Below are 136,472 nucleotides of genomic sequence, written 5' to 3'. Positions count from 1 at the left end.
ATTCGCAAAATATAGCAACAACAAAAGAGAAAGGAAAAAGAGAAAATTCCTTTACCCTAAAAACTGGAAAAATAATTTGTTTTAAAAAAGTCTAATGGGACACTTCATGTATTGATTTAACAGTTTGCAAGGGGTTAACCTCACATTTTAGCAAAATTGGGAAAAATCAGATGTTTCTGGAAAATTGCAACTTGTAAGGGGTTAACCTTGCATTTTTAGTAGAATTTAGATGTTTATGAAACATTTCAAATTGTAAGGGGTGAACCTTGCATTTTTTAGCGAAATTGGGCAAAATCAGATCTTTCTGGAAAATTTCAGATTGTAAGGGGTTAACCTTGCTTTTGTAGTAAAATTTGGCAAAATAAGATGTGTATGAAAAATTTCAAATTGTAAGGGGTCAACCTTTCTTTTTTAGTAAAATTGGGAAAATTTAAATGTTTATAAAAAAAATTCAAATTGTCAGTAGTTAACCTTGCATTTTTTAGCAAAATAGGGCAAAATCAGGTGTTTATGGAAAATTTCAGATGGTAAGAGGTTAACTTTGCATTTTTAGCAAAATTGGGCAAAATCAGATGTTTCTGGAAAATTGCAGCTTGTAAGGGGTTAACCTTGCATTTTTAGTAAAATTTAGATGTTTATGAAACATTTCAAATTGTAAGGGGTGAACCTTGCATTTTTTAGCGAAATTGGGCAAAATCAGATCTTTCTGGAAAATTTCAGATTGTAAGGGGTTAACCTTGCTTTTGTAGTAAAATTTGGCAAAATAAGATGTGTATGAAAAATTTCAAATTGTAAGGGGTCAACCTTTCTTTTTTAGTAAAATTGGGAAAATTTAAATGTTTATAAAAAAAATTCAAATTGTCAGTAGTTAACCTTGCATTTTTTAGCAAAATAGGGCAAAATCAGGTGTTTATGGAAAATTTCAGATGGTAAGGGGTTAACTTTGCATTTTTAGCAAAATTGGGCAAAATCAGATTTGTATGAGAAAACAAACATTGTAAGGGGTTAACCTTGCCAAATTAGGGCAAAATCAGATGTTTCTGGAAAATTGCAGATTGAAAGGGGTTAACCTTGCTTTTTTAAGCGAAATTGGGTAAAATAAGATGTTTCTTGAAAATTGCAGATTGTAAGTGGTTAACTTGGCATTTTTAGCATGACTGGGCAATATCAGATTGATATGAAAAATCTTAAATTGTAAGGGGTGAACCTTGTATTTTTAGCGAAATTGGGCAAATTAAATGTTAATGAAAAATCTCAAATTGTAAGGGGTTAACCTAGCATTTCTTATCAAAATAGGGCAAAATCGGGTGTTTATGAAAAATGTCAGATTGTAAGGGGTTGATCTTGCATTTTTAGCATAATTGGGAAAAATCAGATTTGTATGAAAAATCAAAAATTGTAAGAGGTTAACCTTTGCCCAATTAGGGCAAAATCAGATGTTTCTGGAAAATTGCAGATTGAAAGGGGTTAACCTTGCATTTTTAGCAAAACTGGGCAATATCAGATTTTTATGAAAAATCTCAAATTATAAGGGGTGAACCTTGCATTTTTAGCAAAATTGGCCAAAATCAGATGTTTCTGAAAAATTTCAGATGTAAGGAGGTTAACCTTGCTTTTTTAGCAAAATTGGGAAAAATCAGAATTGTATGAAAAATCAAAAATTGTAAGGGGTTAACCTTTGCCAAATTAGGGCACTAAAAAGGAAGGTTAACCCCATTACATCTGAAATTTTCAGATGTAAGGGGGTTAACCTTGCTTGTTTAGTAAAATTTGGCAAATTTTAATGTGCATGAAAAATTTCAAATTGTTAGGGGTTAACCTTGCTTTTTTTAGCAAAATACGGCAAAACCAGGTGTTCATGAAAAATTTCAGATTGTAAAGGGTTCACCTTGCATTTTTAGCAAAATTGGGAAAAATCAGATTTGTATGAAAAATCAAAAATTGTAAGGGGTTAACCTTTGCCAAATTAGGGCAAAATCAAATGTTTCTGGAAAATTGCAGATTGAAAGGGGTTAACCTTGCATTTTAAGCAAAATTTGGCAAAATGAGATTTTTATGAAAAATCTTAAATTGTAAGGGGTGAACCTTGCATATATTAGCAAAATTGGGCAAAATCAGATGTTTCTGAAAAAAAATCCGATGTAAGGAATTAACATTACTTTTTTTTAGTGAAATTTGGTAAAATTAGATGTTTATGAAAAATTTCAAATTGTAAGGGGTTCAGATTGCATTTTTTTAAGCAAAATAGGGCAAAATCAGATGTTTATGGAAAATTTCAAATTGTAAGGGGTTAACCTTGCATTTTAGCAAAATTGGGCAAAATCAGATGTTTCTGGAAAATTTCAGATTGTAGGGATTATCCTTGCTTTTTTAGTGAAATTTGGCAAAGTTAGATGTTTATGAAAAATTTCAAATTATAAGGGGTTAACCTTGCATTTTTTAAGCGAAATTGGGAAAAAAATCTGATGTTTCTGGAAAATTGCAGATTGTAAGGGGTTAACCTTGCTTTTTGAATAAGATTGGGAAAAATTAGATGTTCATGAAAAAAATTCAAATTGTAAGGGGTTAACCTTGCATTTTTTTAGCAAAATAGGACACAATCAGATGATTCTGGAAAATGGCAGATTGTTAGGGCTTAACCTTGTATTTCTAGCAAAATTGGGCAAAAAGAAATGTTTATGAAAAATTTTAAATTGTAAGAGGTGTACCTTGTATATTTAGTAAAATTTGGCAAAATCAGATTTGTATGAAAAATCTAAAATGGTTAGGGGTTAGCCTTGCTTTTTTAGCAAAATTTGGAGCATATTTTTCTAAAATTAGGCAAAATCAGATGCTTCTAAAAAAATCCAGATGTAAAGTTTCCGCTAAAAATACAAGGTTCACCCCTTACTATTTGAGATTTTTCATATAAATCTGATATTGCCCAGTTATGCTAACAATGCCATTTTAACCTCACAATCTTCAATTGTCAAGAAACATATGATTTTACTAATTTTACTCCCAATTTTACTAAAAAAGAAAGGTTAACCCCTTACAATTTGAAATTTTTCATACACATCTTATTTTGCCAAATTTTACTACAAAAGCAAGGTTAACCCCTTACAATCTGAAATTTTCCAGAAAGATCTGATTTTGCCCAATTTCGCTAAAAAATGCAAGGTTCACCCCTTACAATTTGAAATGTTTCATAAACATCTAAATTCTACTAAAATGCAAGGTTAACCCCTTACAAGCTGCAATTTTCCAGAAACATCTGATTTTTCCCAATTTTGCTAAAAATGTAAGGCTAACTCCTTGCAAACTGTTAAATCAATACATGAAGTGTCCCATTTGACTTTTTTTTTAAACAAATTATATTTCCAGTTTTTAGGGTAAAGGAATTTTCTCTTTTTCCTTTCTCTTTTGTTGTTGCTATATTTTGCGATTAACTCATTCGTATGGAATGCTCATAGTTAATCAAAGAATATTTCACACATAGGGGCCTAAATTATATTTTTTTTAAATTTAATAGAGACGCATTGATCGTGCTATCATATACCATTTTATTACTATTGCGAATTACTGTATTGTTTGGAATGCTCACAATTAAAGACACGTTATTTGAAAGATGTATAAATAATATTTATATAACAATGTACATCTTTATTCTTTCCCGGTATAATTTATGGCGTTTCTTACGTCAATTGGCAATCGCGTCATTATATTGTAACGGGCGCGAAATCACTGGTTCAAGTACTAAATGACTAGAGACTAGACAAGAATTCTGACTGGAGAGATCGTGTTGTTCTTCAAATAATAATAACGGTTTTATTGTCTTCCAATACTGTTGGCACACACCGTGCCCGATGCGTATTATCTAATGTCTATGTGGATAACGATGAGGCGGAGCGCCGATGTGCATTGCAATCGAACGTTGAGTACGACGCGCTCCTTATTCTGGATGAACTTCCTCACCGGGCCAGAACCAGTCACGATCTGAACACCGAGCCCCGACTTGGCTCGTCTTTTATAGCGTTTGGGCGCGTACATAACGCAAGGAGCTAGCGCATCATAACAATATGTCTCTTGCAATGCTCTGATTGGCCATAAACCACTGCGCCAAATATTATTCTTAATCATAATAATCATAGCGTCTTGACCTATAAAGCTTGAATTAAACTTGTACAAGTCATTTCATTTAACAGTTATTCTACCATTAGTTTATCATAGGCCCTATTATCAGTACACAGTCAACTGTATTGGCATTAATTCTTCTCATTGAAATACACGTTAGTAACTTTAAACTTATCTTCTTATCTTCCGTAAGTCCTATCAATTAAGTTTATGAAAGGAACCTGTATCTTCTCAGAGTGAAGAATAAAGTGTGCTAACTGGAAATTAATCATGACTTGCATTTTCGTTACATTCTCCCCAACTTAAGACACAAATGCGCCCTCGCATTTAACTACGAATGAACCAAATAAACGTTAACGAAAATGCATGTGTAATTAAACTACCTATGACTTGACTGCACCAGGCAGTCTTACAATGTTCTCAATAAAAGAATCATATTTGGTTCCTTATGCCAAGCTCACGGCTTAAAAAGTCCTGTCACTTTAAATTAGAATTGTCCGCCACACTGAAAGTAATTTATGCACCCCAAGATATTCCAACAGTCGTCCTCAGCAATGTCCAAAATTATTTCAATACAATAAGTAGTCCGCAACAAATATCCTCAACATTAATAAATGAAACTAGAAATGGTCCGCAACTAATATCCTCAACATTAATAAATGAAACTAGAAATGGTCCGCAACAAGTATCCTCAACAATAATAAATAAAACTAGAGATAGTCCGCAACAAGTATCCTCAACAATAATAAATAAAACTAGAAATGGTCCGCAACTCTGAATATCCTCAACAAAACGTTTACTTAATCTAAATAACTTAATCTCTGTTTTTGGAAAAACCATTCTGATGTTTAAATCAGCAGCAGCATCACAGTTTTCAAACATCGTCTAGTTTCCGTAGTCTGTACAACTAACACGACAGTCATTATTGAATGCATGTACATGTACATTTATACACACCGTGCAGAACAATTTACAAATTTCGCACAAATATTTATCTTTGTCCTACATACATCAACGATACATGTCTTCTACAAAAACGAACTGTTCCTGCGTCTACCATACTGAACAGACACAGTTTCCGTCTGACGTTACTTTTCAACTTCAAACAAAACGGCAAAATTTCTTACCGCAGTTCTACTTGAGCCGTATACACTACACTGGTACACAGGCCAAGCTATAGGGCGCTGCCATTAGGCTATTCGCGTCTCGACTTTTGAGGGCGCTACACACATTATTAAAGAAACATGCGTTTCGGACGCATCACGTCCAAAAGCGGCAGGCTACTTCTATTAAAATTTAAACTCCCCAAATTTGTATTTCAAGACCCATTCTTCACTGTGTTCGTTTTTGTACCAACTCGTATCTTACCAAATCTTCTCTAATGATCACTCGGGAACCTCTGAGGTTGGCTGACCCTGGTACCGGCTAGATAAGATATCTCCATCGATGAACTCTATGCTGAGGGTGGCTAACCCTGGTGCGCTGGATAGCCGGGCTAGATAGCCCCGTCGATGAACTCTAAAGCTGAGGGTGGCTGACCCTGGTGCGCTGGATAGCCGGGCTAGATAGCCCCATCGATGAACACTTGATGATCTTGTGCGGAATAACTCGATTGACTGAAAAAAACAGAGGCTAGCTTCATGATGATGATGACGACATGTCGATCCGCGCAGCTGCATTATTAGACTGGTAGACCCGGCATTGTATTTTACACCCCAAGCGACAAGGTGTGGTGGCTGACTTCAGATTACTCCTCAGTCGATAAAACCCAAAGGGTTCGGCGATGCAGGTACACCCCCCTGCTACACCTGGCTGGGGCAGTAGAGGGAGCTTAACCCCTCACTGGTGTTAAACTAATAACACCCCCCTCACCTAAGAAGTATAACTCTCCTGAGTTATAGTGAGCTTTACAGGTTACCGGATGTGCCTGTTCACTGGTGCTAATTTCGATATCTTTCTGGTTGGCACCTGCTTCGCTGACTTCTTCGTAGATTAGTTTCTTGGTTTTCTGCCAAAGGTTTATCTTGTCGTCCAGTCCTTCGCCGCTTTGTTACTTGTACTTTCGTCGAACTTCTTTTGTTTCTGTCTTGTTCTGCAGAGTCCATCCTGACTTCTTTTTCTTCCCGGCTACATTTCGTGTCTTGTTTATTGCTTGTTTCTTTCCAAAGCCATTTGACTTGCTTGCTTCCACAATATGGCTTGAGTCGGTTACTATGTACGACCTTTGGTTTTGTCTTCGGCCCTTTCTGAAGCCTGTAAGTGACATCACTCAGCCTCTTGGTAATCAGGTACGGGCCTTCCCAGTATCTCTGCAGTTTAGGACTTATCCCTTTCTTCTTCGTTGGGTTGTACAACCATACAACATCTCCTTTGTTGTAGCCACCTGCATTTGCTTTGTGGTCATAGCTTTTCTTTTGTTTTTCTGTCGCTACTTTCAGATGTTCTCTCGCATACCGTCGTGTGGTTTCCATGTGCTCGAGTAACTTCTCTGCGTTCTCTGTATGCTCACTGTACTTTTCTTCTAGGGGTCGCTCAATTAGCAAGTCCGCAGGTAATTTCCCTCGATCTGAAACTGGCAGAGGACCCATCACATCAATGGCTATTCTTTCCATTGGTATGCCGACATTGTACTTCTTCATAAGGCTGCGACGGTGATTCAGCGGCTGTTTGCGAGTTGCGCAGATATCGCAACTTTTGCAAAACTTGCTAATGTCACTTCGCCACTCGTACCAGTAGAACCTTTTCTGAACTCTGTCAGACGTCTTAGTCCGTCCCAAGTGTCCGGACGTTGGTTCACAGTGAAGAAGTCTCATCAAGTCTTCACGCATATTCGAAGGAAGGATTAATTGCCACGTTATTGTATCACCTACAGCTGATTCCCATCGTCTATACAGCACTCCATCACTAGGCTATTCGCGTCTCGACTTTTGAGGGCGCTACACACATTATTAAAGAAACATGCGTTTCGGACGCATCACGTCCAAAAGCGGCAGGCTACTTCTATTAAAATTTAAACTCCCCAAATTTGTATTTCAAGACCCATTCTTCACTGTGTTCGTTTTTGTACCAACTCGTATCTTACCAAATCTTCTCTAATGATCACTCGGGAACCTCTGAGGTTGGCTGACCCTGGTACCGGCTAGATAAGATATCTCCATCGATGAACTCTATGCTGAGGGTGGCTAACCCTGGTGCGCTGGATAGCCGGGCTAGATAGCCCCGTCGATGAACTCTAAAGCTGAGGGTGGCTGACCCTGGTGCGCTGGATAGCCGGGCTAGATAGCCCCATCGATGAACACTTGATGATCTTGTGCGGAATAACTCGATTGACTGAAAAAAACAGAGGCTAGCTTCATGATGATGATGACGACATGTCGATCCGCGCAGCTGCATTATTAGACTGGTAGACCCGGCATTGTATTTTACACCCCAAGCGACAAGGTGTGGTGGCTGACTTCAGATTACTCCTCAGTCGATAAAACCCAAAGGGTTCGGCGATGCAGGTACACCCCCCTGCTACACCTGGCTGGGGCAGTAGAGGGAGCTTAACCCCTCACTGGTGTTAAACTAATAACACCCCCCTCACCTAAGAAGTATAACTCTCCTGAGTTATAGTGAGCTTTACAGGTTACCGGATGTGCCTGTTCACTGGTGCTAATTTCGATATCTTTCTGGTTGGCACCTGCTTCGCTGACTTCTTCGTAGATTAGTTTCTTGGTTTTCTGCCAAAGGTTTATCTTGTCGTCCAGTCCTTCGCCGCTTTGTTACTTGTACTTTCGTCGAACTTCTTTTGTTTCTGTCTTGTTCTGCAGAGTCCATCCTGACTTCTTTTTCTTCCCGGCTACATTTCGTGTCTTGTTTATTGCTTGTTTCTTTCCAAAGCCATTTGACTTGCTTGCTTCCACAATATGGCTTGAGTCGGTTACTATGTACGACCTTTGGTTTTGTCTTCGGCCCTTTCTGAAGCCTGTAAGTGACATCACTCAGCCTCTTGGTAATCAGGTACGGGCCTTCCCAGTATCTCTGCAGTTTAGGACTTATCCCTTTCTTCTTCGTTGGGTTGTACAACCATACAACATCTCCTTTGTTGTAGCCACCTGCATTTGCTTTGTGGTCATAGCTTTTCTTTTGTTTTTCTGTCGCTACTTTCAGATGTTCTCTCGCATACCGTCGTGTGGTTTCCATGTGCTCGAGTAACTTCTCTGCGTTCTCTGTATGCTCACTGTACTTTTCTTCTAGGGGTCGCTCAATTAGCAAGTCCGCAGGTAATTTCCCTCGATCTGAAACTGGCAGAGGACCCATCACATCAATGGCTATTCTTTCCATTGGTATGCCGACATTGTACTTCTTCATAAGGCTGCGACGGTGATTCAGCGGCTGTTTGCGAGTTGCGCAGATATCGCAACTTTTGCAAAACTTGCTAATGTCACTTCGCCACTCGTACCAGTAGAACCTTTTCTGAACTCTGTCAGACGTCTTAGTCCGTCCCAAGTGTCCGGACGTTGGTTCACAGTGAAGAAGTCTCATCAAGTCTTCACGCATATTCGAAGGAAGGATTAATTGCCACGTTATTGTATCACCTACAGCTGATTCCCATCGTCTATACAGCACTCCATCACTAGGCTATTCGCGTCTCGACTTTTGAGGGCGCTACACACATTATTAAAGAAACATGCGTTTCGGACGCATCACGTCCAAAAGCGGCAGGCTACTTCTATTAAAATTTAAACTCCCCAAATTTGTATTTCAAGACCCATTCTTCACTGTGTTCGTTTTTGTACCAACTCGTATCTTACCAAATCTTCTCTAATGATCACTCGGGAACCTCTGAGGTTGGCTGACCCTGGTACCGGCTAGATAAGATATCTCCATCGATGAACTCTATGCTGAGGGTGGCTAACCCTGGTGCGCTGGATAGCCGGGCTAGATAGCCCCGTCGATGAACTCTAAAGCTGAGGGTGGCTGACCCTGGTGCGCTGGATAGCCGGGCTAGATAGCCCCATCGATGAACACTTGATGATCTTGTGCGGAATAACTCGATTGACTGAAAAAAACAGAGGCTAGCTTCATGATGATGATGACGACATGTCGATCCGCGCAGCTGCATTATTAGACTGGTAGACCCGGCATTGTATTTTACACCCCAAGCGACAAGGTGTGGTGGCTGACTTCAGATTACTCCTCAGTCGATAAAACCCAAAGGGTTCGGCGATGCAGGTACACCCCCCTGCTACACCTGGCTGGGGCAGTAGAGGGAGCTTAACCCCTCACTGGTGTTAAACTAATAACACCCCCCTCACCTAAGAAGTATAACTCTCCTGAGTTATAGTGAGCTTTACAGGTTACCGGATGTGCCTGTTCACTGGTGCTAATTTCGATATCTTTCTGGTTGGCACCTGCTTCGCTGACTTCTTCGTAGATTAGTTTCTTGGTTTTCTGCCAAAGGTTTATCTTGTCGTCCAGTCCTTCGCCGCTTTGTTACTTGTACTTTCGTCGAACTTCTTTTGTTTCTGTCTTGTTCTGCAGAGTCCATCCTGACTTCTTTTTCTTCCCGGCTACATTTCGTGTCTTGTTTATTGCTTGTTTCTTTCCAAAGCCATTTGACTTGCTTGCTTCCACAATATGGCTTGAGTCGGTTACTATGTACGACCTTTGGTTTTGTCTTCGGCCCTTTCTGAAGCCTGTAAGTGACATCACTCAGCCTCTTGGTAATCAGGTACGGGCCTTCCCAGTATCTCTGCAGTTTAGGACTTATCCCTTTCTTCTTCGTTGGGTTGTACAACCATACAACATCTCCTTTGTTGTAGCCACCTGCATTTGCTTTGTGGTCATAGCTTTTCTTTTGTTTTTCTGTCGCTACTTTCAGATGTTCTCTCGCATACCGTCGTGTGGTTTCCATGTGCTCGAGTAACTTCTCTGCGTTCTCTGTATGCTCACTGTACTTTTCTTCTAGGGGTCGCTCAATTAGCAAGTCCGCAGGTAATTTCCCTCGATCTGAAACTGGCAGAGGACCCATCACATCAATGGCTATTCTTTCCATTGGTATGCCGACATTGTACTTCTTCATAAGGCTGCGACGGTGATTCAGCGGCTGTTTGCGAGTTGCGCAGATATCGCAACTTTTGCAAAACTTGCTAATGTCACTTCGCCACTCGTACCAGTAGAACCTTTTCTGAACTCTGTCAGACGTCTTAGTCCGTCCCAAGTGTCCGGACGTTGGTTCACAGTGAAGAAGTCTCATCAAGTCTTCACGCATATTCGAAGGAAGGATTAATTGCCACGTTATTGTATCACCTACAGCTGATTCCCATCGTCTATACAGCACTCCATCACGTACTTCTAGACGCTCCCATTGCGTCCAATATGATTTAACTACTCTGCCCTCGGGAGAGACTTCTGCCCAGTCTGGTCGCTCTTCTCTTGACTCTTTCCATCGGAGTATCTGCCCGATGTCTCTGTCATCCAGTTGCGACCCTCTCAAGTCCTTGGCTGTCCATCCGAGGTCTCCTGACCTCCAGCCCTCTTCAGACTTTTCCTCTGGGGTTTCTTCTCCGGCCTCGGTAGTTCCAATCACGGAACAGTACGTTATTGGTACATCTTGCGCCTCAGTATTTGCGTTGGGGTCAGTGCTTACATCTTGTATGTCTTCGTTTTTATCAACTTTATTTGTGCACACGGGTTGGGCTGAGCAACCATGCACTTCATCATCATTGCCATTGCATGGTGATTTTTCTTTGTCGATACACTTTTCTTTGTGGCTCGTCACTTCTTCTTTCTCTTTGCAATTAAGCAAGACATCATTTGGTTCTAAGTTAATGATGGCTGTCGGCTTCGTTGTGATGACATGATCATGCATTTCATGGTCATTGTGCTCAATTCTTTCGCACTGTTGACATTCGTCACATGGCCGGCGAGATAAGCCTTTGTACAGTTTTCCCCGTAGCAATACCTCTCCACCTGGTGGAATGTTCACAGTATTGTCTGCAGTGATACGGCATGATGATGCTGATGCCCGTGCAGTGGCTGTGCACGCTATGGGTATGTCGTGCAGTTTCATTTCTGCCTTACCCAAATCTAGATTACAGTTGTATTTCATCATGAAATCATAGCCCAGGATGCCGTCTATGTCGATCTCAGCCACCCATACATCATGTTGTACCTGAGGGCTCTGCTTGCCGATTTTAAGTTGAAAATTCCCACGCCCAAGGGAAAGTAGGGGCTTGCCATCTGCTGTTACCATGGTGATTTCTTTATTCTCTAGTCGTGGTCGCGTTGATTCTGGTATGGCGTAGTAAATCTCTGGCCTCACTATCGTTATGTTGGCCCCTGTATCTACCAGAAAATTCACACCAACCCCTTCTAGATGTCCGGCCACATACATGCCACATGCCCCTACTGTCGATCTGATGCGTGGCTTTATTGTTGTTGTTGTTGGGTCTGTTGGCCTGGGCCTGGGTGCTGTAGTCGATCTTCGGCCCACAAGCTCGACTGTCCGCCGTTTTCCTGAAGGGAGCTTGTATCATTTCTCCATGAACCGGCTTTTGGGCATTCTCGTCGGAAATGGCCGGTCTCGTGGCAGTTCCAACACTCCACGGTGCCTTTGTCTCCCTGACGAGCCCATCTTCGTTGTGTTGATGATCTGGGGTTAAACTTTTGGCCATTATCCATTTTCCCTTCCCCATTTAGTTGTTTCTGTAGATTGTTGAACCCTTCGGCAATAGCATTACCGATTGTAGAGGTAAATGCAGCCAGCTGTCGTTCCAGGGGTTGTGCGGCTGTTGTATCTGCTGTGTCAGAGGATATCACTCTGGCAGCCGGTGCTGACCGTCTTATTTGGCCCCGTTGTCTCTCTGCCGTATGAAATGCCTCAAGCTCAATGGCAACTCTCACAGCATCATCAATGTTGATCGGCCTGGACTGAAACACTCGCCAACGGATGTCAGCATCATCTAGAGCATCCATGAAATGCTCTCTCGCTAGTGTTTCTTGTAGCTCGTAGGGTGCCGTTGGGTATGCCCGTCGTGTCAACCGCCTTATGCTCTGGGCCAACTCGGGAAGTTTCTCATCTCGCCCTCTCGTTCGGTTCTTTAATTGAACACGAAACATCTCCGTCTGGTTGTCAGGGCTAAATCGTCGACCGAGTGCCGTGACGAGGGCGTTATAATCTCGTCGTCTAGTGACATCTAAGTCACCCAGCACGGCCTGTGCTGCGCCCCGTAGATTAGCGGCCAGGTACATCGCCTTCTCCCGTGCACTCCACCCGTTGAGCTCAGCCAATAGCTCAAACTGCACAAGGTAGTCTTCCCAGGGGCTCATACCATCATACGTCGCTGGCCGAACTCTCGGCTTATTGCCAGACAGGGCTGACATGTTGTTCTGTGTCGATCTCTGTTGTTCCATGTTGTACGGTGACGGTTCTTGTCGTTCATTATCGGCAGTGCCCATTGCCGCAAGTTGCCGCCTCAACCTCTCGTTTTCTTCCTTCATCAGGTTGATTTCTCGTCGTTCACGTTGAAATGAACCGTCACCATCACCGCCCAATGCCGGTGAACTATGGATGGTGTCATCTTCTGGCGTACTTGAACGGCCCGCCCCGGCGGTGGGTCCGAACTGGATTTCTTGATCAGAAGTATTCATCTTCTTTTGTCTTTCTGGTAGCGTGTACAATACCTCCGTCGAAGTCCGGTCACCGCTGCCACCAAATGTAACGGGCGCGAAATCACTGGTTCAAGTACTAAATGACTAGAGACTAGACAAGAATTCTGACTGGAGAGATCGTGTTGTTCTTCAAATAATAATAACGGTTTTATTGTCTTCCAATACTGTTGGCACACACCGTGCCCGATGCGTATTATCTAATGTCTATGTGGATAACGATGAGGCGGAGCGCCGATGTGCATTGCAATCGAACGTTGAGTACGACGCGCTCCTTATTCTGGATGAACTTCCTCACCGGGCCAGAACCAGTCACGATCTGAACACCGAGCCCCGACTTGGCTCGTCTTTTATAGCGTTTGGGCGCGTACATAACGCAAGGAGCTAGCGCATCATAACAATATGTCTCTTGCAATGCTCTGATTGGCCATAAACCACTGCGCCAAATATTATTCTTAATCATAATAATCATAGCGTCTTGACCTATAAAGCTTGAATTAAACTTGTACAAGTCATTTCATTTAACAGTTATTCTACCATTAGTTTATCATAGGCCCTATTATCAGTACACAGTCAACTGTATTGGCATTAATTCTTCTCATTGAAATACACGTTAGTAACTTTAAACTTATCTTCTTATCTTCCGTAAGTCCTATCAATTAAGTTTATGAAAGGAACCTGTATCTTCTCAGAGTGAAGAATAAAGTGTGCTAACTGGAAATTAATCATGACTTGCATTTTCGTTACAATATAATGATAGTCAAATTGATCAAACGAAACTCCGTTTTGATTATAGTCAATTATGAAATATTCATTGATTTATGACATACACCTTTGTTTAAATTTTGATACTACCCGTAGACCTGCCGAGCAGCTGTAGATATCAAACTAAACCAAAGTATAAAAGATAGAGGGTAAAAAAAATCAAAAAGTTATGTGCTAGTCAAGCTTTCAGGGATCGGTCTGAGCCATAACAATGCCCCAGCCGATCCCTTAGTTCTCTTCCGGGGTCTCGGCGTCCCCGACCAATACACACTTCCTTCCCTATCCATCCATATAACCCCGGAGGGCCAGGCACCATGTAAAAGCAAAGAGCTAAGGGAGGAACAGGGCGGCCCCTAAGCCCTGATCCTCCGAGTGGACCACATGCCCTGAACCTGTACGAAGGCGCCAGCCTGGAACTCGCGGACAGTACCAGCAGCAGTGCTTACCGATTAAGCTAAGGTACTGTTGGTACTTTACGACGGGAAATTAAATCTCTTATTAGTGAATAATTGAACTCATACGTTAAAAACCAAAAAGACACCAGCGGGATTCGAACCCGGGACCCCGTTAACCGTGGACGACGAATCGTAACCACTCGGCCATTTCGTTACCTTAGAATTTTCCTTAAACTGAGAAAAGTTGTCTTTATAGGTGAGTAAACGCGCCAGGAAGATTACTGGGTCCATTTGCTTTACCTTAATGAGTAAAAACAAGTCGATATAATGAGCCCAGTGTGTTTGGTTTGTTAGGAAGCTGCATAACACAGCCTAACGTGCAAAACAGTCGTGTGCTAGGCGGATCATTACGCAACAATGAACACCGCAATTGTGTATTTTCAAAAGGCAGACGCGTAGATTTCTACTCTTTGTATCTGGGCACATATAAATTCTCACCTCCCTCTTCAGCTATTTCGACTTTCTTAAAAAGAAAAATAGAGACTGTCAGCGAATCTCCGGGAGTTGAAATAAGGATCGTCCCCTCGATAGACCTCAGACTCAGTAAAGTTCAACATTGGGCTCTTTTTCAACAGCTGTTTTTGCGGAAACTTTACATCTGGATTTTTTAGAAGCATCTGATTTTGCCCAATTTTAGTAAAATATGCTCCAAATTTTGCTAAAAAAGCAAGGTTAACCCCTTACCATTTTAGATTTTTCATACAAATCTGATTTTGCCAAATTTTACTAAATATACAAGGTACACCTCTTACAATTTAAAATTTTTCATAAACATTTCTTTTTGCCCAATTTTGCTAGAAATACAAGGTTAAGCCCTAACAATCTGCAATTTTCCAGAATCATCTGATTGTGTCCTAATTTGCTAAAAAAAAATGCAAGGTTAACCCCTTACAATTTGAATTTTTTTCATGAACATCTCATTTTCCCCAATCTTAGTCAAAAAGCAAGGTTAACCCCTTACAATCTGCAATTTTCCAAAAACATTTGATTTTTTCCCATTTTCGCTTTAAAAAAATGCGAGGTTAACCCCTTTCAATTTGAAATTTTTCGTAACATCTAACTTTGCAAAATTTCACTAAAAAAGCAAGGTTATTAAATCCCTTACATCTGAAATTTTTCGGAAACATCTGATTTTGCCCAATTTCGCTAAAATATGCAATGTTCACCCCTTACAATTTGAAATGTTTCATAAACATCTAACCCCATACAATCTGCAATTTTCCAGAAACATCTGATTTTTCCCGATTTTGCTTTAAAAAAATGCAAGGTTAACCCCTTACAATTTGATTTTTTTCATAAACATCTAATTTTGCCCAATTTTACATCAGCTTATGCTAACAAATTATCAGGTAACTGGATCATTAAACGGGACAGGTGCACATCGGCCTTGGAGCTCAGACCATCTGTCATGCACTCCTTAATGCATAGATGATGCACATAATACTATGGGTATAGTACAGGCACAGCTGGGGGTACTGCCCAAACAATGATGAATGCATTGCGTATGCTTAAAGAATTACCCACAACTCCGGTTTTTACCGTTTAGGTCTGGCTCTAATCACTTTACGCGATCCCCTGACGTCTCATACACTGACTTTAGGCAAAATAGTCAGACTTTCGCGGTCTAGTAACCAGACTTTGACTCTTAACGAAACATCGAATGAAAAGGGAAACATCAAATGCATATTGCAAAAGATCGAATGCAAACATACCGATGAAACATCGAAAACAAATAGCTCGAAATGTCAAACATAATTATGTGTAAAACATTGCTAACATGTTTGAGAATATCGCAAATATATTGTAAAACAACACACACAATTGTATCGAAAAACATCGCACATTTAATGCAAAAAAATCGAACATAATATTGAAAACATCGCACATATATATCGTCAAAAACATCGCACATATAAATTGAAAATCGCATATAAATGTAAAACATCGCACACATATATTGAACATCGCACATATATTGTAAAACATCGCACTAATATATTAAACATCGCGCAAATAATGAAAAACATCGCACACTTATATTGAACATCGCACATAAATGTAAAAGATATTGAACATCCAACATATATATTGCAAAATATTGAATATTGCAACGTTTGACACGCCATAGAGGACCAACAGGACCAGGTCATCAACAACATTATTCTGTTTTGATGACCTGGACAACATTTTCTGTGTTTTCTGATGACCTGGATTGTTTATCTTTTGTCCTCTATCGTCCGTTTATGCTTCGTCTATGACAGGGACAAAGGAAAAGATAATACCTTGTCCTCGAGAATTATGTAAAGTACGACTATGCTCTAACATTACATACTCTTTGTGGACCTGTGAACCAAAGAGGTCCACAGGATGCAGGAAGCGTGAACGCCTTGTGAACTTGCACACGTCCACACTAGGTTCTCCTCTCTGGAAAACAGGTTTAGAGGCGCATGCGCAAAATCTAAAGGAATTAACACTGGGGAATTCATCGTACATAACATTTGCGTTAAAATATCATAACTTTGCTAAAAAATACTTTTAGTAGATTTTCTAATGCTTTATTATTGAAATCACTTCTCAAAACGACATTGCAGTTATTTAGGGTGAAAACGAAAAAAATTATGCGTAAACAATCTTTGAGAATAACTTAACATTACTAACACATTGTCGTGAAAGTTGGTATCTGAAAATTTCTATGCAAAACCCCCTACACCGGGGGTTTGTGTAGAAAATATCAGACCAGTATTAATTACTCTCCATCACGTTCAATTAACTTCGGCAGCGACCGCAAGCCCCATTTGAAAGTTTAAGACCGGATCAAAGTACCAATGTGCAATCCGAATGAAAATCAATGTGTATTTTTCGCGTGTAAAACACTACATTGTAACGATCATGTTATTTTTATTATTGGACTGTTTCCCATGATATTCAAAAGACCTCTGTTAAACATGGTGGAACAAAAATTCACGAAATTTCAGTTTAATACATCTTGTATTTCTTGAGTTGTTGTTCGGAAAACGAGTTGTTATTTTTTGAGGGCGCGCCACATAAATAGTAGTCTCGATAATTATCCAACACCAAACTCGTTTGGGGGGCAACAACTCCAGAAATACAAGATGTTTTAAATTGAATTTTCGTCTTGTGATTTGTCATTATGCTTAACATTACGAGATTTAATTTCATAAGAAACCATCAAACAATGAGCAATATTGACCGTAACAATACCGTGTTTTAAGCGCGACAAATGCAATCCGAATAAAAGTCAATGTGAATTTTTCGCGTGTAAAACACTACATTGTTACGCTCATATTATTTTATCGTTGGACTGTTTCTCATGATATTCAATAGACCTCTGTTACACATCGTGGAAATAAATTGCATGAAATTTCAGTTTAATACATTTTGTATTTCTTGAGTTATTGATCGGAAACTGAGTTGTTATTTTTGTTCAATAGTGCGGCATCCGCACCAATATTCTTTTATTTAATAGAGGGCGCGCCACATAAATATAGTCTCGATAACTATCCACCACCAAACTCGTTTGGGGGCAACAACTCCAGAAATACAAGATGTTTTGAATTGAATTTTCGTCTAGTGATTTTTCATTGTGCTTAACATTACGAGATTTAATTTCATAAGAAACCGTCAACTTGGAAGCAATATTGACCGTAGGCCTAACAATACAGTGTTTTAAACGCAACAGGTGCAATCCGAATGAAAATCAATGTGAATTTTTCGCGTGTAAACACTACATTGTTACGGTCCTATTATTTTATCGTTGGACTGTTTCTCATGATATTCAATACCCCTCTGTTACACATCGTGGAGGTAAATTGCACGAAATTTCAGTTTAATACATTTCGTATTTCTTGAGATATTAATCGGAAACTGAGTTGTTTTATTTTTGTTTAATAGTGCGGCATCCGCACCAATAATCCTTTATTTAATAGATGGCGCGCCACATAAATAGTAGTCTCGATAATTATCCCCCACCAAACTCGTTTGGGGGGCAACAACTGCAGAAATACAAGATGTTTTGAATTGAATTTCCGTGTAGTGATTTGTCATTGTGCCCAACATTACGAGATTTAATTTCATAACAAACCGTAGAACAATTAAGCAATATTGACCGTAACAATACAGTGTTTTATACGCAACAGGTGCAATCCGAATGAAAATCAAGGTGAATTTTTCGCGTGTAAAACACTACATTGTTACGATCATATTATTTTTATCGTTGGACTGTTTCTCATGATATTCAATACACCTCTGTTACACATCGTGGAAATAAATAGAACGTAATTTCAGTTTCATACATTTTGTATTTCTTGAGTTATTGATCGGAAACTGAGTTGTTCTTTTTGTTCAATAGTGCAGCATCCGCACCAATAATCTTTTATTTAATAGAGGGCGCGCCACATAAATAGTAGTCTCGATAATTATCCACCACCAAACTCGTTCGGGGGCAACAACTCCAGAAATTGAAGATGTTTTAAATCGAATTTTTGTGAAGTGATTTGTCATTTCGTTTAACATTACGAGATTTAACTTCATAAGAAACCGTCGAAAAATAGAGCAATATTGACCGTAACAATACAGTGTTTTAAGCGAGACAAGTGCAATTTGAATGAAAATCAATGTTAATTTTTCGGTTGTAAAACACTACATTGTTACGATCATATTATTTTTATCGTTGGACTGTTTCTCATGATATTCAATACACCTCTGTTACACATCGTGGAAATAAATTGCACGAAATTTCAGTTTCATACATTTTGTATTTCTTGAGTTATTGATCGGAAACTGAGTTGTTCTTTTTGTTCAATAGTGCAGCATCCGCACCAATAATCTTTTATTTAATAGAGGGCGCGCCACATAAATAGTAGTCTCGATAATTATCCACCACCAAACTCGTTCGGGGGCAACAACTCCAAAAATACAATATGTTTTAAATCGAATTTTCGTCTAGTGATTTGCCATTTTGTTTAACATTACGAGGTTTAATTTCATAAGAAACCGTCAAACAATGAAGCAATATTGACCGTAATAATACAGTGTTTCAAGCGCGACAAGTGCAATCCGAATAAAAATCAATTTGAATTTTTCGCGTGTAAAACACTGCTTTGTTACGATCATATTATTTTTATCGTTGGACTGTTTCTCATGATATTCAATAGACCTCTGTTACACATCGTGGAAATTAATTGCACGAAATTTCAGTTTCATACATTTTGTATTTCGTGAGTTATTGATCGGAAACTGAGTTGTTCTTTTTGTTCAATTGTGCAGCATCAGCACCAATAATCTTTTATTTAATAGAGGGCGCGCCACATAAATAGTAGTCTCGATAACTATCCACCACCAAACTCGTTTGGGGGCAACAACTCCAGAAAAACAAGATGTTTTGAATTGAATTTCCTTGTAGTGATTTTTCATTGTGTTTAACATTACGAGATTTAATTTCGTAAGAAACCGTCAAGCAATGAAGCAATATTGACCGTAACAATACAGTGTTTTAAGCGCGACAAATGCAATCCGAATGAAAATCAATGTGAATTTTTCGCGTGTAAAACACTACATTGTTACGATCATAATATTTTTATCGTTGGACTGTTTCTTATGATATTCAATAGACCTCTGTTACACATCGTGGAAATAAATTGCACGAAATTTCAGTTTCATACATTTTGTATTTCTTGAGTTATTGATCGGAAACTGAGTTGTTCTTTTTGTTCAATAGTGCAGCATCCGCATCAATAATATTTTATTTAATAGAGGGCGCGCCACATAAATAGTAGTCTCGATAATTATCCACCACCAAACTCGTTTGGGGGCAACAACTCCAGAAAAACAAGATGTTTTGAATTGAATTTGCGTGTAGTGATTGTTCATTGTGTTTAACATTTCGAGATTTAATTTCATAAGAAACCGTCAAACACTGAAGCAATATTGACCGTAACAATACAGTGTTTTAAGCGCGACAAGTGCAATCGGAATGGAAATCAATGTGAATTTTTCGGGTGTAAAACACAACATTGTTACGATCATATTATTTTTATCGTTGGACTGTTTCTCATGATATTCAATAGACCTCTGTTACACCTCGTGGAAACAAATTGCACGACATTTCAGTTTCATACATTTTGTATTTCTTGAGTTATTGATCGGAAACTGAGTTGTTCTTTTTGTTCAATAGTGCAGCATCCGCACCAATAATCTTTTATTTAATAGAGGGCGCGCCACATAAATAGTTGTCTCGATAATTATCCACCACCAAACTCTTTTGGGGGGCAACAACTCCAGAAATTGAAGATGTTTTAAATCGAATTTTTGTAAAGTGATTTGTCATTTTGATTAACATTACGAGATTTAAATTTATAAGAAACCGTCAAACAATGAACGATATTGACCGTAACAATACAGTGTTTTAAGCGCGACAAGTGCAATCGGAATGGAAATCAATGTGAATTTTTCGCGTGTAAAACACAACATTGTTACAATCATATTATTTTTATCGTTGGACTGTTTCTCATGATATTCAATAGACCTCTGTTACACATCGTGAAAATAAATTGCACGAAATTTCAGTTGAATACGTTTTGTATTTCTTGAGTTATTGATCGGAAACTGAGTTGTTAGTTTTGGTCAATAGTGCAGCATCCGCACCAATATTCTTTTATTTAATAGAGGGCGCGCCACATAAATAGTAGTCTCGATAAGGCCAAACCATTGATCTCCATATTATGGAGATCAATGGGCCAAACAAACAAAAAGTCTCCGGTTTCTGGTATGCGCGCGCGTCGCCGTAGCCATGCGCGTCGGCAAAATGAAAAAGTTTTTTTTTCAATACAAGATGATGTCTCAAAACCGCCAAACTCACTGGTTTGACTGGAATCCTGCTGCTGCACAATTTTAACGTGTTTTTAGATGGGGTTATGATCGAGAATAAGCTTTATGTGGCCTCTCTGGACTCCCATATATTTGCACTAAGTTTAGTCGGGCACCATTCGCAGTCATCAGCCGACATTTGAAGCCAAAAAAAAAAAAAAAAACAGGTAAAAAACAAAAAAAAGCCGCGTCGCCGCACCACTTTTGGGGCAAGCTCCATACCAGAAACCGGAGACTTTTTTTGGGGGGCCTAATTATCCACCACCAAACTCGTTTTGGGGGCAACAACTCCAGGAATTTAAGATGTTTTAAATTGAATTTGTGTCTGGTGATTTGTCATTTTGTTTAACAGTATGAGATTTAATTTCATAAAAAAAACGTCAAAAAATAGAGCAATATTGACCGTAACAATACAATGTTTTAAGCGAGACAAGTGCAGTTTGAATGAAAATCAATGTGAACTTTTCGCGTGTAAAACACTACATTGTTACGATCATATTATTTTTTATCGTTGGACTGTTTCTCATGATATTCAATACACCTCTGTTACACATCGTGGAAATAAATTGCACGTAATTTCAGTTTCATACATTTTGTATTTCTTGAGTTATTGATCGGAAACTGAGTTGTTCTTTTTTGTTCAAGAGTGCAGCATCCGCACCAATATTCTTTTGTTTAATAGAGGGCGCGCCACATAAATAGTAGTCTCGATAATTATCCACCACCAAACTCGTTTGGGGGGCAACAACTCCAGAAATTGAAGATGTTTTAAATTGAATTTGTGTCTAGTGATTTGTCATTTTGTTTAACATTATGAGATTTAATTTCATAAAAAAACGTCAAAAAATAGAGCAATATTGACCGTAACAATACAGTGTTTTAAGCGAGACAAGTGCAATTTGAATGAAAATCAATGTGAACTTTTCGTGTGTAAAACATTACATTGTTACGATCATTGATCTCCATTACGATCATATTATTTTTATCGTTAAACTGCTTCTCATGATATTCAATACCCCTCTGTTACACATCGTGGAAATAAATTGCACGAAATTTCAGTTTAATACATTTTGTTTTTCTTGAGTTATTGATCGGAAACTGAGTTGTTATTTTTGTTCAATAGTGCGGCATCCGCACCAATATTCTTTTATTTAATAGAGTGCGCGCCACATAAATAGTAGTCTCGATAATTATCCACCACCAAACTCGTTTGGGGGGCAACAACTCCAGAAATAGAAGTTTTAAATTGAATTTTCGTCTAGTGATTTGTCATCATGTTTAAAACATTGCGAGATTTATTTTCATAAGAAACCGTCAAACAATGAATCAATATTGACCATAACAATACAGTGTTTTAAGCTCCACAAAATCATTACTAACACATTGTCGTAAATGTTGGTGTCTGAAAATTTCTATGCAAAACCCCCTTCACCGGGGGTTTGTGTAGAAAATATCAGACCTTTATTTCTTAATCCCCATCACGTTCAATAAACTTCGGCAGCGACCGCAAGCCCCATTTGAAAGAAAAAGTTAAGACCGGATCAAGGTACCAACTTTTACGACAACGTGCTGGTAATTAATATTAGAGCTTTTAGCTGAGGCTTCATTTCTCAAATTTAAATTCGCCGCCAGCGCCAAAAGCCACTCAAGATACGCCCCGACATAATATAATATGCCAAACAACTGTAAGGTTTCCAACTTAATTTGGGATAAAGATTGGACATAATAATTGTAATACCCATATTTTCATACATGTTAGAAAGCTGTGATACTTCGGCATTTTTTCCTCGCGCGTCAGTTTCAAGAGTTAATTCCGCCGCAGATGGACTGAGGTGAACACACTATTTTTTTTTGGGGGGGGGGGGCTGAGCCCAAATACTTTTTGTAAGTGTCGTTCCAGATTTATATCCAAGCAAAGTGATTCTTGTTTTTACAGGGACTAAATTATGGATGTTAAGACTTATACATTGTACATGTACTAGTCTTAATATGAATACATGGGGCATGTCACGCTCAGAGAGGGCCTGTTTCATCTTGTGCCTTTTTTTATTTTTAAAGTTTTTTTGTTGATGTCTTGATTCTTATGCAGATTTGGTAATTTTTTTTAATGTTTTACTGTAAATTAATCAATTTATCCATCCGTCTTTGGCACTTGCTCTGTTGGATGGTGTATGAAATAAATATATAAATAAATGAATAGTAATCAAGGCTATTGATGAATACAGCAGTCCCGTCTGTGTGGCGGTGTACGAACTATTGAGGGCGCCATATTACTGTTATTTTGTTGCTAGGCTTGACGTCACATCAATATATCGCCGCAGCGCTGAGCTCTGTGGGTGCCATTTGGCGAAAGTTCGTACTTTTTAATTGTAGGTTTGCTCATGTTTTTTCGTCAGTAATAATTTTTATATTCAACAACTATAGGTATTTGATTGAAAATGAAAAGTCGGTGATATTTATTAGCTCTATTTCAACCCGAAAACTGGCTGTTATTCGGATAATTTCTGGAACCTAAAATTTTAACCTGAGCTGACGTTACTCGTTCCGTGCGCGGCACCGAGTTGCCGATCTGCCGATCCTGTAGCGCAGCGTAGCCGTGTGTGGCGAAATTTTCTCGGGCTACTGTTCTGCATCGACGCATCTGGAAGCGTGCAAGTAGGAAGAGACATCATGTTAGCAACACAAAAACCCCGCAGAACGAGGGAGTATGCTGGCCCAACTCCACACTCGGTGGCAATTGTGAGTTTATTTCATCAATGATCATTCAATCTTTTTAAAATTAAATTGGATGCTCTTTTCAAACACTAACAAAACTTAAATTTAAACGTAACAAGTCATGGCAGTTATTTATTTTCAATTTATCATTCACGTTTAGGCTTTGATTTAATTTTTTTTTCATTTTCTTTGATGCCAAACTTGCAATCTTCTCATTTTATTTTACTGAAAGTGAAATTGCCATAGACACGATGGACTATTTTTACTATAATAAATCAATCTTTATAAACTTATAAAGTCATGAAAGTATCCTACAAATGTATAGCCCTACTAACTATTTACTAGTGTGGTTGCGATATTGCTGCGTTGTATCTCTTCCACACGCCAGGTTCTCGTCCCACTACTGAGGAGTTTCTCAAAAAATTACGCAAAGTTTCTTACATATATGGTTGTATAATGTCTCAGCTGTTCAATTCTGGGATGCTTAGGTGTAATATCCAATTTTCTGAGAAATTTTCGAATCTTTCTGGAGGCCATATGCGCACGCAAATTGTCTGTTGATGGCAGCCATTTTGAATGTAAGAAGCGATGACCCCAAAGTTGTGTCGTCGCACTTAAAATATGCAAATCGATCTTGTCGCTCAGGCGCGGGAGTTGCGATGCGACGGCTGTGTCTTGTACATTGTTTCGCCCATACTGTATGGCTGCACGCAGACGCTATACTAGTACTATTGGTTGAGAGATTATAATAAAAAGAGGTTTTATTTTTTTGTTTGTTTGTTTAGTTGTGTTTTGTTCTGGATTTATTTCCATTCATTGTCAGTTTTCCTCTTTTTTATTAATACAAATTTCAACTTTAATAACAGAGGGCCAAAATGCCCAGCAAGCTGCCCCCAGACCATCTGATCTTGGAGAGGCGACGTCATGATGATGCTCGGGAGGAGGCCGAGGCCGTCACCAAGTACAACGCCCTGTGCGACCTGAAAAATGACTGGGAACGCATCACAGACCGCCGCATCCAGCTGAACACTGTCAGCAGGAAGGTCAAAGGGCTGATGCTGGAGCAAGAATTTACACTGGAGGATCGCAGAGAAAGGTGGGCGGTAAAAACAAACAGTGGATCTGTGGATTAATGGACCGATCCAGTAAGCCCCGCCCACTGCGCACTGGGCAAATGAACACGTGCTCCTCTCAAATGCCACACTGCATTTTCCTGCCGCGCGTATCATACGCGCGGGCACGCATGTCAGACTTTTATGCATGCACGTCGGACATAAATCACGGCTGTGATTAGTCAAAACACCATGGGGCGGTGCTTACTGGATCGGTCCATTGCTGGATTTGAGAGATATACAGATTTGACATTTTGCTGAAAAATGGTAAATTTCTTGAATTGGGTTTCTTTATTATTCGCATGTCTTTGTTTAAACATTGAGCTACAACACATACATGTAGGCCTACATATACTTATGTACACTATGTGTTGGTCGACTATGGGCTCGGTGCACAAGTACCCCTTCAACGGCCAGAAAAGGAGAATTGGGGAGACCTATAGATCACTGGTTCCTGGTCCATCCACTGCTTATTTCGAAGGATCCAAAGTTATTGGGGGCGGGGATTAGTCTGGGAGATCATCCCAAGATAAATTTGAATGCATTTGCGCGCCGACAATGCCTGACGTTCACGCAAAGACACTGTGGCCATAGCTTTGGCATATTTAGGAAGACATGTGTGGCCCCTGCAGGGGGCTCTAAAAGTGGTAAAAAGGCACCCTCGTATGTTTGGCGTACAGAGCCCATACTGATTTTCTACAATGCACGTTTTCAAATATATTATAGTGTATAATTCCTCGTTACTAGGTTTATCGGGGTAACCTACCCCCAATTTTGACGTCCAATAATATTTTTAAACCGAAGTAAATCTTGAAATATTCCTGAGAAAAGTAAAGGTTTCACTAAAATACATTGTATATGGTGGGAGAATGGAGATCCATTTTGCAATACATACAGTGGAACCCCCCCCCCCCCCCTCCCGTCCAATCAAACATTTCCAATAATTTGCCAAACCTCAAAATGCCTTTCAGACTAAGACAGCTGCTGGCAGCAGAGGATGCTCAATACCTGGAGGAGATGGAGGCCAGCCAGGAGACCATGCTGGAGAGGCAAGCCAAGATGCGGGAGAGGGCCAAGTTCCTCAAGGAAAAACGAGAGAAAGAACGACTGCAGGTGGTCGCTGAGAAACTAGACCAGAGATGGAGGTAAGGCCAAAAGCCCTGGTTTACTCTGCGTGGAATGCCGTGGTCCAGTGGTTAGGGTGTTCAACTCATGTGCGGTGGTACGTGAGTTCGAACCCTGACAGGGTACATGATGCTTGTGTTCTTGGGCAAGACCCTTTACTACAATTGCTCTCTCCACCCAGCATGCCCAGGATTATATATCGGTACCTGTGAGGGTGGAGACTCAGCTTGGCTGATCTCGAGCTGCTGCAGGAAAATATAATTGTGAAGTGCTTTGAGACCTCTGGTGTAAACTGCTTTATAAGCACAATATTTTATATTATTGTATGAAAGATGTTCACTGCATTTTTTGGTCTAAGAGGGGAAGCCTGGCGTCCTCTTGGCACCTGACTCCAAAATATCTTGAACCACTTCCGAGTATGGAATCTATGATGTCAAATTTATACAGCACTGCATCTCTGCAATTGGCAAAATGACAAAATTAGGAAAGCACTTACCAAAGGCTGGATAGCCTAGTAGGTGGAAAATCAGTGCTAGTTTCAATTCTTCATAATATTGTTCGCCTTTTTCATATTTATTGCACCTGGTCAGTTTCTAATATTATTTTAAAATAAGTTCTGTAATGTAAGATCGAAGAAGAAATTGGCCTGAGAGGGAATTGAACCTGCGACCTCTGGTATTCTGTAATAGTGTTCTACCAACTGAGCCATCCAGCTGTATGTTGGTAGTAAGCCATAAGTCTTCATGTGCAATGTAACCAGGGATCACATCAAAAATCACAATGCTACCAACATAAGCATGTTTCAAACCCAGAGAATGGCACAGTTTTTTAAATGCAAATCATCAACTCAACCATTAGAGCCTACCTTCGATATTCCACATGTTATAGCTGCACATTCTGTTCAAATCAGTGTCTTCATTCAGCCTAAAGCCCGGTTCATACTTCATGCGAAAGCGAATGCGAAGCGAATTTGACGTCATGAAACATTCGCTGCGAAATTCGCCCGAGTTGAAATGTGTGCAACTTTTACGAATTCGCATCGCGAATACTCCCCTTGACATCACAAATTCGCGTTCGCTTTCGCTTTCGCGCTGAGTATGAACCGGGCTTTATATTGATTACAAACGAATACATTTTCCTGTCTCTGTCAATTTAATGAATTTGTTTCTAAACATTTTAGAGAGGAATGTGAAGAGCTGCGGTCCACCCTGACCCGCCGCCACATGGACGAGGTCTGCCTAGAGCGCGGGGAACAGCTGCGCATCAAAGCCGACATGGATCAACAGAGCCAGGCCGAGGAAAAGATGTACGCCGACCTCTGGCATCAGGACATGCTGGCCAAGGCGGCCAGGGAGGAACGAGAGGCTCAGGAACGGCACGCCAGGAACCAAGAGACGCTGAAGACCTTACAGAAACAGAAGGCAGCCCTGGAGGCTAAGAAGCAAGACGCTAAGAGACTCAAGGAGGAAGAAGGCAGACTGCTGGTATGTTGGTTACTTACTTATCATCAGCCAGGGCCCATTTCATAGCACTGCTTAACAGTTAGTATGAAAACTCTGCTTACTGAAGTAGAAAATCATTATTGCAGTTCTCACTTGGTAGTCTGGTTAACCAAACTACCAACTGAGAATTGCAGTAATTGTCTGGACAGTAATAATTCAATAACTGAACATGGGCCTTTTTTTTTTTTTTTTTGGGGTCAATGTCTGGTTCAAAAGTGAACACTTTTGTATTGTTAGAAAAGTAGCAATTTAGAAAAGAATCTGTTTTTCAGGATGAAATTTTGAAAATAGCACGGTAGCAAGATAGGAAAGGAAGTCAGCTTAAATGATAACTGTTGATTTGTTCTTTGCCTTGCAGGCGGAGGAACGTGAACTACGTAAGATGGAGGAGCAGCGGGCGCAGCAGGAGAAACTGGCCAAGCAGCAGCAGGCCCGGGAAGACATTGCCACCAACATCCGCCTCAAGACCAAACGCAGGGCCAAAGAGATGCAAGAGGAACTGGCCCTGGACATGAACATCTTAGAGAAGTTGCTGAGCGACTCACGGAACGAGGCCATGGAGATTGCACAGAGGAAGGTTGGTTCAACCCCAAAAGAGTCAAGTTTTTTGAGAGGGGGAGGGAGGAGAGGGTGGGGGTCCCCCCTTATCGTCTCAGAAATGCAACGGCCGATTGTGAAATTCAGTTTGCTATTACAGACATTCACACACATGTATGTGCTAATTTTTTAGCCTATTTGGACAATTGGACTAGGCATAATTTTCATGGCCAAAAAAATGTCTATTTGCCATTTCATCCATGTTGTAAAATAATACAAAATAAGCACCTGAATACAAGTTAAGTTTCTCTGGCACTTTGCAGCATGTGCGTTCATAAATGCGCGCCCTCTAATGTGCCACACGAGATCAAGAAGTAGCATCCCAACTATAGTTGGGCCGTCCCAACTGCAACATTTTCTCTGGGACGGTCTCAACTTAAGTTGGGATCAGCCCAACTTAAGTTTGGAACATCACCAGCTTAAGTTGGGATCGATGGTCTAGTTGTATGTCTGGTGCTCATATGGAGTGGATGGTTTGATCAGATTCAAAATAAAATGGGTCATGCGATGTGAGACAGTATGTGTTGCTCTTACAGAGCCTACATGTACTGTTCAAGCACCTAAAATCCGATCCATTAATAATCCTTGCTCTACCTGATCCTCCAATTTGCTTCAGTATTTGAAAAAGTGACTCGCCCATGTTTTATTTTACAAAGCCCTCCAATATCTGCCGCTGTACTATGGGGGTGAACCACAGCACACTGTAAGAACTTCCAAAGGGTATTGAAAGATAGCTTGGCCATGCTGTGAGGAAATCCTTTAGTCAGCAATAAACAATGAGACCAAACAAAGTCTGTATAATTGGGCCTCGTACATGTAATTCCTCCAAACTAGCACCTTTGCTGTGCAGCAGACAAGTCTTTCAACACACGCCAGTTGGAGCCCTAAAGTCACTTGGCTGGCGAGTCAAAGAGCATCTTCCAATTCACTTCTGCTGGAGTGCATCGGCATGTAAAAATGACAAGGATTAAGCCCCGCCAATTGCGCTCATTAGCAACAACATGTGCACCTCTCCAGTGCAAGACTGCATGCTCCAGACACGCGCTTCATATGCAAGTGCACGGAGCTCATAAATCTTTTGCTTGCACGTTGGACATGACTAAAGGTTGTGATCGATTGGTAGAAACACAATAGGGTGGGGCTAGGGTTAGCTGCCTGGATGATTGAGGAGATATTAATGTGGTGTCTTTATTGCAGAAAGAGCTTCGTGAGGAGGACCAGCGTTACCGCGAATACCTCAGGCAGACAGCGCGCGAGGACGAGGAGCGCGACCGTGAGATTGACAAGCTGGTGGACGCAGAGGTGCAGAGACAGTGGCAGAAGAGGCTAGACGAATGGGCCCGACAGAGAGAGGCTCGAAAGCGGCTCATGGATAACGTGCTGGCTGTACGTCGCCAGCAGGTGGAAGCAAAATGTAAGAACCTCAGTTGGAAATATATGCCTGGCAGTGACCCAAAGGATTCTTGGATTGAAACTTTCATCACTCTACAAAATTGTTGCTTTTATCAATGTACAGCATGGGTACAAAAATGGCCAAATGCAAACTAAGACAAAAGCTATGAAAGGTGATACTGCCAACCAAAGTCAGAATGGATCTGCATCAGCACCCAGCTGAATTTTCAAGTGTGAAGCAAACTTTGCTTGAAAGGGAATATACATGTACAACATTTGCTTTTGCTGCATTTTTAGAAATGGATGGATTTAGGGGTCAGTATTTCATAGCAAAGTAATTGTTATACACTGACCTGTTGAAAGGTTTGTGTTCGTAGATGCTGAAAAAAAAACAAGAAAAAAATACTGTTCTTGTTGTCTGGTAATTCCCTGACCCTACTTCAGATAAAACAGGGCAATTTATAGACATCAGGAAATTGTCAGCTCACCAAACCTGGCTTGCATCCGTTCACGGATGTGTAACTGACTGCAAACAAAATGTGAACTAACTAAATTTGGTAAAATGGGGGCAGTATGTGAAAAAAAAGTCAGTTTTTGAAAATTTGAAAAAAGTCAGCACACGAATGGTGTTGGATTTCCAACATGGGGCTGGATAGCTCAGTTTGTACAGCACCGGAATGGTAATCCGGAGGTTCCAGGTTCAAACCCCACTCCAGTCAATTACTGTGTTCAACTGTATATAAATGCACCTATTCAGTTGGACTTTGCGGTTTAATTTGAAATCATGTTTATTAATTTGTTTGAAACTTGCAGTGGCAGAAAACGCCAAGGCCCAGATTGAGCTGCAGAAGGAACGGGAGCTGATGCAGGCAGCCATGGACGAGCACAAGCGCCTCGAGGAAGAGAAGCTGGCTGGCATCCGACGGGAGAACCTAGCCTACCAGGACGACCTGCTGGGCCAGCTGGACTACACCCGCCGGCAGCACGAGATGGACAAAGACGAGGAGCACAGGGAGTACCTCAAGGGGCTGGAGGCAGAGGCGGAGTACCAAGCCAAGCTGAAGGAAGCCCTGGCCCGCCCCGTCATCGACAAGATGCATCCCATGAGGCGGGCCCACATGGCCAAGAGGGCTAGCGGAGTGCCGTATGAAGACCTCATGTGAATTTAAAAAAAAGAAATTGTACACAATTCGGATCCGTCCTGTTTATTTATGTACACCAGGGATTTGTATTAGAAACATCCACATTTTTAAAAATCCGTTCCATTGATGATCATTAAAAATTCGACAAATGTGACCAAATCCTTCAAAATAGGTCTCAACCCATTAGAATCTGTGTTGCATGTACATTGTATTTCATTGTATTTCTTTCCAGAAGAATTCCTGGGCAGTTTTGTGGACATTATGTGGGAGAATATGTTGACAGTAAAGCAGTTTTATTGTGTAACTGTGAGGGCTTGATATCCATAGCTCTGGGGACTTCAGACGCATTTTGTAGGGTTTGGTCACACTTTTTAAAAGTTACATTTTTGTAAAGATCCGTCCTCTTTGCTCAATTAAAAGTGCTCGACCCGTGCTCTTCAGCATAATAATTTGTTTCTCCTAAAAAAAAATTCCATGTGTTAATAAAAACGGAAAAACTACTTGTTTTTCTGTTTTGAACTTTTCAACCCTCTGAAAACAGTCTTTTTAATTGCTTTTGCACCCATAACACACACAAAATACACACCAGTTATTATCGGGCTGCAAATAATTTGAAAAAAATAGTTTGCTCGATGTCTTATTTAAAAGTGAATAACTTTTGTATTGCTAGAAAATTGCGATTTAAAATCAAAATCTACTTTTCGGGGTGTAACTCAAAAATTGCACTGGGAGATTAACTTGAATGCGCCCTGGTATTATACAAAAGTGCAAAGCGTAGTAACATATGTTTGTTTTATTTGTTTGTAACCACTTTGCTCACATCTCATTGGACAGACTATACTTCCAACTTGATGGCTTCTATGGGGAAAAAACACAATATTGCCTTGCAGTTTTCCATCAAGAGTTTGTTTTAAGAATGACATTGTTGACTCCCTGTTGTGACTTCCAACAACTTTCTCAGTGTGTGTACATCCCGATTTGCACTTGTACGTCAGCATTAGACATTGTCAAAATAAATCACAAGAGGGCGCTGTTTGGGTGTTATGGTTCCTCAACTGACAATCCGTCCACAGCTAGGTAGCTTATTTTTTTATAATAATAGTTGTACATGGTGCATTGCCTTTGATTTTCGGTTTCTTCCAAATGTGATGTACGCAATTACTATTTTTTAAGTAGGGTGATATGATTTAAAAATGAGAGTACAGTTGCCAACAAGTTGAGTACAACCTTCATAAGCTTCTCATGGAGTGTTGTACATTCTTGACCATAATTAAAGGCACATAGGAACATTACCCAGTAAAGTACCTACTGATTTTATGAGAAAACCTTGCTCAGAATAATGATAGGGCTGGCACCAAATGCTCTATGAAATTATCCCCTCAGAAATGGTTTTGATTGAAAGAAAATCAGGTTTTAAAAAAATGTGCCCACAGGCCCACTTTATAGTTATTACATGCTTCCTATGTTTTCTCAAAGTGCAAGTAGCAAATGAGCTAAACTACGAGGTTTGAACTCATTAATGCTTGTTTTTGTTGTATTACATTGTATTTATTCCCTGATGTAGCCATAAAACCAAAGATTACTTGAGCAGTTCGGGTCATTATGGTAAAATTTCATGAGCTGTTGATTTTTTTCCAGTTGTCATTCAGCAAAAATATATAAAAGTGATCATCATCTGCATGAGATGTAAACAAATCTGAAGAGAATCAAAACAATTCCAATAGTCATTCCGTCCCTGATGAGTTTAAATATTCTAAAGAAAGTGGGATTGTTCGTTGTTCTGTAAATACTTTGCGTATCGGTTGATCTTATTTGTGTAAATAAAAGTTTGTAAATAGTGCAGGATGTATCTTATATTACCAAAGTCGACCTGCATTTTTAAAAGGGATTTCAAGATTAAGTTTGTTTTTATTAACTCATTTGTTTTTGGTCTTAGAAATGTTCCAAAGAATTCGTTTGGGTGCAGATTATTTTTGTAAATTTCACATCTGCCATGTAAAAACTATTTGAACCACAAAGACGATTGCTTGTATTCTAACTTTCGTATCATTTCCGTCCAGCAATTGACAAATTCCAGAAATCTCTCCAAATTAAATTGATATTAAAGTAATGCCTTGTAAATACGTTGGTGCTTTTGGTTTTTAATTAAAAACAAGAGAAACTAATTCTGCTGAGCTGTGCTTTGTGTTGTTTCATTCAAGTGACAATTTACCAGTGCTTACAGAAATAACTTTTTCCCTAACCCGGCTTCCGTTAAATGGAGGGATTTTTTTTGTGGGAAGTAAATTGGAGGGGGAACTTTTTGTAAAAGACTTTTAGAACCTTAATCTTTCAGAGTTCAGTTCAGTTCATATTTTTATAAGCACATTCGTGTTTGGTCTTAGGAATGTTCAGAGGAATTCAATGAAACATTTTGGAAAGTGTTTTTTTTTTGGTTGGTTGGGGGGGGGGATGGGAGGGGTCGATCAGATTATTTTACCTTTATTTCCTAGAAATTTTATGTCTAGTTTTTTGAGATAGAGGGATTCATACCTTATGTGTTGCATGTATAGTCACTTCACAAAAGTTCTGCGCTTTTAATTATTTTGAGCCTGTTCTGGGTTTATTTTTTGCTTGATTTCACTTACTTTTTTTCTCGTTTTTGCAAAAGTTTCTTGTTTTTTTTTCTTTGATATTCATTCTCATTCCTGAGGGAGGAATGTTCGGCTATTTACAATTGTTCATTTATTTATGGGCGGGAAAATCCTAGCGGCAAATTTAATACCAAACTTAAGGCATTATTAAAGTATCGAAGCGTTTCAGAGAAGAGTTTTGTGTACATGTATCAAGTTAAATTTTCCTCTGTGCTGAACCACAGTTTACAGGATAGACATGCTGCTGCTTCGGGTTAGCTTTTGATGAAAATAATTAATTAAAACGCTGTCATCAAACAATGTTGTGATGTTGCATCCGAATACATAATATGGATTTTTACACTCGGGGCTCGCTGCTAGAATGATAGATCTACCAATTTGTTTATTTGCACAGCTGTAAACAGCAACAAGATTCAAGGATTCAAGAAAATCAAGAAATCAATGATAATCTTTCACAATCGCCCATCCCCGGCCCCGGAATCGGACTTTGGTTCCCTTGACGTCACCGCGCCCCACCCGTGACAACACTTATGACAACCATACACAAAACAAATGCTAAAAATAGCCTGGATCTCTTGTCATTTAAATATCTCATGAATATGCATGTTAATGAAGTTAGTTATTCAAAATGGCGGCTCGTATGGGTGTAGTCCGTGGGTGGATACGCCGGTAGTATTTTTTGGAGTTCCTCTTTTGATTTATCCTCGTTGCTTTTGAATGTACGATGACTTAATTGAGAGAGTGAAGACGTCTTCCCTTCAGATAGCTGATTTCCTTTGGTAAGCCTTATGAAGCAAAATACACAACGTTTTTAAAAGAGGATCGACGAAGTCGAAGCAGTTAGTTGACGGACATGTGATCACGCCGCGGTTCACATGGTTCGGCATTGTTGTTTGTATTGTTTGTTTGTATATGAGCTCCTGTGAATGTTTCTACTGTCATGTGCTGTCACTGGCCGGCCGCGCAAAACTCTTAAGTTATTCCTCCCGGGTTCCTTGATCTTTATCCATGGAAGTAGGCACCCGTATAATGCAACATTGTCCTAAAAACTAGGCGAATTGTAAATTTAATGATTGTCATGATTGTGTTTAGTCATGTTATTGTTACTGTTAGTTTTGTCGAGTACTCAAATCAGTGTGTTTATTAATATTATCATTCCAAAAATAGGTCAACACACTATTTGTTTGTATTTTGAGCATATGTTTTGGTAGAAACGGTAAATGATAGTGTTGCGTTTTGTCAGTTTCTTGTCGTTTTAACCCCAAAATATCCCTAAAAAAATAATCAACACCCTGTCCTCGATCTATCAACAATAGTCCAATAACCTAAAAGTGGATTTTTGCTCTTATAAATACTAGGATAGGAACTTAGCCCAAGTAACTTGGACCCAAACTGTCGCTTTTTAACATTTGGACATACATGTATATTGGCGATAGTACGGGCCCATAAACATAACGCTAGGATCATCCTAGCTAGGGCCCATCATGTGCCCATGGTAAATGTCACGTCAGACATGGTGTTTCAAATAATTAACGACTTAAACATTTGCCAAAAAAATTAAATAATCAGATTTCACCCTCAAAACGGCTACAGAGTAGATACGCCACCTAAGATACAAGTAGAGATCTATGATTAAGATCGAGGTACTAAGGTTAGCTTACATATGATCTGGATGAAAAGTTAAATTTACCGTTTATCGGTGAAAGCTCCGTTGAGAATACCGCGCATGTCCGCGTGGTATTCGCAACGAAGCCCTCGTCGATAAATTTTACTTTTCATCCAAATCGTATTGTTAACCTTAGTACCTTGAAGCAAATTAAAACGTTGCGTACCTCCCTCACAAGCCATCAGCTAGCTACACATAATATTAGTGCAGAAATAGCGCCCCATACTACTAACATGTAATCCCCTTTCCATTTTTGAAAAAAAAAAAAAAAAAAATTTGAGCCCATTGGTTCCGGATCTGCCCTTGATTAATAACTTTTTTTTGGTCTATTTTGGACATTTACCATCCTCTGAAAATATGCTTTTATTTCAGGTTTCTTTTGTGCCCGTAATGTACAAAGATACATGTACACATGAATAATTGTCAGGCCACAAATAATTCAATAAATACATTTGCAAAGTAATTAGTCCATTAGTTGATATACTTTCAAAGTAGCAATTTAAAAAACAAAGTCTATTAAAAGAAATTTCTGGGGTGAAACTCAAAAATAGAACGGGCTTAAACCCAAATCCTCTGCATTTTTGAAAAACTGTTTTGGTTAGGGTGAACTTAAAGGGTCCACAAAATGAATTTTACACTGGAGCTTGCTTGTACAGTGTAGCAAACATCCATTCCTCTGAAATGCATAAATATGACTCATATTTATGCATTGTCTTACTGTCATATACCAAAACAACAATGAACCACAGAAAGCAGAAAACTAACCACAGCAAATCCCTAAAATTCTGGTGACTTTTTATGCTGAAGCAGATGTGAAACTGAAGTTTCTGCCTTGAATGACATCACAGTTTGGTCATGAATATGGAAATTTGCATTTTGCATTAGCATCAAAACCAAATGCATTTATTTATTCGAATCTGATGTCCAACAAGCTACTGTATCCCCCAATTCATTTTAAAGGGAATGTACAACATTTGCTTTTGCTGCAATTTTCAGAACTAAATGGATTTGGAGGATTAGTATGTTATAGCAAATATTGTTAAACTGACTTGCTTCACGTTTTGGGTTCGGAGATGCTGGGAAATCCAAGAAAACCAACCGTGTTCTTGTGGTCTGGTTCCCTGGCCCAACTTAAGATGAAACAGATCAATTTATAGACTTTGGGGAATTGTATGGTCAAAGAAACAGTCTAGCAGGCATGTACAGGTGTGTAATTAATTGCAAAGAAAATGCGGAATAACTAAAATGTGAAAAATTAGGAGCAGTTTTAAAAAAAAGCCAGTTTCCTCGAACGCTGGTCGGCTGACCAGCGTTGGAAAAATACAAGTTTTCTTGAAAATGTCAGCACACCAGGAGCCACGATTTTACAGGATACTTTAGACTGTCATTCCCTAACAATCCAGTAAGATATTTCGTGATAATTTGATCATTTTGTTTTTTGATGTTTTCAAATGTCATAGTTGAATTTACATGTTTAGCATCCTGCTTTTTGAAAAAGGGAAGGAGGAGGTCCTTTTTTTTTTCCTTCCAAAATGGCCGCCTGACCGGGCTATTTTTCAAGATGGCAACCAGTGTTTTTTTTTTAAATGGCCGCCACTTGCACTCAGGAATGACATACCAGCTTTATATGGGCTATGCAACAGACAAGAGAGGCCATAATGATGTCACTGTTTAAAATTTATCATTTGTTCATGTTTTCAAAAAGAAAAAAAAGAAAAAAAAGGAGGCTGCCTCTAAAAAGGAAGCGGGCGGGGATGCTAAATTTATTTTTTTTATTTGACCTTCTGGGCCTTAAGCCATAAGCATATTGATCAATTCTTCTAACAGATGCATTCAGCTTTTATAATGACTTTAATATGGGGCAGAAATAATTTAAAGTGAACTTTGAACAAATTATGGAGAAATTTAACTTTGGCATTATTTGGACAGTGTATGGAATCATCCACATTATGCACTGGACGCACGATTTTCATCTGTGTACTCACTGACTCACTATGGTATGATGTCGCCCACACAAACTGTGCTGCATGGAAAGCATAGGCCAGCCTAGTAGCTTACATAAAAATGACTCAATTCTTTTGGTATAAGTTTAACCAACCATGATGTCAAAATGTTGAACAGTAACTTCACCCTTAACCAACCTTAACCACTACTGAACTTGATCCATTCAGTAGTTTCATATCAGCTCTCCGAGCAGTGACCATAATTTTTACGTTTTTGTATGAGCCGTTTGATATTGTTGGATTTTCTAACAATCTAAAAGTATATGTACCGGTACAAGGATGCCTTTACATGTACGTGTACATGTACATGATGTACATGTATGTAGATTGTAGGAATACACAATGGCGGATCCAGAACACAATTATATTGGGGGGGGGGGGGCCAAAATAATTTTGGTCCCCCCAAAATTTGGTCCAAAAAATTACGGCAAGGGGTTCGGGGCCGGGTTCTGAAAATTGTTTGCTCTGTGGTGCGATCTGAGGCACTTTCTGCCCACTTTAATCAATTTTTTTTGAGGAAAAGATAGTGGTTACGCAGTACCTGCCTTTATTGCGATTAAAAAAAAAAATGGGTTCGTTTTTTTTGGGGGGGGGGGAATGGCCCCAATATAGAAAAACTTAAGGGCTTAGTGGCATTTGGTTTGGATTTTTATTAAGTTAAGATCTGTGAATATATGTATTTTAACCAGTTCATGTCGGCTGATGTGTATACACTCAAATGTTTAGCGGTATTCCGGAACGGATGACGTATATAACATGCAACGAGCGAGGCCGGAAATATCTGCCTGCGACCCGCTTACAGCAAGAGAGGCCAGAAATATCAGGGTGTGCTACCTGCAGATGTCGGCCTGAACCCGTCTGGCATCGAGGTTCATGAAAAACAATCCCGTCCTGGGTCCGGTCAATTTTAAAATTATCCCAGCGCGAAAGGAGAACAACTAACCTACATGTAGATACCTACCGGTAGCCTACATGTAGTTTGTTTGTTCTCCCAACCTCAACCGTGCATGTACAGTACGTGTACATGTACATGTACACTAAAGTACATGTACGTGTACAAATGTACATGTACACTAAAGAATGAAGAAAAAAAAAACATGTAGAGTTGGGTCACACAGTACAATGCACCTGTAGGCCTATTCTGTGCTTTTGATGCAAGTTGGTGGAGCATATCGTATGGTACAAGTGCATGTACCGGGAACAATGATAATCCAATGGATATACAGTCGAATCTCGTTAGTACAAACTCTGTTAATACAAAATGCTGGTTAGGCCTATAACAAACATAAAGCCTTAGTCCCGACTGTGCATTTATGTGCACAATGAATGGGACTGATGTTCCTCTAATTACAAAATTTTGATATGACAAACAATTTGGCTAGGTCCGAACGAGTTTGTATTAACGAGACTCGACTGTACATGTAGTCACTGCCTGTCTGCCAGTGTCAGCATCAATGTTGAATTGGTAAGCCATCGTACATACACACAACAGGTGATTATTTTTGTATCCATTACAAATCTATAATTAATTAGGTTCATGTAAGGAGTTACGTGCACTGTGATATTTCCCCCAATGCTCAAGGGAACAATTTCTGTGGATCCCCCGATGTTCGATAATTTTATAGCGGCGTTTATGTACATTGTATATCATTAGCATTAAGACAATTGTTGCATACCCTACACTGTCTACAGTGTCAGTGATATTTTGCATTTTGGCGAGTACAAGAGAGGATCCTCTGTGTACATGTACCTCATTCATTGACTGACTGACTGACTGACTAATTCACAGTTGTGAGCCGGGCAGTGCTATTGTATAGGATTACCCTTTGAAAAACTAGTGAATGGGCTACATTTTGTCAATTTGGCACATTGTGTACACTAATGCATGAAAAGAATTCCAGAGAATAGCCTAGCCATTCAGAATCAATTAATAAGATGGGTTAGCTCGGTGGTCGAGCGGTAAGACATCTGCACTAGGAAGCAGGAGGTCGTGGGTTCGAGTCCCACCCGAGTGATTTTTTCCAACTTTCACTCGGGAGGTAACACACTGAGTATTGTACAGTGTTTATACGTCGGTGAAGGGCAAAACCTAATTTCATTCAGAATCAATTTTGTGGGCTCTGAGACAAGCTTTACTAGGCATGCCTTGCCCTGCTGCATTTGTGGCACTTGTGCTCTGTGCACACAGCTCGTGTTCAGGCAAAAAGGAAAAAACTGTTGATTCTGGATACCTGCATGCACGTGAACATACGAGTTTCGTCACTGACACTCCATCATTAGTAAGGACTACGTGCAGGCCGCCTGCATTATATTCCACAGATGTGTCTCTGTGAATGCAATCCTAATTAACATGTAATACGTATAGTGTGCGATTCAAGGTAATCCCATCCACTTATCAATCGACATTCTTTGCATACATCTTATTCATTCTCCAATGCAGAATCCATGTTTTGTGTGGATGACAACCTGTAATTCAGTGGATATCAACTGGAAGTGGATGCTTGGTGTTCAGTGCATCTGTGGATACGACTTTTTGACAGAGAAGCTTCAGCTGATCTTTAGTGGATGGTGTAGACCAAGTGGAGATACCCAACTGTCACGATGGGGCGTCCTTCAGGTACATAAATTTACTTAAAAATGTTAGTGTAGGATTGTGTTCATTTATGTGTTGGGTGCGATCGATGGATTTGTGTATCACTTGAGGAATCGGGTTGCGGTAGCGTTACTTTCCTCGCCTTGCACCGCTGTGACCTGGGTTCGATTCCTGTCTGGGCAAATATGTGGATTGGGTTTTCGGTCCATAGTTGATTCCGTGGGTTTTCCTCAGAATATTATTCTCCAGGGGTTTTCGTCCCACATGTGATCCTGTCATTTCTTCACCTTGTCTTCTCTTGTCTGGGTCCCATGGGAGACCAGTGGATTCCACTGAATGGGCTACCCAGTTAAAATAACAATGAAGTAAACTTGATCATGCAGAAATATGTTTGTGCGATTTGCCCACTCAAACTATTCAATTTCCTGATGTCAGGAACCGGTTCCAGATTTTGGAATTTGGTACTCGTAACCAACTTTACAAATTACTTAGTAACTTATCAGACGATGAAAAAGAAAGGTCCTTGATGACATTTGTGGGGATTTTCAAAATGAAGAGCAGTATATATGGAAAACCAAAACAGATTTCACATTTATATGCTTTTTCAAATCGCGAAATATGACACTATGGCAAAAGTTACAGTTTACACCGTTGAAGCTATAAATCTTTTTAGACAACTTCCGGGATTTGAATTTTGGGGTTTGGTTTCTTGTACGGGTACCCGGGCACCCGTGTTTTACTTCAATAGGGTACCCCATTCCTTTATTATCCATAAATGCACACCACTGTTAGGCTATTTGTGCCCATTGATAGTAAAATCTTTGAAATTGATCTATACGTAACTTTGCTCCTTTTGCTGGCTATTTTCATTGTGTACACCTACAAGTGTGTATGGTTAAAATATCCCGTAATTTTGTGCTGTGGTCGCAAGCAGTGTTTGGATTTTGTTAGGCTGCCATCCATAGTTTTCTTGGTTGTTTTATGACCGTTTGTAGACCCGTCAGTCCAGGGCTATAGCATTATCGAGGGAATAAACAGCAGTGGTAAGTTGCAGGGGGATCCAGTACATTTTAAAATTTTTAATCGCAGTCACTGCCCATAAACCTGCTGTGAAGTCTTCCATCCCGCCATTACATCGTTCATGGCATCCAACCTAATCAGCCTAACAAAAAGCCATGTTTTTCCAGAATTGTTTTTAATTATTCATAAACACCTGGGACAGTTTACCCATTCCTGTTGGTCGAGAGCTCATCACATTGGTGGTTTCAAACTGCTGATAAAACACTGGTCAGTGATATTTAAAACCGGTCGCGAGCACCAAGACATGGAGTAAAATGAAAGAACAAAACACATCAGTTTGTCAATTTTTCGACTTATTATGGTTTTAACCAAAAAGCTATTTATGAATATAGGGTTATTTAATAATGTGATAGAGCAGCTATTAATGTGATGTGTTAAACCGGTTAGGGGCCTGGTCACCGATAATAGCCCTTGCCTTCGGCTCAGCAACGGTTATCAGCTGCCAGACCCTAACTGGTTTTAAACCACACGTTTATACCTGCTCCATCACAATGTTAACCCCTTAATAAAATTGCTATGGCTCCTGTACCCTACAAAATCCCAGCTGGCGTTCAAAGAGAAAAAAGATTTCAATGCAATGAAATCCAACACATTTTGCCCACTGTTCATTTAGTCCAAGAAAAAAACCCAGCTATTTTTTCCTATCACATTAAAAAAAATTGGGTGGGTTGGTTTAATCTTTTTGTTCTCTTGTTTCTTGTTTTTGTGTGTTTTTTTTGCTCCAATTGTTTATATCCAGAAAAAATAGAGTGCTTGCATTCGTAACAGTTCACATGTGAATCAACTATTCAGTCTTTGTTTTCTACACTGTTAAGCTTCGCTGCATCAAGTAACTACAATGTATTAAAAAAAAATCAGGTTGATGGCCACAAAAACAAGGGTGGGGGTGGCACCATAAGTTCATTTTGTTGTTGTTGACTTTTTGTAATTGAAAGATTTAGGTTATAAGTTTTAAGTTTGGGGGGATAACCCGAAACCTAGGTATTTCTGCTTGGCCTAATGTCTCATTCAACAGGTGGACATGGTATACATTATAAATTCAGTAAAGTACATGGTTACATGTGGGTACAACTACAAGGTAAACATACATGTATGCAGTTAACCACAGATGCTCAAGAAATCGTGTCATTGAAACAGTGCTTATTTTTTTTTTCATTTTAGGAACTACATACATTGTACATGTATGTACACGTATGTACATGTACATGTATACACATGTTCCTACAGTGTACATGTAATATCACTAACCAGTTGTCTGGCCATTCTGAAGTTTTAGTTGGATGGCTTTTTGTCCAACCATTGTTATCTTCACAAAAAAGCTGTGCATATGCAAAGCTGCAAAACACGACCATCGCAAAATGTACACTTTTTGCAGACCTTTGAATCTCTCTCATATGCAGGTTGTTACAATGTTTTCTTTTTTTTAGGGGGGAGGAGTTGCCATACACACTTTTTGTGCCTGTGACATGTAGTCGTCGCATCAATGTGTTACATCTAGTGTTTCACAATTTTTTGCACAAATCTGGGAGTGGATATTGATTCCCTGTAGTAATAAAGTGGTGCACATTCATTGGTGTGTATATCACAGGAACGAAGGTTTTCTACAGAGACATACATGTACATGCAAGTACATGTAGGTCCTATAGTTTAAATTTGCATCACCCATACTCTTCAACAAATTCAATAAATTTTGACCTTGTATGTTTGCACAGTCCTGAATTTTTTTTTTTATTGTGGCCACAAAAAGTGCCGCCTTATGAGCAAATTTGTTCCCGGTCCATATACAGTACTATCGATACTGATTGTGGGGCAGGAACCAGTCCATCCTCTGAGAATGGAATTATTGTTGGGCCGCAAAAATGTAGCATGTACTGGAGGGTAATTTGAAATTTGTAAAGTAATAGCGTGGGTGGATTTTTTTTGGTCGATGTCTCATTCAAATGTGAATAATGTTTGTGTTGCTAGAAAAAGAGCAGTTTAGCAAAGGAATATATTTATGAGCAGGGGGAACACATTTGTGACAAGTTACCAGACATAGTAATAATGCAGCACTATAGTACATCTACCATGTCTACATCATATACAAGTACTGCAATTAATTGTCTGTTGTTAACATCCTGACTTGTTCACAATGGGCATTGAGAGTACTAATACAATGCGTGTCATTCTCATTGTCATGTTTATGGCATATATGAAAACAGATTGTGACAATAAATGAAAATGATCGAGAGCAAATTGGGCTGCAGGTATGATGTATAGAATTTACGCTTAAGGGTACATGCGCGTGCACTTTGATATTTCACCAATTTTAGTTTTGGCCAATTTAGATTTGGCCAATCGGAATATTTGTGTGAGGCTAAACAGGGCTTTGTTACCGATACTTTAGGCTTTAAACATGGTATGGACTCTGTGCACGAAAGTAGATCGCGCTTTATGACAACTTTTGCAAGCCTAGTAGAGAACATACTGTGTTGACACATAGCCTTACATGTACGTATGGGAATACCTTTGTTTCCCTTCTTTTGTACTCCATTGAAATCTCAAACTCCATGTAGCGTTTCCTTTATGGGGCAGATAGATTTCTGAAGACTTCCTTGTGGGGTCTATTGTTCTAATTGTGTTTTCTAACCCATAAGGAATCCTGTAGGTGTACACACCGGTTCGCATGCTTATCGCGCGAAGTACATGTATACTGTACTAGTAATTTTGTTCTGAATGTGTACAACCTCAAAGAACGTCTCCGCGCGACGGTCAGGCGCCGTCAGTAGTGCATTCATAACGGTACGTCCCTCCCAGTGGTCTCCCCCAACTCTCCCTTTGTAGCTGTTCAAGGGGTACATGTGCAGGAAGTCCATCAGGGTCGCTCTGGGTAGAAAGATACACCATAAAAAATCCTAACCCTGCTAAATGCAACAGAAAGCAACCGTGATAAAAACTTGTGATACTGTTGCATTTAGCAGTCAGGTCTCATGCTGCTTAATGCACTTTGTTGCAATTTAGCGCCTGGGTAAAGTTCTGCAAAGTGCCAAGACTGATACAACAGTTAATCCACTGTTGCATCTCGTGCTCGTTGCATAATTGAGCAGGGTTTTCATTACAGCTGTGTTGCATGCTGTTGCATTTAGTAGCAAGGTCTCATGCTGCTTAAATGCACCTTGTTGCAATTTAGCAGGGGTAAAGTTCTGCAAAGTGCCAAGACTGATACAACAGTTAATCCACTGTTGCATCTTGTCATGCTCGTTGCATAATTGAGCAGGGTTTTCATTACAGCTGTGTTGCATGCTGTTGCATTTAGTAGCAAGGTCTCATGCTGCTTAATGCACCTTGTTGCAATTTAGCAGGGGTAAAGTTCTGCATAGTGCCAAGGCTGAGTGATACAACAGTTAATCCACTGTTGCATCTCGTTGCATTGAGCAGGGTTTTCATTTCAGCTGTGTTGCATTATGTTGCATTTGGCAGTCGGGTATCATGCTGCTTAAATGCACGTTGTTGCAATTTAGCAGGGGTACATTAATTGCAAAGTGCATACAACAGTTAATCCTGCATCTTGTTGCATTGAGCAGGATTTTCATTACAGCTGTGTTGCATTCTGTTGCATTCTGTTGCAGTTTTATAGCAGGACGCATAGAGAAAACCTGATTGAGTTTCAGGGTTGTAACTTACATGTACCAAACACTGTCTGAAGTTGAATTAGAGATTTTAGTAGGTTAGATTTTGGAGAGAAGAACAATTACAGGAAAGTTTGTAAGTTTGCTTGGAAATGTTTGAGTCTTGACCCGATGTGATGTCCTTTCCAATACACAGCAAGTTGGTTACTCAGGAGGAAGGACGAAAAAGGTGATGTATAAAATAAAACATGTTTCAATCTTACACCTTGTCATCTGTAGCAGTTCATTTCATGCTTGCTTACATCATGCTTGTACATGTACGACTACACACGTACAAGTGCTTCAGCTTTGTTTTGCTTCAGCCTTCCTTATTTTTGTAAAAGTTGTATATTTGTAAAGCTGTACTTCACATTTGCTTTTGCTGAACTGTACATTTGCACTTTCAGTGCACTACTTGCTTGAGAATGTAGCTGTAACTCTGCTTATTGCTGGTCCAAGAGGGCCAGCCTAATGTCTTCTGTGTACGTGATGGACTCACCGACAGAGTGACCAATTTACTCACTGACTGACTGGCTGTCGCTTGTGAGCCTGGCAGTGCTATCGTATTGGCTTACTCCTTAAGGCCAATGAATGGGCTAAATCCGGCCCATTGCGGAAACAAAATGCATGAAAAGACTTTCAGTGAATAGTCATTCTAATCAATTTCTTACAATTGTGTGCACTCTGGGACCAGCATTACTAGGCTTGCCATATCCTGTTTATTTGTTTTTTGTTTGCTTGATTGAAACAAATAAAAGTTTGACATTGCTGTCAAAACCCCAAAAGCATGACTGCTTATGCTAAAAGAAACTAAATGACTGTCTTGATAAAATGCGTGCAAATGTACAGGCTAATGGAACGTGTTGTCATGGCTTTTGACAAAATGCTGAATTTCGGGATTCTTTTTCTGTTCTGACATTACAATATTTACAACTTAATTGGATGGTATCCTATTCTTTGCTATTGTCCATCTTTCATCTTTTATATGTTTTAAAAAAAATATTTGCTAACAGCAATATATTCAATAGGACTTGGTATTTTATGCATGCATGTTAACTGTTTTTCTTTGTACTTGATAAAAAATGTACTTTGACAAAACGCTGAATTTCGGGATTCTTTTTCTGTTCTGACATTAAAATATTCACAACTTAACCGGACATTACTCTATTCTATCCCAATGTCCATTTTTTTTATCTTTTATCTTTTTTTTTACATTTTTTTTTGCTAACGGCAATATATTTGATGGGACTGGGTATTTTATGCCTGCATGCTAACTGTTTTTCTTTCTGCTTGATACCATGTTGGAGAGACACCAGATAGTGATTTAGTTTGCTTTTGGCAATCCTTCAGGGGTGTTATCAATACTTTTTCATTTTTCTTTAAATTTCTTTAATCTTAACCCTCTCCTGTTACCCATAATGTCTGTATTGTATTAAATTGTGTATATATTGTATTGTATTGTATTGTTTTATTTCCATTTGTCACAAATTAATATAATGCAAATGCAACAGATTATTTACTACAACAATAACTAAAATTAATAGAATGCTTCGATCAATTAAACATAAATGGTGACAATGATATAGGCCTACCGGTATGTATGTGTTCTTATCTGAGAAATAATAAATGAAATGAAATGAATGGTATTTGACAAACAATAAAACCATGCAACTATTATACAGATAAAATAACATGGTGCACGTTTTTTCATCATCTCCTTAATATCGCTCACATTTTTCAAATTTATTATTTTGCATCAAAAAAGTGCCATTTAGATGTTCCATCGATCAAATATTTGGCTTGGTATATTCAGGCACAGCCGTGGTGAAAATAGAAAATGGAGAGGCTCGGACCTCTACATTTAGGCTTACATTAAATGTACATGCTGGCCTGTAGCACTTATGACTTATTATTTATAATTAAATTGTAAACTGTTTCCCTGCAGGCACACAAGTCCATGTCTGCACAGTGCATGTTCTGTGCCAGTTGATTACTGAAACACAATATCCATACTGCACAGATTGATGTATTGCTGACAGAAATGGATAGGTGGTACATGTACATGTACACGTAGTAAATTAGGCCGCTTCACCATTTAGTGCATACAACAGGAGCATGTGCATAATATGCATGTAATCCGGTCCAATTTTTAGAAACCGGGTTTCAAGGCTTGACACAGTGTATCATATTGCCACAGCCTGATCGCATTTCTTTCATTAAAGTTTTAGCACGGGCTGGCTCTTCATTTTGCTGCCTTTGTGGGTATTAAGCCAATATTAAACTGAAATTACCCGGGAAAGAACCTTCCGATTTAATGACAGAAACCTTTCTCAAAGTTCTTGAAGAATTAAAGGACTGGTATCAAATGCCCTGTGAAATTATTTTTTTTTTGCCCGAAATGCATATCTTTTGGAAAAAAATACCCATGTTTCAAAAATAGGGTGCTCACGGCAAAAATAGGGTGCGGCAACGGAGTCCAGTTACGAGACCCCAAAAAATTGTGCATACGTTTTTCTGTCTTTTATCCACTGAGCTGAAAGTTCAACAGGTTAGTTGTTAATTATGTACCCTACAATTTCATTGCTTCACACACAAAAGAAAGCACAAAAAGCAAATTATCCTTGTGACATACATGTACCGTATCTTTAAAGTCGACATGTATACATACATACATTAAATTTCACCCTTGCATGTATTCTTGTCTGTGTGCAGTTTGTCATCTCATGAGGCTATCTCATCCAACAATATATTTGTGCTTGTAAACATGACATCTGCGCTCATTTTGTTTGCCAGTATAAAAGACTACATGTACATGTACAATGTATAAGTGAATCCGACGAACAAAATTAGAAGCCATTTTCGAGGTGGAACCACATGCATGTTGCATATGTTCTTGAAGACAAGGCGCGTGTGCATTTGGGTAACCCTATTGGTCAAAGGAGCGGTGCTTTACCAGTGAGCGTAAAGCTGGTGCCACCTCAGAACAGTGGCGTAGCCACGGGGGGCGTGTCGCCCCCCCATGAAACCTTGTCGCCCCCCCCCCCCCCCCCCCCAGTCGCCCCCCACTTAGATTTTGAGTTTCTAAAAAAATTATCATTGATCTACATGACGCCCCCCCATGAAATGTTCCAGTCCCCCCAGCGCCCCCCCACTGAAAAATTCCTGGCTACGCCACTGCCTCAGAAGATGGCTGTCGTTGGATTTGTCTATACAAATACATGTGCATGTAGATATGCCATTTTCCAATCCAAATTAATTTTGTTAATTATTTTTTTTAAACTCATTTTCAATAAATACAATACACTTCTGAAACCTTCAAAACCTTGTTATCAGGTAATAAATGTATACAATGAAAAACTGAAAACATAATACCCTCACTTTTCCGAGAAACTAAAAGTGCTCTTGTGTGACACTGATCCGGTATTTTCTGGTTCCATGCACCAGCCTTTACATATGCAGTATCCTATTTGTTCATGTCTGACTGACTGACTAACCGACGGTCAGTTGCGACAATTTGACGGGTGAAAAGAGCTGAGCAGTGCTATTGTATAGGATTAGCCTGTTTTATATGCACATGAATGGGCCCTCATCCAGTCCATTGTGTAGACCAGATGCCCAACACCTATTGTTATTGTAAGAATTTACTATTATTCTTTTTATTCTTCAAGACACATTTCTTCTCCAGAACTGTTTGTCAAAATGAAAAGTGATATGAACTTCAATTGTCAATATATGAATGCAAAAAAAAAAAAAAAAAATAGGCCCTCATCCATTCCATTGTGTAGACCAGATGCATGAAAAGACTTCCAGCAAATAGCTTTTCTGAATCCATTGAATAAAATTGCGTGCACTCTGGGAGCAGCTTTACTGAGGCCCTGCTTGTCTTGTTTACTGAAATTTTCCAATATTAACAGTTCATATGAACAAGGTCTATGGATGTTCAGAGGTGATACGTTTGTACATTGAGAGTGGTGCACATCATACAGACTGTGCAGCCAAAGACGATCATGAAAAATAATTTACGATGCTGTTTACAAGTGAATGACATTTACAAATTGATGTAGCTTCGTTGCTGCAGGAATGTATGTGTGCTTCAGAAAATAATTGACTTTCTCCTTTTTTTTGGTTTGATTACAGAAACGGAGCGTTCCCTGAAGGCCAATGACAGGGAGTATAATTCCCAGTTCAAATATGCGGTAAGTTCTTAATATTTCCATATATGGACATGTTCATTATCTGTTTATAGTCGACCTCGATAATGACGCCCAAACAATATGCATGACACATGTACATGTTCATGGACAGTCATAAAAAATACAATCATTTGAAAGAAATTCCTGCAACTGTATGCACAGCTAATCTACATGTAATACACAATATTTTCATGACACATTTCAATTTACCGATAGTACATGAGTGCTTGGGAGTACATGTAGAGTTTATCCAAAACTTTCATACATTGTGAGCAAGGTGTAACATACATGTACAATGTACGAGCTTATGAAATGTATTACACTGCATAATCGCTTTTGCTCTGCATTTTGATTTTGCATCTGTTGCAATTCAGTTGTCCTGGGGGCACATGCACTTATTGATCTCTGTATACTTGTTCGTAACCTGTGCATATTATCTGGAGCGAACCATGCATGTGGGCGACATTCAACAGGCTCCGGTCTGGCTCGGGTCACACAAAAGACATCATGGTCAAGATAGGAGCAGAAACATCTGATCTCTGCACCTGTGGATCTGCCTTGACAATCGACCATCTGATATACCCTGCATTAAAGGTCGCATGGGAAGAATGGCATCAACAGTTAGATGGACACATTATCTCTTGGTTGAGGAAACTGGAAGTGCAGCTATGAGAACCTCAAAACGAATGAGCGACGAGGATTGTTTGTGGCTGATCGTGGATCAATAAGTGAATTTGCAATTTACTGAGATCGTGTTGCTTTCATCAATACAAAGTTCGGGTTTAGTCTGTTGCCAATGAAGGGATATCGCTAGGGGGGATGTGACACCCCCCCCCCCATGCCACCCCCCGCCACCCTCCCATTATAAACTTTAAACTTTTGCACATCTTGGCAAAATCATTGCCCTGTCAACAAACTTGTGTCTGTCGACATAATTATAATTTATAGGGAAAAGCATCACCTATTGTCCGATATTGTCCAGTCTTGTCCGCTTTGAACAGCGCCCCCATGGCCAGATGGTTCAAAGCCAGATGGCGCATACAATATTCTTGCTTCCTTCCAACATGGGGTGGTCTGTCTGCAATGTTGTTGTTAGGCTCTCCATTTCAAACTGATCTGGCGACCCCCGAGTCCTGATGATGCAGGACGAAGTAATTTATTTAAAAAAAAAATTCAGCAGACAGACTGTAATCCTTTCGCTATCAAAATGCAAAAAGCTTTGCCAGCTGTTTATGGTTTCCATAACGATTATTAGTCCTCTTTGATGTATTCAGCAGGTTGCAGAGGAAGGATTGCCATGGGCAACAGAGAAGTAATCCTAGTAATGAGGGGAACAATTACTGATGAGAACATGCATTTTTTAAAAATATCAGACCAATAAATTGAATAAAGGGGAGTGTGTGGCCTAGTGGTTAGGGTTCATGACTCATGATCAGAGAGTCCGGGGTTCGAATCCAGCCGCTGGTCATATATGGTGTCCTTGGGCAAGGCACTTCACCCCCACTTGCCCCTCTCCACCCAGGAGTATAAATGGGTACCGGCACTAGCTGGGGAGTAACCTGTGATGGACTAGCATCCCATCCAGGGGGAGTAAAAATATTCTCAGTCGTTTCATGCTACTGAAACCGGAGATAAACACCGGCCTGATGAGCCACATTGGCTCGGGACAGACTTTACTATTTACTACTAAATTGAATACAGTGTACACAAATGTATACAGTTGACATACAAGAAATATACCGTTGGTTTATTGCACAGTGTTGAATCTTTGCTGGTCCCAGAGGGCCAGCCTAGTGTCATCTTTGCACCTGACTGACTGACTGACTGTCATTTTGTGAATTTAACTGTTTTTTTTTTCACTTACATACTATTTAAAAGTTCCTTGTGACTTGCATCTGTACATACACATACACCGATACACTGGTTTTAAGCAGCTTTACAAAGCTTGATTCGTGTATATTTTGTGGCATCTACACCACATGTGCATCAGTCTGGCTCTTGTGTTTTTTTTTCATGATAAATGTGTAGTCAGTAAGCCAAGTCTCTGTGCTAATTGGATTAAAAAAACATTCAATCACGTTAAGGCAACAACTTGCTCTACAATTTTTTGTTGTTGCCATTCTGAACCAATTGAATAGAAAATGTTACTTCCTTACACTTAGCCAGTACTGGTAGGCTTGCCAAGGTTACATGTATGTTATAACGGATTTGGGAGTTGTGGTTAATAACGAATATATTTGATTCTTAGTTCCTCATCCTTTTTTTGTAGAACAATTACATCCGTACGTCCAAGTACAACATCCTGACCTTCATTCCCGTCAACCTGTTTGAACAGTTCCTCCGCATTGCCAACTTCTACTTCCTCATCTTGTTTATTATGCAGGTAAAGAAACTTTTCGGTTCGTCGGTTTTGCTTTTTGATGACAATAAAAATAAATAATTTTTGCCAGATGTCACTTCATGTGACAATTGTGAAACCATTGGTACCTTGGCCTAGCTGGTTTCCAGTGTTCTACTTTCAGGCTTAAACATGAGTCGACCTTGGCACTGGCAGGGCAACTTGCTTCCTGTAAATGCGTTTCGATCCCGCAGTAGCAAGTAATGGATTTGTACCGTGTACTTGGTGATATTTATATGCAGTCCGCATTAGGACAATTTGATGGTAACTTGCATTACATTTTTGTTTTTCTTCGTCCTTTAACTGTATATTATTGGAATCTCTTTCCTTTGTTGCATAAATAAACATACCCAATATACTATGCTTTTTCCCAAAGAATAATAATACGGTGCTAATAATTAAAAAAAAAAAAAATTAAAAAAATCAAATTAAAAAAAAACAAACTTCAAAGCGCTTTACAATTATTATCCTTGTGAGACCTACTTTTGGTATAATGCGCTATATACACACCGCATTATTATTACAACGTATTTAACTGAATGTTATCAATTTCTTTTGTTTTGCTTGATAGCTAATTGGGCCCATTTCTTCCTTGAATCCCGTCACCACCGGTCTGCCTCTTGTCTTCGTGCTGGCAGTCACAGCCACCAAGGACGGGGTGGATGACTTTGTGAGTATCTGCCAGGTTTTTGATGAAATCTGTAGAATGAGCTTGGCTTCTATAAAGATACTTGGTGACATATTTCATTCTCATTCAGCCGATTGTAGATGCGTGATGTCACACACTGAACCGATAAATAATAGCAGCCACGCACGCATGTGCATCGAGTCAATGCTTGTACCCATTCACAGAATCGCCCAATTGCAAACCAACAACAAACAGGAATTTCAAAAAATGTGTCACTTGACACATCTTTGGAAATGACCTTCTTTTATTGTTATTTTTTTTCAAAATGACAGCATGCCAGAAGGAATAATTTCACAGGGAGTTTAGTGTCATTACTATCTTTAAAACAAGTACTAAGCTTTTTAACAGTAATTTGGTCGGTTCACTTTTTGATAGCTGTAAATGGTCCACTCTACCTTTAAGCAAACATTTCTCAAAGGCGTTTGCCTTTGAAAAAAGGTTTTGCATGAGACCATAACGTAAGGCCAGCTCAGCTAAGTTTGTTGATCTTTTTATTTTTAATTGCAGTGTAGTGAAAAAGTGAGACTTGATATTAATACACAAAAAATAATAATCATTACCTTTTAAAAACTTTCCTGTATTTCTGTTAAAAAAGTGTTGCAAATACCCTTTAAGTACGTTGACTGGTCTTTTTATTCCTACTTCTATAGCAACGACACAGAAGTGATAGTGTAGTCAACAACAGAGAGACAGATATCCTGGTAGAAGATGAGTAAGTACATGTTAGGGTGGTCCATTTTCGAATAATTTAGTATCAGATTACTCAAAACTGTTTGACCGAATATTTAGATATTCGAAACCACCAGCTGCAACTGCGTGCTGCACCGGTAAAAAGTTGCATGAAGAGTGTGCCAGTTAAAATTTAATTGCATGAGAATTCGTATCTCTAAATATAAAGCTTTGTCATTTTGAAGATGACCTTTGACATCTGACCTCTGACCTCTGACCTTTAGGCGCAAAACGACACGCTGGCAGGATGTCCAGGTTGGTGACATCATCAAAATGAAGAACAATGAGTTTGTTGCAGCTGATCTCCTGCTCTTGTCGTCCAGTGAGCCGCATAGCTTGGTGTACATTGAGACAGCTGAACTGGATGGGTGAGTAAAAGGAGACGGGGTGCTAGACCCCCGGCCAAATTGGAGAAGCCAAAACAGTTTGGATTAAACAATGAAATTAACCCAATTGAGTACCGAAGTGAATACGTCACGCGCACAAAATGTGTGTGAAAGACATTGGCGCGTGATTCAGCCCGTGAACCAACATGCGCGTGTACTCCATTCGTTTGCACTACACTTTCTGGTTCTAAATGACGTCACACTTCGGTACTGCATAGCACCTGCAGCCGACTTCACGAAGCTTTACGCATGGCGTAATTCCACTTATGCCACATTTTTTGTGTGCAAGTTGGGCAACATTTCAAGTTGTGCAACATTTCATTTACGACACGTGACAACATTTGCACAGTGCATTAAGACTGCGACTTAGGCAACAAATCATGGCGTAACTTTTGTAATCATTTGAGGTGGCGTAGGATGTGGCATAGTTACTGAAAATTGACTATTTAACTTTTAATGGACGTTTTCCATCATCTCCACGAGTCCGCTCGCATTTCTGTAATATGTGAATAAAAAAAAAATGCTATTCGGATATTCAGTTGATCATCAAATATTCGGTATATTCGGCACAGCCCTAGTGGGCTTATAGCCGAAATCCGGAATGGTCCATATATGTGACCTGTTCTGTCAAAATCAGACTTTTCTGGGCATAAGGTCGAAAATGATATTTTTACATATTGTTAACATATGTTCTTTTTCCTTTTAATAGGTGGTTTAATTTTTGAAACCGGTCATTCCTGGGCAGAGTTATGCTATTTTGAAGTTCATTGTGTCGAAAAGTGTAAAACGGAGAAAATGGCCACGAACGTCACAAAACAGTTATTTCTTTAACTGATATACCTTATCAAAATCATCAAAAATAGTATATGTAGAGTTCAAATTAGGGTTTCAAACTTTAATAATATATTTTAGACATGTTCAGGATTACAAATATGCAAAAATTTGAAAATTGATAAAAATCACCCCCACAGCGTTTTTTGGCCCTGTCTCAATTTCACCCTCGGCCCAGAAGCGTCTGCTTTTGACAGAACAGGTCACATATTTGTATTGTAACCATTTTTATAGTATTATACATGTACATAATGCAGAAATACAGGTTAACCATGTGTTTAATTTGTTGATGATTTGCTAGGGAGACGAATCTGAAAGTACGCCAGGCGTTGCCAGAGACAGCCCTGTTGGGTGAAGATCAAGGCCGATTCAAAGATTTTAAAGGTCTGTCACATTTACCTGAAAAAAAAAAATTAAAGACACTCAACACTTTTTTTGAGGATTTGATTGGGCCGGGGGGGGGGGGGGGGGGAGGGAGTTAAAACCCACTGAAATTCTGTCAGTTTTCTTTTGGGAAACTTTCCTGAAGAAGTTAACCAAAAAAAAAAAAAAATGAGAATTCAACAACCACTCTCCTCATAAATTTACTATTTACTAATGCAACATGGCCCCAAGAAACCCCACAAGACCAGACAATTGTGCGTAGATTTTCTTTTCTATTTTTCAACACGTAAAGCATTCACTGAGCTGAACAGATGTCGCGCCCTACTCAGTATTTGTTAGCAATTTGTTGTTTCAAATGAAAATTAATTGCACAAAAAGCACCCCACTAAAAATGATCCTATGCACTTTTAATTAATCAATTCATGTTTGATTTGTTCTTTTTTTTCCATAGCGGAATTGAAATGCGAGCCCCCAAATAACAAGCTGGATAGGTTTGAGGGGACCCTGACGTGGGAGGGGGATACTTTCCCGCTAACCAACGATCAGATTCTACTGCGAGGTTGCCGTCTGCGCAACACCAAATGGTGTTACGGCATCGTCATCTTCGCTGGCCGGGACACCAAGCTGATGCAGAACAGCGGCAAGGCTAAGTTCAAGAGGACCAGCATTGACAGGATGGTCAACAAGCTGGTTCTGGCTGTGAGTAGGGGGTTGGGGTAGGGCTGGGGGATGGAGGGTGGGGTTCTGGGATTCTGAAGCAGAACAGCAGCCAGCCAAAGTTCAAGAGGACAGGCACTGACATGATGGTCAACTAGCTGGTTCGGGCTGTGAGTTGGGGATGGGAGATGGAGGGTGGGGTTCTGAGATTCTGAGGCAGAAAAGCAGCCAGCCAAAGTTCAAGAGGACAGGCATTGACATGATGGTCAACTAGCTGGTTCTGGCTGTGAGTAGGGGGTTGGGGAAGGGGTGGGGGATGAAGGGTGGGGTTCTGGGATTCTGAAGCTGAACAGCAGCCAGCCAAAGTTCAAGAGGACCAGCATTGACAGGATGGTCAACTAGCTGGTTCTGGCTGTGAGTAGGGGGTTGGGGTAGGGGTGGGGGATGGAGGGTGGGGTTCTGGGATTCTGAAGCAGAACAGCAGCCAGCCAAAGGTCAAGAGGACTAGCATTGACCTGATGGCCAACAAGCTGGTTCTGGCTGTGAGTTGGGGATGGGAGATGGAGGGTGGGGTTCTGAGATTCTGAAGCAGAACAGCGGCAAGCCTAGGTTCAAGGGGACTGGCATTGACAGGATGGTCAACAAGCTGGTTCTGGCTGTGAGTTGGGGGTTGGGGTAGGGTTGAGCAACAGCGACCAGGCCAAGTTCAAGAGGACTAGCATTGACATCATGGTCAACAAGCTGGTTCTGTCTGTGAGTAGGGGGTTAGGGTAGGGGTGAGGGATGGAGGGTGGGGTTCTGGGATTCTGAAGTAGAACATCAGCCAGCCAAAGTTCAAGAGGACAGGCATTGACATGATGGTCAACTAGCTGGTTCTGGCTGTGAGTAGGGGGTTGGGGTAGGGGTGGGGGATGGAGGGTGGGGTTCTGGGATTCTGAAGCAGAACAGCAGCCAGCCAAAGTTCAAGAGGACAGGCATTGACATGATGGTCAACTAGCTGGTTCTGGCTGTGAGTTGGGGATGGGAGATGGAGGGTGGGGTTCTGAGATTCTGAAGCAGAACAGCAGCCAGCCAAAGTTCAAGAGGACTAGCATTGACAGGATGGTCAACAAGCTGGTTCTGGCTGTAAGTAGGGGGTTGGGGGTACAGGTGGGGGATGGAGGGTGGGGTTCTGGGATTCTGAAGCAGAACAGCAGCCAGCCAAAGTTCAAGAGGACCAGCATTGACATGATGGTCAACTAGCTGGTTCTGGCTGTGAGTAGGGGGTTGGGGTAGGGGTGGGGGATGGAGGGTGGGGTCCTGGGATTCTGAAGCAGAACAGCAGCCAGCCAAAGTTCAAGAGGACTAGCATTGACCTGATGACCAGCAAGCTGGTTCTGGCTGTGAGTTGGGGATGGGAGATGGAGGGTGGGGTTCTGAGATTCTGAAGCAGAACAGCAGCCAGCCTAGGTTCAAGAGGACTAGCATTGACAGGTTGGTCAAGAAGGTTGTTCTGGCTGTGAGTTGGGGGTTGGGGTGTGGATAAGGGATGGAGGATGGGCTTCTGGTGCAGAACAGCAGCCAGCCTAGGTTCGAGAGGCCTAGCATTGAGAGGATGGTCAAGAATAGCATTGACATGATGGTCAACAAGCTGGTTCTGGCTGTGAGTAGGGGGTTGGGATAGGGGTTGGGGATGGAGGGTGGGATTCTGATGCAGAACAACGGCCAGGCCAAGTTCAAGAGGACTAGTATTGACAGGATGGTCAACAAGCTGGTTCTGGTTGTGAGTAGGGGGTTGGGGTAGGGTTGAGCAACAGCAGCCAGCCTAGGCTGAAGAGGACTAGTGTTGACAGGATGGTCAAGAAGCTGGTTCTGGTGATTTTCTCTGACTTTCTGTGCTTATTTTTGTTTTGCAGATTTTCGTCATTCTGTTTGTGTTGTGTCTCATCTGTGCCATTGCCAGTTCTGTATGGGAGGCCAACTACGGCAACGCATTCCAGGTAATTATTTCAAACACTGTGCTGTCAAGTATCTGGTAATTTTGATGTGGTGAAAAAAAATATGCTGACTATCCTGACAAATTTTAAGTCAGGTAAACCATCATCATATTACAAAACGGTACACGGCAAAGACCAGCCCTGGTACGAGTGCATACTTGAGGCACAGCGTCTACGTTGGACATTTGGTACAGATACTGGGTAATATGCCTGGCATAGAAATTTTTTAATACTAGCCAAAAATGTATGAATTCAGAATTTTCAAAACTGATAACAAATGTGACAGGTACTTTGTTTGAAAATAAAAATTATTTTACGCCTGGAAAAACGGGAGCAATTGCACACATATCCGAGTGTTATTCAAAGTGTAATCTGGCAAGTTTGGAAATTTTGGGAAATGGGCAGTATCCTACCCTTTTTGATCACGTTTATTTTCAGCTGTGGCAGCTGCCTGACCTAAGATCTGTCAGAATAGTCAGAATCATGTGGTCTGGGAACCAGACTTATGTTTGCTGCCTAATGGCCGCATGAAATTTAGCCAAATTTGCAAACAGACGTTTCGATGAACCCTTGCCTAATGGAGGATTTCAAAGAATTGAGGGCGTGTCAAAATTGAAGCATCAGAGGATTTTGCAGGTTTAAGGGCTTAGCAGGATTTTGCCTCGGAAGGATAATAGAGGATCCAGGTTAGCAGGCCCCAATTGAGGCTGGATGAAATTCGAGGATTGAGGCTCTGGCTGGTTTTGCCAAAATTTGATTTTGGAGGATTCAGGCTGTTACTTCTTTTTGCATGAATACTTGGGCAGGCATCCAGCGTATACCACTGTTTATTGCACAGCATCTTTACTCCAATTTTTTAGGGCCTTGGCATTGCCAATCCACAATACAGGATAACAATGAAGGATTTCAATAAGTTACACAGGCTAAAGAACTCATAACAATATTGAAGTCATGTGATGACATGCCAGCAAACCCAGTGGAGGATTTTGAAGGATCCAGGCAGAGGCCTCCAGTGACAAAATGTAGATGATTTGGGGGATTCAGGCTACATGTACATCTGGGCAAGAGAGCTCAGGGAGTTAGGGTTAAATCTTGTGTTCTTTCCATTTGTTGTTGCAGGCATACCTTCCTTGGGAATATGATGGTCCGGCACTCATTGCAACGCTGGTGTTCTTCTCCTACATCATCGTCATGAACACGCTGGTTCCCATCTCGCTCTATGTCACGTAAGTCTGGACGTACTCCGGGTGTCATTTCAAGAGCATTGCTTACCGTAAGGCCAAAAAACAACTTTCTGGTATGGAGCTTGCCCAAAAAGTGGTGTGGCGACGCGGCTTTTTTTTTTTTTAACCTGATTTTTTTGCTTCAAATGTCGGCTGATGACTGCAAATGGTGCCCGACTAAACTTAGTGCAAATATATGGGAGTCCAGAGAGGCCACATAAAGCTTATTCTCAACCATAACCCAATCTAAAAACATGTTAAAATTGTGCAGCAGCAGGATTCCAGTCAAACCAGTGAGTTTGGCGGTTTTGAGACATCATCTTTCATTGAAAAAAAAACCTTTTTCCTTTTGCCGACGCGCATGGCTACGGTGACGCGCGCGCATACCAGAAACCGGAGACTTTTTTTTGTTGGCCTAACGGAAGTTTTTTATGTCGTCAACTGAGCCACAAGGGAAATGTCACTATCGTTGTACAGGGATGCTAGTCAGAAGCCATAAACCTGTACATGCCATGTAGCCAGGGATCACGCCCAAAGTCATGATGCTGGAAACTTTTAGCAATGCTGTAAATCTGGGTTGATAAAAAACAGGGATCACTCAGAGAGGATATGGCTTTTTATTTAATACAAATCATCAACTATTAAACCACAAGGGGAAACTGCATTTCCAGTAATTATAAAATCAAACTAAGAAATTGATTGGAGTGGGGTTCAAACCTGCGATGTCCGGATTGCTGTTCCAGTGCTCTACCAACTGAGCAATCCAGCCCTGTGTTGGCGGTTGGCAAGTTTGTCAGTGTCTTTATTCAAGGGGTGCTAATCAGAAGCCAACTGTGAAGTAGAATACTTAACTCAGGTCACAAGTAACCAGGAATGAACAACTTGACTTTTGGTATGGTGTAATGCAGGCTATTAAGTATTCCTACTTTTTCTACTTTTTCCACCTTGCTCCTACTTTTCCTACCTTGGTCCAACTTTTCCTACTTGAAATTCCTACTTTTCCTACTTTTTTTGTCCCACAACTCCAAAAAATGGAATCTCATTGAATATGTTTCATTGAAAATCCAGCAAAAGTCCTACTTTTATCCTGATTTTGTCCTCCAAATGTCCTGTTTTTTAATTTTTATTTTGATCCTACTGTTCTACCTTTTCACTTGGGTCTGCTTGAAAGCCTGTATAATGACAATCTTATACATGCCTGTGTTTTTTTTTCTTTACACAAGGCATATCTGGGCCTTAACAGCAAAAAAATATTATTTACTTGTAGAGACTGCTGATGGCTTGTCGCCCAGATAGCGACTTGACGTGCTTCCTGTGTAGACATTCTATAACCAAATGAGTAACCATAAAGTATTTGACGTGCTTACTTTCATTTCCCCCTTCCCCTTCAGTATCGAGTTGATCCGCATGTTTCAGAGTCTGTGGATCTCTTGGGATAAGGCCATGTACTATGCACCCAAGGACACCCCGGCTAAGGCCAGGTCTACCAACCTGAATGAAGAGCTCGGACAAATTCAGTATGTGTTCACCGACAAAACTGGTACCCTGACACAGGTAGGCAGCAAGAAGTTCTGATTGATGACGTCACTGTATCACGGGACCATGTCGTTTCCCTGTGATCAGCCACCATTGCAGTAGGCAATGTTTGGTTAGCAATCATGTTGTGCAATGTAAACTAGACAGTAGAGCTTAATAAGGGAATAAATGTGTGCTCCGGAGGTTTTTATCACTCTGTTTAATACCGCTTAGAGTCTGGGTGCTGATAATTACCCAAGCGGGAAGCGAGGGTAATTATCAGCACCCAGACTCTAAGCGGTATTAAACAGAGTGATAAATACCGACCGAGCACATATTTATTCCCATTCATAAATACCTTTTCTGTAAAAAATATCAAATAATTCGTTCACAAAATCCCGATTTTGTTCAACAAGTTCACTTCATGCTTTTTGAAACATCCCTCTAGCAAAATAATGGAGTGTTCAGCTGGAGAGTAAGATGTAAACAACCCTTTTATGGAGGTTGACGCGCGCGTAGCATGCTCTGCGCGATGTCGCGCAGAACGCACCGTACCTGGGGCGTTGCGTTTTGAATTTAGAACTATAAAATTCTGACTCGCTGGTAGTGTTGCGCATGCCTACGTGAGGATTGTGAACGTTCAACCAATGAAACGGTAAGAGGCACTGGATTTTTAGGAGTCCACATTTTATTGTGACACTGGAAAAGTGTTTAAGACCAGCTAGCCATGTCTTTATCATCTGTTTAAGACCGGCCACGTGACGGGCTCTCGACCAATAGGAATAGCTAAACTGTCTGAGGTATTTATGAATTTCGCATAAATATTAAATCGCAAATTCTTTATCAAAAGTTTAAATGGTCACTACCTGTGCTGTATACAGTTTTTCATAATCATGCTTACCAAGCACTGCGCGTTTGCTCCGCGTTTTTCTCAGTTTTTGCCAACCCTCATAGCTTTGAAGGCTTGCCTACTACCTACTGGGCGCAGCGTTCTACGATCTTTGCCTACTATATTGGTGACACTGACTTTCCAGTACCCGGACATAAGCCAGGGTGAGAGAGCCCTGTTAGTTACTCACAAATGCATATGTAGATAATTTGATCTATGTTCAAGGATGCCCCCTCTGTACGTTCAAGGATGCCCCCTCCAATGGTGAAAGCATTGTGCTAGCTATTGTACAAAACAACTGCCCCTTGGCGGATTGTCTGAACAATAGCTAGCACAATGCTTCCGCCATTGAAGGGGGCCTCTAGTGAGTTTACAGTGATAGCATGCATTGGTCTATATGTCGAGTATTGAATGTCTGTGCCAGATATTGTTTTATAATTTAGTTTATTGTGAAAGTTGTTTTACATGTAGGTGATAGGCCTATTTTTCTTTACCCTTTCCATGTATTAAGTGAAATCACACCTTACTTACTCTATCTCCACACAGAACATCATGACATTCAACAAGGCCTCCATTGCCGGTAGGAAGTTTGGAGAACTCAAGGATGAAAACGGTGAAGTGATAGAGATCACTGATGTGAGTACCTGTACTTACCATACATTTGAAGGCATTGTTTGATAATAAGAACCATGGCTGTGGTACAGTCTTGAACTGAAAACCCAAAACTGAACAGTGTCTTCCTGAAACAACATCACGGCAACAGTTGTCCAGTAAAGCATGGGGAGACAAATAAAGAAGTGCACTCTTCAATAAAATTAACCGAAAAGGGGTGTCTAATAGTTTTCATATATTTAAGAGGAGTAGAAAGTTGCACAGAATGTATTCCTAAGAAAAATAATCTCTTGGACCCCTTTAAAAGGAAAATACATCATTTGCTTTTGCTGTAATTTTCAGAAATGGATGGAATTGGGGGGTTGGAAGTATATAGCAAATATAGTTACACTGACTTTTTTGAGGTTTTGGGTTCGAAAATGCTATAAAAACCAAGAAAAGCAATCATTTTCGTGTAGTCTGGTTCCTTGACTCCATATAAGAAGAAACAGAGCAGTTTACATACATTGGGGAATTGTAAGGTCAGGGAACCAGTCTAGCTGGCTTGTACCCGTTCATAGATGTGTAATCGATTGCAAACAAGTGCGATGGTCAATTGGGGCCAGTATTTGAAAAAAGCCAGTTTTTTCCAACGCTGGTCGGCCGACCAGCGTTGGAAATTGATACAAAAATACCACTTTTCTTGAAAATGACAGTATACCAGGTGCCATGATTTTACAGGATGCTTTACACTGTCATTCACTAACAGTCCAGCAAGGTATTTCAAAATGATTCGGTAGTTTTATTTTTTGATGTTTGCAAATGTTGTATTTTCCCTTTAAGAATCAAAACTTTTAAAAGTCACAAGACCACAAGTTCTGTTACAGTTGTTCCTTTTTGCCTTGACTTTTTACCACCCTGACCCTTGGCATAACCTCTGACCTTTTGTGCTTTGTGCAGCAAACCCCCATGGTTGATTTCTCCAAGAACCCCATGTACGAGCCCGACTTCAGATTCTGCGACAACAGTCTGCTGACCGCCATGGAGAAAGGGGACCGACACTGCTGGATGTTCTTCCGCCTGCTGGCGCTGTGCCACACGGTCATGCCTGAGATTGTGGAAGGTAGGCTGTCAGATTCTGTCCTTTGGAGATGGTGTGCATGGCGTTTTTACAATCTACCTCGTTCGTGGAATTTTATTATGGGGAAAAATCATGGAGCTGGAACAATCTTTGTTATATAACCGACATACAGATCCTCGTCATTTGATTGGTGGAACTCACATCACATGACATTCGTTATTGCTCCCATTCACGCCGCGGCTCAAAAAGTACTATCCGCCCATGGGGAATGGGAAATACTATTCAACAATTAGGATCATGACGCGGTATTTGTGTGCAAATGCATGCTGTTGTGCGCGTTCAGCATTGCGCGTAGCGCGTATTGTTCCAAAGAGCCAGCACTACAGCATTGGGTTCAAACATTTTCGTGAAGGGGTAGTTTGGAAGAGAGAAATACATTTTCTTCCAGTTTTGTATTGAAATAAAAGTTCAAATTTATCAAATGACAAGGATCTATATGTCAGTTATATAAAACAAATATTGAGTGGCTTTAAATTGTGAAATGGGAGGAATATTATCGCTCGGTCAAATCTGGACTTTTCCAGTTCACTCGGCTTCGCCTCGTGAAATGGAAAAGTCCAGATTTTACCTTGCGATAATATTCCTCCCATTCCACGCTGAGCCACTCAATATTTGTATAATATTACAAACCCACGCATGATGATTGAGTTTGAATGCAAACTGCGTTTACGCTACGCTAAAGATACTTATCTGGGCGCTAATTTGTGAGGTGTTCTTTAAAATGAGATGGAACATAGTCACGGTAGTGGGAAAAAAGGGGGAAAAATAGGGGAGATTTTTTTCTGATTTTCCGATTTATTGACATTTGTAATCTTTCATGTGTCTACTATGCATATTTTAAAGAAATAGTGTAAAAATCGTGGAATATAGCTTTTTTTAGGGAAAACACAAGTGGCATCTTGCATTTTCACAAATACGAACTTCCAAAAAAATTTGGGTAAATATTTTACTTTTTTGACATGTCGATTAATACGAACTTTAGATCGAAATTAGTTTGGATATTTGGTCATGTTAGCATGGCTGACTTAATTAATTGTCTTTGTCTAAACGTGTCATGCTGTGTCAGCAAAAATGTTGGCTTTCAAAAATTGTTGTTGCTACTTGGGATAATGGTATACTATTTGAATCTCTTTGCAATTAATGAAATGAACATATTAACTACATAAATGTAATTTCAACTGCCTGTCGTAAAGAATTTGTAAATGAGAAATTTGTCCCCCACCCCACACTTCACAATTTTACTTCACTTCTACAAATCACCAATTTCAAGTCCTATTTTTTGATCCCATAGAGTTGTGTATGACATGCTTTACGTATTTTGTTCTTCGCAACCTCTTTTGTTTTTCTAACCGTTTAGACAAGTTGGAGTACCAGGCCCAGTCACCCGATGAAGCTGCTCTCGTATCTGCCGCAAGGAACTTTGGCTTCGTCTTTAAGGTAATTAATTTTCTTCAAGAATACTGACTTTAATATTGGCAGTGGTGATCTTCACTTAAGGGAATAAATACATGCTTGGCCGGTATTAGACAAGTACGTTTAAAAACCGGTTAGGGACTTTAGCACATATTTAGTCCTATTCATGAGTACCTGTTTTCGTCAAAAAGTCCAAATAAGTAAAACAAATTGCAAAGTTTCAACAATTTGTTTTCAACAATTGTTGTTCATGTTTTGTGAAAAAAACCTCTTGCAATGTCTATGGTATGTGCCTCGCACGCATAGTGCTAAAAATCTCCTTATAAGGAGATTGGCACACGTGCGGCACGTACTGCGCGATGTGTAATACAATATAATACAGGTGCTTATGGGTTTAATAAAGAGGTTTATAGTAAGGCATGCATGCTATGCCTACTGCAGTTAGAAATGCAAATTTAACAATGTAACAATACAAAATAGCCTTGCCAGTGCTATTGTGTTGACCATATCTCATGGAAATGCATGTGGACAAACTGGTTTTTGAACATCTTTTTTAAACCATCGCCATTTCTTAATTTAGGCTTTATTTTCAGCGCCGTTTTTACCACATACCACAAAGATGCTGTAGTTTAGGAATATGTTAAAAACGATTTTAACATGTCTCCCACATTCTCAGAAATCTGCATCCGAAAAGTGTGAATTTTTTTGAGACCACTCTGTAGTGACATTCTGCAGACTCATTTTGAAAGCCTGTCCTAAAAAAATGTGTTCCTTTTGGTTTAACAGTCAAGGACCCCAACCACCATCACCGTAGAGGTGCAAGGCGAAGCAGACAAGTACGAACTGCTGCACATTCTGGACTTCAACAACGTGCGCAAGCGCATGTCGGTGGTGGTGCGGCAGGGCCACAAGATCCGACTCTACTGCAAGGGTGCCGACAACGTCATCATGGCTCGGCTTGGGGAAGGCAGCGAACAGCTGATTGACATCACTAACCAGCATCTGCAAGTGAGCAGGACATTTTTTGAGTTTTCTCTTTGAATTTAACTGATTTGAAACCGTGATATACATGTAATGATGATTTCTGTCCCCTGTTCAGATTTCAGGTTTTATTCATAAGATGGATTTTTTGCGTCGGGGTGATGTAAACTCAATATTGGGTTTTGCCTTTTGCTGAAGTATTTTATAAACACATACAGTCAGTGTTGTACCGAGCGATTATGTGAAAAATTTCACAATCTACTCAGGTGGGACTCGAACCCACAACCTCCTGCTTATATAGTGCGGACGTCTTACCACACTACCACTGAGCTTGCTGGGGTCAACTAGCTGGTTTGAATCTAGTAGCGGGTACCACATCCAAACAGTGTTTATAAAACTACGTCGGCGAAGGGCAAAACCCAGTATTGAGTTTCAGGGTTTAGTTTGACAGTATAAGCACTGTACATGTAGTTTCCAATTCAGTATGCATGTCCTGCTGCCAGACAATGTTCACATAACTTTAACCACTTGCTCTTCCATCAAGCCAATAGTATCTAACATTGCCTCTTATTCCCTGGAACATTTGCAGGATTTTGCCGGGGAAGGTCTGAGGACTCTCTGCCTGGCCATGAAAGACATCGACGAAGATTACTACCAGGCATGGAAGAGGAAACATCATGCCGCCGCGTAAGTACAAATTCCTTTACAAATTCTCTCAGAAATCATTTATTAGTCCCTGGCCAGGAGGTCCCCTTGACCAAAACAGTTTAACTTTCTAGTTGCCTTGCCCATTCAAATACCTTGCTGCTTGTTTTTTTTTCTCAATTTTATAGTGCCTTTTGCATTATAATTCACTCGAATCTCTCTTTTACCGAATTTGTATTTTTTAATGCCCATTTGTGCTTTTAAAGTTTTAACTGCTTGTATAGTTCTATATTCTTATACTGTAAGCCATGTTTTAATAATGTCCATTTGTAATGTCCTTTTGTATTGTCTCTTCTTAAATTGTGGCATCAGGAGATTAACTCGATAGTAATTTAGTTTACTTTTTTAAAATCCATCAGGGGTGCTACTTTTTTCTTTCTTTTTTCTTGTTCTCTCTCCTAACTGTATGTGCATGTTTTTGTTTTCTTTAGTGTTCTTATTGTCTGTACTTGAATTTTTACCTGTGAAATTAATAAATGAAATGAAATGAAATGAAATGAAAGTACAAACTGTTCCGTGGGTAGAACTGCTGGACTTGCAATCTGATGGTTGCAGGTTCGCATCCAACCATTCAAGGCTGTTTGAGGCGTGCGAGATGCACAGTTGCAACAGACCTGCAATTCTGAGGATTGAATAAGTTGCAGTGGTGGACCTGCAATAGGATTGTTGTTGGTTCACGTCCCAACAGAGAGAGGCTGTTTTCAGTATGTGAAATGCATGTTGGTATGAGACAAATTCAAAGTTCACAAAATCAATGTCCACGAGGATTTAGACACATTTTGGGAATTCATGTAGATTCCTTTGAGCAAGAGCAATTTGTCTATTTTGTCAATGGACTAAGGTCCAAATAATCATGATTTGTCCAGCAGACGGCACTTTCTGACCACTTTCGAAAGACTCAGAGCATTTAAATAAATTATCATGACATTGTAAGTGCAGTATATTGTACCTCATTGGATGGCTCCAATTGGTGAATATTCATAGAGTATGCATGCAGTGTCTTCATTGGTGGACCTGCTTCTCATGCATATTCCCACTGTGCCTTTTCCAGCACCTCATTGGATGATCGTGAAGCCAAGTTGGATGAACTGTATGAGGAAATAGAGACCAACATGAGCTTGCTGGGCGCCACGGCCATTGAAGACAAACTACAAGACGGAGTACCAACTGCCATTGAAAACCTTCACAAGGTACATGAAAAGGCCAATGGAATTCATTGATTTAAATCATTTGAATCTTTTGAATCATTTGAATCATTTGAATCTTTTCTCTCTAGAAAAGACCGAAAAACTGAGATATAGCAAGCCTTGTCATGGCATACAGAGGCCCGCTGAGAGGCAGTCCAATGAAAATTCCTACGCACAAATAAAACACGAGCAAAAAATACTTCGAAATGTCCAATTTTCTCCAGTTATATTTGGTCCCCGGAGCTCAAACTTGTTGGAGATTGTAGCCACATTATCCAGTGCGCTATCCATGCAAAAATAATAGGAAATTTCTCTCCGAAAAACCGAGATATAGCAAGTCATGTCATGGCGGGCTGAGGCCTGCTGAGAAGCAGTCTGATGTAAAATCCTAAACATGTATAAAACGTGGCCAAACAAATAGTGTATGACAAATATTCTCCAGTTCTATTTGGTGCCCGGAGCTCAAACTTGTTGGAGTTTGTAGCAACTCCATCCAGCTCTCTATCCATGCAAAAATATTCTGAAATTTCTCTCGAGAAAGTACCGGAAAACAGTGATATAGCAAGCCATGTCATCTCGGGCCGAGGCCCACTGAGAGACAGTCCAATTGTAAATCCTATAAAAAAAGGGTCATAAAATAATTGTGCATGTCCAATTTTCTCCAGTTAAACTTAATCTTGGGAGCTCAAATATGTTGGAGTTTGTAGCCACATTATCCAGCTCTATATCCATGCAAAAATATTGGGGAATTTCTATTTAGAACGTACCAAAAACCTAGATATAGTAAGCCATGTCATGACGGGCCGAGGCCTGCTGAGAAGCAGTCCGATGGAAAATCCTAAACATGATCAAAACATGCCCAAAAAATAAATGCGTTTGTCAAACTTGTTCGAGGTTGTAGCCACACTATCAAGCTGTATATCCAGACAAAAATATTCTGAAGTTTCTCTTGAAACCTGAACTTATTTAGACGTTTTTTTTCAAGGTATTTTAACTGGAATTTTTTTTTCAGGCTAACATCAAGTTGTGGGTGCTGACGGGAGACAAGCTAGAGACAGCCATCAACATTGGTTATTCCTGTAAGCTGCTGACAGATCAGATGAATGAGATGTTCACCATCGATGCATCGGAGCAAAACTTGGCTGAACAACAGGTAACGGAAAACAAAAGAGACGGCCTTCAAGCGTATTTTTTGTGCTAATTGGAGCGTTGTGGCCTTTTGGTCTGCGGGTAATTGACCTATCACGTTTGCGAGTAAGCCACGCCTCTTAGACATCCCTATGGAATTTTGTACGCTATGGTTTGTTTTTCTCGGAATTTGGTGCATTCTGCGTCCATTTTGTTTATCATGTAATTGGACAATATTTCACAAGCTGCGTTGACGCGATTCTACCGCGATAGGGCAATTGTGCAGTTTAGGCCCAAAAAAATAATACTTGGTCTCTGGTCAGACCAAAGTTCTGGAATTGATGCGGCAACGCCGTTTTTTTTTTTTTTTTTTTTTTTTTTTCAAGCTTGGATTATACAGACAAGGTGGGGTACTATTTTGCTTTTTTGGTGTCCTCATGTACATTGGTGTCCTCCATAATTTGCCCTGGTGTCCTCGATCATTTGCCTTGTTGCAATTTCCCATACCTTGGTGCTCTTTAGTAAAAACATTTGAGGAGGTGCGGCAATAGAGGGCGCTGTTGGAGCTACCGCGGAACATTTTTGAAAAAAAAGAGGTTGACGCGCATGATTAAAAACGACGCGCTCGCTGACCAGAGACCGACTATATATTTGTTTTGGCCTGATGTACATTTATCTGCGTAACTGAGCATACCTGCTGGAATGTTCCCATAAACCCTCCTCTGTGGCTGGCAACTTCAACAAGGCCAGCCCAGCAGGCAGAATAAATCAAGTGACTGCTCTCAACAGTTGAGTTCCCCCTGCGTTTATAAAGCAGGATTGACTGGCTGTGATTGTTATGAAACCTGATATAGCTATGCTTTGACTGTAGCCAGTTGTGCATACCAGTTACCTTCTTTTGGCTGTTGATGGAATTTGGCAGTCACAGCGCCTACAAGATATATAATGTGACTGTTGGTGACTAGCCTGTGTAAAAGGCATGGCAGGGGAACAGGATTGAATTTTTGACTGTCTGTGACTGATCAAACGAAAGGAGGCTTTTAAATTAATTGATGTAGTATTAAAAAAAATATGCACAGTTATGGTTTGTTCAAACCATCGTTAGTATTGATATGAAATTCCCCTTTTCTTTGAACCAGGGGGCAACAATTTCACAGGATGCTTGATACTGTTATTTACTTACGATCAAGAAGGCCATTTCAAGAGTATGTGGCAGTTGCGTTTTTTAACCCTTTCCTTACCATGGGCCACTTTTGTCGACAAGAAGTAGCCCCCTGCTGGTTCCCATGGGCGACTTTAGTCGACCAGGAAACCACACACAAAACACCCTCAACACAGATATATTCACTACTTTTCAAAAAGGCGGCATGTTGATATGTTTGGCCGCCCATAGATCAACTATATACCAGCTGAAAGAGTGTTTTCGGATCTTTCTATTGGTGTGGTTTATTCATAGTGTTACCATACAAAAAAATGAGAAAAGTGCTTCAGAAGTATCCACGCACAATTTGAGGTATGGAGTGCCATTTGGTCATGTGGTGAAATGGCTTGCAGTTTGATAATTGGGACCAGATGAACAAAAAGGCATACCTTTCTTATATTTGCACGTATGGACTTCATTTTTACATCACATAAAAGAGTAAGGTTCAAGGAACAAACTTTACACACAACATTTATGATTTTAATCACTCCTTGGCAATGAAAATCTGGGTTGAAAAAAGTAAGTTTTTGACTCGTGCTCATTTTGTTCACGCTCTAGTGATTTCCGCATGACTGAGCAAACAATTTGGTCCTGGGGAGAGCCTAGTCAAACAATGTGGGCATGAAAGGGTTAATGTTTGCAAACGTTCTGCATTACCTTTTATTTTATTTATTAATCCTCAGGTGAAGGACTGTCTAGAGAAGATTCGGGACGTGATGGGAATCAAGGACAAGGAGGAGTTGAGGGCAGCCGCAGGAGACGGGGACGACATCTCCTACAAGAGCAAAGATGAAGATGAGCTGAACGATGTCTACAGCTTTGCTATGGTTGTCACTGGCGCTGCCCTGGTATGTATGTTCCCATCAAATGCACCATTGAAAGCATTTGCTTAGCTAAAATGGCTTATCAGCGCAAATGCGGTGCAATGTGTATTGTTTGTGACAGGTTCTCGGCTGACTTGCGCTTAGCGTATGACAGTATTTCTTGTTATAGATTTCTTTTTTAAATAAGCAAAAAAGGAAAAACAAATTAAAAATATATTGACCCTTTTTTAATTTTCAGTCTGGTATCTTGCAAAAGTTTTTGTAAAAATCAGACACGATTCCTGCAAAATTTTCGAATTTTCAAAAAATTATCTTGTTTCCCATTGACCATGTGCAGCAAAGGGCACTCTTTGCACCATTCACAAATGGAAGCGTGTAATATTGATGACCATAATAATAAAATGTTTTTGTCTGATTAAGCCAAAAGTGAATGTACTTGAACGAAACCTTACAATCAGTCCTTGGATTTCTTGGATTCAGGAGGAGGTGGAATCTGTCTTCCCTCCCAAGTATGTTTTAATTTGAACTGAAGAAAGTACCAGAGAAAAATCAGATTTGCATATAGATCTCCAGCCTGATTGGTGGTTTTGCACTGTCACTCGGTTGCATATAGAAATACAATTGCACAATCGGCCGTTCCCGTATGAAATCTCTGACTTTACTTTGCTTTTTATATAAATGATCCTGCAGAGCCATGAAGTAGAAAGAAAAAGACAATCGACCAATGGCTGCGCGATCATCCGATAGTGAAGCGCGATCGAACAACAAATTGCCCAAACACATTTCTGAGCGATCGAGCGATGGGGCAGATCCACCGATCCCACCCAATATATTGTTCAGCAGTCAACAGCGCCTTAATTGAGCCCAGAAAATTTACCCTACCAGCAAACTTGAGCTGTATAACATCTTAGGTTAATATTGAAAGAAGTAGAGTACTTGAAGCTATCCGAAAAGTAGCTGACAAAACTATTTTTGAAAAGCTTACTTGGTTTAAAGATTGTAATGGCAATAAACACATTGTGAAATTATTTTTCCTGGCATGCTGGCATTTTGAAGAAAACAATAAAAGGCCATTTCCAAAGATGAGCCAAGTGACACCTTTTTGGAAATTTCCATTAGTAGTTGGTTTGATTCCGTGAATGGGTGCACTCAAGCATTGACATGATGCACGCCCGTGTTTGCTGTTTTTCGTTTGTTCACGCCATCGCGTAGCTGCAATCGGCTGAATGAGAACGTGTCCCGAATGCTGATTTCACGGGCATTTCAAACATGACTTGGCAACTTTTGAATTGAAATCGAGATCCTAGGTTATTGTTGTCGTGGAATATAAAGCATTCACAGAGCTAAAACTTCAGCCGGTTAGTTGTTAAGCACAAGTCTTTGAATTTTGAGCACATTTGTTGCTTCAAACAAAAACCAAAAAATTGCACGAGTGACAAATGATCTACCTTACCTTTAAACAATGCAGGATACAGTTACAAATGTCCTTTGAACTCGTTTCCAGGCATTTGCACTAGGCAATGAGGAGATGGAGCAGATCTTCCTGGCAGCAGCCTGCTACTGCAAGACAGTCATCTGCTGCCGAGTCACCCCGTTACAGAAAGCCCAGGTCGTGGATCTAGTCAAACGCTACAAGAAGGCGGTGACCTTATCCATAGGGGACGGAGCAAACGACGTCAGTATGATCAAAAGTGAGTCACTGAAGCCAACTTAATAATGGAATCATCCATGAAAATCCAGTGTTTGATTAACCCCTTACCTCTGTACTACATTGTATTACATTGTATAGCATCTATACTACATTGTATTACATTGTATATAATTCCCTGGTGGAATCTATAAAGCTATAGATTGCTGGTTTGTTTTGGGGCGATAGAGGGAGTAACAGGTAGGGTGGTTTCGGATAGAACAGTGCCGAATGGATTAGTGAAAAAAGCAAATGTTATAGCCAATAAGCAGGGTCCAAGACTGGAGTTGGGGTTTGTTCCCCAGAAGTCTGGTTGACGCAAATTTCAGTGCAAAGTGAATTGGTAGGGTAACGGCAAATGTCACAATGAAACTTTGATTGTTGACGTCGTGAAAGCCTTCAAAAATAGGAAGACCAAAATGTCGTACCCCGAAATTAGCAACGTACAAATTACACAAACAGCACAATTCCATAGTATAATTGTGTGCAATCTTTCGTATTCTACTTTTCAAAAATTTGTCCAACTAATATTTTTTGGTAATCGTGTGTTTAAGCTGAATGGCACTTTCCTGTAGTAAAGTGTGGTAGAAAAAGTTCCCATATTGTAAAGCTTATAGATTCAGGATGTACATATCTTGTTTGCCATCCCTTAAAAAAAACTTAGTTTGGTTTTGTGCTGTGTCTCTTTCCTTTCCAGCCGCCCACATCGGAGTTGGCATCAGTGGTCAGGAAGGGATGCAAGCCGTGCTAGCCAGCGACTTCAGCTTTGCACAGTTCAGATATCCTTTTCTTGAAATAGAAGCCGACAAAGGCCTGTTGGTTTATCTATCTGTTTGTCTAGTTGTTAGTGTTTTATCAAAAAGTATCAGGAAAGCAAAGAAATATGTGTTCTGATGAGTGTCTAATATATCCTAGGATGCACATTTATGCGAGCCAGTGTGGCAGCCAATCAGAGTCAACTTTAGCAATCGTGACGTCATTTCGATCAGAATTGTGGACTAAGCTGTTGATTGGTCCATTTGGCTACCATGATCCACAGCTGTCCTTACCATCTCACAGCAAAATCTAGCTCTAAAGTCCTGCCAAATCCTGCTTCAAATATCTCCTCAACAGCATTTATAGAATTATACAAATCCGCTAGAAATTAACAAAATTGGCAATGAATTTTAAAGTTCTTTAGAACAGAAGTTTCTAGAATAGGCCTATCTGATGAATTTCTTGACCTTCCAGAATTTCCCATTCATAAACACATAAGCCTGTAAAGGTCAAAAGTTCACATGCACTGTGTTTTTTAATATGTCCGTTCTACACGCTGAAAGCCTTAGGATTCGCAACAACTGAAACATTTGCAGGAGTAAGTAATGTGTTAACTTGTTAAAGAGTGATTCCTTAATAATGTCTGTGCACGTTCCTGGAGCGTTTGTTGTTGGTGCACGGTCGCTGGTCCTACTACCGCATGTGCAAGTTCCTCTCCTACTTCTTCTACAAGAACTTTGCGCAGACGGTCGGCCACTTCTGGTTTGCCTTCTTCTGTGGGTTTTCTGCCATGGTAAGTCAACACAACGCTTCAAAGCTTTAAAGTCGGGTAGGAACTTTAAAAAAAAAAATGGAAAAAAAACCTACCGATTTAAAGAGTAAAGCCTCGTTCAAAGTGAAGATAGGACTGGTATCAAATACCCTGTGAAATTATTTTGCCTGAATTAGTATCGTTCAGAAGCAGAAAATCATTGATATGTGCACACTGGCACACTTTTTACGTGCATTTTCGACAGAACCCTATTCGAGTCCCACCCAAGTGATTTTTTCCAACTTTCACTCGGGCGGTAACACACTTAGTGTACAGTGTTTATACGTCGGTGAAGGGCAAAACCTAATTTGATTTACATCACCCCGACGCAAAACAATCCATCTTATGAATCACAGAATTGACAAGACATTTCTGTGTTATTTTCTATTTCATTGCAGACACTGTATGATGAATGGTACATCAGTGCGTATAACATTTTTTTCACCTCGTTGCCTGTGATTGCTATTGGAATATTTGACCAGGTATGGGTGCTTTGATTTCATTGTTACTCTATCCCTCAACTGCATTGCTTTTACTTTTACTATTAATAAAAATGTGTTTCTTATATAGCGCTTTATACCAAAGGCTTCAAAGCGCTTTACAATTATTATCCCTGTTCATCATGAATGAGACCATTTTTCTGCAGCAGCTCGAGATCAGCGCAATTTGGTCTCTATACCTTCACAGTTACCCATTTATATTCCTGGTCGGAGAGAGGCAATTGTAGTAAAATGTCTTGCCCAAGAACATGAGCGCCATGCGCCTCGTCTATTCAAGACTCCAGTATTACCATTATTTATTATTTATGATCTTTGCTCGTTTGCTCTCAGGATGTCAGTGACAAGAAGAGCATTGAGTACCCAGAGCTATACAAGCCGGGCCAGAAGAGCCTGTTCTTCAACTACTGGGTCTTCTCTAAGAGTCTACTGCAAGGCGTTCTTACCTCGCTGGTCCTGTTCTTCATCACCTATGGTATGTAGACCACTTTTTTCAAACCTTGGGTGTGTCTCTGGCTCTGGCTTCAAGCTGCAGCTTCATACTTATAGGTCCCTTATTTTGGAGATTCAACACAGTATGTGGCCAGGTATGCCATTTATTCAAATCTGGGGTGTGACTCAGACTCTGGCTACAAGCTCTAGCTGCATGATTTTAGGCCCCTGACTTTGGAGATTGTGAGTCAGTATATATGGCCATTTTCTGTTCCAGGAACATGAATCCTACTTCTAAGCCACAGCCAAAGTTTGGGGTCTTTTTCATTTGGTCCAAACATAAATTATTCAAGAAATGGTTCTAGGTCAGGGTATAAGCCAAAGTGGACAAACGAAGCTTTTAAAGGCAGTGTACAATTCCAAAAAAAAAAAAAAAACCAAGTACCACATTATTATGAAATAGCTTATACTTGTATGTAAGTGAATAATAGTCTCAATTTCATCCTGTGAAATCATGGTACCTGGTGTGCTCTCATTTTCAAGAAAAGTGGAATGTTTGTATCATTTTTCAAGATGGTCAGCCAACCACTGTTGGGGAAAAACATGAACAATGTCTCCCTCATGTCCATTGTCTCCCCAAGTTATAACAAATGATGATAATGTGTACAATTAGAAAAATAAATTTAAATGCAAATCCTTATCATTGATAGTTATTACAAATGGCTCTTTTTTATATCAGGTGTCTTAGCTGGGGATCTGTTCCCCGATGGCATGCCAGCCCATTCCCAGTCATTGATGGGATGCATTATAGCGACCATGGTGGTTGTGGTCGTCAACCTAAAGGTGGGTACCAGCAGGCCCTACATACAACACAGGGTGAACATGGGTGCAACTTTTCCTCCGATCAGCTGATTTTCTCTTTTTTTTTCCAATTCCAATGTCTGCCATTAAAAATTGAAAACAAAACTCTGTGCAAAGTCTTCTGAAGTCTTGGAATTTCGTCTTTTTTGTTGTTGGTGCTTTTCAGCTGCATGCCTGGGTGAAACGGCAAAAAGTAAATTACTCCATCAACCCTCCTTATGTCTGAACAGTCACAAACAGTAAAAAAATCAGTCCTCATCCCCTGCGATGCCTTTTACGCAGGCTAGTCACCAACAATCAGATCATACTTCAAGCAAGCACTGTGACTAGTCTAATTCAGTCAATTGGTAGGCACAGCCGGCTTATTAACCCTAACTCCCGAGGGGGTGTGCAAAATCATATTGAAATTGGAGGATTCAGGACTGTTAGGGTAAAGCATAGCTGTATCAAGCTACATAAACAGTCACAGTCAGTCAATCCTGCTTTATGTGGGCTGGGAGCTCTTAACTGTTGAAAACAGTTACTTCATTGATTTTGACTGAATGACAACTTTGCACAGAATGTATTTTTGCATCGGAGGCTTAAAATGAAATAGCCAATCAATTTGATGGTTATATAAAGAGAACACTGTGAGTGAAGTTACGTTACAAATAAATGAGTAGATAGGATAGGCGGTTGAAGTATGTCCAATGTGCGACACTAATTTTAGCCTTGTTTCTTTCCATAGATTGCACTGGATACAGCCTACTGGAACATCATCACTCACATTGTCATCTGGGCAAGTGTCATCATGTATTTGATCTTCATCTTCCTGTTCTACAGCGAGCCTGTCTATTCAGCCTTCCAAACCATCTTCACCTACGTGGGCGTGCCTGTCATGATGTTCCGTCTCCCGGCCTTCTATTTCTCACTCATCCTGGTTGTAACCATCCTGCTGCTGCCGCTGATGGGTAAACGGGCCGTGCAGGCCGACGTCCAGCCCACGCTGGCTGACAAAGTCCGGCTGGAGCAGCGACAGGAGCGGCAGGAGCTCAAGAAGGCCCGCAAGAAGTCCCTGCAGCTCCGCGGGTTCCGGTCCCGGGGCTCGGTGCGAGACAGCGTGCGGTCCACCACGGGCCTCCAGCGAACCGGCAGCAAGCGACCTGCCAGCTCCCGGTCGGGCTACGCGTTCAGTCACCAGGAAGGCTTCGGGGAGATCATCCAGAAAGGCGTCAACATGAGGAACGGGAATGAAGCGGGGCAGGCAGCAGAGGGCAAGAACGTCCGCAAGGCTTCAAAGGACAAGAGGGCTCCCCAGGCTACGATTGAGGAAAGCCCAGTGGTTTGACTAGATGGTGGTCAAAGGTCGGGGGTCAGTCAACAGGACATCATTGAGCTTCCTGGTAGTGTATTATAACAAGGAAAAAAAACACTTAAAAGTTCAGTGTATTTCATTGCCAGTCGTATCCATTTTGAAAGCAGTTTCACATCCAGGCATTCCTCCATCAAAGGGAGCAAGTTTCTAATTCAAATATTTGTAAATATCTCCCACCCGAAGTCTTTGTATTAAGGCCAGTTCATACTTCTCGCGAATGTGAGTGCAAATTTGAAACATTCACATTCAGGAAACATTCACAACAAAATTTGTTGTCGTTGAAATGTGTTCAACATTTTGTAAATTTGCAGCACGAAAAAGTTGCCGTTACGTCACAAACTTGATATCGTCTCATTTGAGCTCGCCGAGTATGAACTGGCTTGTAAAGTTTGTGACGGTGGTTGTGTCCTAGCCAAGTTTCACATAGGAAGATGAAATGACACAAATCTGAATACTTGCATACACCGAACTGTATCAAATGTCTAATGCCTAATTATGTCTCACGCACTGTTTAAATGTATCGTAAATTGAATGTCAACAATCACTGTGTTGTGCATTGAATTTTTTTTTGTTGGTTGTGTTCTGATGTAAGGTATGACAATTAAATGAATGCATTTCTCGTAATTGATATTCTGAACAAATTTTATAACTGTTTTGATGATTTAAGTGTTCATTTTTATGTAGTTTTAGTGATTTTTGTTTTTTATTTTCATCTTTAAATGTCTTGTCAACAATGTTAAAAAAATAATTTTAGAAAACAGTTTGGGTGGCTTTATTTCGTGCACATTTCAGAATATAATAAAACAATTCCGTTTTAAGAATTTTCATACATAATCAGGGACAAAAATAGTATCAAAATCCATTATAAAATTTGGAAAAACATTCATAATTTTGTTATCGTGGAAGAGATTATTTAGCTTGAAAATGGTTTACAAATATGTGCAAACTTTATGTACAAAAATGTACCACAAAAAATGTTGTCCAAACAGAAAACAGTACCTTGTAAATTTTAAACAGTTCAGGCCTATTGTTTTTATTATTGAAAGTGTAATTATCAATCTGGGTATGTACTTGTAGTTTTACTAAATTGTTTTATCAGTTTTTAATACAAAGATAGTTGGTAGAGTATTACATGTAGTTGGTAATCAATGTGTACATATTTTGAAGATGCATATAATTGTTTTTTAAGGAAAGAAGTAGACCTATAGGTACCATGTTTCATTCCAATTATTTGTCATATGTTTTGGGTCTGGGCTAGTCTGAAAATTTGGGACTCCCAATGCTGTGTATGAGAGTCCCAAAACTTGAAGTATTGAAAACATGCATAACAAGAAAAGAGACTGGCACATGAAACAACTACATGTAGTCCTTCGCCATTTTAGTATTGCATCAATCACCTGTGTCAAAAGAAACATTGGGTACTAGTCTTTATTTCTACACATTCTCCCATAGTCATGCCACCAGACTACTGAAGGGTCAATCTTCTCAAAAAGGTGGACATGTACCAGTACTCATTACTCGTCTAATCCTAGGCTTCAAATTCAATCACTTGGCTTCACTCTCAGGTGCAAAATGTCGAAGAAAAGTCTCTTCTAAAAAATGGAATTGAGACATCACACTTGCCTGGTAAAATTTGGGGGCTTTGTCTTTGCCTGGTGAAAATGTTGGGTGAAGTTTGTAAGAGTGAGTATTTGCCTGATTTTGTTTTGCAAGTTTTTTTCTCTGTGCTCAAGGTACCAGTCTGGTCTGGACCTTGGTTAGTTATGTACCCATTGAAGTACATTACATTGCCATGATGTTGTTTATAAAAACAAATGAGGTTATGTGTGATACAATAGTGATACATAATAATGATCAAATAGTGCTCTGCACATTCCATTTGGGATAGTGTTGCTTTATAGCAACAACAGCCATGGGTTAGCTCTTTCACTCTGCTGGCGCGGGTGAGCAGTTTTCACAACTTTGATTCAGGTTTCCATCAGTGCTGTACTACTCGTACATGGTACTCGTACTCGAGTACAACTCAAGTACTTTTTTAAGAATACTTGCACTTGTACTCAAATATCAAAATACTCGGACTGAATTCAGGGTACTCGTACTCGAGAAACAAAGTACTTGGACTTGACTATTCGATATCGTACTCCATTATCAAAGTACTCGTACTCAATTATAAGGACTTGGGAGGAAAATTGAGTAATTTGGTGTTTTTGGCTTTCAAGAAGTCTTGCTCAAATGTAGTCCCCAAAAAAGTCCATGTTGCTGAATTGATGGTGTCAGTTTCCACTTGTTACTTGATATTTTAATTGTTTCCATTTAGGTACTCCAAGGGTCCAAAACTTGGAAATTGAAAAAAAATTCCACTTTTTTTTGAAAATGATAGCACACCAGGTGCCATGGTTACATCACAGGATGCTTGAGACTATTATTCACTAACAGTCAAGTAATAAGGCATTTTATAATAACTTGGAATGTTCTTTTATGTTTGCAAATGTACATTATCTTAAAGGAAAGAAATATGTACTTTAACGCTAACCGAACTCAAACCATAGGTGCAGTACCCCTAAACTGATGGTCTTTTATACTGGGGTCGGCATACCTCCAGAAACTAAGTCCAACAGTGTGTGTGTACAATTTCCCATGTGTGTGTGTGTTGGAATTTGCCAGTATGGGTATGGTTCCTAGTAAATTAGGCTGGGGAGTTAGGGTTAATAAGGATGTTGGTCATTTCTTTGCGTGAGTGTAGAAAATAGGAAGATCCATATTTGATGATTTTTTTTACACAGATTTCTTGTCAAATTTACGAGCACCTTTCAATTTGTATATACTAATTTGACACCTTTTTTAAACAATTTTATTGTGTAGTACATACAGTTGTATGTGCTTCCAAAGTGGTTTTTAAAAAAATCTTTTTAGTGGCTCATTAGAAAATATCTTTTCTGGGGTAAAAACAAAAGTGGAATATAAAGTTTTTTATGCAAACAAATTTGCAATGAAGATAACTTGTGGATTATTTTCAGGTGTACTTAATTATAAAAAAAAGTATCGCACAGAATTTATAATGGTATGTGGGCTGTGTACGACTGTACGTGTATCAGCCAATCTTATTGTACCAAAAAAAATAGATGTACCATGCGAGTGCTTGTGTCAAAATGCAGACAGTGAAATTGTGAAAAGATCCTGCTTTTGGCGCACTTGTCCATTTATTTAGTTGTTTTTCAGTTTCAATTTTTCTTTTTCTGTAGTTGAACATTTTTTGAGGTTCGGGGATTTTTTTCTTGTGCTGCTGGTCAAAGATGCAAGAGCTACATATTTATGGATACCTTAAGTACTCACGAAGGCAATTATGCCAAGCATTAAGTGTATTATACGTCTATCATCTTGATAAATAAATTTGGTGGAAATATGAGAATTTTTCAGGTCGGCTATTGCAAAGCAATCGTGGTGATAATAGTGGGGTAAAATTAAGGTGATGATTAAGGTCATGGTGGTGATCAAATACGGGAAAAACCATGGTGCAGTTTCCTCTATGCACATTGTTAACGTCCGCTTCATGAAGTTTGCTTTAATGTCCGTCAGTTGAATGCAGTTGTAATCTTGATCCAAGACTGGATTTGTTTTTTATTCCCCTAACATGCGTAATGCAGCCAGTCCTGGCAGGTGCGGTAACAGGGCCGTGGAAGTAGAGGTCGCTACCAACGAGATGAATCAAAATAAAGTCATGGGAACTTTGGCAATGCTACCCAGCATGCCCAGGGAATTCCAAGCATACGTTGATGCATGTACATTAGCTTGAGTGTAGCAAACATGTAATCATCTTAGAGTCCTCTATTGACCGCCATGGTGGTTATCCGTGCTTGGGACTAAAATCCAAATCTAGCTACATGTAGCTAGTCTTGGAATCAAGACTAATGCAGTTATGTAATTCTAGATGTCTCCTGAGTTAGTTATTAATTCTATTTTCTTAACGAATATTCTTGTAATGTGTATGGACAGAAACGTGAAGACCAAAGTACTTTAAAAGGATATCTGTACATGTACTATTTTTCTATACTCAATGTATTGGTGTTATATGTGTGTTGGTGAAAAGTCGATACTGTACTGAAATTGTAACAATGTCAACAGTGAGGAAAGTTTTATTTTCGTTCTTTCTTTTAATATGGTAATGTAAACCTGTGTAAATGTAACTTAGTAAAATGGTGGTGAACTGAGAGGTAGATTAAAGTAATGGTTTATTCGTAATGGATTTTTTGGTGGATCTCTGTTTTATGTTCTCCCCTGCCGTGTCTCTCACAACAAGATTTGACGTTTTTCTTTCGGGATAAACAATTTGCCGCAGGTACCAACAAAATTAAAGGCAAGTTCTTGTTCTGAAGTCAGTATGAAGTCTTACAAATCTTGAACATGCATTTTTGCTGCAACTTTCATATAAACAAACATTTATCTTTTTGATTGCATGAAAAAAATTGCAGAATGGGGATTCGGTCACCACCACCTCCATAGACTTGTGTTATCCTGAATTTATCCTGAAGACAGTTTACCAATTCCTATATGGCCGAGAGCCCATCACGTGGGTGGTTTAATAAACCGCTGATAAACACCGTCTGCTTTTAACACTTTATTCCTGCACCGCTGTGTTCTGCGCCACATTGCGCAGTGTGTGACTTTTAGCACTAACCGCACGAGGCACATACATGTACCATTTTGGTCAGAGGGGTGTTCCACAAAACATGAAATAAAATTGTTGAACAAAATTGTTGACATTTTGTTACATTACGACTTGTTTTGACCAAGAGGTACTTATGAAGGGGAATACATATGTGCTTAATTGCCAATATTAAACAAGTGCGTTTATAATTGGCTAGGTGTCTGTTCGCGGATAATCCACCAGGCCCCTAGCCAGTTTAAATGTACTTGTTTAAAACCGGCCAATGGGAGAAGGGGGTGTCAAAATCCCCCCCCCCCACCAGTATTCGTTGTCTGCAAAATTGTGTCGGTGATTAGTGTCACCTTTTGTCTGAGTGTCCATGATCCTCTGCTTTGAACAGTGCCCCCATTTGTCATGTGTATAGCCCCCTGAATTGGCTTTTTCAAATATCTGACTAGAAGAAAACAAACCAACAAACAATTCTTCAGTTTTACTGTTGGACTGACACTTTTAATGACGACGTCCTCAGCACAACTTAAAAATAAAACAGTACAAAAGATATACATGTATATTATACAATCACACAAACCACATACTAATCAACACTATTCTTCCAATTTTAGCCCTAAGATTTTAGCAAGCCACAGATCTGATTTAAAAACATTGACAAATAAAAATAAACCTGCAAAATGGGCAGCGGAGGATGTTTATAAGATATAACTACATAAAAATCCATAAAATTCCAAGCACGCAAAAAGATCGTTGGGAAGAGAGAGTTGCAGAGCGAGATGTTTGTACAGCCAAACAGGGATATACATTTTATACCTGTAACAAATTTTTGGTTTCCAAAATCTTATACCATAAAATGCCAACTTAACTGTGTCCCTGTTCAACAGATTCAAATTCTTTGGTATGTTCAAATTTTCTGCTGTACAGAAAACGTCCTGAGGTTCAAATTATAATATCGTTATAAACATCCAGTAATTGTACATGTACCTTGCCACTGGTACAGGACAACTTGTGTGGTATGCTAAAGTAATTGTGGTACAGGGAATGACTGTGATCCATTAAAGGTAATATACAACATTTGTAAACATAAAAAACCTACCAAATTATGATGAAATACCTTAGTTGAATGTATTTAAGTGATTAATAGTGTCCACTTCAGGCATCCTGTGAAATCATGGCGTGCTGTCATTTTCAAGTGAAATTGAGTTTTTGTATCAATTTCCAAGGGCGACCGACCATCATTGGGGGAAAAAACTGACTTTTTTTCAAATACTGTCCCCAATTCACCAAAATTAGTTAGTCCACATTTTGTTTGCAATATCAGTAACACATCTGTGAATGGTGCAAGCCAGGTAGTCTGGCTCCCTGACCTGACAATTCCCTGACGTCTATAAATTGCTCCATTTTGTCTGAAGTAGGGACAGGGAAGCGGACTACAAGAACAGCATTAATCTTTGTTTTTCTAGCATCTATCATGTCTATGAACACAAAACTTTAAAACAGGCCAGTGTAACAATGTTTGCTATAAAACCCTGACCCCCAATCCATCCATTTCTGAAATTTACAGCAACAGCAAATGTTGTGTATTACCTTTACAAATTCATTGGAACAAGAAAAGTCCTGTTACATTTGGAGTATTGGTGGTGCAGGGAAGCTGTTGTGAGAGTGGGAGGATTGAGGTATCAATCCGGATCAAGGTACTGTACATGAACGCGTGGCCCCCAGATATGGTGAAAAAAAATTGCTCGGTACTGTACTTTTACAACTGCTTGATGAAGGTTATTCTGAACAATAGCTGGCACAATGCTTCCACCATAACTGGGGGCCTCTGAAAGTGTACAGTAATTACGTGCGAGTAAGGAAAGTTAGAAATATATCCAGACCCCACTTCTTTGGTTGTGTACAAAGTCTATGGAGAGTCAAATGCATATTTTCAGAGTATATTCTAACAAAATTGGAAATGTTTCTCAGTCCCAGATTCGTGTCTTTTCAACATTTTGCATGACTGACCTTCATTATGATAAACAAAATAAGAGTGGCCCAAGATGCAACATTCTTTCTGGAAAGTTACACAGAACCAAATTTAAATACACATCATGTGGTTAGTGCACAGTCCAGTGATACAGATCTGGTCCTGCAGCTTTTTTTCTAAATTTGGATTATTCTGTTAAAGCCTTACATTTACGACAAGTCATAAAAAAATATTGCAAAATATTTCCATTCGCTACACTTACTACACATGCATTCATATAATTAGCTCTGATAATAAATATAAGTATGATCAATATTTACAAAGTAGAAATGCGGAGGCTACATCTTGTTTGTTAAATTGTAAGATCAAAGTGTCAAACACTAGCTTAAAAAAAAAAAAGCCACAAAAAGACAGGCACTTTTTCTTTTTTGCTAAGTCTATGCACTCTCTCATGCTCTAGCACTGAAATTTATCAATTTGTTAAGCTCCGAGGCAATATTCTACTGTTAAAATATACATGTGCGTAGATTTTTTTTCGATGGAAATAATCGGGTTAAAAATCTACTGGTGATAAAAAAGGCCAAAGTTACAAGTCTAGTTCCTAGACACCACTAAGTGCTACAGGCTTTACAGAACAATAAAATACATGCAGGTAAAATGAACCTTGTTCTAAATATAACCATGATATTGTGGGTTGTTGGCTGCTCAGTCACAGTCAAAAGTCTCATATGGGCTCTGTGCACAAACGAAAGAGGGCGCCCTTTTACCTAGCAACAACGTCCCATGGGCGGGACACATACATTTCGCTGGTTGACGCGCGCGCAATGTTCCTTGTGTGTGACGCAGGTACACCAGGGGATTTTTACTTCATGTGCTGTATGTACACGCAGTGGCTGCGCTCCACAGCAAAATATTGCAGTCAGGCAAGATGGCGTCGTTCGATCACCCCCGACTGTACTTTCTTTGCCGGTGAGGGGGTACTTGTGAACGGAGCGGATAAATATTTATTTAGCTGTTCCACGAAAGCAGCCATTTTGGTGCAGGGCATTGTGGGGCATTTCTGACAATGCAGTAAGAACAATGTTGCACCATGTTAAATGGAAGAAAAATGGCACACATGAAAAATGGCACACATGATCTTTTGTTCCAGACACATCCGTCAAACAATGCTAGTACTGATTTGAGTATCTAACTTCTTAATATATTCAAGAATAACAATATTAATTTTATAATTAAAACAAAAGAAATAGGGGGAAATGACGGGAAAAAAATTATCTGCATCTACATGTCTAACTGGCCAATCCAAGCCACTAAAAATCTTCAAAACTTTACAAACTTGATATTTTAGTTGAACGTATTAGTGAAATAAAAAGTATTAGTTGGAGTAATTTTTTCGCATGTCTAAAAATGTCAAAAATATTATATGACAATATGCTACAACTATTACACAAGTTTCCGGTGCATAGATGAACGGAGAAAAAACAAAGACAATATTTGCACCAATTAATAACAAAGAGATCATACTAATATACAAAGTACAAAAAAAACGTGACTAAAAATGAAATTTTGTAATTTTGTCTGGTCTATTTAGGAGGAAAAAATATCTTCAAATGTTAACCAAGTTTTATCAAAATTCATTTGCACATATTGTACATTTCAACCACATTTTGTGGTAAACAGTACAAATTTGCAGTTTTGAGCAGAAATTGGCCTGGTGCTGAAGCACCTTACCTCCTAATACGTGAAATTATTTGAAAATTTGTAAACATTTATTTCATGAGAAATCACAGTTTCACATTGCAAGGATGTCTAACTCTCTCAGTTGGCTATAAAAAAAATGTACATATTGACAAGGTTGGTTTTTACATGCACTTGTGCTTCTATGCTGGAATAGTTAATAAAGCAGGAGAAAATTATGTCTCAAAATAGCTACAAGCATACTCATTAACCCTAACTCCCTAGCATGATTTACTAGGAACCATACCCATCCTGGCAAATTGGAAAATGCACACACACATTTCTGACTTTGATTCTGGAGGTTTGCAAACCCAATGTAAAACACTATCAGTTTAGGGGTACTGTACCCATCCTGACAGATTCCAACAAAACATGCCGTTGGGATTTGATGGGTTGAGTTCTGTTTGGGTCAAAACAAAATATTTCAAACATGAAACTATGCAAAACATGAAGTAAGATGTGTTCCCAGAAACTGCATCCAATTTCTGCGTTTAAAGTGTTTGTTGAACAGGAGGCGAACAATGGTTTATAAAAGTCTTCTATTGTTCTCTCTTTAACTTCACACACTTTCTGATTGAATTTGTAGGTTTTTTTTAAATGCAAAACTCAAAACCTGTCTATTAACTCTTCTGTGCGGTGAGTACTACACTTATCCCATGAGCGCAAGTGGCACACGGAATAATGTACATGTAGTGCATCTGTGTCCCACATGCCACGAGGCCGAAAACCGATTAGTATATGTGGGGCGCAGATGCGCTACAATTTCTATGTGACAAGAGCACAAGTTTTTCTTCACGCAAAATGGACGCACAGTAAAGTTGGAACAAACGCGCTGTTCACAAAGTTTTCAGCCGTTATCCTATCGCACGTGCGTGCAGCGGGAATGGCACGTGCATCTTGAAATAGCACAGTACATGGAGTGCGGTATGGAAAGTGGTATATGGGATAATGTAGCAGGGTTTGTTGCCATGGATCGACCAATCAGATGAAAGATCAATTTTACTTGAAGACAAAAATACCTTTAAGGCATTCAGCCATTGAGGCTTTGTTCTTTGTGGCGCTACATTTTGTGAGACATGAATTCTATGCTATTTACCATTATAAATCAACATGGAGAGAGGTACATTGTATACAGTGTACCAGTAGCTGCAAGAAAACAGGCTTGTTGAGGGACATACATGTACATATGTAAGTGCCACATTCCTTTTAATACTCAGGTATGGACCCACATGAACTTGTCCAAATAAAATCCCACTGAAACAATCTGTCTCATCTTTCATCATTGCGAGTTATACTGAAATTTAAAGTCGACTTGTTATTGATGTACGTTCTATCATTTTCAAAAACATATTTTTCTATATTTCCTTCCTTTTTTTCTACATTGTTGGAGCACTGAGTTGTATTTTATGACAAGTTGGCATTACATATATGTGTGCAGGGTGCTATGGACACCTTAGAGTCTCAAAAAATTTCCCATTTCAGTTTTATCCGAGTATGTTGTCCGAACTCTTCAGTACCCACTTCAACAGTTACACTAAAATGCTAAAACAAGATAGTACATGTAGTCACATACTCACAACATTGCTAACGTTAACCTATTTTACATACACCATCATTACAGAAAAAAAGAAGACATTATCCCCAAACTGCTCACTTTGTGACAACTGATCTTGGAAGAAAAACTAGAGCCGCTGCTTTTCCGTTTCACAAAATATCTGTTTTTGCAATTTCAAAAAAATGAAGAATTCTGTTTCAGCCATAAATATGCGTAAGAAATCTGTTTCGCCTTTCGCATGTTATTAACACAAAGATGACTGAAGAACGAGTCTTGTCTAACACATTTGCTACAGATTTTAAATTAACCCAAACAGTGCGTACAGAAATTAATAAATTTCTATTTTGAGCACACTAAGGACTCCATCAGAGCCGTATATAGAGAGAGTTGTGACATGAGGGTCGCACTGTTTGGAACCAAAATGACAGTGAATGTAATGCCTACCCACACCCACACACACGCGCAGTGTGTCCCTACCACTGCAACTCTCAAAAGAAGTCAACAGCGCCATCTATTGTCCATGCACAAGTCCATGGCGCCGTTCCTTAAAGCTGAAAGGTGATTTCCATTACTTCTTTCTATTTTCTCATGAAGCAAAAAAGGTCAGTGGCCCTACAAATTCTGCAAATAAAATGTGTAAAAAAAGGTCCTCCGGGTACGAACCGGATGACCGGCATCACAAAATATTTGCTTTGACCGGCTGTACTTGCTTGAGCATGCTGTGTATGGCGGCTCGCAGCCCTTCTCCAAGCTGGCGGGCGGAGTAAGGCTTGCCCAGGGGCGGGACGTGGATAAAGGCGGTCTGAGCACAGTTCTGGTACAGGGAGGTGTAGTAGACGAAATCACACAGGTACCTTGGTCACAAAAAAAGGAAACAAAAAGAGAGAAGGTTCATTAGGGAGGCAGGTTGGAAGGGTGGTTTCCTTCCTCGCCCGTTCCACATTGTATATGGGCCCAGGTTGGTTTCCCACCCTGGTGCACATGTACATCTGCTTTTCAGTCCTGCCCTGATTCTCTGGGTTTCCCTCGGAATATTCTTCTGGGGTTTTCTTTCCACATCTGAAATGAAATTTTGTTCATTGTCTTCTCTCTACAGGTTTCTTCAGGGTTGCAAGCTACAGTGCCTGCTAGGACACTTTTGAGGAATCCTTGGTTTTGTTGTCAGAAATAAATAATAGTACATCTTTGATGCATAATTTGTATCTGTTTGGTAACCATATGTTATCAATGAAGGGCAGTACAACGTGTACAATGTGAAGTTAAAAAACGGTGTTTGTCACTCAGACAAAGCCTGGTGTAACCCTGTATTGTGAATTGCACATACATGTACTACATTCATGCCAAGTTTAAAAAAAAGAGACCGCATACACCTACTTTCCGGCATTGTAAGACACAACAGTTTTGGTGGGACAACCGGTTGAGTTGACTTCATCACAGACGACGGACATGTTGATTTGGCTGAGTATACAGTCAGGGCCGTCTCGAATACAACACTGTATTAATGAGCAAAAACAACAAGTTAAGGGGGGAACAAAATTACAGTAATAAACTGAAACAATAACAATAAGCCTTTTGATCAACATGGTTGTCTTGCACAAGACCCAAAAACTAATTGTGTATTCCTGGTAACCTTACCTTTCGTCTTTTATTTCATAGTTGAGTTTTCTTTTAATATTTAATTCGTACAAATGTACCTCCCCCCCCCCCAAAAAATGTACATTTTTGGGAAGTGAACATGTACTCCAGTTACATGTACAAGTCTGGCATATATTTGTTAGTATGCAAAAAGGTATGTTTGTCTTCTTACAAGTACATCTACGTGTCCAGTTGCCCTCTATGTATGTATACATATGTATGTACTGCATACAATCTATGTATGTGAAAATATGTATTCCCAGTAACAAATTAAAATTTGGGGGAAAAAATTGCCGACCTTCCTTTTTTTTGGCAATGTTACATGTACATGAATTACAAAATTGAATTTTTTTTCTTCAACTTTTATTTGGAGATACAGGCCAAAATAGGGCCACTTCATCACATCTCTTGGTGTTCCAACTTCCATAATTTTTGAACTAAAGATGGCATCAGCATGCGGTTTTCACATCAGTAATGCTGAGATTGTGCTCTTATCAAATCTGTAATAAATTTTTTTTGCCCAGGGTCGACAAATGACTCACATAGCTTGATCGCATCACAAATAATGACCTTAACAATGAACAGATGGTTTACCACATCTCTCGTTAAAAATGTTTGTAAATATGCAGTTATGGATGAATGTGCAATGGTTGTTGACTATAGTTGAACTATAGAAGACATTGAAGCAGTGTATAACATGGACAATTATAAATGAATTATAAATTATAAAAAGATCAAGTTTGTGTCCCCATCACTTATATCCCAAAACTCAAAATAAATGTAAACACCAGTTTCAAACAATGGGCAAAATTTAAAAAAAAAATTCAGCCAAGTTACCTTCGACTGAGGTATGTGAAATCCAACGTCTGGTTTGTCGTAGCCCGTGTTGTGTGCTTGCTGCTCTAGCGTGACTTCTTTCGCTATGCCCGACACACCGACGTGCACCATAAGCTGGAGACCAAAACGAGAGGAAAGACAAAAAGATTTTACCATACATACATGTACATGTAATTGTCTGGAAAAAAAGTACAAAATGTAGTAAGGCCAAAAAAAAAAAAAAAAATAGTCGATCTCTGGTCAGACCGAAGTTCCAGAATTGATGCGGCGCCGCGTTTTTTTTTTTTTTTTTGGGGTGGCTTTTTTTTTTTTCCAAGCTTGTATTGTACAGACCAGGTGGGTACTATTTTGCTTTTTTGTGTCCTCATTATACATTGGTGTCCTCCATAATTTGCCTCGGTGGCCTTTATCATTTGCCTTGGTGCAATTTCCACATTCCTTGGTGCTCCTTGGTACATAAAATTGAGGATGCGCTGCAATAGAGGGCGCTGTTGTAGCTTCCGTGTTAATTTGAAGAAAGCAAAAAAAGGTTGACGTGCATGATTAAAATCGACGCGCGCACTGACCAGAGACCGAGTATTTGGCCTAAGCCATATAAGAGTGCATTACTGCATTTACGGGTAGTATGGGAACAAGGTACCCAATTGGGAAAAAAATAACCATGAGTATCCGGGTACCCTTAAAGAAACCCAAACCCAAAAATCCAATCTCTGCAGTTTCTAGGTCCACGCGATAATAGTACCAGATCAGTGCATCAATGCAGCAGTTCATGTGCGTAGAGTGAGTGTTATAGCTTTATGATGAAAACTGCAACTTTCCCTACCGTCAGCAATGGTCTGATTTTAACTTCGAAAATTCCCCACACAGGACACTTAAAACCTTTATGTTTCATTGTCTGAGAAGTTAATAAGTAATTTGTTAAGTTGGTTATGGGTACCCGTTCAGTAAATCTGTAACCGGTTCCTGACATCAGTGGTCGGGTACTCGGGTACCGAGTTCCGATGAACAGCCCTAATGAAATGCACAAGTTTGCATATAAAAGCACTGTACACACATTAATTTCAGCAATGCCATTGGTTCTGCAAAAGTAAATATAATTATAGTATTTGATTAAGGTAAAAAACGAAGGTCTGCTTCCAATAACATGCCAAGGTTTTAAGGTTTCAGTTGGAATATTCGGTATGTTACATACAGCAGCCCCCACAGGAGTTTACACTTACACATGGGTCATACTCCTTCCATAGCTGTGGCACCATCTTCTTAGCTGTCTCATATTCCACTGCGATTTCTAAAGTGATGAGTTCAACGTCTTCATCTTCAAGACCGAGTCGCTGTAATTCCTGCACCGCCTTCCAACTGGCATTCACCTTGTGCTCCCAAAAGGGACCAAAACCTTGAAGTACAGTGAAACAACATCATTCACATTAGGTTTCAGCTAAATTGCAGAAAACGATTCAATCATTTTTTGGTAAGGCAAAAAAAAAAGGCTCCGGTTTCTGGTCTGCACGCGCGTCGCCGTAGCCATGCGCGGGGCGCGCATCGGCAAAATTAAAATCTTTTTTTTAAATGTAAACAAAATAGTAAGATGATGTCTCAAAACTGCCAAACTCACTGGTTTGACTGGAATCCTGCTGCTGCACAATTATAATGTGTTTTTGGATGGTGTTACGATCGAGTACATGTATAAGTTTTGTGTGGCCTCTCTTGGCTCCCATATATTTTTGCACTAAATTTAGTCGGGCACCATTTGTAGTCATCAGCCGACATTTGAAGAAAAAAAGAGTAAAAAAAAACCAAACAAAAAAACGCGTCACCGCACCACTCCATACCAGAAACTGAAGACTTGTTTTTGGGCCTAACCCTAGCCCTGCTGAATCCAACAGGATCCAACTAAGTCACATAAGCGATGGAGCCTGTTGGATTGAGCAGGAAACCCCTTGTGTACATTCCTCATGCAAAATGTTGGATTCAGCAGGCAACTGAACCGCATTATAACGCATTGTTGGACTCCGTTGGATTCAGCAGACAACTGAAAATAAGGCACAGTGGATTGAACAGGAAAGTCCGGTTGGACTCTGTTGGATTTAGCAGGGTAGCACTGAGGAAGTAGTAGGGGGTTAGGGTTGAAGTGTTTGTACAGAGAATGGGTTTGCAGCCACTTAATTAAAGGGACCATGAGATGCACCTTACTTGGAACCATATTTTGTGCAACTTTTTCTTCTTTCAAATGTATGAAACTATTTGACATCCCTTTTTGATTAATGTTCAAAAAGTGCCCTTCTTTAAATATTAAAAAATTCCCGTGCTTTTCCTCGACTCTACATGTAATTTGACCAAAGGTGAAAAGGGGTCAGGCACGTAACTATACAATCACCCTGCTTTTTTACACCAAGGCAAGAAACAGTGTTCATGAGGATGAAACTTCGCCTGACCAGTTTTGAAATATTATTGATCAGGCCAAAAAAAATAGTGCTGCTTCCGATTACATGGCATTTGAAAATAGGGTAGGTACGGTAGGGACATATTTTTTTGGTTGGCAATTTATTTTGTGTATGATCACTGTCGGCGTGTAGTCAAGGGCCAAGGCAAGGGTAAACGTTAGGATGTCTTTTGGTTTTCCCCCCTCATTTACACCCCCAAAAAATTAGGGTAGGGGCTGTCAAAATTGCGATCGTGTATCTATGGGCCTGGTTCCTTTATTAAGGGAACAAAATCCACTTTTAAATTATTTGACTACCCAAACTAGTTGGCGACATTCACAACTTATAGGTACGTCATAGATAATGGCAGGGCTTTAAACGTTTTAGGGAAATTTGGGGGTAAAATAAATGACGATGATAACGACAAAACGCAACACAAAAATAGAAATGGCGATCACCGCCCGATGTACCGTTATCGCGTAAGCAAGCAAGTCGCGCTGCATGGCACCAACCGGCCCGTAAACCGCGTAGGAAAATCGTAATTTCTACCCCAAGAAACTGCTTTAGCATATAGGCATGATAGGTCTAGGTTGACATTAAATTATGACAATGTCATGAATGTCATTTTTTACTACTATTAGTAATAAAATTTAAAAAAAATCTTGATTATTTGATCGAAACAAAACAGGGGCCCTACACTACACGATCGCCAAAGTTAGTAATTGATATCTTTGTTTTTTTTCCACTCATCTTCACCCCTAGCCCCAAATGTGGCCTATTTACTGGACTGCCTCCATAAACATAGGCCACACATCCACATGTACAAAAATCGTGTCGACGGAGCCAAATTTTGATTTTCACATTTAGGCTTAGTTTGTAGGTTTTTTTATGCTTTAGAAGCATACTCATCCTCTTTATAGGCTAATCAGAAAGTGCTGCCTTTTTCAGATGTATATTTTTCGTGAAATTTCCAGATTCATTTTTACACGTTTGCGTATCAAAATTTCAACATGAAATTTCACAAAAATTAGACATCTGAAAAAGGCAGCACTTTCTGATTAGCCTATAAAGAGGGTGAGTATGCTTCTAAAGCAAAAAAAACCTACAAACTAAGCCTAAATGTGAAAATCAAAATTTGGCTCCGTCGACACGATTTTTGTACATGTGGATGTGTGGCCTATGTTTACGGAGGCAGTCCAGTAAATAGGCCACATTTATGGGGCTACTTCACCCCAACAAATTAGGGTAGGGCCAGGGGCTAGGCTGTCAAAATACCGGAAGCAGAACTCTTTTTTTGTCTCAGCAACGTATTATTAAATGCTCAACTCAACTTGCATGAATGTCAATTGTAATTTTTCATGATTCACAATCACATGGATATTTTCCGGACGATCAGTAGTTTAATCCACCAATGTTTAAAGCCAAGAATGTAAGCAGGTCGCCAGCAAAATCTTGAAAACAATTCCTTCTTACCAGTCACAACAACGCTGCTTTTCTTCGGCATGTTTCTTTCCTCGAAAAGACAAACAGCACATCAGCTGTTGTGTACGCCTGGCCAGCTAGCTTCGCTTGATCGACCTCGTTATGTCATGGAATTGTACAGACCTTCCCAGGGTTCACGTCTACTCGATTTCAAATAATGATCACAGGAATAGAGTATCGGCTACAAGTTTGCCTCATTCTGATTGGTTGATGCGATAAATAGCGCGATAGGATCTTGTACCTTTGACAGTTTGTGAATCCTCGTCTGATAGATTTTTACTATCTCCATTCTCTTTATTCTAGTTTTGTGACATAAACTTAAGTATTTAATTATGATTACCTGCTTGCAGCTTCGAATTTACCTCATTTCAAGAAGTAAACATCTTTTTGTTTTGTTTTTATTTTTAGTGCTGGACTGTACCTTTATCGATAACTAACAGCTTGGGAACGAGGTTGTAAAAGGTCAGTCAATGCTAGACTGTTCCCATTCCTGCCATCATTATTGGCTTTTGTCGCTTTGCTGCGCACGAATTACGGCTACGGCTGAGAAGAACTATGGAAGGTCCAGCACTGCAAAAATGAAGACAAGTTATTTAAAATGACCAAAATATTGGTTGAATGTTAACAATACAACATATCAATAAAACTACAAAATTCTTTATAAGTATGCCCTTTTCCTACGTATTGAGGGCGGTATAATGACTTTTTTTGGAAAGATATGTTGTCAACCAAGAATTCAATTTATGCGCTTGCGGCAGCCCATAGAAAATGGCGCCAATGTTTACAAACATTAGAAAGGTCGAAACTGTCAGAATCTTTTGGCCTGGGAACCAGACTACTATCTCCGCATATCATAACGGGCGTAATTTTTCTCGCTCATCCTCTTTCTTTTGTAAATTGTAAAGCAAGCTGGCTCCAGTCCCTCAGAAAGAGTTGAAAATGCAATTTTTCGGGGTACAAAACTGAAGGGAAAAGAAAAAGAATCCGAACATGGAGGATTGATCATCGAGACAGCTTTGTCAACTCATGTGTTTAAACTTTCAATGGATTAAAAAAAAAATAATCATGACCACAAAATTATTATAAGGAAGAAACTTTTTGTCACTTAAAAAAATGCTGACAACCAATTGTTTGCCACTCAATGTTAGCTCTTTCGCGACTACACCGAAAATAGAAAGATGAATTTGTTTTCGGCGCTTTTCAACCAGGAGACCAACAAGCAGAGCCATAGTAATTTTCACTGCTGTGTTGCGTTTGCGCCTCTAATTCACAAAAAAGACACATTAGGCGAAGTAAAAAAAAAACATGTTTAGCGTCCCCGCCCGCTTCCTTTTTAGAGGCCTCCTCCTTTTTTTTTTTTTTTTTTTTTTTTAAAGACAAAAATTGATAAATTTTAACGATCTCTGCGCAGAAGAGATGTTCGGTTCTGCATAGTTACATCATTTTGGTCTCATTTTCTGTTGCATCTTGCCCATAAGAAGCCAATATGTCATTTCCTGAGTCCAAGTGGCGGCCATTTTGAAAAAAGCTGGTAACCATCTTGAAAAATAGCCCGGCCGCGTTGTCTTGAAAAATGTGTCGGGCGGCCATTTTGAAGAAAAAAAAAAAAAAAAAGGGCCTCCTCCTTCCTTTTTGTCAAAGAGGCAGGACGCTAAACATGTTTTTTTTTTTTTTTTGCCTTATTAAAATGGTCGCTTGGTTGGGCTGCGAGTAAAAACTGGGAAAATTAAGAATGCTCTATAAATAACTTGTGGGGAGGGAGGTTCAGCCAAAACTGGGGTTATAACTGGCAGTCCTGATCACGACTTCCACCCGTTGTTGTTCCCTCAAGTTCATGGCGCGGCACAAATTTGCTCTACTAAAAGCAGGACATTTGAGGGCACGCAAATCGTGATATGGCCTGTAGGCAACCGTTCGTATGGAGTTCAACGTACATTAATATTGGGGCTTTTCGAAATCTGGGTTCGATCGCCGAATGTGGCTTTGGGAAAATAGGTTGTCGACTTGGAAACCCTGGCTCAGGCTGGCTCGTTCAGCTTATGCGTAATCCAATACTATAATGAAGCCAGTAAAAATAAAAGCATAAAACATACTTTTTGTTTCAAAGACCCGTTTGGATACTGAAGCCTGGTGTCGATGAAGCCGAACCTGGAATGAAGTAGAGGTTTTGAAAACATTACGTAAGCAAAGTCAGTTTCCACCTGTCAATCAAAACCTTTACTGACCACTTCCGACCAATAGGAATCACTCTCGACGCGGAGTGCGTGACCTTCTCAGCACAGCCTCGTCCCAGTACGTACGCTCCCACTACTACCTGAAACGGGGATTAAAAAGAAAGCAAGCCCTAGCTGGGGACGAGGTCGAGCTCAGCTGGTTTTATTTTGATATATCTCTCCTCCTTTAAAGAAAATAGGCCGAACTGTTTTATCAAAATACGGTGATTTTTTGTGTGTCAAAATAACAAATTTTTGCTTTGTTCTGCAAACTAAGCTTACAGGCTTACGACTAGTTAAAATTGTATTGAAATAAATTGATTCTTTTGATTTGGTAGAAAAGTCAAGCCGCGTATGAACATTTCTGTAAGTCTCGTCATTTTCGTGTAAAATGAATACCTAGCCGAATCACTCACTAATATCGTCTGCTTTTTGCCATTAAGCGCGAACATTTTTTTATGCAGCAATATTATTGTGCTGAAAGTTCAGAACGAATGGGCCTGCACTCTTCTTTCTCTGAAAAAAGGAAGCCATTTTCAGCGGATTTTTCGAATGTACAAAAGTACTTATCTCACTAACTTCAAGGGTATAGTGTGTGGGATGTTTTCAGCGTGGAGTTGTGGAATTCGTTGGAGTGTTTCGTTGGGGAATTAAGCGAGCTTCAACCGTGTGCCTACGGTCGGGAGATGGAACGGCTCGGGAGCTGAGAGCGGTGCGGATACGGCTCGCGATGATGGTTCAAACTGCGGTCGGATTTTTCCTCGCTGGCGTTGCCGTTGCTCTTTGGATTTTCCTCCACTCCAAGTTCTTCACTCAGTTCTCAGGCTTCTACCCTGCATGTGTCGTGAGTTAGACTTGATACGGAACAGAAACTTTAACTGAACCCCCATGAAACCTTTTTTTGGAAAATGAACCACGGCCGGGGATCCACCCTCATGATCCTGTCGCTGTTCTTTGGAAATTCGCAGCACTCCCAAGTTTTACTACCGGGTTCTGTCTATGGAATTGTTGTGAGTGAAATACTGAACTAAAACTTTAACTGAACTTTCCACAGACTTAGTTTGAGCATCTATGCATGCCTCCATGATTTGAGGAATGGTATCTAAAACTGTCATCAACTTTGACTTTGCATTTGTTTTATCTGGGACAATCTCAATCGGAGTAGACAAGACTGAACCAAGAAACTGAGATAAATGCATGAGTTGACTGTGAACTAAAACTGTGAAACACCTCAAACTTCAGCGTCCTGGATTTCATGTTATGTTTTGCCCTAGTGGATTTTTTTCCTGTGGAATTTATCGTGTGGACAAGTTCAGAATTTGTCCTCTGGTAAGTCAGAAACAATTTCCCAGGTAAGTGGACAATTTTTAGGAATTATTCCAGGAAATAGTTACTGTGTATCCCTTTGCTACTTCCTCTTGTTATTTGTAAACAAAATATATCACAGTTTATGAGATTTTTGTGTCCAGTTTTAGAGTGTCTCCTTTTACATTTTGCAAATTCCAAAATAACAGTTAGCCCGGCCCCCCCCCCAAAAAAAAAAATCTAGTTGAAAAATGAACTCAGAGTTTGCCCCCTTGCAATATAAATTGCAGGAATTAGTTTTGCATCCTTAATTGTCATACATGGTGATCTTTGATAAAAAAGAGCTCAATTTGTATGAGATATTGTGTCCATGCAGATGTCGGTGTCTCCCTTTAATGTTTGCAAATTCTAAAAAAAAACCTGGTGTAGTTGGAAAATGTACTCCGAGTGCTCTGTCCCCTTGCAATTACAAATTACAGGAAATAGTTGTGTTTCTCTTTCATACTTTCATATAAAAATAAGCTCCCCATTTTGGAAATTTTGTGTCCAGATTTTGAGTGTCTCCTTTTAATTTTTGCAAATTACAAAACTAACGGGTATAGTTGAAAAAAAATGTACTTAGAGTCTGTCCCCTTTCAATTAAAAATTGCTGGAAATAGTTTTATATCCTTGTGATACTTTCTATTTTAAACTTGAAGAAACCATTAAGCTCCCCATTTATGAAATTTTGAGTGCCTCTCTTTATTTTTGCAAATTCCATAGAAAATTGTAAACCATAGTTGAAAATGTACTCCGAGTCTGTCCCCTGTCAATTAAAAATTGCTGAAAATAGTTGTGTACCAGTTTCATACTTGCTGTTCTACTTGTTTGCAAAAATGATCTCCTCATTTATGAGATTTTTTGGCCAGATGTACTTTTTGGAGATTCCAAAATAACTGGTGTATTTGAAAAATGTACTCCGAGTACCCTGTCCCCTTTCAATTACAAATTGCAGGAAATGGTTGTGTTTCTCTTTCATACTTGCTACTCTATTTATACAAAATAAGCTTCCCATTTATGAGCTTTTGTGTCCAGATTTCAAGTGTCTCCTTATAATTTTGCAAATTACAAAAATAACGGGTATAGTTGAAAAATGTACTTACAGTCTGCCCCCTTTCAATTAAAAATTGCTGGAAATAGTTTTATATCCTTTTGATACTTTCTATTTTAAACTTGAAGAAACCATTAAGCTCCCCATTTATGAAATTTTGAGTGTCTCTCTTTAGTTTTGCAAACTCCATAGAAAATGGTAAAATATAGTTGAAAATGTAGTCTGAGTCTGTCCCCTTTCAATTACAAATTGCTGGAAATAGTTGTGTACCCCTTTCATACTTGCTGTTCTTCTTATTTAAAAAAATGATCTCCTCATTCATGAATTTTTTTTGGCCAGATGTACTTTTTGGAGATTGCAAAATATCTGGTGTGTTTAAAAAATGTACTCCGAGTACCCTGTCCCCCTTCAATTACAAATTGCAGGAAATAGATGTGTTTCCCTTTCATACTTGCTACTCTGTTTATACAAAATAAGCTTCCCATTTATGAGATTTTGTGTCCAGATTTCAAGTGTCTCCTTTTAGTTTTTGCAAATTACCAAAATAACGAGTATAGTTGAAAAATATACTCGGAGTACCCAGTCCCAAATTTCAAACTGCTGGAAATAGTTTTCTCTTCTATTTATGTGAAAAAAATAAGATCCCCATTTATGAAATTTCGTGTCCAGATTTTAAGTGCCTCCCTTTACTTTTGCAAATTCCAAAGAAAAAAAGGTGAAGTTGAAAATGTAGCCCAAGTCTGTCCTCTCTCAATTACAAATTGTAGGAAATAGTTGTGTACCCCTTTCATACTTGTTGTTCTACTTATAAAAAAGAGCTCATATGAGATATTGTGTCCAGATGTTGGGTGTCTCCCTGTAATGTTTGCAAATTCTAAAAATAACTGGTGTAGTAGAAAATGTACTCTGAGTGCTCTGTCCACTTTTAATTACAAATTACAGGAAATAGTTGTGTTTCCCTCTCTAGTCATACTTTCATATAAAAAATAAGCTCCCCGTTTGTGAAATTTTGTGCCCATATTTCGAGTGTCTCCTTTTACTGTTTGCAAATTACAAAAATAATGGGCAAAGTTAAAAAAATTTTACTCAGAGTCTGTCCCATTTCAGTAACAAATTGCTAGAAATAGACTCTTCTATATGAAGAAAAAATATGCTCCCCATTTATGTAATTTTGTGTCCAGATTTTGAGTGCCTGCCTTTACTTTTGCAAATTCCAAAGAAAAATGTATATACATGTAGTTGAAAAATGGAGCCTGAAGTATTTCCTCTTCTATTAATATGAAGAAACAAATGAGCTCCCCATTTAAGAAATGTTGTGTCCAGATTTTGAGTGCTTGCCTTTACTTTTGCAAATTCCAAAGAAAAAAGGTATAGTTGAAAAATGTAGCCAGACTCTGTCCTCTTTCAATTTATGAGGAGATTTTTTTGGCCAGATGTACTTTTTGGAGAATCCAAAATAAATGATATAGTTAAAAAATGTTCTGCGGGTACTCTGTCCCCTTGCAATTACAAATTGCCCTTTCATACTTGCTACTCTATTTATACAAAATTCCCATTTATGAGATTTTGTGTCCAGATTTGTGCAAATTACAAAATTATGGGTATACTGTAGTTGTGTGCCCCTTTCATATAATTGCTACTCAATCTATGTTCAAAATGAGCTCCCCATTAATGAGATTTGTGTCCAGATGTCGGGTGTCTGCCTGTATATTTTGTGAATTGCAAAAATATCTGGGTTTTTTTTTGCAAACTGTACTCCTTTTTCAAGTTAAAAGTTACTGTTCTATATACATAGGCTCCATGATCACAAAACCCATTTTCTGTGGCGTATCTTTTTCATAAGTTCTCCTTCTAAAATTGTCCGCTTAATTATCAAGATGTTTTGTCCATATTTCGAATTTGTCCCAGAATTTTTTATTTCCACCCCCCCCAAAAAAACCCAATCAATATAACAATTGTGATTGAAAATTGTACTTTGAGTCTCCCCTAATATGCAAGTTAAAAATGATCAGGTTCTGATATTCAAAAACCTAGTTTTGTGGTTATATTTGTTTCAGTCGTCATGACTCAAGGTGTTACCCCGAGTTTCCTCCTCAATTCCATTCCAAAATAAGTTGCCTCCGAGCTTTAAGAAAACCCTTTGCATGGTAGATTTAATATACTCTGGGCTTTATTTCTTTAATTTTTTTTTCTCTGTAGCCAAAAACTTGTCATGATTTATACCAGAGTTATATCAGTATAATTTCACCCAAGTTTGTCCCTCTTTTACAATCCAAAATTAATTGGATTCCACTTTCATGAACCTATTTTCTGTCGTTAAGTCAAATGGTTTTATTGTACACTTGACCCGGGTATTGATTTTTCTCCCCGCGGTATTGTCTGAAGTGAAGCGAGGGATATTTGGATATGAAAGAGATTCACACCTGTGAGTTCCTTATAAGGAGTGTCTGGCCCCTGGGTCGTGGTAAACAAGTTATGTGACCTTTCAACCCCCAAGTCGGCACGTGGCCGCGGATGCGCGTTCAGTCCTATTGTTCTCTTGGGTGAAGTTATGTGACAGCTGGCACACGCCTTTTATCTCTTAAATATTCGTCTGGGTTGCGCTCTCCGGCGGTGATTGACAGATTCAACACGCGTGTATCAATGTCAAAGCTGGCAAGTTGTCTTTAGGTCTAATGTTAAAGAAAACTGGAGATTGTGAACAAAATTGAAGATAATAAAACCTCTCGAATCAATTCCTGGTCAATTGAGAACTCCTTCACTGCATTTCATCTTTGTCACCAGAAAAATCGGGAAAAATCAATAGACATTCCCTGAAGTTATGCACCTTCATTTCATACTTCCAAGACAATACGGTCTCCTGATGATCAAACATGAAGTAGGCCTGTACCCTATAGTTGCAAGAAATTTAATCTCCTTCAATTATGCTGGGAATTCACTCTCAAGTTCGTCCTTTTCAACAGATGATTCGTCGCAACCGTGATCTCTGACCCGTGGACAACAACAAAAAACACCACATGACAGTGCATCTAAAGCGTTTTAATCTCCGTCAAAAAAAAAGCTCTCTGCTGTCGAGGAAAGATAATTTAAGGCCTTCAAGAAAAATGATCGAAACCAGCGAAGGGATGTGCCATTTACTTCTACTTAAATCTCCTTCAAATATACACCGTGTCGTCTTCATCTTAAATGTAAACTATCCAACAACGCCGAGTTCTGTCTTCATGAAATTTTGTCCAAGTGTTAACTCTCCGTCGTTTGGTTGAGGCTGTTGTCATGGAGGGGGTGTCATGATTATGTACTCGTTTATTTTTTTAAGAGAAATAAACTGTTAAAATACAAAGTAGATTCTAAGAAACCAGTTAAACTAATTCACCAGTTGCAATATAATTCATATAAATGTATCAAATTATGTTTCTTCAGTAAATAATAAAGCATATAGGGTGGGTTCAGGGTACATTGTGGGAAATTACAGCACAGCGGTAATGCAAAAAGCAAAAAGCTCTGGGCAAGCGCATGCATAGGTGAGTTTGTGAGTATCTGAGTGCTGAGGTTGTCATGTGCGGGCCTCTTGTGTGGATGAGTTCTGAGTGAGTAAATACCTATGAATGAATGAGTGACAAATGGTAATTGTTGAGAGATGTGTCGATTACTTACTCGTTTCCGATAAAGATTTGGAAACGAATATTCAAAATCGGAACTCGTATACGGACGCGTACATCGCTGAGTAGGCCTACTCAGTCTTCGGTCTCGGTAAACCGTGGCGGTGCTAAAGTTTCGACTCGATTATTCGATTCGATACTGAGATAGTCTGTGAGAAACTGTGTCTGAATTGATGAGCAAATGGGATGTGCATTATGGATAGTGAATGATGAGTGATGAGAAAGTGAGAGTATCGATCGAGCACTCGATTTGATACTGAGATGTGAGTTTGAATACTGATGAGCAAGTGAGACGTGTGATTTAGGTTGTGAGTAATGAATGGTGAGTGATGGGTAGTGAAAGTTAAGAGCATCGATTCCGCACTCGATTTGAAACTGAGACTCAGTCTGTACAGTGTGCAAGAGTCTAAGTTAATACTGTTATAACCTAGTGAAAACGAGAGTTATGAAATGTGAGTGCATGGTGGGTATAGTGAAAGTGAGAGTATCGAATCGTTCACTCAATTTGATACTGAGCCTCTGTTACATAGTGTGAGTTTTTGAATGTTGTAAGGAGCCATGTGTTGTGTAATAATACATGTACATGTTTGTGAGTGGTGAACTTGAGTGGGGAAAGTTGGAAAGTGATGGTATCGATCACTGGAGTCGAATTGTGAGTCACTGAAGTGTCTAATTAAAGGTTGGTGATTGGCGAATCATAGTGGTGAGTAATGAGTAGTGAGAAAGCGAGTGAGTGTACAATATGCTGCTGCTTGCTATAAAACAGGCATAGTTCGCGCGGCAGCTATATAGCGAGCATGGGGCCTGGGTTACAAGGGGGATCATAAATAGGGTATTAAACACATATCTAGTTCATATAAATTAAATTTATTTAAAACTACAAGTCATAGTCTGAAATTGATATAAATATAAATACATAAAAAACTTAATTAATTATTTTAGATTATACTGGCTTCTCATAAACCAATAATTATGAAACATGTGTGTATAATGGAAGGGGAGCGATTAAAATGTGTAATTGTAATGAAATTTGTCCAGTGAATCTTTTCATGGTCATCTTCGAGAATGAACAGGTTTCTTTTGTGGTGCAAGAATGTAAAATTCGCAAGGTAAACTTTATAAAGGAATTTAGTCTTTTCACATTTCATCAGGGTGACAATGCGTTCGTCCATCAACTAAAGAAAAATATGTTCTGTGTCTGCATCATGAAAAGCCACATATCTCCATCATCTGTGTCTCAACTATGAACAGGCTTTGAACTTTGATATCAGAAAGGAGGATACTACAACTTTTAACAAATTTTGACGAACTCTTCATAAATCAAGTGGCCTTCATAAAAATCGTAAATTCAGCCCAAAGAAATTTGCCCAGCAGAAAAGCCATGGCTACGAGAGCACACTCAGCTAGAGATGTCTCCTTCAATATCTCGCACACGTAGCTTCATGTAAATTCCACCGTGTAAAACAAATCCATGACTTAATCGTCAGCAAAAACAGCCTAAAACGCTCGCAGGTTTCACCGAAGAATACAGTCGTAATGAAATATGTGCCTATAGCCTATAAAGACATCTTTGAGAAGTCAAGACGTCGCAATTTATCAAGATTCTCTATCTTCCTCTCAGAGCTGAATTAACACACAAAGCGACCATGTATCACACAGATGTTTTCTTCAAATGGTTACCACAGAACCAGGATTTCATCAAGTTTATGAAGCATGGGCGAGGATAAACGTTTCGTCGCAGTATTGGAAATAAGCCTTGGCGACCATAATGTTTTTCTTCTTCATGCTCAAAACTGACTACAGTTTCGACGAGTTCTGGCACCTGTATTAAGGAATCTTCCAAATGTCTCCCTACTGGAAATATTAATCGTCCAGGGTCTTGATTTTTTTTTTTACCGGATTTTGACAATATTGACAGAGGGGTTTGTGTGATTAGCCCGGCAAGTGGTCTTTGGTCTTCTGCTGGCTGTTGTAATAACCGGGAAAGTGGGGAAATATTTAATACTACCCCAGGCTATAAGAAATAAGACTAACATGTAAATTATTCCATCACCTTCATAAACACACTAAAATGTAAATGATAACCATAAACATTTCAATTAGATTTTCCAGGTTATGAGTATAATGTATTTTAAAGCAAACTTGTATATAAAAACACATTTAGAGTGGGAATTGTGGGCAAACTATCGCAGCATCGCAAACAGCTAAATGCAAAGCGGGCGTAGCACAGAAGCGCGTTGTGCAATGTGCACGTTTAATAAAGGATGGTTATTATGATAGTGATGATGTATTTATAATGTTGTTTGTGGCGATGATTGTGGTGATACATGCAGGCGAATGATTAAGCAGCCCAGTAACAGAAAAGTTAGTAATTTGGTGAAACGTGTAATGAGTGAATTGAATGTCAGTGTACCGAAGACGGAAACCGTGTTAACCGTGGTAGGCCTACCACCGATTGTATCGGTAAACGCCGGCAACGTAATCGCTCGGTATATCTCGGTTATACCGTCGGTTTCGCAGTTTGTTTCCGTCTTTGAGAATGATTGGTTAAATATGTACTTTAAAAAAAAAACTAATAATGAGGTTGTTTAAGGCAGATGAATGTACGTTTATGAGAGAGAGACTATTTTGTGAAGAATGAATCATGTGTCGGTCCGAGTTCTGCACACACATGTAGTAGCGTAAGCAAGCTCAGCGATCCGCGCCAAGCGCAGCTGCCAGGGGAAATTTCGTGGGATATGGGGCTCAGGTAAATTAATTAGAAAATAATTATGATTAATTCAACAAACAATTGAATAAATTACTAATTAAATAGAGATAAAGAATTACAAAAGTTCAACTCTAATGTTACTGAAGAATACATATATCTTCAAACTATTATTAAATAAAATTATGACAAAAAAAAAAAGAAATTCAACATAATTTGAGGAATGTCCTTTTTTTGGTTGTGGGTGGGTTGGCTGTACTTTCAGTATATGGTTACATGGTGAAGAGATTGACGTTATGAAAGTGAAGCAGTGGCGATAGTTTCTACCAGGACGGCAACAAGAATATATAGTTTCGTCATCAAACATCTGGAATCTTTTATGGGAACATCTAAAGTCGGCTATTAAATTTCTCCTTCGATTTGAGAACATCCTAAGACATTCAAGAAAATTTCGTCTACGGTTTGCTTCTCCATCTACACCTGACGGAGTTAAACATTTACACCATGGAAATCATCAAGAATACCAATCAAGAAACCCTGAAATCATGTTACGCCATCCTTCAAAAGATAATGTCGGCCAAGGTACTTATGCCACGCCACGAAAAGTAAATCTTCGTGTATACGGAAGACACAGAAAACTGCAAAGAGTAAAATATCAACAAGAAAGAAATCACTCAACGCCATCCCGGTATTTGTGTTACTGAGTTCCTGCACTCTTGCATCGTTAAAATATTCATCCTACATGCATCTTGGCCACTGGTCATCTCAGAACTCTTTTTTGAATCTCCTCGTGACAAAGATTGGAACCTCAAGCTCCAGATATACAAGAAATATTGAGCTGTATTCCATCTTTGAACATCTCCCGTGATGCATCAAGCAGATGAGAAGAAAGAAGAGCAGATCTTTATTCAGAAGTTTATTCTGAAAGATGTGCCAGTTAGAAGGGAAAAATGTTCAGCGCTGCGTACCAGATGTAAGACAGTCTTTCGGGCTGCAAATCTAAATGATTATTCTTGCGATTGGTTTACTCCTTGTAATATGTAATTCCTGGTTTCAAGTGTTGTTATTTTGTCAGTTTTCGGTTAGGAAGGCCCATGGCCCTTTTAGTATTAATTGAAATGTGTTGAATAAATTACGATCACTTTAAGTTTCACGAATGATAGAAAAATAATCACCCGGCCGTACGATTCAGTCTCAAATCCATGTAGGCCTATATAATTAAACGATACTGTCAATCGTTTTTTTCCAAATGATGTATCATTGATAGTGTCATAACATTAATGGATCTCTAATACGGTTTTGCTTTCCGATTATATTAAAAGTGTAAAGTTGTGTACATTTTCGTGGTCAGTATGTATTAACGAAAACGTTTTGTTTAAATGAAAATGGCTGTTGGGTTGCAGGAATGATCGGGAAAAAAACCCGCACGGTCCGGATCACGATTCGGTCTCGACTAAAGTTCAAGTTAACTGTCAATCATTTTGTTTGTGTGATCGATTCTCTACGTCGTGAAATGTAATCGATGTTACCGTTTTAAACAAACGCACCGACAATAAATAGCTTTAGGAATAATACCGGTATGAAGGGCAAATGCATTATATCAGTGACGGATGATTCTTAACAAAAAGAGTTAATTGATCAAACACTACAGGTTCAGTCGTGCTTTCATAATATGACTGGGTTCATATTCAATATCTAAATATCTAAATCGTTAAATAATTAAGAACAAGTTTGTAGCACTGAATATTTTCGTGGTCAGTCTGGATTTTAATCGAAATTTATCGATAAAATGGCGATGGCCTTTGAGTTTCACGAATGAAAAAAAAATATGGTGTGGAAAGTCAGGGTACGGTTGTAAGGGGAGATGGGAGGCCGTTGTGCAAAATGCGCAAGGATAACAATGCTCACAGTATGGATGATGGCAACTTAAAGACACCACTTGGGTTTTTATTTAAAAAAAAAAGCTTCACACTTATCGACGAATTATACCTCCACCAACCTCAATGAACACGCCCCTTATCTTCATCATGAACAATTGTCTTCTATAATCATCATCAGTCTCTCAATACGAGCAGGTTTTGAGCATCAGAGGAAGATACTATCTTCAAGTTACACATTTCGGCAAGCAGTTTTAATCAATGCAGCGATCTTCATACAATCGTATATTATTTTGGCTCCATGAAATTTACCCTTAATGAAGAAAAGCCGCTCTTATTTCTACTAGAGCACATCCAGAGAATTATCCTTCAAGTTTCTCGCGAAAGTGGCTTATTTTAGCAAAGTTTTCTTCAGAATTCTCCGCTACGAGCAATCTTACTTATCCAGACCATTATCGTCAGCATGATAAACGGCCTTAAAACGTAAATTTCACAAGAATACAGTCGCCATGAAAAGTGCTTCTACATGTACTATCAAGAAACCTTCAGGAATTCAACACGTCAAGAATCTGGTAATTCGTGTCAGAGCTGTGGGACCACACCTACATTTTCCTTGGATTCAGTTGCATAAATGCAGCCAGCCAGCCACGATTCCATCAACAAATGTGATGGTGACTCGTCTGTTTTAAGTTTCTTCTTCATGACTATAGCGAGGATTTTACATTTCGTCGCAGTGTTGGAAATTAGTGTCAACGAATATTATTTCCCTCTTCACGCTCAGCACTAACTGGAGTTTCGACAGCCTTCGTCATTGTATCAAGAAATCATCCAAATGACTTCCTGGAATTCGGAAGTAACATTTATCGTCATGGATCTCGGTTTTTATGGATTTTGGACAAGTGACATATGAGTATGTGTGATTAACCCGGCAAGTGATGTTTGGCCTTCTGAACAAATAATTTGAATTTTCTTGTGGAGTTTGGCTTCTGCTTCTGATGGTTGTTGTAATAAACGGGGAAATCGGGAAATAATCTACTGGACGGGTACATAAAAAATAAAGACAACTTGTAAAATGTTACATAACTTTCATAAACACACTTAAAATGTAAATGATAACCTTACCAATTTAAAACATAACTTATAGTTAATGAGAATAATTTAACATTAGACAGGTGGAAATAACACTGTGGGTTTGAGTGGGGATGGTAGTAGGCAAACTACTTGCAGCATCGCAACAGCTAAGCGCAAAGCACATACGGCCAAAAAAAACCCGCGTTGTGCGCGCGAAATAAAGGATGGCTATTATGATAGTGATGATGGTGGAGATTGTGGTGAAATTGTGGTGATATATGCAGGTGTATGATTAATGAGCCAAGTGAATAGTGTAATGAGTGAATTGGTGAATTTTGTGATGAGTTAGTGGAATGACAGTGTACTGAAGACGGAAACCGTGTTCACCGTGGTAGGCCTACCACCGACTGTATCGGTAAACGCCGGCAACGTAATCGCTCGGTATATCTCGGTTAAACCGTAGATTTCGCAGTTTGTTTCCGTCTTCGAAAACGATTGGTTAAAGGTGTAATTGTCAAACATATAATGGTGAGATGAAGGGAAATGAGTGAAAGTTGGTAATTGTTGTGTGTGTGTGTTGGATTATTTGACTGTGTTGGTGAAGGATGAATCATGTGCCGCTTCTGAGTTCTGCACACACTTGCAGCGTAAGCAAGCTAAGCGATATCCGCCAAGCGCAGCCTGGGGACAATTTCATGGGATATGAATAGCTCAGGGTAGAAGGAAGATAACTATTAAAAAATAAATAATTCATCAAGGATTTAATAAGTTCATAATTTGACTCGACAATTTGACACGAATGGCTACAACTAATTGTTAATAGAATATAACAATTACACAATAATAACTAATGAATAAATTCACACTATGAGCGTCAGAAATATTTTTAAGTGGATGTCAGTGGGTGGGCTGCATATACAAGGTCTTTCAGTTTTTATGGTTTAACGGCGAAAATGTCAAGTGACGTTTTGTTCGTGAAGTAGTCATGATAGCTTGTACCAGCTCAACACATCGGCTACAAGAATATAGTTTCTCCATCAAATATCTGCAAACGCTGGATATTTTTATGTTAACTTCTAAAGTCACATAATGCCTTCAAGACATTCAAGAGAATTTCATCTTCGGATTCGCATCTCCATCTACTCAAGACAGTGAAAAATAAACTGCACCGTGGACGCCATAATAATACCAGTCAAGGAGCCTGGAGATCATGTTATGTCATTCTTCCAAATTCTTTATGTTGGAAGACACAAACAAACTGCGATGGAAAGATTAAAATATCAACAAGAAAGAAATCACCCTAACAACCTCCACGTTGTTTATGCTGCAGAGTTCTTTCCATCTTGCATTGTTAAAAATATTCATCCTATCTCGACCACGATCATCTCATGACGAAGAAGAAAACGACTAAAGAAGCAGCGACCTTTTCCCTTTTTTGGGGGATCTACCCAGAATAAAGGTTGGAGCCCAATTCTGTAGATTTACAAGACATGTTCTAGCTTTATTCCATGATTGAACATCTGTGATGACATAGCTGCATGCTGATGACAAGAGGGAAGACCAGATATTTTGACGGCGTTACTTTCAAGAAGTTTGTCGTGGAAGAGAGATGAATCTGCATCAGTTGTGCAGATTAGAGGGAAACATGAGTTAATAATTGTTTAGCGCTGCGTGCCACATGTAAGACAGTCTGTCATACAGGCTGCACGTTGAAATGGATATTCATGAAGTTGGTTGATGAGGATCCTTATTCCTGGTTTCATGTGTATTACTTTGTCAGTTTTCGGTTAGGTGGATCCATGGCCTAATGAGCTATGGTATAACCTTTGTGAATGTTAACAAAATGTCGGTCCAAAGTACTCATTAGGTTTTAAAGAATTCATAGAGAAGTAGAACCTTAAATATGAAATGTTTAATTTCTAAATAAGACACGGTGTACACTATACACACATATGAAACCGATCAAGAAAATATCTATTGTTATTTTAACAATCGGCAATTTTAATGATTGATATATGTTTTTACGATCGATCCTTTAGAGTCCTCAAATGTAAACACTTTTTAGCGCTTTGTCTTGGCCGGTTAAATAACAAAATGCTGGTTATGCTGTATGGCATTCAGAAATATTATTGAAAAAGATTGTTTCATTAACTTGTGTATCAGAAGCATGATTGATAAATGTACATCAGTGAAAGGTATCACTGAACAATTGCGACTGGGTTTTACAATTCAGTATCTGAATCGATTTAATTCTAACAACGTGTAAATTTTGTGCAGCCATTCCGTATTAATTGAAGTGTATCGATTTAATTACGATCGCTTTGAGTTTCACAAATAATCGACAAAAAAACAACCGGTCATGCAATTCAATCCCAAATAATGTAACGATACTGCCAATCATGTTTTGTTATCCTTGAGGTCGTACAACTTAAATCGATTTTACCGTTTTTGGTTTTCCTGATATTAAAAAGCGTAACACTATGTACTTTTTGGTGGTCATTCCATATTAATGGAAATGTGTCGATTAAATGAAGATCGCTTTTGGGTTGCACGAATGATCAGGAAAGAAATCAAAAGTGTGCAAACCACGATTCGGTCTAAAATATAGTCATAACTGTACTGTCAATCATTTTTTTTAACGATCGATTCTTTAGCAAATGAAAAGTAATCGATTTGACCGTTTTGTTATGTAACTTTTGTATCAGTAATAATTATGAGGACTAAAAGATAAGATATTTCTTTACGGTATAATTGTTCACTATGGCCGGTTTTCGTAATTTTAACATCTTAATCGTTTAAACGTAATGTGTATATACATGAAATTACAGTTGTCATTTTATATCGATTACTTGACTATCCGTTTAAGTTTTACGATATCGACGATTGGTAATGGTTGATACAAACTCCATAAAAAAGGGATATCTAAATTAATAATAAATTCACGACTTATAGTTCGTAAATCAAAATGATTTCCATTAGTTGTGTTACAATTTAAAAACAACATACAGGTGAAGGTTCGATTTCGAATATAGTTTCAAAAAAATTGCGTAAATGTGTTATTGTTATCGATTGGTCAGGTATCAGACTTGTCGATAAATTTTTGCCTAATCGCAATGTTATTTATGGTGTGGAAGGGATGGCTGTAAGGGGAGAAGGGAGGCTATTTTCGTAAGTTTCGTAATTGTAATTATTATTTTCGTTATGTTTAGGTGAAATGATTCATTTCGAAAGTTTTTTTTATATCGTTTTAAATCGGTCTTTGTTTCAATATGTAAATGTTTAAGACGTTAGCAACTCTTAGTTTAAGTATGAACCTTAGCAACTGTTCAATAAATCAAGATGATTTCCAAGAGTTGTGTTACAATTTAAAAAAAAAGTACGGATGAAGGTTCGATTTCGAATGTAGTTTAAAAAAAACGTTAAATGTGTCAATGTTATCGAGTAGTCAGGTATAAGACTTTTTCGACTTTCCGTAATTGTATTTATGGTGTGGAAAGGATGGCTGTAAGGGGAGAAGGCAGGCCATTTTCGTTATGTTTAGGTGAAATGATTCATTTCGAAAATTTATATATCGTTTTAAATCGGTCTTTGTTTCAATATGTAAATGTTTAAGACGTTAGCAACTCTTAGTTTTAGTATGAACCTTAGCAACGCTCAATAAATCAAGATGATTTCCAAGAGTTGTGTTAAGACTTTTTCGACTTTCCGTACTTGTATTTATGGTGTGGAAAGGATGGCTGTAAGGGGAGAAGGGAGGCCATTTTCGTTATCTTTAGGTGAAGTGATTTATTGTGAACACGTTTTTATATCGTTTTAAATTGATCTTTAATTCAATATTTAAATGGTTAAGACGTTATCAGAACTTTGTTAATTTAAGTATGGACGTTAGCAACTTTTCAATTAAAATCCAACTTGGGTTTCTTCAAAATGTTTCACACTTCGTCGACAAAGTTTTCATCTACCAATCGGAGAGAACATTTCTTCCTCTTCAGCATGAAACTTGAAGCCTTCTTCAATCATCAACTGGCTCTCAATACAAGCTACACATTACGACAAGCTCTTCTTAACAGTCAAGCGGTTTTCTTCGTTCTAATAATCGGTAATACAACTGTATATTCAAGAAAACCTGGCTACGAGTATAAATAAATGAATCGCACAAATTGATGAATGTATCTTCTGACTTTCCACTGTGAGTGAAACAAATTCAAGCCTTCATCATCAGCAAGATAGACGTCTCATCAAGAAACCGTCAAAAAGTGAAAACGTCGTTATGTTCCAAAAACCTGGAAATTCGTCTCGGAACTATACCATCCCACACCCCTAAATTGCGAAAAACCACGATCACATTCAATGAGAACATTATTTTCGTCGCAGTATTGGAAATAAGCTTCAGTGAATATCTCTCCTTCATAACCAACACTGAACCGGAGTTTCAATCAGATTGGAGGGTTACATGGCGAAGGAATTTGGACATTCACATTGTGAAAGTGAAGTACTCGATAGCTTCTGCCAAGGTCGGAAACAACAGCCATTTAGGATCCGGGAGATCATGCCGCATCATTCTTTCGAAAATGAAATATTGGATCGATTTAGAAAAAAACTATTGAAACTGTATTTCACCATGAAACACCTGAAGTGATGCAAACAAGAATAGACAATTAGGAACAAGACCCAATCATGAAAGAAAGATGCACCTGCATGATTCTACCAATACGAACATAAGTTTTGTTTCAACGCAGATATGTTCATATTAAATTACAATGGTCATTCTTTATTGATTACTTGATCGGTTTATAATTCACGAAATCGACGATTGGTAGTGGATTAATACCGAATCTATGGAAAAGGGATATCTAAATTGATAATAAATTCGCGACGTAGTTCGCAAATAAAGTTGATTTCCATTAGTTGTGTAACAGTAAGTAAAACCCGTACGGATTAAGGTTCGATTTCGAATATAGTATTTTTAAATTGGTTTGATTGTGTTATTGTTATCGATTGGTATGTTATAAGAATTTTTGCTGAATAGTTGTCTTTCTGTACCATCATTTATGGTGTGGAAAGGATGGCTGTAGGCCTAAGGGGAGAAGGGAGGCCATTTTCGTAAATTTCCTAATTTTATTTATGGTGTGGAAAGGATGGCTGTAAGGGGAGAAGGGAGGCCATATTCTTTATGTTTAGGTGAAATGATTCGTTGCGAAAGATTTCTTTTAAACCGTTTCAAATTATCCTTATTTCAATATTTAAATGTTTAAGACGTTAGCAAATGTTCAATACAAAACCAACTTCTATCTTCTGACTTTCTACTGTGAGTGAAACAAATTCGAGCCTTTATCATCAGTAAGATAAACGGCTTATCAAGAAAACTTCAAGAAATCAAAACGTCGTTATGTTCAAAGAACCAGGCAGGTGGTCTCGGAGCTATACCACCACACCCCTTGTCTTCGATGCAGTTAAAATCGAACTTGGATTTCTTCAAAATGGTTCACACTTCATCGACAAAGTCATCTACCAATCGGAGAGAATTTTTTTCTGTCTTCATCAGGAAATATGAAGCCTTCTTCAATCATCAACTGGCTCTTAACACAGGTTACATATTTCGACCAGCTCTTCTCATAAGTCAAGCGGTCTTCGTCGTTCTAATAATCGTAAATTTAACTGTATATTCAAGAAAAACTATAGCTACGAGAACTCATTCAGAGATGTCTCCTTCAAGTATAAATATCTCGCAAAATTGCTGAATGTATCTTCTGAAATTTCCACTGTGAGTGAAACAAATTCAAGCCTTCATCATCAGCAAGATAAACGTCCTATCAAAAAATCTTCAAGAAGTCAAAACGTCGATATGATCCAAGAGCCTGGAAATTCGTCTCGGAGCTATATCATATCACCTGTCTTCGATGCGGTTGCAAGAACCACGATCACATCAAATGAGATCATTGTTTTCGTCGCAGCATTGGAAATAAGCTTAAGTGGCCATCTCTCCTTCATAACCAACACTGAACTGGAGTTTCAATCAGTATGTAGAGTTACATGGCAAAGAAATTTGGACATTGTGAAAGTGAAGTACTCGATAGCTTGTGCCATGGTCGGAAACAACAGCCATTTAGGATCCGGAGATCATGCCGCATCATTCTTCAGAAAATAAAATCTTGGATCGATTTCAAAAAAAAAAACTCTTTCAACTGTATTTCAGCATGAAACACCTGAAGTGATGCAAACAAGACATAGACAAGAAAGAAAGATGAACCTGCATTTTACCAATACCAACAGAAGTTTTGTTTCAACGCAGATATGTACATATTAAATTACAATGGTCATTCTTTATCGATTACTTGACGATCGGTTTATAATTCACGAAATCGACGATTGGTAGTGGATTGATACAAAATCAATGGAAAAGGGATATCTAAATTGATATGAATTCACAACATAGTTCGTAAATAAAGTTGATTTCCATTAGTTGTGTTACAGTAAAAAAAAAAAAACACCGTACGGATTAAGGTTCGATTTCGAATATATATTTTTAAAATGTGTTTAATTGTGTTATCGTTATCGATCGGTCTGTTATAAGAATTCTTCGCTGAATAGTTGTCTTTCCGTACCGTCATTTATGGTGTGTAAGGATGGCTGTAGGCCTAAGGGGAGAAGGCAATCCGTTTTCGAAAGTTTCGTTATTGTATTTATGGTGTGGAAAGGATGGCTGTAAGGGGTGAAGGGAGGCCATTTTGTTTATGCGAAAGATATTTTTTAAACCGTTTCAAATTATCCTTATTTCAATATTTAAATGTTTAAGACGCTAGCAAATGTTCAATATAAATCCAACTTCTATCTTCCGACTTTCCACTGAGAGTGGAACAAATTCCAGCCTTCATCATCAGCAAGATAAACGGCTTATCAAGAAACCTTCAAAAAATCAAAACGTCGTTATGTTCAAAGAACCAGGCAGATGGTCTAGGAGCCATTCCACCACACCCCTTGTCTTTGATGCAGTTAAAAGCGAACTTGGATTTCTTCAAAATGGTTCACAGTTTTTATCTACCAATCGGAGACATTTTTTTCTGTCTTCATCACGAAATATGAAGCCTTCTTCAATCATCAACTTGCTCTCAATACAAGTTACACATTTCGACCAGCTCTTCTCATAAATCAAGCGGTCTTCGTCGTTCTAATAATTGTAAATTTAACTGCATATTCAAGAAAAACTATGGTTGCGAGAACTCGTTCAGAGATGTCTCCTTCAAGTACAAATGTATCACAAAATAATTGCTTAATGTATCTTCTGAATTTTCCACTGAGCTAAACAAATTCAAGCCTTCATCATCAGCAAGATAAACGTCTTATCAAGAAACCTTCAAGAAGTCAAAACGTCCTTATGATCCAAGAACCTGGATTATTACAAAATGGTAAAATTGGACTGGGCTCCTCCACATAAAATCAGCACATCCACTTAAAATCATCACAAACATGAAACCCTATCCAGGAATTCAGAGACAAGCCCATAAGGATGAAAATGCGTCAAACATCATCACATCGTCGCAGGTGATGTGGAGTAGTCTGATCCCTCTTACTGTCGGCCTATAAGCCTACTTCCCACCATAGGTAAATAGTTCGAATGCCGCATCAGCTAGCATCTTCTGGATCATTTGAAGGACCTCAATCTTCTTACTGATTTCAAGTTTGGCCTCCAGCATCCACGGTCTCCTGGTGGTGTCCAAGCTTTAACCATCGATGATATATACATCGCAAATCATCGTAAAAATCACCAAATCGTCGCGTCATCCAACATCGCCAAAAATCTTCAAATCGTCGAATCGTCACATCGTCTCATCGTCAAACATCGTAAAACATTATCACATCGTGAAACATTGTCACACATCGTCACTTCGTTGCATCGTCGCATCGTCACATCGTCACATCGTCAATGGTGCTGAGGAAAAGTATATCCCTCTAACCGTCGTCTTATTAGCCTACTTCCCATCATGAGTAAATAGTTCGAATGCCGCATCAACCAACATCTTCTAGATCATCTGAAGGAACTCAATCTTCTAACTGATGTCAAGTATGGCTTCCAGCATTAACGGTCTACTGGTGGTGTCCTAGCTCTAATCACCGATCATATAACCTTCGCAAAATCGTCACATCACCAAATCGTCACATCACCAAATCGTCTCATCACTCATCGTCACATCGTCAAACATCGTCGAAGAGCGTCAAACATAGTCATATCGTCCCATTGACAACAATCGGCAAACATCGTCACGTCGTCACATTGTCACATCGTCACATCTTCAAGTCGTCATATCGTCCAAAATCGGCAAATATTGGGGAATCGTTGGACATCGTCACATCTTCAAACATCGTCAAAACATCGTCACATCGCTACATCATTATTTCGTCAATGGCTCTGGGGAGAAGTCTGATCCCTCTTACTGTCTGCTTATTAGCTTATTTCCCATTCCATCAGGAGTAAATATTTCGATCACCTCATCAACCAGCATCTTCGAGATCATTTGAGGGATCTCAATCTTCTTACTGATAAGCGTATTAGCCGATAGCTAGATGAATCAGCCACATGTTATTAATACGACAACCAATTCCGAGATCGACTGAAACCTGTCTGCAACAAACAATGGAGGTACAAGTTAAGCTCCCTTAAGTGTCGGCAACCGTTACTCGTTCAAAACAATAATCTACGCGTGCCAGGAACGTGTAAATAAGCTGACAGATTTGAAGCTCAACTGTACGTCGTCATTTTCAAACATCCCAATGTTCCTTCGTTTGGTGTGCATTTACTTGGTGATAAAGAACGAGAATGCACACTGCATAGTAACATGCCAACTGCATGCATGCTCCTTCCTGTCAACACTGAAACATTGTCCAGCGTCATGAAAAAAACCTAGAAATCTCAGAAGAAAAATAAGAATAGTTTACATAGACTTTTGGGATTAATTAAGAGTCTGCCAATTTTTTTGACAGGTGTGGTAAGGGACGGCTGTAAGGGGAGATGGGAGACCGTTTTTCACTTTCCTTCTTTGACACAAAGACACATTGTCGCATTGTCACATCATCAAAATCGCCAAACATTGTGATATCGTCAATAACATCATCACACATCGTCCAGCGTCATAAAAAATAGAAGTAAAAACGCTCAGAAGAAAAGAAAAATACTTTACATAGACTTAAGGGATTAATCGAGAAAAGTCTGACAATTGCAAGAGCAAAGTTAACAGACATCCAGACATTCTACCCAAAGAACGACTCATCCTGTCTGTCCACCGGAGGAAGCTGTACTACTTCGGACATATGGCGAGGGAAAGTGCTGGGAAGTTAAGAGCAACAATCCTAGAAGGCAAAGTGGTGGGCAAAAGCTCAAGACACCGACCCAAAGGAACCTGGGAAGACAACATCAAAGATCAGACCGGACTCAGCATCCACACCTCTGTACGGCGTGCCAAAGATCACTAACATGTGTAACTTTTTTTCTCTATACTTTCTTTCTACGACACATCGTCGCTTGTCACATCATCAAAATCGCCAAACATTGTCACATCGTCAAAAACATCATCAAACATCGTGTAAAAGAAGACAAACTCAGAAAAAAGGATAGTTTACATAGACTTTAGGGGTCAATTGAGTGTCTACTAATCTCCTTGACTGGTGTAGTAAGGGACGGCTGTAAGGGGAGATGGGAGGCCGTTTTGCACTGTGGGAATACTTTCGTTCTTCGACACATCGACACATTGTCGCATTGTCACATCATCCAAATCGCCAAATATTGTCACATCGTCAAGATCATCATCACTCATCGTCCAGCGTCAGAAAAAAGAAGAAACGCTCAAAAGAAAAGAATAATACTTTACATAGACTTTAGGGATCAATTAAGAACAGTAAGACAATTGCAAAAGCAAAAAGTCACAATCCAGACATTATACCCAAAGCACGACTCATCGTGTCTGTCTGCCGGAGAAAGCTGTACTACTTCCGACATCTGGCCATGGAAAGTGCTGGGGAGTTAGTAGTATCCACGAATGCAAAGTGGAGGGCAAAAGAACAAGAAGCCGACCAAAAGCAACCTGGGAGACAACATCAAAGAAAAAGAAGATTACTTAACATAGACTTAAGGGATCAATCAAGAAAAGTTTGACGTTTTAAGAGCAAAGTATTTCCAAATCAATCAATTGAGTGTCTACTAAGTCCTTTGACAGGTGTGGTAAGGGACGGCTGTAAGGGGAGATGGGTGGCCGTTTTGAACTTTGAAAATACTTTCCTTCTTCGACACATCGACACATTGTCACATTGTCACGTCATCAAAATCGCCAAATATTGTTATATCGTCAGGATCTTCATCACACATCGTCCAGCGTCAGAAAAAAAGAAGAAGAAGAAACGCTCAGAAGAAAAGAAGAATACTTTACATACACTGCAGGGATCAATCAAGAAAAGTCTGACTATTTCAAGAGCAAAGTATTTCCAAATCAATCAAAGGAGTGTCTACTCATTTCTATGACAGGTGTGGTAAGGGACGGCTGTAAGGGTAGATGGGAGGCCGTTTTGGACTTTGGAAATACTTTCCGTCTCCGACACATCGACACATTGTCGCATTGTCACATCATCAAAATCGCCAAATATTTTCACATCGTCAAGATCATCATCACACATCGTCCAGCGTCAGCAAAAAAAAGAAGAAGAAACGCTCAGAAGAAAAGAAGAATACTTTACATAGACTTTAGGGATCAATCAAGAAAGTCTGACAATTGGAAAAGCAAAGTTAACAGATATACAGACATTTTACCACAAGAACGACTCATCGTGTCTGTCCGCCCGAGGAAGCTGTACTACTTCGGACATATGGCCAGGGAAAGTGCTGGGAAGTTAAGAGCAAAAATCCTAGCAGACAAAGTGGAGGGCAAAAGATCAAGAGGCCGACCCAAAGCAGCCTGGGAGACAACATCAAAGAAAAAGAAGACTACTTTACATAGACTTTAGGGATCAATCAAGAAAAGTCTGACTATTTCAAGAGCAAAGTATTTCCAAATCAATCAATGGAGTGTCTACTCATTTTTATGACAGGTGTGGTAAGGGACGGCTGTAAGGGGAGAAGGGAGGCCGTTTTGGACTTTGGAAATACTTTCCTTCTTCGACACATCGACACATTGTCGCATTGTCAGATCATCAAAATCGCCAAATATTGTCACACCGTCAGGATCAGCATCACACACCGTCCAGCGTCAGAAAAAGAAGAAGAAGAAGAAACGCTCAGAAGAAAAAGAAGAATACTTTACATACACTGCAGAGATCAATCAAGAAAAGTCTGACTATTTCAAGAGCAAAGTATTTCCAAATCAATCAATTGAGTGTCTACTCATTTCTTTGTCAGGTGTGGTAAGGGACGGCTGTAAGGGGAGAAGGGAGGCCGTTCTGGACTTTGGAAATACTTTCCGTCTTCGACACATCGAAACATTGTCGCATTGTCACATCATCAAAATCGCCAAATATTGTCACACCGTCAAGATCATCATCACACATCGTCCAGCGTCAGAAAAAGAAGAAGAAGAAGAAACGCTCAGAAGAAAAGAAGAATACTTTACATAGACTTTAGGGATCAATCAAGAAAAGTCTGACTATTTCAAGAGCAAAGTATTTCCAAATCAATCAATGGAGTGTCTACTCATTTTGATGACAGGTGTGGGAAGGGACGGCTGTAAGGGGAGAAGGGAGGCCGTTTTGGACTTTGGAAATACTTTCCTTCTTCGACACATCGACACATTGTCGCATTGTCAGATCATCAAAATCGCCAAATATTGTCACACCGTCAAGATCATCATCACACATCGTCCAGCGTCAGAAAAAGAAGAAGAATAAGAAACGCTCAGCAGAAAAGAAGAATACTTTACATAGACTTTAGGGATCAATCAAGAAAAGTCTGACTATTTCAAGAGCATAGTATTTCCAAATCAATCAATGGAGTGTCTACTCATTTTTATGACAGGTGTGGTAAGGGACGGCTGTAAGGGGAGAAGGGAGGCCGTTTTGGACTTTGGAAATACTTTCCTTCTTCGACACATCGACACATTGTCGCATTGTCACATCATCAAAATCGCCAAATATTGTCACACCGTCAAGATCATCATCACACATCGTCCAGCGTCAGAAAAAGAAGAAGAAGAAGAAGAAACGCTCAGAAGAAAAGAAGACTACTTTACATAGACTTTAGGGATCAATCAAGAAAAGTCTGACTATTTCAAGAGCAAAGTATTTCCAAATCAATCAATGGAGTGTCTACTCATTTTTATGACAGGTGTGGTAAGGGACGGCTGTAAGGGGAGAAGGGAGGCCGTTTTGGACTTTGGAAATACTTTCCTTCTTCGACACATCGACACATTGTCGCATTGTCACATCATCAAAATCGCCAAATATTGTCACACCGTCAAGATCATCATAACACATCGTCCAGCGTCAGAAAAAGAAGAAGAAGAAGAAACGCTGAGAATAAAAGAAGAATACTTTACATAGACTTAAGGGATCAATCAAGAAAAGTCTGACTATTTCAAGAGCAAAGTATTTCCAAATCAATCAATGGAGTGTCTACTCATTTTTATGACAGGTGTGGTAAGGGACGGCTGTAAGGGGAGAAGGGAGGCCGTTTTGGACTTTGGAAATACTTTCCTTCTTCGACACATCGACACATTGTCGCATTGTCACATCATCAAAATCGGCAAATATTGTCACACCGTCAAGATCATCATCACACATCGTCCAGCGTCAGAAAAAGAAGAAGAATAAGAAACGCTCAGAAGAAAAGAAGAATACTTTACATAGACTTTAGGGATCAATCAAGAAAGTCTGACAATTGGAAAAGCAAAGTTAACAGATATACAGACATTTTACCACAAGAACGACTCATCGTGTCTGTCCGCCCGAGGAAGCTGTACTACTTCGGACATATGGCCAGGGAAAGTGCTGGGAAGTTAAGAGCAAAAATCCTAGCAGACAAAGTGGAGGGCAAAAGATCAAGAGGCCAACCCAAAGCAGCCTGGGAGACAACATCAAAGAAAAAGAAGACTACTTTACATAGACTTTAGGGATCAATCAAGAAAAGTCTGACCATTTCAAGAGCAAAGTATTTCCAAATCAATCAATGGAGTGTCTACTCATTTTTATGACAGGTGTGGTAAGGGACGGCTGTAAGGGGAGAAGGGAGGCCGTTTTGGACTTTGGAAATACTTTCCTTCTTCGACACATCGACACATTGTCGCATTGTCAGATCATCAAAATCGCCAAATATTGTCACACCGTCAGGATCAGCATCACACACCGTCCAGCGTCAGAAAAAGAAGAAGAAGAAGAAACGCTCAGAAGAAAAAGAAGAATACTTTACATACACTGCAGAGATCAATCAAGAAAAGTCTGACTATTTCAAGAGCAAAGTATTTCCAAATCAATCAATTGAGTGTCTACTCATTTCTTTGTCAGGTGTGGTAAGGGACGGCTGTAAGGGGAGAAGGGAGGCCGTTCTGGACTTTGGAAATACTTTCCGTCTTCGACACATCGAAACATTGTCGCATTGTCACATCATCAAAATCGCCAAATATTGTCACACCGTCAAGATCATCATCACACATCGTCCAGCGTCAGAAAAAGAAGAAGAAGAAGAAACGCTCAGAAGAAAAGAAGAATACTTTACATAGACTTTAGGGATCAATCAAGAAAAGTCTGACTATTTCAAGAGCAAAGTATTTCCAAATCAATCAATGGAGTGTCTACTCATTTTGATGACAGGTGTGGGAAGGGACGGCTGTAAGGGGAGAAGGGAGGCCGTTTTGGACTTTGGAAATACTTTCCTTCTTCGACACATCGACACATTGTCGCATTGTCAGATCATCAAAATCGCCAAATATTGTCACACCGTCAAGATCATCATCACACATCGTCCAGCGTCAGAAAAAGAAGAAGAATAAGAAACGCTCAGCAGAAAAGAAGAATACTTTACATAGACTTTAGGGATCAATCAAGAAAAGTCTGACTATTTCAAGAGCATAGTATTTCCAAATCAATCAATGGAGTGTCTACTCATTTTTATGACAGGTGTGGTAAGGGACGGCTGTAAGGGGAGAAGGGAGGCCGTTTTGGACTTTGGAAATACTTTCCTTCTTCGACACATCGACACATTGTCGCATTGTCACATCATCAAAATCGCCAAATATTGTCACACCGTCAAGATCATCATCACACATCGTCCAGCGTCAGAAAAAGAAGAAGAAGAAGAAGAAACGCTCAGAAGAAAAGAAGACTACTTTACATAGACTTTAGGGATCAATCAAGAAAAGTCTGACTATTTCAAGAGCAAAGTATTTCCAAATCAATCAATGGAGTGTCTACTCATTTTTATGACAGGTGTGGTAAGGGACGGCTGTAAGGGGAGAAGGGAGGCCGTTTTGGACTTTGGAAATACTTTCCTTCTTCGACACATCGACACATTGTCGCATTGTCACATCATCAAAATCGCCAAATATTGTCACACCGTCAAGATCATCATAACACATCGTCCAGCGTCAGAAAAAGAAGAAGAAGAAGAAACGTCAGCAGAAAAGAAGAATACTTTACATAGACTTTAGGGATCAATCAAGAAAAGTCTGACTATTTCAAGAGCAAAGTATTTCCAAATCAATCAATGGAGTGTCTACTCATTTTTATGACAGGTGTGGTAAGGGACGGCTGTAAGGGGAGAAGGGAGGCCGTTTTGGACTTTGGAAATACTTTCCTTCTTCGACACATCGACACATTGTCGCATTGTCATCATGAAAATCGCCAAATATTGTCACACCGTCAAGATCATCATCACACATCGTCCAGCGTCAGAAAAAGAAGAAGAAGAAGAAGAAACGCTCAGAAGAAAAGAAGAATACTTTACATAGACTTTAGGGATCAATCAAGAAAAGTCTGACTATTTCAAGAGCAAAGTATTTCCAAATCAATCTATGGAGTGTCTACTCATTTTGATGACAGGTGTGGTAAGGGACGGCTGTAAGGGGAGAAGGGAGGCCGTTTTGGACTTTGGAAATACTTTCCTTCTTCGACACATCGACACATTGTCGCATTGTCATCATGAAAATCGCCAAATATTGTCACACCGTCAAGATCATCATCACACATCGTCCAGCGTCAGAAAAAGAAGGAGAAGAAGAAACGCTGAGAAGAAAAGAAGAATACTTTACATAGACTTTAGGGATCAATCAAGACAAGTCTGACTATTGCAAGAGCAAAGTATTTCCAAATCAATCAATGGAGTGTCTACTCATTTTTATGACAAGTGTGGGAAGGGACGGCTGTAAGGGGAGAAGGGAGGCCGTTTTGGACTTTGGAAATACTTTCCTTCTTCGACACATCGACACATTGTCGCATTGTCAGATCATCAAAATCGCCAAATATTGTCACACCGTCAAGATCATCATCACACATCGTCCAGCGTCAGAAAAAGAAGAAGAAGAAGAAGAAACGCTCAGAAGAAAAGAAGAATACTTTACATAGACTTTAGGGATCAATCAAGAAAAGTCTGACTATTTCAAGAGCAAAGTATTTCCAAATCAATCAATGGAGTGTCTACTCATTTTTATGACAGGTGTGGTAAGGGACGGCTGTAAGGGGAGAAGGGAGGCCGTTTTGGACTTTGGAAATACTTTCCTTCTTCGACACATCGACACATTGTCGCATTGTCAGATCATCAAAATCGCCAAATATTGTCACACCGTCAGGATCAGCATCACACACCGTCCAGCGTCAGAAAAAGAAGAAGAAGAAGAAACGCTCAGAAGAAAAAGAAGAATACTTTACATACACTGCAGAGATCAATCAAGAAAAGTCTGACTATTTCAAGAGCAAAGTATTTCCAAATCAATCAATTGAGTGTCTACTCATTTTTTGTCAGGTGTGGTAAGGGACGGCTGTAAGGGGAGAAGGGAGGCCGTTCTGGACTTTGGAAATACTTTCCGTCTTCGACACATCGAAACATTGTCGCATTGTCACATCATCAAAATCGCCAAATATTGTCACACCGTCAAGATCATCATCACACATCGTCCAGCGTCAGAAAAAGAAGAAGAAGAAGAAACGCTCAGAAGAAAAGAAGAATACTTTACATAGACTTTAGGGATCAATCAAGAAAAGTCTGACTATTTCAAGAGCAAAGTATTTCCAAATCAATCAATGGAGTGTCTACTCATTTTGATGACAGGTGTGGGAAGGGACGGCTGTAAGGGGAGAAGGGAGGCCGTTTTGGACTTTGGAAATACTTTCCTTCTTCGACACATCGACACATTGTCGCATTGTCAGATCATCAAAATCGCCAAATATTGTCACACCGTCAAGATCATCATCACACATCGTCCAGCGTCAGAAAAAGAAGAAGAAGAAGAAACGCTCAGCAGAAAAGAAGAATACTTTACATAGACTTTAGGGATCAATCAAGAAAAGTCTGACTATTTCAAGAGCAAAGTATTTCCAAATCAATCAATGGAGTGTCTACTCATTTTTATGACAGGTGTGGTAAGGGACGGCTGTAAGGGGAGAAGGGAGGCCGTTTTGGACTTTGGAAATACTTTCCTTCTTCGACACATCGACACATTGTCGCATTGTCACATCATCAAAATCGCCAAATATTGTCACACCGTCAAGATCATCATCACACATCGTCCAGCGTCAGAAAAAGAAGAAGAAGAAGAAACGCTCAGAAGAAAAGAAGAATACTTTACATAGACTTTAGGGATCAATCAAGAAAAGTCTGACTATTTCAAGAGCAAAGTATTTCCAAATCAATCAATGGAGTGTCTACTCATTTTTATGACAGGTGTGGTAAGGGACGGCTGTAAGGGGAGAAGGGAGGCCGTTTTGGACTTTGGAAATACTTTCCTTCTTCGACACATCGACACATTGTCGCATTGTCACATCATCAAAATCGCCAAATATTGTCACACCGTCAAGATCATCATAACACATCGTCCAGCGTCAGAAAAAGAAGAAGAAGAAGAAACGTCAGCAGAAAAGAAGAATACTTTACATAGACTTTAGGGATCAATCAAGAAAAGTCTGACTATTTCAAGAGCAAAGTATTTCCAAATCAATCAATGGAGTGTCTACTCATTTTTATGACAGGTGTGGTAAGGGACGGCTGTAAGGGGAGAAGGGAGGCCGTTTTGGACTTTGGAAATACTTTCCTTCTTCGACACATCGACACATTGTCGCATTGTCATCATCAAAATCGCCAAATATTGTCACACCGTCAAGATCATCATCACACATCGTCCAGCGTCAGAAAAAGAAGAAGAAGAAGAAGAAACGCTCAGAAGAAAAGAAGAATACTTTACATAGACTTTAGGGATCAATCAAGAAAAGTCTGACTATTTCAAGAGCAAAGTATTTCCAAATCAATCAATGGAGTGTCTACTCATTTTTATGACAGGTGTGGTAAGGGACGGCTGTAAGGGGAGAAGGGAGGCCGTTTTGGACTTTGGAAATACTTTCCTTCTTCGACACATCGACACATTGTCGCATTGTCATCATCAAAATCGCCAAATATTGTCACACCGTCAAGATCATCATCACACATCGTCCAGCGTCAGAAAAAGAAGAAGAAGAAGAAACGCTGAGAAGAAAAGAAGAATACTTTACATAGACTTTAGGGATCAATCAAGAAAAGTCTGACTATTGCAAGAGCAAAGTATTTCCAAATCAATCAATGGAGTGTCTACTCATTTTTATGACAAGTGTGGGAAGGGACGGCTGTAAGGGGAGAAGGGAGGCCGTTTTGGACTTTGGAAATACTTTCCTTCTTCGACACATCGACACATTGTCGCATTGTCAGATCATCAAAATCGCCAAATATTGTCACACCGTCAAGATCATCATCACACATCGTCCAGCGTCAGAAAAAGAAGAAGAAGAAGAAGAAACGCTCAGAAGAAAAGAAGAATACTTTACATAGACTTTAGGGATCAATCAAGAAAAGTCTGACTATTTCAAGAGCAAAGTATTTCCAAATCAATCAATGGAGTGTCTACTCATTTTTATGACAGGTGTGGTAAGGGACGGCTGTAAGGGGAGAAGGGAGGCCGTTTTGGACTTTGGAAATACTTTCCTTCTTCGACACATCGACACATTGTCGCATTGTCACATCATCAAAATCGCCAAATATTGTCACACCGTCAAGATCATCATCACACATCGTCCAGCGTCAGAAAAAGAAGAAGAAGAAGAAACGCTGAGAAGAAAAGAAGAATACTTTACATAGACTTTAGGGATCAATCAAGAAAAGTCTGACTATTGCAAGAGCAAAGTATTTCCAAATCAATCAATGGAGTGTCTACTCATTTTTATGACAAGTGTGGGAAGGGACGGCTGTAAGGGGAGAAGGGAGGCCGTTTTGGACTTTGGAAATACTTTCCTTCTTCGACACATCGACACATTGTCGCATTGTCAGATCATCAAAATCGCCAAATATTGTCACACCGTCAAGATCATCATCACACATCGTCCAGCGTCAGAAAAAGAAGAAGAAGAAGAAACGCTCAGAAGAAAAGAAGAATACTTTACATAGACTTTAGGGATCAATCAAGAAAAGTCTGACTATTTCAAGAGCAAAGTATTTCCAAATCAATCAATGGAGTGTCTACTCATTTTTATGACAGGTGTGGTAAGGGACGGCTGTAAGGGGAGAAGGGAGGCCGTTTTGGACTTTGGAAATACTTTCCTTCTTCGACACATCGACACATTGTCGCATTGTCACATCATCAAAATCGCCAAATATTGTCACACCGTCAAGATCATCATCACACATCGTCCAGCGTCAGAAAAAGAAGAAGAAGAAGAAACGCTCAGAAGAAAAGAAGAATACTTTACATAGACTTTAGGGATCAATCAAGAAAAGTCTGACTATTTCAAGAGCAAAGTATTTCCAAATCAATCAATGGAGTGTCTACTCATTTTTATGACAGGTGTGGTAAGGGACGGCTGTAAGGGGAGAAGGGAGGCCGTTTTGGACTTTGGAAATACTTTCCTTCTTCGACACATCGACACATTGTCGCATTGTCACATCATCAAAATCGCCAAATATTGTCACACCGTCAAGATCATCATCACACATCGTCCAGCGTCAGAAAAAGAAGAAGAAGAAGAAACGTCAGAAGAAAAGAAGAATACTTTACATAGACTTTAGGGATCAATCAAGAAAAGTCTGACTATTTCAAGAGCAAAGTATTTCCAAATCAATCAATGGAGTGTCTACTCATTTTGATGACAGGTGTGGTAAGGGACGGCTGTAAGGGGAGAAGGGAGGCCGTTTTGGACTTTGGAAATACTTTCCTTCTTCGACACATCGACACATTGTCGCATTGTCAGATCATCAAAATCGCCAAATATTGTCACACCGTCAAGATCATCATCACACATCGTCCAGCGTCAGAAAAAGAAGAAGAAGAAGAAACGCTCAGCAGAAAAGAAGAATACTTTACATAGACTTTAGGGATCAATCAAGAAAAGTCTGACTATTTCAAGAGCAAAGTATTTCCAAATCAATCAATGGAGTGTCTACTCATTTTTATGACAGGTGTGGTAAGGGACGGCTGTAAGGGGAGAAGGGAGGCCGTTTTGGACTTTGGAAATACTTTCCTTCTTCGACACATCGACACATTGTCGCATTGTCACATCATCAAAATCGCCAAATATTGTCACACCGTCAAGATCATCATCACACATCGTCCAGCGTCAGAAAAAGAAGAAGAAGAAGAAGAAACGCTCAGAAGAAAAGAAGAATACTTTACATAGACTTTAGGGATCAATCAAGAAAAGTCTGACTATTTCAAGAGCAAAGTATTTCCAAATCAATCAATGGAGTGTCTACTCATTTTTATGACAGGTGTGGTAAGGGACGGCTGTAAGGGGAGAAGGGAGGCCGTTTTGGACTTTGGAAATACTTTCCTTCTTCGACACATCGACACATTGTCGCATTGTCACATCATCAAAATCGCCAAATATTGTCACACCGTCAAGATCATCATCACACATCGTCCAGCGTCAGAAAAAGAAGAAGAAGAAGAAACGCTCAGAAGAAAAGAAGAATACTTTACATAGACTTTAGGGATCAATCAAGAAAAGTCTGACTATTTCAAGAGCAAAGTATTTCCAAATCAATCAATGGAGTGTCTACTCATTTTTATGACAGGTGTGGTAAGGGACGGCTGTAAGGGGAGAAGGGAGGCCGTTTTGGACTTTGGAAATACTTTCCTTCTTCGACACATCGACACATTGTCGCATTGTCACATCATCAAAATCGCCAAATATTGTCACACCGTCAAGATCATCATCACACATCGTCCAGCGTCAGAAAAAGAAGAAGAAGAAGAAACGTCAGAAGAAAAGAAGAATACTTTACATAGACTTTAGGGATCAATCAAGAAAAGTCTGACTATTTCAAGAGCAAAGTATTTCCAAATCAATCAATGGAGTGTCTACTCATTTTTATGACAGGTGTGGTAAGGGACGGCTGTAAGGGGAGAAGGGAGGCCGTTTTGGACTTTGGAAATACTTTCCTTCTTCGACACATCGACACATTGTCGCATTGTCATCATCAAAATCGCCAAATATTGTCACACCGTCAAGATCATCATCACACATCGTCCAGCGTCAGAAAAAGAAGAAGAAGAAGAAGAAACGCTCAGAAGAAAAGAAGAATACTTTACATAGACTTTAGGGATCAATCAAGAAAAGTCTGACTATTTCAAGAGCAAAGTATTTCCAAATCAATCAATGGAGTGTCTACTCATTTTTATGACAGGTGTGGTAAGGGACGGCTGTAAGGGGAGAAGGGAGGCCGTTTTGGACTTTGGAAATACTTTCCTTCTTCGACACATCGACACATTGTCGCATTGTCACATCATCAAAATCGCCAAATATTGTCACACCGTCAAGATCATCATCACACATCGTCCAGCGTCAGAAAAAGAAGAAGAAGAAGAAACGCTCAGAAGAAAAGAAGAATACTTTACATAGACTTTAGGGATCAATCAAGAAAAGTCTGACTATTGCAAGAGCAAAGTATTTCCAAATCAATCAATGGAGTGTCTACTCATTTTTATGACAGGTGTGGGAAGGGACGGCTGTAAGGGGAGAAGGGAGGCCGTTTTGGACTTTGGAAATACTTTCCTTCTTCGACACATCGACACATTGTCGCATTGTCACATCATCAAAATCGCCAAATATTGTCACACCGTCAAGATCATCATCACACATCGTCCAGCGTCAGAAAAAGAAGAAGAAGAAGAAACGCTCAGAAGAAAAGAAGAATACTTTACATAGACTTTAGGGATCAATCAAGAAAAGTCTGACTATTTCAAGAGCAAAGTATTTCCAAATCAATCAATGGAGTGTCTACTCATTTTTATGACAGGTGTGGTAAGGGACGGCTGTAAGGGGAGAAGGGAGGCCGTTTTGGACTTTGGAAATACTTTCCTTCTTCGACACATCGACACATTGTCGCATTGTCACATCATCAAAATCGCCAAATATTGTCACACCGTCAAGATCATCATCACACATCGTCCAGCGTCAGAAAAAGAAGAAGAAGAAGAAACGCTCAGAAGAAAAGAAGAATACTTTACATAGACTTTAGGGATCAATCAAGAAAAGTCTGACTATTTCAAGAGCAAAGTATTTCCAAATCAATCAATGGAGTGTCTACTCATTTTTATGACAGGTGTGGTAAGGGACGGCTGTAAGGGGAGAAGGGAGGCCGTTTTGGACTTTGGAAATACTTTCCTTCTTCGACACATCGACACATTGTCGCATTGTCACATCATCAAAATCGCCAAATATTGTCACACCGTCAAGATCATCATCACACATCGTCCAGCGTCAGAAAAAGAAGAAGAAGAAGAAACGCTCAGAAGAAAAGAAGAATACTTTACATAGACTTTAGGGATCAATCAAGAAAAGTCTGACTATTTCAAGAGCAAAGTATTTCCAAATCAATCAATGGAGTGTCTACTCATTTTTATGACAGGTGTGGTAAGGGACGGCTGTAAGGGGAGAAGGGAGGCCGTTTTGGACTTTGGAAATACTTTCCTTCTTCGACACATCGACACATTGTCGCATTGTCACATCATCAAAATCGCCAAATATTGTCACACCGTCAAGATCATCATCACACATCGTCCAGCGTCAGAAAAAGAAGAAGAAGAAGAAACGCTCAGAAGAAAAGAAGAATACTTTACATAGACTTTAGGGATCAATCAAGAAAAGTCTGACTATTTCAAGAGCAAAGTATTTCCAAATCAATCAATGGAGTGTCTACTCATTTTTATGACAGGTGTGGGAAGGGACGGCTGTAAGGGGAGAAGGGAGGCCGTTTTGGACTTTGGAAATACTTTCCTTCTTCGACACATCGACACATTGTCGCATTGTCACATCATCAAAATCGCCAAATATTGTCACACCGTCAAGATCATCATCACACATCGTCCAGCGTCAGAAAAAGAAGAAGAAGAAGAAACGCTCAGAAGAAAAGAAGAATACTTTACATAGACTTTAGGGATCAATCAAGAAAAGTCTGACTATTTCAAGAGCAAAGTATTTCCAAATCAATCAATGGAGTGTCTACTCATTTTTATGACAGGTGTGGTAAGGGACGGCTGTAAGGGGAGAAGGGAGGCCGTTTTGGACTTTGGAAATACTTTCCTTCTTCGACACATCGACACATTGTCGCATTGTCACATCATCAAAATCGCCAAATATTGTCACACCGTCAAGATCATCATCACACATCGTCCAGCGTCAGAAAAAGAAGAAGAAGAAGAAACGCTCAGAAGAAAAGAAGAATACTTTACATAGACTTTAGGGATCAATCAAGAAAAGTCTGACTATTTCAAGAGCAAAGTATTTCCAAATCAATCAATGGAGTGTCTACTCATTTTTATGACAGGTGTGGTAAGGGACGGCTGTAAGGGGAGAAGGGAGGCCGTTTTGGACTTTGGAAATACTTTCCTTCTTCGACACATCGACACATTGTCGCATTGTCACATCATCAAAATCGCCAAATATTGTCACACCGTCAAGATCATCATCACACATCGTCCAGCGTCAGAAAAAGAAGAAGAAGAAGAAACGCTCAGAAGAAAAGAAGAATACTTTACATAGACTTTAGGGATCAATCAAGAAAAGTCTGACTATTTCAAGAGCAAAGTATTTCCAAATCAATCAATGGAGTGTCTACTCATTTTTATGACAGGTGTGGTAAGGGACGGCTGTAAGGGGAGAAGGGAGGCCGTTTTGGACTTTGGAAATACTTTCCTTCTTCGACACATCGACACATTGTCGCATTGTCATCATCAAAATCGCCAAATATTGTCACACCGTCAAGATCATCATCACACATCGTCCAGCGTCAGAAAAAAAGAAGAAGAAGAAGAAACGCTCAGAAGAAAAGAAGAATACTTTACATAGACTTTAGGGATCAATCAAGAAAAGTCTGACTATTTCAAGAGCAAAGTATTTCCAAATCAATCAATGGAGTGTCTACTCATTTTTATGACAGGTGTGGTAAGGGACGGCTGTAAGGGGAGAAGGGAGGCCGTTTTGGACTTTGGAAATACTTTCCTTCTTCGACACATCGACACATTGTCGCATTGTCACATCATCAAAATCGCCAAATATTGTCACACCGTCAAGATCATCATCACACATCGTCCAGCGTCAGAAAAAGAAGAAGAAGAAGAAACGCTCAGAAGAAAAGAAGAATACTTTACATAGACTTTAGGGATCAATCAAGAAAAGTCTGACTATTTCAAGAGCAAAGTATTTCCAAATCAATCAATGGAGTGTCTACTCATTTTTATGACAGGTGTGGTAAGGGACGGCTGTAAGGGGAGAAGGGAGGCCGTTTTGGACTTTGGAAATACTTTCCTTCTTCGACACATCGACACATTGTCGCATTGTCACATCATCAAAATCGCCAAATATTGTCACACCGTCAAGATCATCATCACACATCGTCCAGCGTCAGAAAAAGAAGAAGAAGAAGAAACGCTCAGAAGAAAAGAAGAATACTTTACATAGACTTTAGGGATCAATCAAGAAAAGTCTGACTATTTCAAGAGCAAAGTATTTCCAAATCAATCAATGGAGTGTCTACTCATTTTTATGACAGGTGTGGTAAGGGACGGCTGTAAGGGGAGAAGGGAGGCCGTTTTGGACTTTGGAAATACTTTCCTTCTTCGACACATCGACACATTGTCGCATTGTCACATCATCAAAATCGCCAAATATTGTCACACCGTCAAGATCATCATCACACATCGTCCAGCGTCAGAAAAAGAAGAAGAAGAAGAAACGCTCAGAAGAAAAGAAGAATACTTTACATAGACTTTAGGGATCAATCAAGAAAAGTCTGACTATTTCAAGAGCAAAGTATTTCCAAATCAATCAATGGAGTGTCTACTCATTTTTATGACAGGTGTGGTAAGGGACGGCTGTAAGGGGAGAAGGGAGGCCGTTTTGGACTTTGGAAATACTTTCCTTCTTCGACACATCGACACATTGTCGCATTGTCACATCATCAAAATCGCCAAATATTGTCACACCGTCAAGATCATCATCACACATCGTCCAGCGTCAGAAAAAGAAGAAGAAGAAGAAGAAACGCTCAGAAGAAAAGAAGAATACTTTACATAGACTTTAGGGATCAATCAAGAAAAGTCTGACTATTTCAAGAGCAAAGTATTTCCAAATCAATCAATGGAGTGTCTACTCATTTTTATGACAGGTGTGGTAAGGGACGGCTGTAAGGGGAGAAGGGAGGCCGTTTTGGACTTTGGAAATACTTTCCTTCTTCGACACATCGACACATTGTCGCATTGTCACATCATCAAAATCGCCAAATATTGTCACACCGTCAAGATCATCATCACACATCGTCCAGCGTCAGAAAAAGAAGAAGAAGAAGAAACGCTCAGAAGAAAAGAAGAATACTTTACATAGACTTTAGGGATCAATCAAGAAAAGTCTGACTATTTCAAGAGCAAAGTATTTCCAAATCAATCAATGGAGTGTCTACTCATTTTTATGACAGGTGTGGGAAGGGACGGCTGTAAGGGGAGAAGGGAGGCCGTTTTGGACTTTGGAAATACTTTCCTTCTTCGACACATCGACACATTGTCGCATTGTCACATCATCAAAATCGCCAAATATTGTCACACCGTCAAGATCATCATCACACATCGTCCAGCGTCAGAAAAAGAAGAAGAAGAAGAAACGCTCAGAAGAAAAGAAGAATACTTTACATAGACTTTAGGGATCAATCAAGAAAAGTCTGACTATTTCAAGAGCAAAGTATTTCCAAATCAATCAATGGAGTGTCTACTCATTTTTATGACAGGTGTGGTAAGGGACGGCTGTAAGGGGAGAAGGGAGGCCGTTTTGGACTTTGGAAATACTTTCCTTCTTCGACACATCGACACATTGTCGCATTGTCACATCATCAAAATCGCCAAATATTGTCACACCGTCAAGATCATCATCACACATCGTCCAGCGTCAGAAAAAGAAGAAGAAGAAGAAACGCTCAGAAGAAAAGAAGAATACTTTACATAGACTTTAGGGATCAATCAAGAAAAGTCTGACTATTTCAAGAGCAAAGTATTTCCAAATCAATCAATGGAGTGTCTACTCATTTTTATGACAGGTGTGGTAAGGGACGGCTGTAAGGGGAGAAGGGAGGCCGTTTTGGACTTTGGAAATACTTTCCTTCTTCGACACATCGACACATTGTCGCATTGTCACATCATCAAAATCGCCAAATATTGTCACACCGTCAAGATCATCATCACACATCGTCCAGCGTCAGAAAAAGAAGAAGAAGAAGAAACGCTCAGAAGAAAAGAAGAATACTTTACATAGACTTTAGGGATCAATCAAGAAAAGTCTGACTATTTCAAGAGCAAAGTATTTCCAAATCAATCAATGGAGTGTCTACTCATTTTTATGACAGGTGTGGTAAGGGACGGCTGTAAGGGGAGAAGGGAGGCCGTTTTGGACTTTGGAAATACTTTCCTTCTTCGACACATCGACACATTGTCGCATTGTCACATCATCAAAATCGCCAAATATTGTCACACCGTCAAGATCATCATCACACATCGTCCAGCGTCAGAAAAAGAAGAAGAAGAAGAAACGCTCAGAAGAAAAGAAGAATACTTTACATAGACTTTAGGGATCAATCAAGAAAAGTCTGACTATTTCAAGAGCAAAGTATTTCCAAATCAATCAATGGAGTGTCTACTCATTTTTATGACAGGTGTGGTAAGGGACGGCTGTAAGGGGAGAAGGGAGGCCGTTTTGGACTTTGGAAATACTTTCCTTCTTCGACACATCGACACATTGTCGCATTGTCACATCATCAAAATCGCCAAATATTGTCACACCGTCAAGATCATCATCACACATCGTCCAGCGTCAGAAAAAGAAGAAGAAGAAGAAACGCTCAGAAGAAAAGAAGAATACTTTACATAGACTTTAGGGATCAATCAAGAAAAGTCTGACTATTTCAAGAGCAAAGTATTTCCAAATCAATCAATGGAGTGTCTACTCATTTTTATGACAGGTGTGGTAAGGGACGGCTGTAAGGGGAGAAGGGAGGCCGTTTTGGACTTTGGAAATACTTTCCTTCTTCGACACATCGACACATTGTCGCATTGTCACATCATCAAAATCGCCAAATATTGTCACACCGTCAAGATCATCATCACACATCGTCCAGCGTCAGAAAAAGAAGAAGAAGAAGAAACGCTCAGAAGAAAAGAAGAATACTTTACATAGACTTTAGGGATCAATCAAGAAAAGTCTGACTATTTCAAGAGCAAAGTATTTCCAAATCAATCAATGGAGTGTCTACTCATTTTTATGACAGGTGTGGGAAGGGACGGCTGTAAGGGGAGAAGGGAGGCCGTTTTGGACTTTGGAAATACTTTCCTTCTTCGACACATCGACACATTGTCGCATTGTCAGATCATCAAAATCGCCAAATATTGTCACACCGTCAAGATCATCATCACACATCGTCCAGCGTCAGAAAAAGAAGAAGAAGAAGAAACGCTCAGAAGAAAAGAAGAATACTTTACATAGACTTTAGGGATCAATCAAGAAAAGTCTGACTATTTCAAGAGCAAAGTATTTCCAAATCAATCAATGGAGTGTCTACTCATTTTTATGACAGGTGTGGTAAGGGACGGCTGTAAGGGGAGAAGGGAGGCCGTTTTGGACTTTGGAAATACTTTCCTTCTTCGACACATCGACACATTGTCGCATTGTCACATCATCAAAATCGCCAAATATTGTCACACCGTCAAGATCATCATCACACATCGTCCAGCGTCAGAAAAAGAAGAAGAAGAAGAAACGTCAGAAGAAAAGAAGAATACTTTACATAGACTTTAGGGATCAATCAAGAAAAGTCTGACTATTTCAAGAGCAAAGTATTTCCAAATCAATCAATGGAGTGTCTACTCATTTTTATGACAGGTGTGGTAAGGGACGGCTGTAAGGGGAGAAGGGAGGCCGTTTTGGACTTTGGAAATACTTTCCTTCTTCGACACATCGACACATTGTCGCATTGTCACATCATCAAAATCGCCAAATATTGTCACACCGTCAAGATCATCATCACACATCGTCCAGCGTCAGAAAAAGAAGAAGAAGAAGAAACGCTCAGAAGAAAAGAAGAATACTTTACATAGACTTTAGGGATCAATCAAGAAAAGTCTGACTATTTCAAGAGCAAAGTATTTCCAAATCAATCAATGGAGTGTCTACTCATTTTTATGACAGGTGTGGTAAGGGACGGCTGTAAGGGGAGAAGGGAGGCCGTTTTGGACTTTGGAAATACTTTCCTTCTTCGACACATCGACACATTGTCGCATTGTCACATCATCAAAATCGCCAAATATTGTCACACCGTCAAGATCATCATCACACATCGTCCAGCGTCAGAAAAAGAAGAAGAAGAAGAAACGCTGAGAAGAAAAGAAGAATACTTTACATAGACTTTAGGGATCAATCAAGAAAAGTCTGACTATTTCAAGAGCAAAGTATTTCCAAATCAATCAATGGAGTGTCTACTCATTTTTATGACAGGTGTGGGAAGGGACGGCTGTAAGGGGAGAAGGGAGGCCGTTTTGGACTTTGGAAATACTTTCCTTCTTCGACACATCGACACATTGTCGCATTGTCACATCATCAAAATCGCCAAATATTGTCACACCGTCAAGATCATCATCACACATCGTCCAGCGTCAGAAAAAGAAGAAGAAGAAGAAACGCTCAGAAGAAAAGAAGAATACTTTACATAGACTTTAGGGATCAATCAAGAAAAGTCTGACTATTTCAAGAGCAAAGTATTTCCAAATCAATCAATGGAGTGTCTACTCATTTTTATGACAGGTGTGGTAAGGGACGGCTGTAAGGGGAGAAGGGAGGCCGTTTTGGACTTTGGAAATACTTTCCTTCTTCGACACATCGACACATTGTCGCATTGTCACATCATCAAAATCGCCAAATATTGTCACACCGTCAAGATCATCATCACACATCGTCCAGCGTCAGAAAAAGAAGAAGAAGAAGAAACGTCAGCAGAAAAGAAGAATACTTTACATAGACTTTAGGGATCAATCAAGAAAAGTCTGACTATTTCAAGAGCAAAGTATTTCCAAATCAATCAATGGAGTGTCTACTCATTTTTATGACAGGTGTGGTAAGGGACGGCTGTAAGGGGAGAAGGGAGGCCGTTTTGGACTTTGGAAATACTTTCCTTCTTCGACACATCGACACATTGTCGCATTGTCACATCATCAAAATCGCCAAATATTGTCACACCGTCAAGATCATCATCACACATCGTCCAGCGTCAGAAAAAGAAGAAGAAGAAGAAGAAACGCTCAGAAGAAAAGAAGAATACTTTACATAGACTTTAGGGATCAATCAAGAAAAGTCTGACTATTGCAAGAGCAAAGTATTTCCAAATCAATCAATGGAGTGTCTACTCATTTTTATGACAGGTGTGGGAAGGGACGGCTGTAAGGGGAGAAGGGAGGCCGTTTTGGACTTTGGAAATACTTTCCTTCTTCGACACATTGACACATTATCGCATTGTCAGATGTGGTAAGGGACGGCTGTCAGGGGAGAAGGGAGGCCGTTTTGGACTTTGGAAATACTTTCCTTCTTCGACACATTGACACATTATCGCATTGTCAGATCATCAAAATCGCCAAATATTGTCACACCGTCAAGATCATCATCACACATCGTCCAGCGTCAGAAAAAGAAGAAGAAGAAGAAACGCTCAGAAGAAAAGAAGAATACTTTACATAGACTTTAGGGATCAATCAAGAAAAGTCTGACTATTTCAAGAGCAAAGTATTTCCAAATCAATCAATGGAGTGTCTACTCATTTTTATGACAGGTGTGGTAAGGGACGGCTGTAAGGGGAGAAGGGAGGCCGTTTTGGACTTTGGAAATACTTTCCTTCTTCGACACATCGACACATTGTCGCATTGTCACATCATCAAAATCGCCAAATATTGTCACACCGTCAAGATCATCATCACACATCGTCCAGCGTCAGAAAAAGAAGAAGAAGAAGAAACGTCAGAAGAAAAGAAGAATACTTTACATAGACTTTAGGGATCAATCAAGAAAAGTCTGACTATTTCAAGAGCAAAGTATTTCCAAATCAATCAATGGAGTGTCTACTCATTTTTATGACAGGTGTGGTAAGGGACGGCTGTAAGGGGAGAAGGGAGGCCGTTTTGGACTTTGGAAATACTTTCCTTCTTCGACACATCGACACATTGTCGCATTGTCATCATCAAAATCGCCAAATATTGTCACACCGTCAAGATCATCATCACACATCGTCCAGCGTCAGAAAAAGAAGAAGAAGAAGAAGAAACGCTCAGAAGAAAAGAAGAATACTTTACATAGACTTTAGGGATCAATCAAGAAAAGTCTGACTATTTCAAGAGCAAAGTATTTCCAAATCAATCAATGGAGTGTCTACTCATTTTTATGACAGGTGTGGTAAGGGACGGCTGTAAGGGGAGAAGGGAGGCCGTTTTGGACTTTGGAAATACTTTCCTTCTTCGACACATCGACACATTGTCGCATTGTCACATCATCAAAATCGCCAAATATTGTCACACCGTCAAGATCATCATCACACATCGTCCAGCGTCAGAAAAAGAAGAAGAAGAAGAAACGCTCAGAAGAAAAGAAGAATACTTTACATAGACTTTAGGGATCAATCAAGAAAAGTCTGACTATTGCAAGAGCAAAGTATTTCCAAATCAATCAATGGAGTGTCTACTCATTTTTATGACAGGTGTGGTAAGGGACGGCTGTAAGGGGAGAAGGGAGGCCGTTTTGGACTTTGGAAATACTTTCCTTCTTCGACACATCGACACATTGTCGCATTGTCACATCATCAAAATCGCCAAATATTGTCACACCGTCAAGATCATCATCACACATCGTCCAGCGTCAGAAAAAGAAGAAGAAGAAACGTCAGAAGAAAAGAAGAATACTTTACATAGACTTTAGGGATCAATCAAGAAAAGTCTGACTATTTCAAGAGCAAAGTATTTCCAAATCAATCAATGGAGTGTCTACTCATTTTTATGACAGGTGTGGTAAGGGACGGCTGTAAG

General features: G+C 39.5%; 3 protein-coding genes across 5 annotated transcripts; 2 read left to right on the top strand and 1 right to left on the bottom strand.

Moving 5' to 3' along the window:
• The first annotated feature begins 23,185 nt into the window (after positions 1–23,185).
• On the top strand, positions 23,186–32,623 carry LOC119745437 (cilia- and flagella-associated protein 53-like). The gene is made up of 7 exons (XM_038221778.1): positions 23,186–23,612; positions 24,455–24,684; positions 25,672–25,845; positions 27,006–27,309; positions 27,686–27,904; positions 29,122–29,338; positions 30,130–32,623. Exons 1-7 carry the CDS (start codon positions 23,544–23,546, stop codon positions 30,477–30,479), a joined length of 1,563 nt encoding a protein of 520 aa, XP_038077706.1. The 5' UTR covers positions 23,186–23,543; the 3' UTR covers positions 30,480–32,623.
• A 1,068-nt stretch (positions 32,624–33,691) lies between these two features.
• Positions 33,692–76,733, top strand: LOC119744396 (phospholipid-transporting ATPase ID-like). 3 transcript variants are annotated; one of them, XM_038220307.1, is made up of 29 exons: positions 33,692–33,870; positions 39,201–39,377; positions 44,238–44,270; positions 48,218–48,276; positions 50,543–50,656; positions 51,243–51,341; positions 52,010–52,071; positions 52,313–52,456; positions 53,607–53,689; positions 54,141–54,367; positions 55,968–55,988; positions 56,242–56,325; positions 57,442–57,548; positions 58,937–59,099; positions 60,496–60,585; positions 61,501–61,663; positions 63,039–63,118; positions 63,881–64,102; positions 64,665–64,762; positions 65,832–65,970; positions 66,980–67,120; positions 68,980–69,144; positions 70,625–70,811; positions 71,505–71,586; positions 72,215–72,356; positions 72,773–72,856; positions 73,205–73,346; positions 74,043–74,146; positions 74,892–76,733. In XM_038220307.1, the coding sequence occupies exons 2-29, from the start codon at positions 39,362–39,364 to the stop codon at positions 75,489–75,491; spliced, it is 3,651 nt and encodes a 1,216-aa protein (XP_038076235.1). In that variant the 5' UTR covers positions 33,692–33,870; positions 39,201–39,361; the 3' UTR covers positions 75,492–76,733. The 3 variants fall into 3 exon arrangements, with proteins under 3 accessions (XP_038076235.1, XP_038076234.1, XP_038076236.1); XM_038220306.1 differs by lacking the exon at positions 55,968–55,988 and having other exon boundaries at positions 54,141–54,388; XM_038220308.1 differs by lacking the exons at positions 44,238–44,270; positions 55,968–55,988 and having other exon boundaries at positions 54,141–54,388.
• A 7,525-nt stretch (positions 76,734–84,258) lies between these two features.
• On the bottom strand, positions 84,259–91,927 carry LOC119745355 (pyroglutamyl-peptidase 1-like). Its single transcript, XM_038221652.1, has 5 exons — positions 91,802–91,927; positions 89,129–89,301; positions 87,909–88,022; positions 86,811–86,929; positions 84,259–86,290 (listed from the first exon to the last, which is right to left on the bottom strand). Exons 1-5 carry the CDS (start codon positions 91,830–91,832, stop codon positions 86,113–86,115), a joined length of 615 nt encoding a protein of 204 aa, XP_038077580.1. The 5' UTR covers positions 91,833–91,927; the 3' UTR covers positions 84,259–86,112.
• Between the last annotated feature and the right edge of the window lie 44,545 nt (positions 91,928–136,472).

Source organism: Patiria miniata, unplaced genomic scaffold (genome assembly GCF_015706575.1).
Source record: "Patiria miniata isolate m_02_andy unplaced genomic scaffold, ASM1570657v1 HiC_scaffold_7, whole genome shotgun sequence".
In the NCBI taxonomy this organism is placed as follows: domain Eukaryota; kingdom Metazoa; phylum Echinodermata; class Asteroidea; order Valvatida; family Asterinidae; genus Patiria; species Patiria miniata.
The sequence above is the reverse complement of the archived record's forward strand: the minus strand, read 5'-3'. Positions and strand labels throughout refer to the sequence as shown.

Coding starts and splice junctions, on each gene's coding strand:
- LOC119745437 (XM_038221778.1), top strand. CDS start 23,544: ATGTTAGCAACACAAAAACCCCGCAGAACGAGGGAGTATGCTGGCCCA. Junction 24,685..25,671: donor CTGGAGGATCGCAGAGAAAG/GTGGGCGGTAAA, acceptor AATGCCTTTCAG/ACTAAGACAGCTGCTGGCAG. Junction 25,846..27,005: donor AAACTAGACCAGAGATGGAG/GTAAGGCCAAAA, acceptor TAAACATTTTAG/AGAGGAATGTGAAGAGCTGC.
- LOC119744396 (XM_038220307.1), top strand. Junction 52,457..53,606: donor GAGACAGCTGAACTGGATGG/GTGAGTAAAAGG, acceptor ATGATTTGCTAG/GGAGACGAATCTGAAAGTAC. Junction 69,145..70,624: donor TTGTCACTGGCGCTGCCCTG/GTATGTATGTTC, acceptor ACTCGTTTCCAG/GCATTTGCACTAGGCAATGA.
- LOC119745355 (XM_038221652.1), bottom strand. CDS start 91,832: ATGCCGAAGAAAAGCAGCGTTGTTGTGACTG. Junction 88,023..89,128: donor GGAAGGAGTATGACCCATGT/GTAAGTGTAAAC, acceptor TTTGGTCTCCAG/CTTATGGTGCACGTCGGTGT. Junction 86,291..86,810: donor GTGTCTTACAATGCCGGAAA/GTAGGTGTATGC, acceptor TTTGTGACCAAG/GTACCTGTGTGATTTCGTCT.